Source organism: Melitaea cinxia, chromosome 11, assembly GCF_905220565.1.
Source record: "Melitaea cinxia chromosome 11, ilMelCinx1.1, whole genome shotgun sequence".
In the NCBI taxonomy this organism is placed as follows: Eukaryota; Metazoa; Arthropoda; class Insecta; order Lepidoptera; family Nymphalidae; genus Melitaea; species Melitaea cinxia.
In genome coordinates, this window is record NC_059404.1 from 882,880 (window position 1) to 1,027,058 (window position 144,179).

The window sequence follows — 144,179 nt, forward strand, 5'->3', positions numbered from 1 at the left end:
TATAAATTCGCTCGACTAAGCACGGATTTAGCTGTGTGGCTACAGCACTATAGAATTAAGCCACCCCCTCTCATTTCATGGGTGGTGACTATCGGCAAAAACCCTCATGAGTTCGCGGCAAAAGTTTCGGCCTTCAGTTCCCGGTGGCCCCACCGTTCACGTTCTCACCGTTGGGGAGGCCTACGTCCAGCAGTGAACTGCAATAGGTTGAACTAACTAACTAAGCACGGATTTAATAAAACAATGCACGGGTTTCCGTGCGGAGTTGTAAATGATGACAAATATTTGAATTATATATCGAATTCACCTAAAACTAATTTTCTATACCTAGATATTTCTGTTGTTGTTAGTGATGTATCGGATGTCCGTCTCCGTATCCGTATCCGTATTTGCCGGGTATCCGTAAGTCAAATTCCGTACAGAAGCATATTTCAGCGTTATTTCAAGAATGAATGTGTAATGATTGCTATAATATTATGTAGAGATGGTTAACAATAAAATTCTTTAATTAACATTTCCTTTTAAATTTTAATAACATTATCATTATGACTGATGATCGATATCTGCATCCCTAAAAGTATTTGTATCCGTATAATACCAATTTTAATTATAATTAGTTTAGTAGTTTTCGCGTAAAAGAGTAACAAACATACGTTTAAGTATCCTCAAAAACTTACCAATTTATGACTAAATAGTGGCTATTTAATATTCAGACGAAGGAAGATTAAACTAGTAATACCAAATTAGCTTTGTTCATTACTAAAGGTGTATCCAAAAGATTGTGTTGTGATCGTTGTTATGTTACATCACATTTTAATAAGTTTATTGACATTCGCACTGGTTCTAAGTTTTTATTTTGGTTGCAGAAGTCGCAATATGGCATCAAGATGGACTGCGGCGCTGTTCTGCGTTGCGGCTATCCTTCGCGTTGGTAAGATTTATTTAATTTATTAATAATTAGACTTGTGACTTTGTATTATATATCCTATCCATTAAGACATATTTCGTCAGAAAAGATTGCGTCATCGGTGCGATAAAGCCAGCACTGCGGTCACAAACCCGCCTGCCCAGCGTGGTGACCACGGGCAAAACTCATGAGTATAAGCACCAAAAATTTCGGCCCTTAGTTTTCGGTTAATTTGATTACCAGTGGGGCCGGAACGGTTGTCGCAATCTTGTGGAGGCCTACGTCCAGCAGTGGACTGTAATAGTCTGATGTGTGTATATATGTGTGTGTGTGTGTGTGTGTGTGTGTGTGTCATTTGAAAGAAAAAGTTTAAATGCTGGCTGCAATTCTTGACGTTATATTTCTGTAATACAATTATCAAAGAAAAATGTACGGAATTATTAATTTCGAAGAAATGAGTGTAGCTGTGTAGTGTGCTGTGTGGCTACGGCACTAAAGAATTTAGCCACCCCCTCTCTTCCCGTGGGTGTCGTAAGAGGCGACTAAGGGATAACAAGGTTCCACAACCACCTTGGAACTTAAGAAGCCGACCGATGGCGGGATAACCATTCCACTGCTGGCTTCGAAATACACAGGCCGAAGACGGGCAGCAGCGTCTTTGGTGCGACAAAGCCAGTACTGCGGTCACCAAACCGCCTGCCCAGCGTGGTGACTATGGGCAAAACACATGAGTTCACGTTATTTTTGACGTAAACTTGTGGAGGCCTATGTCCAGCAGTGGACTGTATAGGCTGTAATGATGAGTGTAGCTATCAGCATTATTAATTAACTTATCTATTTATATATTACGTGTTTACTTATTTTAATTTCTGGTGTAAAGGTTCTATTTATGCAGGTGGTCGCGGTTTCGATGTCCGTTATGCCCCCCGTTCCCGTTAGGGGGAGATACGTGAATTTCTTTAAATAACGAACATCCATAGGCTCTTAAGTGCCCATGCCTTTTTTATTTACATATTTATTGAGACAGACAGATTTGTATTTAGGCAAATATTTTGTTTACCGTGGCTTGCATTTAGTTTTAGTGGTTCTCATTCTAGGGTTTTTATCCGATTGAGCGGAGTTTGAATTCACAGCGTTGTAAATTAAGTACCCAATCCGTCTCTTACACGAAGTATAGGCCTTTGCTCAGCGGTGGGTTATTTTTCTGATTCAGTTGTATTAAGTTCAGTAATAAGATGATTAAAAGCGATTCATATTTATACTGTTTTATAGAAAGAACAACAATGAAAACCGTAAAATAGGGGTAGGTATAGTAGGTATACACCTATATAGACGTGGAGATAGGTACTCGTAGGCCAGTCGGTGATACATACGTATAAGTAATAAAAATCTTTTCACTGTAAACGTATCTATTTTCACTAAAATCAAAGAGAGAACAGTAGTTTAATTATCACAATTATCTGGGATGAATCAGTGTTTCATGCTGCGTCTAAAACGCTCGAACAATTCACTGTTCAATTGAAAACATTTGCGTGAAACCAGGTCAAGTGCAAGTTTTTCCAGCGTCCCATTAGTTTGGGCATTATTCTTTCCTTTTTTTGAAATTAATAGTATTCTTAATTATTTCAAATTAATTTTTGATTCAATCATTACAGCCTATACAGTCCACTGCTGGACATAGGCCTCCACAAGTTTACGCCAAAAATAACGTGAACTCGTGTGTTTTGCCCATAGTTACCACGCTGGGCAGGCGGGTTGGTGACCGCAGTACAGGCTTTGTCGCACCGAAGACGCTGCTGCCCGTCTTCGGCCTGTGTATTTCAAAGCCAGCAGTTGGATGGTTATCCCGCCATCGGTCGGCTTCTTAAGTTCCAAGGTGGTTGTGGAACCTTGTTATCCCTTAGTCGCCTCTTACGACACCCACGGGAAGAGAGGGGGTGGCTAAATTCTTTAGTGCCGTAGCCACACAGCACTCATTCAGCGTTGATTCAAAATCAATTTCAAATATTTTTTTTTTTAATAATGAAGAATAAATGCCAATTAATTTGAACAAATTATTTTGCTTTTTAATTGCTTGCTGAAATGTCATTCTGTACCTATTGGAAGACAGCAAATTTTGAATGATTACAAATTTTGGGTATATTAATCACCGCCTATACACATGCGTATATTTTTTAGAGAATCCTTATATGTGATATGATTTATCGAAAGGAGAATCGACGAGGGAATAAATCGTGACCAAATGTTTATAAATATCTTTTTCGCAGGTTCAACCAACAAGCTTCCTGTTTTCATTCAAGATATGGACAACCTAGCTCTATACGAAAGTACACCAGTTGGAGAGATCATATATACTCTACAGGGACAGACGGACCCTGAAGGCTTGCCTGTGAGTATGAGAAAAGAGTCAGAAGTGTGCTGTTGCAAGCATTTCATCTTGGTTAATTTTTTTTAAATAACTATGTCGGCAAACAAGCGTACGGCTCATCTGATATAATTTGTATTGTCTGCCACACCAGAAGCATTGCAATCGCGTTGCTTACCCTATTTTTAATTTCCCCAAGAGCTTTGGTCACCTTACTCACCAACAGGTATACAACACTGCTTGAAAGCAGTATTATTTACCTGTGATCTTCTGTAAGGTCAAGGACCCCAGTCGGGCTGCTCCATATTTTTAGAAAGAAAATTCCCGCTGTGCCCTACCTCAGTTAATTTTTGAACTGCTAAGTTGTAAAACAAGCGTAGAGTTCGTATCTTGGTAGGCTTGGTATTACTTAGTGCAATAAATAAAAAAAAAAAAAAAATTTATTGCACTAAGTAATTATAAAATAATCATTATAATATAGAAAGTTGGCAAGGGCGAACTTATCTCTAAAAGAGATATATACACAATACGTATGTATCATATGTATGTACATAAATACAAGACATATTTTATTTGTTAAAATATAATTTTCATCCGGTAAGCAGATGAGTGAAGGTTGATCTTAGACTAATATATTTTTAATTAAAACTACACCAGCTAAATAATATTTGAACGAAACAAAAAGCACTAACTATAAATTTGTGATTTTATTTATGTTTGTAAACAGATGTTGTTATAGTCTCTTAGATATGTGTTACAGATAAGCGTGGTTTTATATAATGCTAAATAAACTTTCTAGTTATATCCGTTGTACGCGCTTCCTAGGTTATTACAGCTACTGTTACTGGGCTTGAAGAAACGACAATTACGAGAGTTCATTTTTATCATTTCCTTGTTTATAACGATTTTTTTTAATATATAAGGTGTTCGACTCTTGACTACGTTCCTTCAAATGGGGTGTTCTGTGGGTGTTATAAATGAACTACGTGAAAATAAATCCTATCCTAACCACCATAACCTTACAGAAGATCACAGCCAAAGAATTGTACTCTCAACTAGTGTGTCTCAGTTGTGTTCATGTGGTCAGCAAGTAGCCAGAGCTCCTGGAGGGTCGAGGGTAGGGTTGGGAACGCTTTTGTGATGTTGCAGGTGTTGCAGGCGGACGCCTGACGCCCTTTAGACTACGGTACCATCTTACCATCAGGTGCACCGTATGCTTATTAGCCTCCCTAGTAGTATAAAAATAATTGTGTTTGCTGACAAACGAAACAAAAAAACCGACTTCAATTACATCGACAAGTAATACAACGTAGGTAGACGACAACATAGTCAAGTAAATACGCATTATCAAAGATTGCTCCAAAAGTTGTAATCAGATCTCGATGAAATTTAAATGTGACCACATGATAAACATCAGCTTTCGATTAAATTAAAAATTATCAAAATCGGTACACCCAGTAAAAAGTTATGCGCATTTTTAAGAGTTTCCTTCGATTTCTCTGGGACTCCATCATCAAATCCTAGTTTCCTTATTATGGCACCAAACTAGGGATATCTCCTTTACAACAAAAAAGAATTATCAAAATCGGTATATCCAATAAAAAGCTATGTGGTATAATACAACGTAGGTCGACGAAAAAAGCGTCAACTAAAAACACATTATTAGATATAACTCGAAAAGTAATTGTTAGATCTCAAATAAATTTAAATGGGACCAAATGACACACACCACCTTTCGAGTGAAAAAAAATTTGTCGAAATCGGTCCACCCAGTCAAAAGTCGAATTGAGAACCTGCTCCTTTCTTGGAAGTCGGTTAAAAATAATAACAAAAAGCATATACGCTCTTTGTAATGTTGTCGAATTGTCAGCCTGTTTATTGAAAATTAGAAGTGTTATCCTCTGTTAAAGTTGTAGGTAATGTAATTATTGTATTTTGTAAGAAAACTAATTTTTTACAGATTAAGTATGGACTTGTCGGCACAGACAAGTTTTCTGTGAATCCAGAAAGTGGAGAAGTTACGCTAGTTCTTCCATTAGATAGAGAGGTAAATATGTATTTTTTATATATTTTAAACATTATAAGTTACAGTTTAAACTTTAAACAAGTCTACAGCATAATGTATATATGATCGTATGTCTGTTTAACAATGATTTTAGTTTAAAACTCTAAAATTTGATGGGTACCCTATAACATGATTGTGATTAAGTTAAGGTTGCTAATAACACTGGATACGTGAACTTTTTTTTTTCAGTTCCATGTAAAATTTATTTATACAAAATATTATACACATTTACAAATCACAACTTAAGAACTAAATATTTACAGATATTTTTGGTATAAATCATGTCCGCGTGGAATCGTTCCAAGAATGCTGGCAGCATTTCCCCGTTAAATCGCTACGCCGATTCTCTGGGCAAAAAATGCACCAGCCCTCTTGTCACCAGTGGAGGCAATAAATACGTCAACTAAGTTTATAATGTATCCAATATTAAGATGTAAATTTTTATTTTATTGCTTGATATTTTTGCTACCTTAACTTTCTTTGGTTTTCTTGAGTTTTTTTTTTGGAAATGATATTATTTTTGACGTTCGTTGAGTGTATCACCTTATGGCGAAATAAATGTTATCATTTGACTTCATTTAATTTTATTTCATTTTGGTTTTAAAAGACATAAGAACACTAAAATGAATAATAAAAATATGTACATATGTGTACATTCCAACTAGTACGTTGGCGCAGTTGACGAGGATTGAGTTCGCTTTATTTATCATCCTTACTAATTTTATTCTTTTGTTTAAATGTACTGGCAAACCTATAATACATTTTGCTTATAGAGACATTCCTCAATTGACTGTGTACCCAACATCTTACAAAGAACATTTTGAGCAAGTAAATAATTACAATAATTTTTTTACAGAGAGAAGACACGATAAAGTTCTTAGTATCAATCGAAAACGAGGATCCGGACACGAAGAGTGTGTTGCAACAGTCACAACCGATCACCGTCATCGTATTGGACGAAAACGACAATCCGCCTATATTTAAAAATGTAAGTTATTTCACTGTAAAATATATTATTAACAGGGATTATCCAGCTAGCCAGTTCAGCCTATTGCAGTCCACTGCTGGACATAGGCCTCCCCAAGTTCGCGCCAGACATCCCGGTTTTCCGCATTCCTCATCCAGCCTACTCACTCACTTCAGCCCATCGCAGTCGACTGTTGGACATAGGCCTCCCAAACTTCGCGCCAAAAAAAAATAGCGCGAACTTATGTGTATTATGTTATAGTCACCACGCTGGGCAGGCGGGTTGGTGACCGCAGTACTGGCTTTGTCGCACCGAAGACGCTGCTGCCCGTCTTCGGCCTGTATTTCAAAGCCAGCCTACACCGCCAATCTATCCCGTACCTATAATATTTGCGAATGACGTTAAATTAATAAAGTATATACAAAAAAAATACTGAAACCAAAGCAGTAGTTAAAGTTGAGCCTTAAGCCTCTTAACTCGGATTTACATAACAAGCTTAGGATACCGCGTCTTCATCACAGTGAACGTGTGAAACCAGCCACCGTCGACTATACGTCAAATTTTACCATTTGTCAGGTGTCATATGCAGGTGTACAAGATGCAGGTGTCACAGACATCTTTCTTCATGTAGGAGAAGAATTGGAGCTTAATCTATCGATAATAATCTGCGGGTTGGCGAACTGTTGTTTACATGGCATCAAATGCACTCCTAAATATAATATATTTATAATAATTTCAGAGTCCTTACGAGGTCGACGTGCCAGAAGACGAAGAGATCGGTAGAACTATACTGCGGAATATCGAAGTAGAAGACGTGGACTCCGTCGGTGATGGATTGGAAGTTGGATGTGTCCCTAATGAACAGGTATGTTGTAATCCTTAAATATAGTAAAACTCTTGGTTATACGCCATAAACAAACCAAAATTAATGCTTTTAAAGAAATATGTACTGTCTTTTAGCAAAGAGCGAATTTTCCAGTCAATATTTGAGATAGAAAAAGGAAATATAATTATTAGCTGTTTGTAGAGAAATGCAGTAACAATTCTTATTGATTTCTGACAAAAACCTAAATTTCCCTAACATATGTCATTTTGTTTTTGAAAATTCCATTGTAAGTAATATATTTGGATGTAACAGTCGAAATCTGTACCAAAAATATGTCTCTAATTACGAAACAAATATTTGGACCCCTGATTAGGCGCTACCATTAATGTAATAATTTCCATTCATTTTTGTACTTGGTCCGTTAAAATGCTATTTTTCTTTTCAATAATGATACCAGTTGTTGTAACAGAAAAATATTTAGTGCACTCTTAAGACACAGATCTGTGGAATTTAGGATCTAAGTAATAATTACAGATTGATAAAAAAATACCTTGTTATCTCTTCCTGACAATCGAGGAATTATATCTGGCCATATTTAGATAATCAAACAGCTACCATTTTTTATACATGCCTATGTGATCTTATTTAAGAGACTTTTTTGATAATAAGCATATAATATGCCGTCTAATTTTCTATCATTTTATGCATGACTTATTTTTTGTTTGTAGTGGCCAGAAGTTTGTGAATACTTCGAAGTAGTAAGTCTCCATTCAACGGCAAACCAGTACAACGGCGCTTTAGTGCTTAGGAAGAAGTTGGACTACAACGAGAAACAATTCTATCAGTTCCAGATTTATGCCACGGTTAGATGTTTATTTTTATTAGAATAACTCCTAAATCCTATTCAATTAATAATCAACTTTTTTTTAAATATATCTAGATTGGCAAACAAACGATGGTCACCTGATGGTAAGCGATTACCGTAGCTTATAGACGCCTGCAACACCAGAAGCATCGCAAGCGCGTTACCGACCCTATACCCAATCCCCCAGGAGTTCTGGTCACCTCACTTACCAACAGGAACACAATACTGCTTGAACGCAGTGTTATTTAGCTGTGATATTCAGTAACGAACTACGAACTACTTCCCCAGTCAGGCTGTTCCATATTTCGAGCAGATTTCCTGCTGCCCTACCTCAGTTGCCTACCATCTATAACCTATCTTCATTATTCCAATTTCTTGAATCTTGAATATTGTCTTCCAGGATGGCAGCCTCAACTCAACAGCCCATGTCGAAGTAAAAGTAGTCGATGTTCAGAACAGCCCACCGGTGTTCAGTGGAGCCCTTAGTGGAGCCCTAGCTGAGGATGCTCCAGTGGGAACAGTAGTTCTGGTCATCAAAGCCAGGGATGCTGACCGAGCCCAGCCGAGGGATGTTAAGCTGGAACTTATAACGAGTATGGATAATTTATTTCATTGTGAATTTACCCTTCTATATGGAGGAAGAGGCCTCTGCCCAGCAGTGGAATAGTACAGGCATATTTCGTTTTACCTCTTATTAAATTGAAATGAGTATGGTTAATTTAATTTTTATGGTTGGTTGAATTGAGTATATATAAAAATTTCGTATCACGATATAAATATGTTACACGATAAACTCCGAAACTGCTGAACCAATTTTTATCAAATTTTTTAAGCGTCTGTAATTTTGTCCAGCTTGGCAGATTAGATTTCATCTCAATTTTTGTTATTGCTAATTAAATGTTAGTTCTAGAAAATCCTAATAGATGGCGGTTTCGTATCAAAGTTACACAGATATCCGGTAGATGGTGCCGTATTTCTATTTCTAGATGGCGCGTTTGAATATAGAATAGATCTTTCTAAATGGCGCGTTTGAATATAGAATTCAAATATATTTTAATAAATTATAATTTCTGAGCCGCAGCAACCAGTGGCTGGGTGAGCTAGTAGTTAATATATAATCATACTAGCTTTGACCCGCGGCTTCGCTCGCAATGAATTTTTTTTTAAATAAAAAGTATCCTATGCTACTTCTAATATCTCCAAGAATATGTATACAAAGTTTAATGATGATTGGTTTAGTAGTTTTCGCATATTAGTAGGGATAAATAGTAATTGACTATAAAATAACTTTGATTTATTTTCAGACCCTCTCGACTTTTTCTGGCTAGACAGTGCGACGGGGGCGTTAAAAACAGCTAAACCGTTGGACAGAGAAGCGCTGGCCGATCCGTCTTCACCACTCAACCTTACTGTTAGGGTAAGATAAATTTAAGCCTCTGTCAAAACTCTTAAAAAAATTATTTACATCTGTGACTAAGTTTTTGTTGTAATAAATATTGCATGCATAATTTAAGGATAGTTTTATATTTAACAACGTGGTATTTTTTTATATAAATATAGTAGGAGTTTTGCTTAGATGTGTACAATGCTAGATACTTTGCATTTTGCAACATAGTATCATTTTATGATTGGATAGCTTTCATAAAACAAAATATTTTATTTTTATTTTATAACAAAACGTCCACATTTTTAAGAAATGAAAAAATAAATGCCTCTTAAAGGCCCATACTAGAATTTTCTCCAGTATAGTGGGTTCAGAACCGCGCACAATACATTTGTACGGCCAATACAAATGTATAACATGTATGGGGATCGAAAAGGCTATAAGCCAGTGCTGTGGCCGTCGCGTTCATATATTATAGTACTATTAGTGTATTATAAATTTACTTCTAAACAATATAAAGATATTGAAATTTAAACCCAACTACTTTCAGGCAAGTGAAATAGTAAACGGAGTGCCAGTGGTCTCCGACCTCACTTCATCTACCGCTACTGTGACCGTCACCATCAAGGATGTGAACGATGAACCACCACGCTTCAATAGGAGGGAGTACAGTGTGGGGCTACCAGAGAGCTTACCCCCCGGGACTCCCCTCCCTAACCTTGATATGGTAGTCACTGATACTGATGTGGTAAGTTGTAGTAACAAGACTTTTATCTTTTTTTGAAGTTTAACTTCTTTAGCTGGTGAGAGAATGAGATAGAAGACATTACACAGTATTTTGTATTCTCGGTAACAAAAATCGCTCGTAGTCTACTTTTCCGAAGTTTCACTTCTGCTATGTGTGAATTGCACTCACCCACTTTTTTTTATTTGACTAGGGCTTTAAATATTCAAACTTGATGGTAAGTGGTTACCGTATCCTGCCGCCTACAAAATCATTAGTATCACAAGCGCATTGTCGACTACCCTCGATGCTCCAAGACTTACTAGTAGAAACGTCAGTCATCATCATTATCATCATCATCACAGCAGCCTCTCGGCCTCTAGGCATCCACAAGTTCACGCAAAAAATGGCGTGAACTCATGTGTTTTGCCCATAGTCACCACTCTGGGCAGGCGGGTTGGATCCCTTAGTCACCTCTTACGACACCCACGGGAAGAGAGGGGGTGGCTATATTCTTTGGTGATGTAACCACACAGCAGAAACGTCAGTACTCGGAGCGATTGAATTGAAGTAGGAATAAAATTGAAGTACTTTGCCCATTGGGCCACTTCAAATTTTGTGTATTTATAATTTTCCTGTTAATTAAATAATAAAAAAATCTATTTTCGAAGTAAAACTTCTTACGCACGCTTGACTTGGGGAGTCAGGTGGTGAATACGTGACGAGAGCATTACGAAAAGTGTGATCAGGCGAGGCAAACGGGGCAAGAGAGAGAGGTGCAAGCACACATTTTCTTTCTCTCTTTCTCTCATAGCCAGTTACGTTTCGCAAATCTAAGAAACAGTTAAGGCTTATTGCCAAGGAAGTTTTACTTCATCATGTAGTCTAAAGCATATTCGTTTTTATTAAATAAAGTTCTAATTAATTCACAAAATGACAACAAAAAAATTACTAATAAGCCACATTAGTCTTTCGCTCACATTGATTTTTTTGTTATGTATGTGTCGTGGAGTTTTCGTTGGTGTTTCAAAATAAATAAATTAAATGGTGGATTAAGTACCAATTCTTCTTCAACATCGAGAAAAAAGTTACGCCCAACAGTGGGATGTTACAGGCTGACGACAAATAAGATTAATATCATCATTTATGTTCCAGGGCCTGAACTCAGTGTTCACTCTCCGTCTCTCTGATGAAATGGGAGCGTTCGTCATAGAACCAGCGATGGCCACCGGCAGCGCTACAGTCACTTTAAGACTGAACTCTAGTCTAGACTACGAAGACCCTAACCAAAGGAAATTTATTTTAGAGGTAAGCTGTGACAATCCCAGATTCATAGATCTGTTTGTCATCCGTTGCCGTTAACGCTATTTGCATTATCACGTTATCCAACGGATAAAATCTTATGAATTATTTTTGTTTTCCACCATCGAATACGAGTTAATGTGAAATTTATTTTTATTTTTATATTATATAGCATAAAACTAATTGTGAATATTAATTAAAGTTTATTAATTTATGTGAAACAGACCCCTGCTATTACAGGTCATACCCTAATGGCGTATTTTACTTGTGCTGGACTTATTGTTTGTGTTATTCTAGACACGTGTGTGGCGAAATTCATAATTTGCGTCTCGCTCACCCCGCAATCAACCCGCCTCGGTCACCGACCCGCCTGCGCAGCGTGGTGACTATGGGCAACACACACGAGTTCACGCTGTTTCTGGCGTGAACTTGTGGAGGCCTGTGTCCAGCAGTGGACTGAGATAGGCTGAAGTGGTGAAGTTATAGCACAATCAGGATGTATGTTTAGAAGTGTGAAGAAAAGGGAGGATCCTCCACCAGACGGGTGTTGTGTCTGGCGGGCTAACGCCCCGACGGTTGTTGTCGGGATCTTGTATATATACTTATTCACTCTGATAGCGCGATGTAGCATACGTCAGTTTTCTCTAATTACGTAGTTTGTAGTCGTTCGTATTTCGCGCGATAGATGTCGCCACATATGTATGACTGTGACATTTGACTGACCTGCAGGCCTAGCATGCGCGCCACGACAAAATTTTGTCTACCCCTTTTCTCGTATTATCTCTCTATGTCTACAGTAGCTAACATGCGTGCACGCGATACTCTTCTCGTTACGTCAATAGAAGAGATAATCATTAAATTTTAGTGATCTGTGATATTTATCTCTACGGAAGCTAACATGACATCGTAATTTTGTCGTTTTAGGAAGAGAAACTTCTCGTCTTCAATATTATCGACGAAAAAGACGATAAATAAAAAATAAATCAAACCGGGTGCCTATTTTCTGTATACCATGGCGTTTCCCTATTATAATTATATAATTTCGGTATACGAAGAGCGGGAAGCGCGAAAAGTCGAGTGAAGTGTGCCATATAATGGCACAAAAAACGTATTTGCGCCCTGTTGCTTCTTATTCTAAAACAATGCGTGATAGAATTACAATTATCTAATGTGCGACAAGATATAAAGCACAACACGAGCATATTGTTTTACATATATAATTAAATTCATTTACTTACGCCGTTTTATTTTTCATATTAGATTTTTTAAATTAGATATACACTTTTTATCTTAGCCAAAAGGCCGAGAACATTGTTAAATAAAATATGTGTCACTCGTTTGAAATTATACTGTGAATCCAAACGTTGGCTCATCCCGGTTTGGCACGATTGGTCAATAACCTTGTGAATTCAACTTTACGACTGTTTGGGCCATTTTCGCTGTTTCCTTCCGGTTGGCGGAAATGCTTATGACATACGAGGAAGCACGACCCTTGTTGTTGTCTATGCTCGTGCGCGCATCGGCCGTGCCCTTTTTAATCGACCGATATTGTGTGACGTGGGTGGACGTAATCTGTTTTTATAATAACCGCTAAGGTGTGACCATAAGTTCGCGTGTGACCTTAGTACGGCCGCTGAATTATTTTTACCGCTGCAGCAGAGTTTAGCACTGGTGCACCCGACCCTTGTGAATCCCAGGCGCCTGGAACGCGCGGAGTAGAAGACACACAGGTGAGTGCTTTCCCTTTTGCGTTAGGGCATTGATGCCGACGGTGGGATCGGGGAAAGTGGCCTTTATTTGAACTGCGTACCGAGGGCGCGTGAACCACCCTTATCTTCCTTAAAACTGCTAACGAGGGCGGTGAATGCGATTGGCGCGAACACTGCCCCCGCGTGGTCCTTCCTTCGAGCCTAGATTATCATTCTTTTTTTTTTTTTTTTTGCAATTATATTTTTTCTCACCGCTTACAGACCTTTAATAAGGCTGTAATTTACGCTTTATATTATTCCCGCTATTTTAATAATTAGTATATATTATATATATTTATTTTCGCTTTTACTTACACTGTAATAGTATATTATTTTGTAAATTTACATACTTATACTCGCTACAATAATTCGTTTAGTGTACCATTTATTTGTTACTCATTATATTAACTGCATAAATATAAAATTGACCTTAAAACGTCTCGCTGTAACTATTGCACGCATTTCTCGATTTGTTGACTCGCATCATTAGTACTCGAACGAATTTTTATTATTCTACCTTAAACTTTACGCATAATTAATTATTATTCAAAATGCAAAGTCGAGCGCAAAAGATAGATACCGGTGTTCCTATAACAATTAAATTAATAGAATCTCGTATGCAAGCATATTTTAGTAGGTTACAATCTATTTATGACGCTTCTAATAATATAAGTACTTCTCAGCTGCAAGATACATTTTTACGTTCTGCATATAATATCGATCAGTTAAGGACAGACTATCTTAAGTCAATAGAAGAATTAAATTTGCTTAAAATGCAGAATGATCCTGAATTTTCTCCAGATCATAATATGTTCCTCGCGTTCGAGGAAATTTATTGCATCATAAAGTCTATAGTTCAGCAGCTAAAAGGCCATACTACACCACTATCTACAGAGAAGTCTAGATTAAATTTACCTCCTATTAATTTAAAAACGTTTGATGGAGACTTAAAAAATTGGCCATCATTTTTTGAATGTTTTAATAACGCAGTACATAATAACACAAATTTAAGTAAATCCGATAAGGTATTTTATCTGTCGGGTATTCTTTCAAAGTCCGCGTTAACCGCTATTTCTGGTATACCGCCTACCGCAGATAATTACGATTTAATATATTCTACGCTGGTTGACAAATACCAAGACATCCGCACGCTTGCAAGTACATATTTACAACAAATTATAAATTTAAAGCCGTTGACCACAGCCTCCGCTGATGGTTTAAATGTTTTCTTAGATAAATTTGCAGCATCTGTATGTGCATTCGACAGATTAAATATTTCAAACAAAAAAGATTTTATTTTTCTATTTTTAGCATTACAAAAGTTAGATAAAGAAACTATTCGTAACTTTGAACTTTATGTTAGAAGTGAAAAATTGCCTACTTATGAATCTTTAGTTAAGTTTATAAAGGAACAAGTAAAAATTATAGAACGTTCTTCGTCGAATACTTTTAATACTCCATCCACTAGTAAAAACTCATATAGTAAAAGTTCTTCGCACTTCGCACCTAAACCGGTTAATAATGTTAAGCACACTAAATCCTTTATTACTTCCGAATCAAATAATAATTGTTGTCCATTATGCTTAAAAATAGGTCACGAACAATTTTATCGCTGCCCTAAATTTCTTAAATTAACACCTAAAGAACGCTATAATATTGTTAAAGAAAACAATAGTTGTTGCAACTGCTTAAGTTTTAATCATAAAACATTTTTATGTAAATCAAATAAATCTTGTAGTATCTGTGAATCTAAAACGCATCACACTCTTTTACATTTTCATAAAAATCTAACATCGAGTCCCGCCTCAGGAATCGAACCCCGACTCACCGCGGAACAAAACCCCGCTACGCACGCACCGCACACCGCTGAGTCATCGGGCGCGACAAATTACTCTCCTGCCATACCTAGCTCGTCCGACGCGTCTCATACAATGCAACCGCTATCAATGTGTTCGAATACGTTGTTGAGTTTACGCGACGCGCACACCGTGTTACTTGCTACGGCGCGCATTGTCCTGCGCACCAGTGACGGTTACGAATATATCGCTCGCGCTCTGATTGATAACGGATCTATGAATGACTTTGTTACTATTAATCTTTGTAAGAAATTATCATTAAAAATTAATTCACTTCCTGAAAAAGTTACTGTAAACGGGTTTGGTGGTTCTTCTAAGGAGGTTAAGGGACAAACAAATATTAAATTTTACTCGCGTTTTGATCGCAATATTTCTTTTAATTTACAACCACTTGTTGTGGAAAATATTACGGACCGCATTCCGACGTTACCTATTGATAGGTCGATGTTAGCTTATCTTTCCCGCACGCCGCTTGCTGATGATACATTCTCTGATCCCGGTGAGGTCGAGATGTTGATTGGCGCTAAGTTATTTACCCGCTTACTGCTGCCTGGCCGCGTCCATGGGCCTCCAGGTACCCCTACGGGGATTCAAACTCCGCTTGGATTTATTTTAATGGGCGATGCTCCTGTTAAGTGTCGCTCCCACCGCACCGCCGCTCCGCCCTCTCATACGTTGTGTGCATTTACCGGCCAGCCGTTAGATGTACTGATGAGAAGTTTTTGGGAAACTGAAGAAGTTTCCACTCCTCGCTCCGCCTTGCTTAGTCATGAGGAGAAAGTATGTGAAGATCTATACAAGTCTTCAACTACCCGCGAAGCAACAGGTACTTATGTTGTTTCTCTGCCATTTAAAACTAACCCCTCAGCTTTAGGTGACTCAATGCAGAGTTCTAAAAGTAGATTTTTTGCTTTGGAGAAGCGTTTTTTGCGCGATCCAAATTACCGCTCCGCTTACAATAATATTATTACTGATTATTGTGATAAGGATTACATTTCTCCGATATCCGCAGACAGTAAGCTTCCTTCATTAACTTACGTCATTCCGCATCACGGTGTAATACGTGAAGATAAAATTACTACAAAAGTCCGCATGGTCTTGGACGCTAGTGCACGTACTGATACAGGGGTGTCACTAAATGATATTTTATTTTCCGGACCAAATTTGCAAGCAGACTTGTTTATAATTTTGCTTAATTTCCGCTTACTTCCAATCGCACTGTGCGCTGATGTCGAGCAAATGTATTTGCGTATAAAGGTACATCCACAGTTTTATAAATTTCAACAAATACTTTATCGCTTCAACACTTCTGATCCTATTCAGTTGTTTGAATTTAAACGTGTTTGCTTCGGACTGACTTCCAGTCCATTCCTAGCACTCCGCACGCTGCGACAACTCGCAGACGACGAGAAAAATAATTTTCCACTCGCCTCTGAAGTGACTAATGGTGGTTTTTTCTTCATGGATGACATTTGTTGTTCCATAAATGATGTGCACTCGGCGCAGAAGGTAGCCTCGCAACTTATTGATATGTTCGCTGCTGGAGGTTTCAAACTCCATAAGTGGTTAAGTAACTCGCCCGAAGTGCTCTCTTCTCTTCCGCAAAACCATTTGCATCCACAATCACTCAATTTTGCTTCAACCGCAACACAAAAGGTTTTAGGTGTAACATGGGAGCCTCATGAAGATAATTTTAATTTTTTCATTCGCCCCGCTGAGGTACCATGTACTAAGCGAAATATGCTGTCTGTTATAGCCCGTTTATGGGATGTAATGGGTTTCGCTGCTCCTTTAATTATGTTCGCTAAGCTCCTAATTAAAGAGCTTTGGTTAATAAAGCTGGATTGGGACGACGAGCCTCCATCGCATATCCAAACCCAATGGACAAGGTTCCAAAGTGAACTTCCACTTTTGTCAAACTTATCCCTCCCGCGTCACATTGGTGTGACTCATGGTTGCAACGCTGCACTCTTAGGGTTCTCAGATGCTTCTGAGATGGGTTATGGAGCTGCACTTTATGTTCGCGTACAATCTGAAGACGGAGTTTCTGTACGCCTATTGTGCGCAAAGTCAAAGGTTGCACCTGTTCAAACGATAAGTCTGGCTAGGTTAGAACTTATGGGAGTACATTTAATGTCTAAATTGATTCACGTCGTTCTTAAAGCCTATGAAAATCGCTTTATATTTAATAATTTTTTTGCCTTTTGTGACTCAACTGTTGTTCTTAACTGGATCAATTCCAGTCCGCATCGCTTAAAAACCTTTGTAGCTAACCGCGTTACTAAAATTCAAGAACGTTTAGATGTTCAAAACATTTATCACATTTCGGGAAAGGAAAATCCCAGTGATTGTTTGTCGCGTGGTTTAACTCCTGCACAACTTATTTCGCATACTCTATGGTTTAACGCACCGCCTTGGGTCCACCAAGACATTTCTCAGTGGCCTATTAAGCCCTTTATATGTGTTAAATCCACCCAGGAGTTACCTGAATATAAGGCAGTCGTTCTGTCAAATGTTTTACCACCTTCCAATAAAGAAAACTCTACGTTAACTTCGTTGACTGAGCGGATTTCTAGTTGGTCGAAATTACTTCGTGTGTTTCCTTATGTATTGCGATTTTCGAAACGCTTAAAAACGCGAGGTAGTATTACCGCGGAAGATTTAAATAAATCGGAAAACTTTATAGTTCGCTCCGTTCAGGCTGCTCATTTTTCGGATTTATTGAAACTATTACAAGCTGGCAAGCAACCACCTCTCTCGATGCGTAAACTGAGACCGTTTTTGTTCGAGGGTGTTATACGAGTCGGCGGTCGATTAGAGAATAGCGATTTAACCTTTGATCACAAACATCCTATTCTTTTGCCTTCTAAACATAAAATAACCAATCTTATCATCGATTATGTTCACCGCACCGCTTGTCATGCTGGACCACAACATGTGATTTCTTTGCTTCGGCAAAGGTATTGGGTATTATCCGCTCGTCGCACTGTACGTGCGAGAATTCACTCTTGCATCGCATGTTTCAGAGCACGCCCTAAGCCTGCTCAGCCGCCGGTTATGGCTGACTTACCCACCTGCCGCTTAAAAATATCCAAACCTTTTGCGCACACCGGTGTTGATTACGGTGGACCGCTTATGATCACTTTGACTAGGAGACGTGGTATAAAAAGCCAAAAGGCTTATTTATGCGCTTTCGTGTGCCTGACTACTCGTGCAGTGCATATCGAGGTTGCCACCAATTTAAGTACCGACGCTTTTTTGAATGCTTTCAAACGGTTTATTTCTCGTCGTGGTCCTGTCGAAAGGATTTATTCGGATCATGGTACAAATTTCGTTGGTGCAAAATCATATTTAACAGAAATTCAGCAATTTTTGAAGTCTAACGCTTTCAGTGAAGATTTTAAAACAGAATTAGCTAAAAATCGCATTTCTTGGGAAATGATTCCACCTAACGCTCCCCACTTCGGTGGTGGATGGGAAGCGACCATTAAATCTTTTAAAACGCATCTTTTTCGAGTGATTGGTTCGCAGATCCTTACTTACGAAGAGCTCTTAACCGTACTCTGCCAGATCGAGGCAATTCTTAATTCAAGGCCGTTAGGAATGCTCAGTGAAGATCCTGCGGAACCTTTACCTCTTACCCCTGCACATTTTTTAAACACGACGCCTTTGGCTTATCTTCCATCACCTAACGTGGAAAAGGATAAACCAAATTTACTATCGCGCTTTATGCTGCTTGACGGACTGGTCCGTTCCTATTGGCGAAGGTGGAGTGATGAATATTTACACACGCTCCAGATTCGGCAAAAATGGAATACGGATGTACCGAAGGTGTATAAGGGAATGATAGTGCTGATTATGCGAGATAATAGCCCTCCGCTGCATTGGCCATTAGGCATTATAAGTGAGACGATTGAAGGTAAAGACGGTCACGTTAGGATAGCTTTAGTTAAAACTAAAACTGGTACATTGAAACGTCCTATTGTTCGCCTCTGTCCTTTACCCAATATTTACTAACTTCATTTTCTTTCCTCGCATTAGCTTAAAAAAAAATTAACCGCCATTTATTTTACTTTTACTGCATTAAAAATATAAATATTCTTGTTTATTATAATTAATTGTTTATTATTTATTTATATCCGCACTTTATTCTTGTAACCGCATTTTTAGTATAGCCGCATAATTTTACTTTATTGTTACTGCATTTATAGTATAACCGCGTATGTATATTTTTTTTTTTCTGTAACTGCATCTTAAATTTTTAATTGCTCCACCTCGCGACCCTCTCTTTTGTTAGTTAGCCTATTTAGGCTGATTATTCCTGCGTGTTGAAAGGCATTGCCTTTCAAGGCGGGGGATGCTGTTTGGGCCATTTTCGCTGTTTCCTTCCGGTTGGCGGAAATGCTTATGACATACGAGGAAGCACGACCCTTGTTGTTGTCTATGCTCGTGCGCGCATCGGCCGTGCCCTTTTTAATCGACCGATATTGTGTGACGTGGGTGGACGTAATCTGTTTTTATAATAACCGCTAAGGTGTGACCATAAGTTCGCGTGTGACCTTAGTACGGCCGCTGAATTATTTTTACCGCTGCAGCAGAGTTTAGCACTGGTGCACCCGACCCTTGTGAATCCCAGGCGCCTGGAACGCGCGGAGTAGAAGACACACAGGTGAGTGCTTTCCCTTTTGCGTTAGGGCATTGATGCCGACGGTGGGATCGGGGAAAGTGGCCTTTATTTGAACTGCGTACCGAGGGCGCGTGAACCACCCTTATCTTCCTTAAAACTGCTAACGAGGGCGGTGAATGCGATTGGCGCGAACAACGACATAAGAAATAAGAATGATATTCAGTTGTGATTATGGTTGATAATGTTTAATTTTTGAAATTCCTTCTTTATTAAAATTTCATAATCGAACGAATTACAAAGTGTTTTGAATTTTGGAAGTGATAGGCGAAATTTTAAGATTCTTGTATTTCTTGTTTTTTAAATTAGTTTAATAGTTAGTTAGTTAGTGTTGTTAGTTAGTAATATTTAGTTAGTGTTTATATTTTTCATTATAAAAAAATGGTATATTTTTTTGTAAGGGCAGCACAATTTTCTCTACTCGACAAGGCGAAGTCTTCGGAAGAGAATTTTGTCTCTCGTAGTGCGCATGTTAGGGTAATCGAGAAAATACTCGATGTAGACATTATCTCTCTCTCTCGTCAAGAGATATCTCGTTGTATGCATGCTAGGCCTGCTGGTGGTTCAGTTTGTTTTGGGTACACACCCACACCACTTCTGCTCTTGGGCTTGTGAGTTTGATTCTTTCACCGAGTCTAGTTGTGATATATCTATTAATTTATGTGTACAAATAATTTTATGTATATATCGAAAAAGTGCTGTGTGGTTACGGCATTTTTGGCGCGAGCTTGTGAAGGCCTGTGTCCAGCAGTGGACTGTATTAGGCTGAAGTGTGAGTGAGTGATCGAAAAAGAAAATCAAATATATGGGTTGATTTTTATCTATAACTCAAGCACTAAGTTGATTATCGTAAGAACAAACGGTCGTGCATATTGAATATATTTACATTTCATTATTAATCCAGTCTTGAGGATCATTTCCGCCTAACATTGCCTTTTGCACTGATCTTTGTAGAATTGAATAAAGACGAAACTTGTCTGAACTCGTTCCAACCTGTCCTCTCAAGTGATAGCGCAGGAAGCGTCCCCCCCCCTTAGAGCTTCACGCGATTAGTGGATGACCGCTAACTTGTTCCAACATGTCTCAGGTGATAGCCGAGGAAGCCCACACGTCCCCCCCACTCTCGTCCAGGGCGAGTGTAACAGTTTCGCTGTGGGACGTCAACGACAACGCCCCACTGTTCACGGACGAGCCCTACTCAGCGAACGTGCCCGAGGCAGCCCTAGCGGGGACACGGGTCGCCGCGATTAGGGCCACTGATAGGGATACCGGCAGGTAAGGGTATTGTGTGATTCAATCTGTGACATCTCACTGCAGGACTCTTTAAACCTATATATATATTGTTACGTGTTAGGGTTCGAAGGATTTGGAGAGAAAAACCTGCTGACTCGAGTCGAGAGAGTTTCATGCTATCGCTGTCTTTATGTGGTTTCAATGGTTGCCGCTAGATGGTGCTAGTTTCTTTGTGTGTTCGTAACAATATTATAGACTCTGGCAGGGCATAAGCTTGTCATGATCACTAGACGACTGGATCATGGCGCTCAAGTATTATTGATAGAGATATGGGCGGGCGAGGGTACTGTCCTATTCTAGTTAGGAGATTAACTCATCATGTTTATTGAAATAGACTGATTAAAAATATAGAGGCACTTAGATTTAGAGTACCATCCAGCTCTTTTGCAAAATTACTCGATCATATTATTATGTGTGTTTTTGATCCAAGTAATTCTAAATTACATAAAAACATTTTTGTAAATATTCAACAAATGAAATCACTATCTCTTTTCTTTGATTTGAACATAAAAAAAACAATTTCATAGTGATTATAAAACAACATTTATTTTGTTCCAATTTGCTATTTAAAAATTACCAATCTACCAAGTTTTATCAAATTTTTTCAGTACTTTTACCGCCAAAAGGTAAAACATCTCATTATCTTCTTTTTCATCTATTCTTTTTTATTACAAACCATTCTAATATAATGCTTGTTCTGCTCATAGATTCGGCACAGAAGGCATAGTATACCAAATATCAGGAAATGGCGCGGAACTATTTCAAGTCGACAATCGTAGCGGAGTGATCACCGTAGCTCCTTGCGATACTCCAGGACGGGCTCCGTGCTTGGACTATGAAACTAGGAAGGATTACTTCCTACAATATAAGGTGTGTTATATATATTTATATAACTAGGTCGGCAAACAAGCGTACGGCTCACCTGATGGTAAGCGATTACCGTACCTTATAGACGCCTGCAACACCAGAAGCATCGCAAGCGCGTTGCCGGCAATATCCCCAAACCCCCCCCCCCCTCCCAGAAGCTCTGGTCACCTTACTTACCAACAGAAACACAAAACTGCTTGAAGCTGCTCCAGATTTTGAGCAAGAGATTTCCTGTTGTGCTTTACCTCAGTTAAAAATTATATAACACGTACGTTATAAGTATGTGATGATGGAGTTAGGCATTTTATGTTCTAATATAATGGGTAAATTATATAATTGTATTTATTTACTATTCAAAATTTTATGATACGTAAATGTTTTAAATTATCACCAGCCAGGAGAACTGCCATTGTTGGTACAGTAAACTAGAACATTACCAACATACAACGAAATATTGTTTATTTTTTATTTTATTTATTTTATAGGCAATCCGACAGCGTTATGTTACAATAGTATATGTTACAATATAATGTACAAATATGGCCAAAATAGGATCACACTGATATATAAAGATATTAATCATTATAAAATACATAACTAGACACTATATTTAAAAAATAACAGAACGTAATAAAAAGTAAACGGCTATGTTCCGTCCCCTCCACTGCAGTTAGAGGTGAGTGAAGACATGAAAAGGTGAATGTGTGTTCGTGAATGTGTGTTCGTGTAGGTGTTTAGGCTGAAAAATCGACAAAAAGCAGTGTAGTGAGGCCGACCGCCGATGAAGTATAAGTAAAAATATCAAATCTTTATATATTATTACGTGAAGCAAAAACTTTGTACCTCGTTTTACGATAATTGGGCGGATGGAGAAGTATGAAATTTCGCACACTTATAGTTTATGGGTGAATATTTGAAGATAGACATATTCGGGATTTGTAAATTAAGGTCAAATATTTCTTTCAATTACAACTTTTATTGATTTAACCTAAAGTTTATAGTGCAGATTAACGAAACAAATCAAGCGCACAGTATTTGAAATGATATATAGGTCTGAATTTAAAGCTGAAAATTTCCGTCGAACGGTGATGAGATATAAAACACACGGTAATTAGTATATAAAAAGGGTAATTATGCTTCGTGATTGGTAATTAGAAATAAAGTGAATAATATACTTGAATCACATATTTATTAATTATTTAGGTGACAGTAAATGATTTCAAACTTAGCTATATAGCGACGTGATTGAATAATAATAATTAGTCAAAAATAAAGCGGTTTTCCCAAAAATTTATAATACTTTCTGTCTAGTAATTGAAATAAAATCAACTAAGACGAAGTTAATGATGTTGAAGTTAGACGATGAGATCTTACATAAAAATTTAAAAAATATATTACCCATCATATATATAACTGCAGTATGAAGTTCTAGCTCTTGCTTACTGCCTCCAAAGTGGAAAGCTTGAACCTCCGACCCATATTTCAAAGCATAGTTCTCACTGAAATCTATGTGAATGATAGCTTCATTGCCCTTGAGATGTTCCTTCAGATCTTTTACTGCAGCAAATTGCCACCTGCGTGTTCCTTCATGTTTCAGAAATATAGGAATTATATTTTCTAATTCTGCAATAGCTTATCTAGCAATATCTATCTTTTTAGTTTTCTCTACGCCTTTAACTACGTAAGTGCTTATCAAGTTTTCCCATTTTTTTTAATGATACTGGATCTTTCATGGATGGACCCTTCAATGGACTGGATGTTACCAACTTTATTTTTGCACAAATTACACCGTTCAAGTAAACATTCAGTTTTTGAGCAACATAGACAATAGTCAATGTAATGACAATAATCAATCAATACAATGTTGCTCAAAAACTGAATGTTAATACTAATTAATAAATTAAGTTGCTAGAATTGCTGTATTTAATTATCTTTTTTTTGTGCAACGTTTGAATCAAAAGATCTATGTTTGCATGAAGTTTGCAGAGACACGTACCTATCTCTTTGATTTACATTAGATATAAGTACCCAAAATGGTCTATGTTTACAAAAGTAAGAGTAACTTACCTTGCGAAATTCAGTTTCAAAAATTTTGTGAAGTTTTGTTATTGTATCTAACAAATGCCGCTTTTGCTTTCTCTCTTTCTTTTTTGTAATAAATTCTTTTATGCCTGAGGTCGCCCTAGAAACGTCGTCGCGGTCAAAAAATAATTGAATGTCTTCTTTTAGTTTCTCATATTTAACATTTCTTTGGTTAATTTTATTTATCTCTCGCACTCGAAATCTATTAGTTTCAGATAAAATCTTGAGATCTTTCAAAATCAGCTTATTACTAATGACAGCATCACTAAATTCTCTTTTTTCTTTCTTCAATTTTTTATTTTTGTAATTTGCATCTAACGTATTTTTCATTGCTTCTCCAAATATTTTTTTTCTTTGCTTCTTCTACTTTGGTTTTGTCTCTAACTCTAAGTGATGTTACTTTAGAATTAGGACTTTGCAGTCGTTTTTTTCAGTCTTATAATTATTTTCCTATACGCATTATTTTTTCGTTGCAGGGATTCTAATTGTGATTTGTAAATTTAGTCTTTTTTTTATATTATGTAGCGCATCTTCCTCAATTTGCATCTCAAGTTATTGACTAATGTTTTGTGTAGATCGTTAGTTGTAGATGATTGTGGCCCATTTTCACAAATTGAGTTTTGTCTTCTGGGTGTTTTTTCAATATTATTTCCATTATTTTCACTATCACTGGGACTTCACTTGTATATTTAACTCCTTCCTTCATTAATTTTTTTTTTTTGAAAATGCTTTTTAAAGTTCTCTCTCCATTTCTTCCCCTGTAGCCTTCTAGCTCGTGGCGTCATTCTGTAACTGTCAAAAGTTTTTTCTGTTCTCTTCGTTTTTTGTATCGCTGACGTTCTTTTTCATTTTTAAGTGCATATAAAATAGGTTCAGCTTGGATTTTAGCGTATCGTTTCCGACGCGCGATTTTAGCCTTAGCCAATGTTTCCTCTTTCGATTGCTGTTTCTTCCGAGGCATTTTTACTCTGATAAATATATATACATGTTAGTGGTCTGCTGTATGGCTACGGCACTAAAGAATTTAGCCACCCCCTCTCTTCCCGTGGGTGTCGTAAGAGGCGACTAAGGGATAACAAGGTTCCACTACATCCTTGGAACTTAAGAAGCCGACCGATGGCGGGATAATCATCTAACCGCTGGCTTTGAAATACACGGGCCGAAGACGGGCAGTAGCGTCTTAGGTGCAAGTTGCAACAAAGCCAGTCCTGCGGTCACCAACTCGCCCGCCCAGCGCGGTGACTATGGGCAACACACATGAGTTCACGCATTTTTGGCGTGAGCTTGTGGAGGTCTGTGTCCAGCGGTGGACTGCAATAGGCTGAAATGATGATATGTTAGTGGTAGGTGGGTAGTCTGTTAGTAGGTTTTTTTGTTGTGAAAGTGCGAGTTCATACCGGAAGATCAACAATGGGTCACGCGTTGGTAATAAGAATTCTACCTTGGGCTGGACTAGCGGAGTAAGAAGATTCAATATAATAAGAGACCAGCATATGCTGGTGCCAATTACCATTTTAAATTGCTCATTACCATTCGCCAAAATACGAACGGGAAAAACGGTAATTATATAAACGGTAATTAGATATTTGTATACTTCTTCACATTGTACGTTCTTTGTAAAACTTAAAAAATTAGAAACTTAATCAACTCAAAGAGTATCCTATGGCGACTGTTACAATGCATAAAAATGTTAAATAAAAATATTAGACTTACCAGGGAAATCTCGAACGGTAAGGAGATTTTTTTTTGCCAAACACAATTTCTGGGCGATTAAGGTAGGCTAGAGTTGGCGCCAAAACACTTTTTGATGTGTTACCCGCACGAATCGAGAGGCAGAACTGAGCGCGACCACCGAGTTCTCTACAGATAGCAATTTACCCTATGCAGAAAAAAATTACCCTGCGACTATATGAACAAATGGTAGTGAGTCGGAAGTGTTGAGACAATTTTCAAAGTCGTCACAAATTGCCTAAAAGTATTCTTTAATATGTATAATTTTGATAATTGGTAAAACATGTTGTGTACTACTTAGATAACTTCTTAAAAATACGATCTTCAGAGTATTTTTATAACTTTAAGAGCATGAACTGCTAAAATTTGGAGATTGGGACACGAATGGTGATGAGATTTGAGGAACGTTTACGAACATAACTAAGCTATTTATAACAATAGGAATATATTATGTACATCTGTATATAGTGCTGCAACTATATTTTACGTGAAATGAAAAAAAACGTATCTTTATATTTAACTAAGTTGTTATTTATGGAGGGCCGCGTGATATGCACATCTCAAAATAATCATCCTTATATAGAGAAGGAGTGCAGAATGCTATTTTTTTTTTAATTATGCATAAAATACATGAAATCAATAAAAAACATTACACACACTACCATATATTTGACACACACACGCATATATACTCCTTTGTTTATTAATATAAAAGTGTAGTCTTTGACAACAGAACCTTAATAATGTTCAAACTTATAATTTAGATTAATTATGGTCGAGTTTCGACCACTAGGCGACCACTAGTATAGTTTATTTTGCAATGGGATGCTTATAGCTTGTAACTTTCCAGGCGACAGATGACGACGGCGCGGGCCAAAGTTCCGTGGTATCGCTACAGATCTCACTCACAGACTCCAATGATAACCCGCCGCTGTTCGTGACCCCGGTCTACAAGGCCTCCATCGACGAGGATGCGGTTAAATTTGAACCAGAATTAATCGTAAGTTCTGTACAACAGGTGTCTGTTAAGGAGAAAATCCTACTGGAGGCCGTTGAGTGTAACAGAAAATATAGATTAAAAAACCTTATATTACAGGTTCAAGCTCGTGACGCAGACACAACATCTGACATCCGGTATTCCATCGCCTACCCTCCTAATTCCCCGTTCTGGATCGAACCTGTTTCCGGAAGGATATCAGTGTTGGGACATGCCGCTCTAAACTCCACTAAAGATAATAAAATCGTTCTTACTATTTTGGTAAGTCGCCACAATAATAATTATTCTAAAATCTCAGTATAGTTAAAAGATTATATGAATACTAGCTGACCCCGCAAACGTTGTTTTGCCATTTATTTTATTAACCTTCGCAATCCCCCCCCCCCCTTATAACTTAGGGAAGTAAAAAATAGATGTTGTTCGATTCTCAGACCTACCCGATATGCACACAAAATTTCATGAGAATCGGTCAAGGCCGTTTCGGAGGAGTTTAACTACAAACACCGCGACACGAGAATTTTATATATAAGATAGTATTTTATATATTAGATAGCAGTACGTATAAATATCATCACGAATCAATATATTTTATAAAAAAGGTCAAAAAGTGTGTGTCAGCCCTGACAGGGGACTGGAGTTCACTTTTTAAGAACGTGTACCGTGATCCAGATCAAATATGATTCGGTCTTTTAAATATCAAACGTAAAACAATTAATCAATCGTATTCAGGCAACAGACGGAGTACACAATTCAACTTGTAAAGTTGAAATAACGATCCGTGATGTCAACAACCACGCGCCCGCCTTCGACACGGATAAATACGACGCGAAAATTACTGAAGACGCGCCTGTCGGTGAGATATCAACATGTTTTTACCTTTTATCGAAGAAACAGCTGGAAATGTCCTGCTCAAAATCTGGAGCAGTTTGACTGAGGCAGTACCTCGACCTTACAGAAGGCCACAGCTAAATAATACTGTTTTCAAGCAGTATTGTGTTCCTGTTGGTGAGTAAGGTGACCAGAGCTCCTGGGGGGATTGGGGATTGGGTCGGCAACGCGCTTGCGATGCTTCTGGTGTTGCAGGCGTCTATAAGCTACGGTAATCGCCTACCATCAGGTGAGCCGTACGCTTGTTTGCCGACCTAGATAAAAAAAAGGTGGACAGAGCTCCTAACACAGATGTTATTGATGTCCATAGGTTCCGGTATCCGCTTACTATCAGGCGGGCCGTACTCCCTTTTCCGTCAGTCTCTCTTAGTCGTATATAATAAAATTGAACACCTGATAGATAACAACATTTAGAGCCGAGTAATACAACAGACGCGTTGGCGCAACGGCCACAGCACAGGTTTGTGGCTGTTGCGCTGGCGGTTGCGGGTTCGATCGATCGAAATTTCGTATATGTGTGGGCACGCCACAACACCGTATCTTCCACCGATAAACTGTCACGCAGTTTGGCGGGTTAAGAAATTGTTAAGTTTTAGGTCCAAGTATAGACCTTATTATTTATTTATTTTTTATACAAGATTTTGATATATCGACCTGCCTTTTAAAAGTTTACAATAGAATCAAAAGTTAACATTAAAACTTCATGTGAAAATGTATTTTGCATATAAAATCAGTTTCATATTTACATTGATCCATAAAAAGTTGTTCCGGCAACAGTATAAATAGTTTTACGACTCATTTTTTTTTTGTTAAATTATTGACATTAATTCTAGGCACGGAAGTGGCAGCGGTACGAGCAATAGATTTAGATAGCGGAATAAACGCAGAAATCAAATATGGCATCCAGAAGGGTGCCCTCGACTCATTCGTCGTTGACAATGTTACCGGAGTTGTCACTGTAGCGTCTAAACTAGATTTCGACAGGAAAAACACATACCGGATACAAATTATTGCTACTGATATGGGTGAGTCTGGTAAAATTTCATGAAAATATGCTGTGTGGTTACGGCATTAAATAATATAGCCTCCCCCCTTTCTTCCCGTGGGTAGTGGTCGTAAGAGGCGACTAAGGGATAACACAGTTCCACTACCACCTTGGAACTTAAAAAGACGACCGATGGCGGGATAACCATCCAACTGCTGGCTTTGAAATACACAGACCGAAGACGGGCAGCAGCGTCTTCGGTGCGACAAAGCCAGTACTGCGGTCACCGACCCGCCTGCCCAGCGTGGTGACTATGGGCAACACACATGAGTTCACGCTATTTTTGGCGTGAACTTGTGGAGGCCTATGTCCAGCAGTGGGCTGCGAAAGGCTGAAGTGATGATGATGGGAGTAAAATTTTATTTTTCCAAATCTAAGTGCAATATTTTTTACTAGAACTTTTAAATGTCAATGGCGTAATAACAGGCGATATACACATAACTAATAAATTCTGTTTGCTTGCAAACTAAAAAGAAACCGACTTCAATTACATCGATAAGTAATACAATGTAGGGACAGAAAAGAATAGTCAAGTAAATACGCGTTGTCAAAGATTACTCAAAAAGTACTCATCGTATCTCGATAAAATTTAAATGGTACCACATGACACGCACCACCTTTCGATTAAAGTAAGAATCATCAAAATCGGTAAACACAGTGAAATGTTTCGAGGTATAATATAACGTAGGTCGACGAAAAAATAGTCAAATAAATACGCATTATTAGATATAACTGACGCCGCGATGGCGCAACGGTAACAGCCATGGATTGCGCCTGTTGCGCTGGCGGTTGCGGGTTCGATCCCCGCACGTGACAAACATTTGTATTATACAGGTGTTTGCCGTGGTCTGGGTGTTTGTGCAGTCCCTATGGGTCTCCCCACCGTGCCTCGGAGAGCACGTTAAGCCGTCGGTCCCGGTTGTTATCATGTACACCTGATAGCGATCGTTACTCATAGTAGGGAATATATCCGCCAACCCGCATTGGAGCAGCGTGGTGGATTAAGCTCTGATCTTTCTCCTACATGGGGAAAGAGGCCTATGTCCAGTAGTGGGATATTACAGGCTGAAGCGTAAGCGTATTAGATATAACTGGCCAAGTACTTGTTACATCTCAATTATATTTGTTTTTCTTGTAATGTAATATTAAATTCCCATACACAGGTATACCGAGTCTTACCGGAACAACAGAACTAACGATACACGTGATCAACGTGAACGACAAGAAGCCTTCCTTCACGCCCAGTATACAAAGAGCGGAAGTATCAGCGGATGCTGAACTGGGGACGGTCCTACATACACTGGTCGCAGTGGACCCGGATATAACTGATCGTGGTCAGCTTGTCTACGAATTGGCTCGAGATAGAGTCATACGGGCTGTGGATAAGAATGGAGTTGAGGTTGGTTTTGTTATTTTTTAATAAATCGGTGTAAATAACATTCGAAATATATCTTTTGTGTGTGTGTGAACCTGGGCGTGGTGGGTGTGTGCTTGTGTGTTTGTGTGATTGTTTGTGCTTACACTTTGTCTCTTAAAAATATTCTGGTACAAAACTTGTCTAAAAAAAAAAATTCAATGACTAATCAGTATTAGTAAACTATATATATACCACATTTTTTATAACTAGCTGGACCCCGCGGTTTCACCCGCGTTAATTTACTTCCTAACTGCAGTTTCTATTTCGTGTCCTATACCCAAAGGTTGTCTGGAAGAGATCGCTCTTTCAGCGATAAGACCGCCTTTGTACATCTTTCATTTTATGTTTTTTTTCTCTGTTGTTTCTTTTAATGGTGTACAATAAAGAGTATTATTATTAATTTGAGGGAAAAATAGCCTTCCTTCTTTTTAAAGCATACCTTCCTTTTTAAATAGTTTAAATTTTTAGTTTTGGATTTATTTTTAAATCTTTATTATTTATGGAGGGTTTCGTCAGTCTGACGATGCTACCCTCATAGGTCTTACAAAAATATTCAATACTATCAGCATTCTGGCTTCCTCAGATAGCGGGTAAGCCAGAATACAGTTACACTTGCCAACCTCATACAAATCCACTTGCAAATTAGTTTTAGATGCCGGTAGAGCAATTATCTATAAAATGATATATAATTTATGTGGCGTAATTGTGAGGTTTTTTTCCAAAAAGGGAGTATTAGTAATACTTAGCGTATTAATATACACGATTAAAAATAAAAAATGCTTAAAACGCGGATAACAAAAGATCCATAATTGTTAGTAAAAATAAAGCGTTAAAAATAAAAGCTTGATAACTAGTGTTAGTTCTTAATAACTAAAAGTGACGTCAATTAATGACATTATTTTAATGACAGATAAACAAAACAAAAAATAAATTACCTTTTACATGTAAAACTTTACTTAACTGACATTTCGTTCTTATCCTCATTGCCAAGTATAAGATACGGTATATCCTGTTTCAAGGATTTCTATATAAATTCCATTACAATCGAGTGCAATTGAATACAAGCAGTTTCAAATAAAATAACACACGACGATGGAACGGTACGGCATTTGTAATACGTATATATGAAAAAATCAGCCGTAAATATATCATCTAATTATCTAATCTTTACTTAGGTAACTGAAGAGGGTATTTTTGGGTCATGGTTTTCGGTGTACCCCAACGGTAGTGTCGCGGTGTCGCAGACTCTAGACAGGAATCGCGCGGCTGTCGTTACCCTTCCTGTCGCTGTGACTGATGCTTCAGCGCCCACCTTGCAGAGGACTGATGGTAAGAACGAATTTAATATATTTATTACTGTACTTTGATTGTTTTCTTGCAGTGTTATTTGAATATGTAGTAACTATTTGAATAGTTGGTGATTAATTTTAAAAATTCAAGGATATCCGGCTCCGCAGGACCGATAAAATTTATATCGTATTATTACATTGTTTAAATCTTTTTAGCAGCAAATTTGTGAATTAGACGATATTCATAATAAAGTTGTTACAAACGTCTTGTATAAATTATAAAAATTCAAATTGCACATGTGTTAACAAATATCCATGATATACGGAAAATCCCAGTATATTATTTCTAATTTTTTTTAAAGTTTATCATTGATTTTTCACCAAAACTCGCTAGAAATGTTCAAAAATTGTCTATATTAAACATTTCCAGGCGAGTTAATAATAAACATAGTGGATGTGAACCGACACGCCCCAGTTTTCGGCCAGCCGGCTTACGTCGAACGAATACTGGAAGAACAACCGATCGGCACAATACTCAACACATACACCGCCACAGACAGAGAGTCCCCCATCGCTTCCATCGTTATATCTCCACCGAGTCCTTACTTTGAAATTGATAATGTTACCGGTAAGTGTGTATTTAGAAATAAGTATTATACAGTAAAGTTATTAGTAGTATAATATGTCTATTTATATTATTGTTTGTTTTTTTTTAAGTACTTAGCAATAAGCTATAGGCTATATTATATTAGGGTATAGAGATTATAAGTATTCGAAAACCGAAATATGAAATTATAAAGCATCAAAAATTTTTTAGAACCTTATCATAAATATATATATATATACACACACACAATCGTTAAACCATTGACTTATCACGAAATCTCAAAATCTGTCACATCGCAAATCGCAATAAGTTGAACTACATGGCGGTCTGTATGTAATTATCTTCCACTATAGTAAATATTTTCAACCCTCAGGTGTGGTCAGAACCTCCCAACGCATAGACTTCGAACAGATCCACTCTATAAACTTCACTCTAGTAGCCGTGGACTCAGGAGTACCCCAGCTATCCACATCTGCAGGAGTTTTAGTGGAGGTGGTAAACGTCAATGATGAAGAGCCTCAGTTCTCCAACTCCTCGTATTATGCAGAACTTAAGGAACACGTGAAGGCGCACACCAGTGTGTTGACTGTTGCAGCCCTTGATTTAGACGAAGGTAATAAATATGTATCAATTTATCGACTTGTTTTGACCGCGGTTGAACGGTTATGAACTCAATACACAAGTATCTTGCATGTCATTGAGAAGAAATAACACTAAAAAACTACAGCTAGGGCTAGGCTAACTCCCTCTCCCAAATTCGGTCGGTATATAGCCGCCGAAAAGTGTTATGTAATTATATATATTCTTATATAGTTATATATAAAATTTTAATTAATCTGTCTTTACTCTAATACGTCTACACTTGCTGAATTTTGAAGTAAAACTTGTTTACACACGCTTGACTTGGAGTAAGCTGGGGAGCGGTACGAAAAGTTACGCAGGGAGATATAAGTTAGGCAAGCAGAAAGTTTAACTTCAGTCATGTGGCCTAAAACACTCGTTTTTTTTAATGATAATTTGTTCTTCGTTTTTTATTTTGTTATTTTAAAATCTATTGATAAAGATAAATAAATAAATGGAAGTATAATATCTAATGAATATTTTGTCCAGGTGAATTCGGTGAAGTAACGTACAGTCTGTCCGGAGAATCTTCCTCGTTGTTCGCCATAGACCCCACATCCGGAGTCATCACTGTAGCGGCAGACAGTATCATCGACAGAGAAGTAACGCCTGAACTTTGGTTCAGAGCCGTCGCTACTGACCAGGCTCCTCCACACGTTAGGAAGTCTGCCAGCGTGCCTGTGAGTACTTAGAGCTTATTTTGTTTAATTGGTATCGATAACGTAGTGGCGTGAACTCATGTGTGTTGCCCATAGTCACCACGCTGGGCAAGCGGGTTGGTGACCGCAGTACTGGCTTTGTCGCACCGAAGACGCTGCTGCCCGTCTTCGGCCTGAAATACAAAGCCAGCAGTTGGATGGTTGTCCCGCCATCGGTCGGCTTTTTAAGCGCATTAATATCTATCTATTTTTTCATTTTGTATTTTTTTTTATACAACTAGATCGGCAAACGGTAACGGTAAGCGATTATCGTAGCTTATAGACGTCTGCAACTCCAAGAGCATTGCAAGCGCGTTGGCGACGCTATCTCCAATTCCTTCAGGAGCTCTGGTCTCTTTACTCACCAGCAGGAACAGAACACTGCTTGAAAGCAGTATTATTTAGCTATGATCTTCTTTAAGTTCGAGGTAATACCCAAGTCGGGCTGATCCACATTTTGAGCTGGAAATTTCCTACTGTGCCCTGCCTCAGTTACTAAAACCGTTTTTTTTGGACATAGTGCACATTTGCTTATTTCTTCAATTCCCTAGGGGGCTCACATCAAGAGTTTCCTGGTTTATATTCAGAATATCACACAGAGCTACTTTAAATTCTCGCTGCAAATTTGTACTCAAACGACGCCTCAAGTGCGGTTCTGTAACTGCTCCAGAACTTATTGACAGGAGTATTCGGACGCTTAGCGCCAATATAAACCACCATAGAATTGATGCCAGCTTGATCCAACTAGCCATAGAAGTATCGCAGTAGCCTAAGTATGGTGCCTTTAGCGCAACTATACAAATGCGCCATTTGTCAAAAGTATCAACACCACCGCTGCAAATCAATAATTGGCTGGACGAATAATGTGATGAACCAAAAGTGATTTTGAAGCCTGTTTGAATAAAGTAGTTTTTAATTTTGATTTTGTGGCGGTGTTTGTTGATATTTGTAATCACTGATTGATTGCATCGTATTGTTTCAGGTGCATATTAAAGTTTTAGATATCAACGACAATCCTCCAATCTTCACCCAGAAAGTATACAAAAGTACGATTTCAGAGAACCTTCAGCTAGACCCTCCCGCCGCCATACTTCAAGTGCTTGCGGAAGATAAGGACGTCGGGATTAATGGAAAAGTTGTTTATAGTGTACTACAGCAGAGTGAATCGGGTAATACTTGCTCTTCAATGTAGCATCACGAACCATTGCTAGTAAATTTTTAAATAATTATGGTAGTTTAAGTAATTATGTTTAGTATATTAGATTCGATAGACCACAGATCCTCGCTAAAGAACACCGATTCCAACCAAGGATGATCCGTGAGGCTATTGAAATTAAAAAAACATCCAAATTTCAATAGAGAAGATGGCTGGCAATTACCACCTGCTTGGGACCTCATTATTAATATAATTAAATCAAAACCAAGCATAATTCACCACAGATTAAAGACTCAATTAGCACATTCTGCGTAGATAGGACTATATAAGATATTGATGTATGTCGGGTAGTTTCGAATAACTTTGTAACGTTGGGTCTGACACCTCAGTCCTCCCGTGACCATGGTTGCTGTAAAGTATCCGAAACGTCGGGAATCAAATGTTAATAATAAACCGCGATAAAATCCGAAAAAAGTTGTTTCATTAAATAATTATGGTGTCAGACTACATGTACTGTGTGGCTACGGTACTACTAAAGAATATAGCCACCCCCTCTCTTCCCGTGGGTGTCGTAAGAGGCGACTAAGAGATAACACAGTTCCGCTACCACCTTGGAATTTAAAAAGCCGACCGGTGGCGGGATAACCATCCAACTGCTGGCTTTGAAATACAGAGGCAGAAGACGGGCAGCAGAGTCTTCGGTGCGACAAAGCCAGTACTGCGCTCACCAACCCGCTTGCCAAGCGTGGTGACTATGGGCAAAACACATGAGTTGACGTTATTTTTGGCGTGAACTTGTGGAGGCCTATGTCCAACAGTGGACTGTATAGGCTGTAATAATGGTGTCAGACAGATTCAGAATGAATAAAAATGTGTGAGGTCACAATAAGTCATAAACAAGTTTGATGAAAGTATTGCAAGAATGTGTGATATAATTAATTTATCTACTTTAAAGATTGCGATTAAATGAAAATTTGAAATAAGAATAATTTATAACATAAAAATTAGTTTTTAAACGACTTCCAATAAAGGAGGAGATTCTCAATTGAACTATTTTTTATTTTTTTGTTATATATGCACACGCATAACATCGAAAGACAGCATCAAATTTGATATTTGTATACGTTATTGTCAGAACAAGGTTTTTATAGAAGAAAATTAAAAAAATCTATATGAAGTTCGCTGGATCAGTTAGCTATTGATGAAACGTACACTAACAACAAGTGGTTGTCAAAATAAATTAAGTTAAACTAAGCTATTAGCCCTTCTGCTTGAAAAAAGAGGCCTATGCCCAGCAGTGGGATGTTACACATTGAATCTTGATCGGGAAATAACTGTTGAAGTGAAATAAAAATATTTATTTCGTTTCATAAAGTTCGCTCAATTAAAAAAATGGTTTTCTTTTACAGGAGTGTTCACAGTGGATCCAAACAGCGGTATAATCTACCCAGCTAGGGCGGTTGTGGGCGACACGGTGTACCAAATAACAGTGGGGGCGAGGGATGCTGGAGGGGGTGAAGGTAGCCACGCTGACACCGCAAGGGTTGATATTGCTGTACTCAGTGTCAATAGACACAGCCCTGTGTTTGTGAACCCTCCACCTGAGATGAGACAAATTGAGGTGCCTGAGGTAAGAATTTTGGTATATACATAACTTTTTTTTAAAACTTAGCTTTACTTTAATTTAAGAACCGCCCAGGTGTAGTGGAGGAAGTAGTCGCCTAACACACCGATGGTTTGCGGGTTCTAATCCCGAACGAGATGGTTATTTACATTTGTACAAATATTCCTTTCCGGTTTGGATGTCTGTCCTTGTGTATGGTGGGCCCCACCGTGCCTCGGAGAGCAAGTTAAGCCGTCGATCCCGGTCGTTATCATAAAAACCTGATAGCGATCGTTACTCATAGAAGGGTACTATCCACCGATCTGCATTGGAGCAGCGTGGTAGAATAAGCTACAATCCTTCTCCTACGTGGAGAAAGAGGACTATGCCCAACAGTTGGATGATACAGGGTGAATGCACTTAATATTTCTATCGTATGGCCCACGCTCCCAACTGATCTGGTCTAAACGCTCTTTTCACGCATTCGCCAGCTTACTCCCCAAGTCAAGCGCGCGTTAAGGAGGTTTACTTCAAAAAAACATTTCCATTCTAATATTTACAGCACGCGGCCCAGGCAGACTTTCTGATAACGACAATAAAAGCAACCGATGAAGATACTGGAGACAACGGACAGGTTTCCTACTATCTTAAAGTAGACAACCAGAATGTCGGAGAAACTCAGGAGTTCAGTCTAGACCGAAATACAGGAGAACTGAAGACTAAGACCTTCTTGGATAGAGAAATACAGGCCGAATATCAGGTACCGTTCAGACTTATGTATGATCTAATTGTGACGTAAACAATCATATATTTATGGGATCCGTGAATGTTCAACTTTCGCCTTAGGCCTCCTTTGTGGTGTAAAGATTTTCTACTTTGTAGCAATATCGATCTTCTGAAGTCTAAATCTGCTAACTTTAAGAAGTTTTCCTATTACGCAAGCCCATTGACAAGCTCGTTGGTCTAGTTTGTAGTACCCTGCTTTCTACTCTGGGGGTTGTGGGTACGATTCCCACCCCGAGTCTGGGTGTACTATAAATTTTTATTTATATATTTATATATGTATTATTTATAAGTATGTTTATCGGAAAAAATGTAGCTATACTAGTCGGCTGTTACCTACGTACATAACTATAGTACATATAGCAATAATGCTTGTTTACCCTGGGAACGTTCAGTTTCCTCTGGCGTCTCAATAAAACAACCAGTGTTTAATGTGAGGAATTAGTTTTTAATGACCGATAAACAAGTATAACACTAATAATCAGTACCGAATATACATACAATATTTGACTTAACTAAATCTACACGAAACATCGACAGCGCGACGATTTACGATAAACGCCATCTGTGTTTCATTCTAAAAACTAATAAAATTAAATATACATTCAACACCTACAACACAAGCAGACACAACAGACGACCAAGTGTGTATTGTGTAGATATTTATTTATTTATTTAGTTATGCTGAAGATGTAATGATCATAAAGGAATTTTGTTTGAAATTGCAGCAGTTTCAGCGACTTTTTAAATCCAAATTATAATTATAATGTCCTCTCATCTATGTAGTAAATAATAACATCTTTTTTTACACACTGTCCACTGGTTAATCCTATGTACTTTATTATACGTATCACAAAAAATATTCCAGTTAATAATAGCAGCAGTAGACAGCGGTAAACCGGCTCAGTTCGAAACCCTCCGACTTTTGACTGTCGTCTTGGTTGATGATGAAGACCACGCGCCGAGGTTCCTCCATAGGCACCATCAATTTACTGTTAAGGAGAATCTACCTCCAGGGATTATCGTCGGTAAGTACACAAACAAAATACACGCAACATATACGTCACTACCAAATAAAAAAATACCATTTCTGTTATTCTGTTATTCAAACGTTTATGTCTCAATTAGTACACCTACACCGACACAATACCATCTCCTCTGCCCCTAGGTTGCCTGGAAGAGATCGCTTTTTAGCGATAAGGCCGCCCTTTGTGCCTGATGATACTCTGTTTAAGTCCATAATATGTATTATTTCTGTTTTGGTGTACAATAAAGTGTATTGTTATATTATGTTATGTTATTGCTACAATAAAATCAAATACAGTATAATTTTTATGTATATATTTTCTGTGTGTTTGTTCTTTAAAAAATTGTACCACTAGGTAAACTATAGACCAAGTTAAATAATCCGATGATATAGTTTCGACTCTAAATGATTTGTTATAATTTACTGACCGTAAGCTTATATTATTTCAAGTTTATTTAGTGACAAAATATTACAATTAAACTAATTAATTAATTATGTAAAGAACTCACTATAGACGGCGCCACGGTTCGCTTAAACCGAAAATTAAAATCATCACATCAAAAATTTCGATCTAGCGGGTACATCGTTCCATAGCTTAATTGGCTAGAGCGGTCAATTTTTGATATGATATTCAAAAATATTACAATTGTTAATACATGCTTTTTTACTAAGCAAAAACACGTACGCAAACTATCATTCACACTTTAGCCTACCACAGTCTACTGATAAAAATATGCCTCAACAACTAACGTATTATTTTCTTCGAATAATTAGGTAACGTCAAAGCCATAGACAAAGATTCGGGTGACAACGGCAAGGTCTATTACCACGTGTTGGAAGGGAACCGCGAAGGAGCCTTCACGCTTGATAGGACGCAAGGCGTGATACGTGCTAATGCGACTTTTGATAGGTAAATCAACTTGCTTTATGCTAAAAATTACCCAGTGTGCCCAATTTTAATTGCATTGCTGACGTTAATTATTAAATTTATTACACTGTTTGAATGGTTTTCAAAATTTTCTTTGCCTGACCGCAAAATTTATTCACAATTATTTTTTAACTGAGGTAGGGCACATCAGGAATTTCCTGCTCAAAATATGGAGCAGGCCCGACTGGGGTAGTACCTCGACCTTACAGAAGATCACAGCAAAATAATACTGTTTTCAAGCAGTATTGTATTCCTGTTGATGAGTAAGGTGACCAGAGCTCTGGGGGGATTGGGGATTGGGTCGGCAACGCGCTTGCGATGCTTCTGGTGTTGCAGGCGTCTATAAGCTACGGTAATCGCTTACCATCAGGTGAGCCGTACGCCTGTTTGCCGACCTAGTGACATAAAAAAAAAAATTTACACTTAGTGGAATTTAATTTTACTCATTTTTGAAGAAAATGTTAATTTTGTTTTTAAAACTGTTACTCCGAAGTTTTTTCTCACATCAACTTTAAATATAAGGTCTCAAATTATTTCGACTTACTATGTTCTATTACTGTATTCCTAACTTTGGGGGGGGGGGGTTCTTACCTGGTGACTTATAGTACAGGTATTTTCTGCCTTTTTTGAGCACCAGTCCTTCGCTAATCGTGTTGTTAAACTTTGTATTGTATTGTATTTACAATCATTCCAGTCAAAATTTGTATCAATTTTAGAGTAACATACTTTCTCTCAGTTTGTATTTTTTTTTTTGTTAAAGTCCCGGATTAAAATGTATTTAGACCTTCAGCTATTAGTCAAGGAAATAATGTCGAACATCAATATATTAATTTTAATAAAACGATAACATTGGTAGTATAAATAAAAATATGAATGAAAAATCAAATTAACATTACAATTTCAGAGAAAAACAAGACGAATACTCGATGACAATATACGCCAGCAACAATCCAATATTAGAGCACGCGGCGGCCATCTTGAACTCTATCGACAACAGTTCGGACAGCCAGGACCCCAGCGTTACTTCGGTCAGAATTAAGATATTAGATGAAAACGACAATGAGCCAAAGTTTCAGCAGAAGATATACTACGCAGGTACGTTTGAATTTAGGAAATTGGACTAGGATCTCTTTTCTACATTGTCTTTTTGGAGTTTACTCTTTTTAACTGAAGTAGGGCACAGCAGGAACTTCCTGCTCAAAATATGGAGCAGCCCGACTGGGGTAGTACCTCGACCTTACAGAAGATCAGAGCTAAATAATACTGTTTTCAAGCAGTATTGTGTTCCTGTTGGTGAGTAAGGTGACCAGAGCTCCTGGGGGGATTGGGGATTGGGTCGGCAACGCGCTTGCGATGCTTCTGGTCTTTCAAAGATCTATAGGCTACAGTAATCATTTACCATCAGGTGAGCCGTACGCTTGTTTGCCGACCTATTTGTATAAAAAAAATCTAGGGCAAATAACTATATCTATTTATTTATTTATATTTCGATTTTAAAGGAATAAAACACACGGCCCGGGTCAACGAGCCCATTATATCCATACTCGCTGAAGACCCCGACTTGGGCGAAAACGGAACACTGCTATACATGGTAGCGGCTTCGAACTTATATAAGTTCGGTGCATCGGAGTCCAGCGGAAGTGTAGTGCCTTCGCCATTCAATGTTAGCCAGGACGGTATGTATTAACATTTATGTTGTCTGTGTCATAATATAAAGGATGATTTTTGTGAGATGGGCATATTTGTAAATACTGGCAGAAAATAATTCCAAAGATTTTCTCTTGATTTGTGCAAGTAGTACAGCTTTATGGTAGTAAAGTGACGTTGTCGCTTAGAGCGCGTTTCACTGGTATAACGATATCAGACAAGACTGATACTAGCAATTCCGTAAGGGAGCTAAAGCCAAAGAAGAAAAGGAAGAAGAAGACAAAAATCTATGATATTTTTTTTTGGCATTTATCTTCAATTGTTCTGTCTGATATCTTAGATCTATTCAGAATCCGTTAATCCAAAAGTTTTATTTTACTAGTTGAAATGAAACAGGCCCTTGGTTCGCTCTAGTTTATTGCTGTGTACTGTTGGACATAGTCCTCCCCAAGCTTACACTAAACTTTCTGTTAATCTTAATTTTAATACAATCTCCACTGACGATTTTCCGCAAATTGTCTATTGTACATCATCATCATTACAGCCTATACAGTCCACTGCTGGACATAGGCCTCCACAAGTTTACGCCAAAAATAACGTGAACTCGTGTGTTGCCCATAGACACCACGCTGGGCAGGCGGGTTGGTGACCGCAGTGCTGGCTTTGTTGCACCGAAGACGCTGCTGCCCGTCTTCGGTCTGTGTATTTCAAAGCCAGCAGTTGGATGGTTATCCCGCCACAGGTCGGCTTTTTAAGTTCCAAGGTGGTAGTGGAACTGTGTTATCCCTTAGTCGCCTCTTACGACACCCATGGGAAGAGAGGGGGTGGCTATATTCTTTAGTACCGTAGCCACACAATACCGTCTATACTACGCGTCTGTTGTACGCGCGTTGGCAATTACTTATTTCAAATTTTCTCATTTCTGATATAAGTATCGCCTATTCTGTAGTATATTATTTTAAGCTTCTTGACTGGTCCTGTCGTTTATGTGTTAACACAGACAGAAAGCAATGTTCGAAGACTTGTTAAGCTGCCCAGTCCGAAAAAATTCTATAGGCCATACAATGAACATAAGTCAACAACTCTTGAAGTTATGCGGGATATATCTATCGCAGTCCACTGTTGGACATAGTTTTCCACAAGTTCGCGCCAAAAAATTACGTGAACTCATGTAACTTACAGTTACAATTGACCAATGTCAGTTGCGATTTAAACTACCCATAATCTGAGGATTGTTTTATTTCCTTTTGATACCTGTTTGTAAATCCTACCAGTAATATATTCGCGTAAAAAATTGGCAATTCGTGAAATATTGAGCAAAATTTTAGATGGGGATATGAATATTAGACAGGTCGAATTCCTCTGATGAAAATTTGCTTATTGAGTGTTGATTTAATATAAATAGTAATATTTGCCAGGTATCCTGACTACTGCAACCTACATGTCAGAGTACAACAACGACCGCTTCGTTCTGGACATCATTGCGCAGGAGTTAGCGCCGCCGCATAGACAGGCGAAAACTCAGGTCTATGTGAGTACCATTTTTTTATAATTATTTGTTTTTCTTTCTATATACACTTTTTATCATATTTAAAAAAACCTGTCAAGAATTTAGAAGGTATGTAATCAGTGTCAATGGATTTTTAGTCGTTGGTTTAGATGGTTTCAAATCCAAAATCTATGTTTTGTTTCTGTATACAAATATCAACTTTCGTCAATCAAAAAAAAAAATCTTTAATCAAATATGCCCAAGAGCACCCTCGAATCGTCATTTTACAAGTTAAAATTTTAAAGTGATTATTATTTTTGTAAAAGTAAAGCTATCACCGATTCGGATTCCGCAGAGAAGAATCGGTAAGAAACTCCGCAGTTACTCTTTTGAAAATGGTATATAAACTGTGTTTTAGTACAAAATTAGAAACATGTTGCATGAAATACAGCGTCACTAAGTCCACACATCTTGATCAACTATGTAATCCTGCACCGAGTAATAAGCTTTATCTATTATTTTTTTTAATAAAAACTTTAAATTTATGTTGAGACAATTCCAAAATCGTTTGTCGTATTTTATTATACATGCGAATACCGTGACCCAGAAAGGAAACGTTTACTTTGCGCAGTCGAAAACTTGGAGTTACAATTTTGTTATTCCTTCTCGTGTTTACAATGCGATTATTACTATTTATTTCAAAACAATGAATATTTTGGTGGATATACATAATATTGTTATAAATATACTGCGACGCGACCGTTAATATGTCCACCTGTTGGAAAACATCCCGTAGGGAGACTCGAGCTCCAAGATCGTAAATGCCGCGAATAGCCCTTTTTTGCAAGATAAATGTAGTCTCAATATCTGCAGCATTACCCCACAGTAACAGGCCGTAAATCATAACACTATGGAAATAGCTAAAATATATTAAGCGTGCAGTTGCAACGTCGGTCAGTTGTCGTACTTTTATAACTGCGAATGCCGCGGAGCTGAGTCTACCATTCAAAGATGACAAATGGGAATTCCACTGAAGTTTTGAGTCCAAATGTATCCCTAAGAAAACTGTAGTATCATTGAGGATAAGCCTCTCGTTATTTATTATAAAATTATAATTTGGATGCTTAACATTAGGTAACGAAAACACAACGCACTTGGTTTTTTTTGGCGTTCAAAACCAAGTTGTTTAAACCAATCTTGAATTCGCGACAAAGAAGCATTCACGTCATCATAATTTACTTTTTTCCTATCAACTTTAAATATTAGAGAAGTGTCATCTACAAATAGCACTATATCACAAATATATTTAACATAAAATGGCAGATCATTTATATATATTAAAAAAAGAAATAGACCCAGAATCGATCCCTGTGGAACGCCCATTTAGCACAGATCCAGAAGACTTCGTTCCGTTTATTGATACGTGTTGAATTCTATTAGATAGATATGAAGCAATTAGATTAAGAGCTTTACCATTAACGCCTTAATACTCAAGTTTACTCAATAAGATCCCGTGGTCCACGCAATCGAATGCCTTTGATAGGTTACGAAATATACCAATAGCATTTGTGAGTGTCATATATATGTTTGAGAAGTGCCAAACCAGCATCTGTCGTAGAGCGACCTCTTGTGAAACCATATAGTTCACTGTGAAAAATTCCATTAACTTTAAAATGGAAATGCAAGCACTTGTCACTACTTACTGGTCTTTTCCACTGCACACCGCCCATCTTGTGTCAGTGGAACATGCACTCGACCTGACCGATTATCGCTCAGAATACCATTTATAACTGTTAACCCTTTTTCCTCGATAGCATTGGGTCGTCGAACGCTCATCGTAGATCCAGTGCTGTATGCATTCTTATCCCTCACTTCTCCATTAGCTTTGAGCCATCGACCGCTCAGTTGATTTAGTGCTGCATACATTCTTATCCCTCACTTCTCTATCAGCTCTGGGTCATTGACCGCTCATCGCTAATCCAGTGCTGAATATATTCTTACTTATTCATCAGCTGTGGGTCATCGACCGCAGTTGATCCAGTGCTGATACATTCTCACCCCTCCCTCCCCAGCTGTGGGTCACCGACCGCTCGGCGCTGATCCGCATGGTGCTGTCCCGCGGCTGCGCGGCGCCGGTGGAGCTCGTCCTGCGCCGCCTGGCCGCCGCCGCGCGCGCGCTGCTGGTGCCGGCGCGCCGCCTGCCGCTGGTGCAGGCCGACCGCCGCCACGACGACTGGTACCACTCATTCATTATCAGGGATCGGATTCAAAGCAGTGGCGCTCGAGACCGCCTCACCGAGGAGCCTCCTCACGATGCGGGCGGTCACCGGTGGATTACAGCTCTTATATTTATGAATATTTCATTACAGCCTATACAGTCCACTGCTGGACATAGGCCTCCACAAGTTTACGCCAAAAATAACGTGAACTCATGTGTTTTGCCCATAGTCACCACGCTGGGCAGGCGGGTCGGTGACCGCAGGGCTGGCTTTGTCGCACCGAAGACGCTGCGCTTATAAATATTTAGCCTAGCTTAACATCTGAGGAAACTGGGGATGCGTGACGGTTCACTCGCAGGATCCAGAAGACTTCTCGACTCTGCTGAGATTGTCCGCCGATTTTTTTTATACAATTTTGTCGAATAACAAGCGTACTGGTCACTCGATGGTAAACGATTACTGTAGATTAGTGCAACACCAGTAACATTACAAACGCGTTGCCAACGCAACCTTAATCACCCCTAGAATTTCTGGCCACCTTCCCACAGGAACACAACATTACTTGAAAGCAGTATTACATAGCTGTGTTCTTCTGAAATGACGAGATACTTCCCCAGTCAACTGCTTCAGATTTTGTACATGATATTATTTAGACCTCAGTTTCTTCTCCTTACCTCATAGTGGTGAACGATCTGATGCACAAAGAGCCGTTCTAAAAGTAATGACTCTAAGAAAACGGACTCATTCAACGACTAAATTTCACTCTGAAGCGATGTCTTCACTGTCAGACATCTAACCATTATTCGTCTGATTCTCCGCCAAAATTCTAGTTTAATATACGATCACTGAACCGCAGTAAGACCACAAGGGATACACAAAGTTTGTCCAAAGTTGAAATGTGTACAGCTTGTGCTAAGCAGAAATATACTGTTCCCAATGTCGTTCTTTATATTACAATAAAAATCCACACCCTACGCATCTCAAAAAGGATGTAACTGAATAGGCGGTCGGATAAATGATAAGTGGACATCCTATACGTTTGGGTTTCCAAACTTTACTGCATTTCAGCACTCCTGCATTTTTGGGTTACTACCGATTTCGAAGAAGTTTGTAATATTAGACTTTAATAACCAACAAATATCTGTTAAGGTGTGAGATCCACCTCCACGCAGTGGATCCAGATACATACCAAGTGTTACCGGTCGACAAAGTTCTGGAGACCATCGACTCGAAGTACGACCAGCTCAAGGATGTGTACCAGCAGTTCGGTGTTGAAACGCTTATCGCTGCGAGTGCTACTTCGAAAGGTAATCGTTGAAGGATTTTGTATCAATTTCCTTGTTTTAGGAGCCAGGGAATTTAAAAAAAAGATTAATAAATATTTTACAAAATAGACCTTTTGCCATCTATATAAACTAATACTAGAATTCTTATCAGAAAAGGGAATAGACCATCTCAATACCCTATTGCTCTGAAGATGTTTCATTAAATAAGAAAGTACAGTTTACTATAACGTTAAAAAATGTATGTTTTGACGTGACAACGTCTAATAAATCGATGAACGCCGGCGGCATAGACGAAAAAAATGAGTCGTTGCGTTACGCTCACTGTCCCGTTACGCTCAGTGATAGTCACAGCAGCCTTTCGTAGTCCACAACTGGACATAGGCCTCCACAAGTTCACGCCAAAAATGGCGTGAACTCATGTGTGTTGCCCGTAGTCACCACGCTGGGCAGGCGGGTTGGTGATCACAGGGTTGGCTTTGTTGCACCGAAGACACTGCTGCCCGTCTTCGGCCTGTGTTTTCCAAAGCCAGCAGTTGGATAGTTATCCTGCGATCGGTCGGCTTTTTAAGTTCCAAGGTAGTAATGGAACTGTGTTATCCCTTAGTCGCCTCTTACGACACCCACGGGAAGAGATTGGGTGGCTAAATTCTTTGATGCCGTAACCACACAGCATACAGCAGTGATAGTACATCTTCCATATATGCACGCTGCATCTATCTATATTACATATATTATACTATCACTCGATTGGCATATGCATCCGAGGAGATCTTTTGTTATGACGTTGTCATGTTAAACTATCGTCCGTAACCCAACTTTACAGACAATCAATTTTTTTTCAGCACCAGATAACTTCGACCCCGCCCTAGCGACGCTGATAGCTCTCCTCATTGTCTTGTTCACGGGAATCGTCACATTCATCGTTGTCTGCGCATGTCTAAAACACTGGTAAGCCAAAAGTATATTTTATTTCATAATTTTTGTTTAAATCTAACATCCTGTAAATTTCCACTGCTGGGAATAATTGTTTCTAGAATTATATCCATCATTTTACTAACAGAATTAGTGGATGTATACGTCTCAGTGGTAATTTGGCAGCTAACATAATAATCAGCCTGTAAAGACAATTTTATGCCCGTATGATGATAATTGAAATGTACTTTTTTAAGGGGTGGAGACCTGGTGTCCTGAAACACAGGCCTCGAGCCTATCTTAGGCACCAGTCTCCCACAATATTGGTGCTCATGTTATTATGTACCTATCTAATGTCCTGTTAGCAATATTGTGGTGAGAAAAATAAATAAATCTTATTATTATTATTATTATTATAACTGTTTTAAATCGCGGACACAAAAGTTATCTTAACATTATTATTGTAAATATTAAACAAAGTACTATATCGAAACAATTTATAGGGCACCTTATTCCAGGGTCATCCCTCCACCGTCCCTTCAGTCCAGCAAAGGCGACAGTTTAGCAAGAAGGAGAATATTGGAGGAACTCAGTACTACAGAAAACCCATTGTGGCTGGAAACGAAATTAAGACCATACGAAGAACAGGAATTGACCATGAATGTGTTCGGAGACCAAAACGAACAAAATGCTGAACAACCCACATTGGTAAGTAAATGTGTAATAAATGTGTGTTCTTTCTTTCTTTCAAATATTTTTAACTTACTTTAAGAGCCTTGTGGTTGTTGCTGCGTAATTTCTGACTTTTGGGATTAGTAGTAACCATATTTAAAGAAATATTCAGCGATCTACATATTATGCTCGATTGCAACCGATTTATTGGTTTTTGTATGAAAGACTACTAACTGTGAGTCCATAAATCTCTTATAAAAATTTTCATTTATAATATTAGTGGAAATAATAGAATCATACATAGTTGATAAAGATGTGTGGACTCAGTTCAGTTTCATTTTCATTTTAAAGGAGTAATTGCGGAGTTTCTTGCCAATTCTTCTCTGCAGAATCTACATTCCGAATCTGTGGTAGCTTTACTTTAACGAAAATAATAATTATCTTAAAATTTTAATTTGTAAATTCGATTCGAAAGTGCTCTTTGGGCCTATTTGAATAAAGTTGTTTTTGATTTGATTTGATTTAATCAGTCAGGGTTGCAAGTATCGTTTTTATTTTAGAAACACACGTTTTTATGCTTTGTTACCTTCGATTACGCTACAATACAGAGATGTTTTGCTGATTATCACAATATAGCCATCATGTTTACAACTAATTTACCGAAATTACTTTATTGGGAAAATTGTACACTACCTACATATTAAAAACGCACAAGGTAACTAATGTCTGACGATCTCTATAATTCCGGTTCACGAGCTCACAGACTTGAGTTCGACTTTCACACATACGTGCCTACGTTATTACGTAATTTGGGCTCAACTTTTTTGTATTAGTTTTTCAATTTTGCATATGAGTGTATATATTTCCTGTATATAGTTTATTTAAGTTAAGTTAAAGTTTAAAAAAGTTTTAAAGTTTCCTAAAGTTACAGCGCGTAGTTTGTAGTAGTTGATTTCTACTTCGGAAGTTGTGGTTTTAATTCCTGCTCCGATTCAGGTGAAGATATCTAAACATTTTTGAATATCACATCAAAAATTCCTGTGTGAGTAACACAAAAAAAAAAAATCGTGCATATTGAATATATATATATATATATATATATATATATATATATATATATATATATATATATTACAGTTCTTTAGCTATTACGTTATTATTTCTAGCACTGTGTTCCCCGCTATATGACACTCTCTCTCATGACCATTGGTTGACTGGAAGAGATCTCTTCTAGGGATAAGTCCACCTTTGCTATCAACTTTATGTATAATTTTTCTGTTCATTATTTTTAGTGCAATAAAGTATATATATGTATATATAATGTATCGAGTGTCCCCCTGCAGCAAGCGGACAACACGTACGCCACGATCGCGGGCGGGCGCGGCGACTACGCCACGCTGGCGGGCGACTCGCCCACCGCGCTGCACGCCGCGCTGGGCTTCCAGGTACACGCACACACGCACACACACGTACACACATACACACACGCACGCACACGCACACATACACGTACACACATACACACACGCACGCACACACACGCGCACGCACGCATACACCCGCGAACACTTACCCGCGCGCAACACTCTCAGGCACACGCACACACACGCATACACCCTCACGCAAATACACACACACACGCACGCACACACACGCGCACGCACGTATAAACCCGCGAACACTTACCCGCGCACACATGCATACACACCCGCGCACACGCACGCACACCTACACACAGATATACACATAAGCATAATTGCCAATATATTCATAGTCACTAGGTAAGCCGCAGCAGGAAGTGTTCTGCTCAAAGAGCTTACTTGCTCAAACTCAACCTTACAGAAGATCACAGCTAAATAATGAAAATCTATAAATCTATAAAAATCTCAAGTTGTGTTGTGTTCCTATGGTCAGTAAGGTAAACGAATTTCAGTCAATATTCTCACGATTCTTATTCACCCACATTACAAAGAGAAAACGAAAACACGAAAACATTTGTATATTATATTTTTTTTTGAATTAGCAAACTAAGTTGCAACCTCATTTTTTACTATAATCAATGTCATAAATTGTCAATGCGAACAGCTTTTAAAATTTACCTTCTCGATCATTTCCCTCAAAAAATAGTATAAAAATTTTATTTCCAGGGTAGTACGTTTAAGCCACCTTCTCCTGACACACCAGAACCGCCTCCGCGACCAGCTGGCTTGGGACCACTATCATGGTAATGACATTTTAGCTATTAACAGATTATGTTCAAATATGCAAATTATAGCACTAACTAAAAAGTTTTGACAAAAATTAAAATGAATAACTTACTTTTTGAAATTGATAATAATGAAACCGATAAAGCCCATGGCACCTATTTTTTATTGTGTAATGTTGTGTAATGGCTAACACCACATCTATACATATAATAAAATGGTAGGAAAGTCAAAACTGTACATTGAATATTTTTTTAAAAGAATACTTGGGCTGAATCTACAATCGATACCGAAGGCAAAAATATAGTTTTTAGAATTTTTTTTCTGTTTGTCTGTATGTATGTCCGGGATAAACTCAAAAAGTACTGCATGGATTTACTTCAAATTTGGCACGAATATTATTAAGAAGTCGGGTCAACATATAGGCCACATAATATCACGCTATCACCTACGGGGAACGAGCAGTGAACCTTTATTTCCTCAACGCATTCTGTAACAACGTGTAATCTACCGACGCATATTTGAATGTTGTTATTATGTTAATAACCATGTTATAAGCTAGCTTCACACTATAAATACAGTCTGTAGTATATTTAGTATCAGCATTGCACCCGTGCGAAGCCGGGGCGTGCCGCTAGTGGATTAATAGTTTTCAATATGACTAATTATATTTTCTTTTGTTTCAGATTGTGAAATAATAATATAGAATAATAATAATAATGTATTGTAAATAAAATATTATCTGTAATGCATGTTGGCAACGTATTATTATATTGAAACTAAGATTCGGGATTAGCCACAAGAGGTTTACAGATATTCTTTTAAGTTAGTGCGTTTATTATTTCAAATTATTTATGTCTGATGAAAAGCAAAAAAAATAACCGAAGCCACATATGTCATTAGATAAGTCACAAGAAAAGGTATGTGTAAATAAAATATCTCATATCTGCTGTATCAGCAGATACTAAGACTACATATTTATAAACAACCGTTTAGATCAACTCAATAATAATATTAAATAGTTTAAGTAAATTGATTCTAAAATCTAAATCTTAATAAGCGTAAATGAACTCAAGACCCTTTTTTGAGTTTTTAGTGAGTTCGTGTTAAAAAAGAAATGCTATTTACAAATACTAGTGACAAGTTTTTTGACAAAGAATTATGGAATATTATGTCACAATCAGTTTTTTACCATTTTGAAATAATAACGGATTGTGAAAAAGTAAATACAGTCCTATTTTATGTCTTATAGTCACATGTAATATTATTTTTATATATATAACAGGACGCGTTAGCGCAGTTACAGCACTGACTATTCCTCTGGCGATCGCGGGTTCGATCCCTGCACATGACAAACATTTGTATTGGCCTTGTGTCGTGGTCTGGGCGTTTGCTTGTGTATTCTATGTTTCCGGACCCCGACACAAGAGTAAATCCTAGTAACAATACTAAAGTTAAATAAAAATAGTGTTACAGAAATGAAGTTGGACACTCAAGTGGTTATATGACGATATTTGATAACGTTAATTTTCGTTATTGCGTTTCTGTTCCGTAAAGTAATAATAAGTTGTCAACGTCCGTTATATAATCTGTACATAATAGATAAAGATTTGATATAATGATTATAATTATAATTATCAGTTTATTTTATACAATAAGGACCAATGCGAGAAAAATATCGTGAATAGTTCATGATCGACTCTAAAAAAATCGAGTATAGTAAAGAATAAAATAATATTGAAAATAAAAGACCGATTTTGATGAAATTACAATTATTTTCCATGAAGATTAGAGAGAATAATGTCTACTTTCTAGATAAAACAAGTGATATTATCAGTAGCAAAATCTCAAATCAGGCATTTTTTTTTCAAGTAAAACTTCCCTATGGACGTTAAAAAATATCTTTCATTGAAGAAAGTCAATTATTAAATAATAAATTTTATGAATACATTTACCATAAAGTATTGCCATAGTATGTTATTTTGTACAAAATAGTTAATAATATAAGTTTGAAAATGTTTAAGACACTGTATATAAATGCTTTTTTTGTAACATTTTTATCGAATTTTACAACGAAATAAAAAATATATTAAAACAGTGGATTTTTATTTATTTACTTATTTAACGGTATTTTGTAGAAATTAAACACGTATCTTTTTCGGAGGTTATAAGATAATTCGAAGTCACTTGCGATATATAATTTCAATATTTTAATTTTAATTAAAGTAATTATATTCAAGCAGACGAATGGCTACTGCGAGAAGTCATTAATCAAGAGATGCACATTTTGTTCCTATTAACCACGTCCGTAGCTATTTTGTCTCGTATTTTAAATGTTTTCTTACTTCTATTCGGTAATTATTGCTAATTTTAAATCCGATTCAACATTTCTATTCAAATTATTAGTCTTACGTTAATCATGTTTAATTGACTTAACCCTTCTTAAATGGATTATTCGAAAATGATGTAACTTGAAAAAAAAATTGATTATAAATAAAAATAATTTACTGAAAGGTTTTAAAAGTAGTCCTCGGATCTCGATTAAATTTGAATGGGACCACATGCCACGCGCCACTTTGATTTAAAAAAAATCATTGCAATCGGTCTACCCAGTCAAAAGTTTTGAGATAACATAAAAATAATTGTGTTTGCTCGCAAACGAAAAAAAAACCGACTTCAATTACATCGAAGAGTAATACAACGTAGATCGACGAAAAAATAGTAATACTTTGTTCGTATTCCATATAACGCGACATTCTAAAATTGTAGAATTATATAATGTTCTACTGTTATTTCTAACATTTTGTTAGCGATTGTAGGCAGAAATTTCATAAAAGGCCCGTCGTCGATTCGCGCGAAGCGCTGACATCGCTTATTACGGCGGGTTTTTTAGTTGAAGCGGATTTATATTGAATTACGGTTTATGTCTTTTTTATTAAAAATATGTAATGTTCATGTTTTCACACAGCTCCGATGCACGACTGGAGTTTACCCCTTCAGATCAACTGTCTAAATAGGCACAAAAAGGCTTACTAGTCTAAGAAATATATTATTACTATATCAAATTGTAAATAAATGAATGCAATAACGCCATCTATCGGAACCTAATTGCGTTATTAGAAAACGTCTGAACGCCATCTCTAACAAGGTCATTCGTTCAGTAGATTTTACTGTTCAATTTTTTCATTCCGGGGCCTTAAATGAAAATCGATTCTTAAGGAGAAAACTCCAAAAACAGTCAAGTAAATACGCCATATCAGATATAGCTCAAAAAGTTCGAGTCAAATCTCAATTATATTTAAATGGGACCACATGACAAGCACCACCTATCGATTAAAAAAAGAATCATCGATATCGGTCCACCCAGTAAAATAGTAATGAGGTTAATATAACGTTGGTCGACGTAAAATAGCCAAGTAAATACCCAGTATTAGCGATAACTCAAAAATTAAAAGCTCAAATATATTTATAACGAATAAACTGCTACTCTCTACTCTAGTGGAATATTGTAATTTGATCGATAGTGAACGAAGTAATTTCATTACATTTTGATAGATGGCGTTGTGGCAAAGTATTGAACATGACCACAGTCGTCTTAACATCGTCATGTAAATACGTGTCATCAAAGATTACTCAAAAATTGCTCATTATATCTCAATCATATTTAAAACGGACGACATGACAAGTATTAGCTTTTGATTTATACAAAAAAGATCAAAATCAGTGCACCCAGTAAAAAGATATAACGTATAATACAACGTAGGGTGACGAAAAAACCGTCAAGTAAATACGCAATATTAGATATAACTCACAAATTACTAATCAAATCTCAATTAAATTTGAATGGGACCACGTGACAAATAGTAGCTTTTAATTTATATAAGAAACGTCAAAATCGGTGCACCCAGTAAAAAGTTATGAGGTATAATACAACGTAAGGTGACGAAAATAATGTCAAGTAAATACGCGTTATCAAAGATTAATCAAAAAGTAGTTATCAGATCTCGATAAAATTTATATGTGACCACATGATAAACATCAGCTTTCGATTAAAGTAAAAATTATCAAAATCGATACACCCAGTAAAAAGTTATTGCGGATTTTCAAGAGTTTCTCTCGATTTCTCTGGGATCCCATCATCAGATCCTGGTTTCCTTATCATGGTACCAAACTAGGGATATCCCCTTTCCAACAAAAAAAGAATTATCAAAATCGGTACACCCAGTAGAAAGTTATGTGGTATAATACAACGTAGGTCGACGAAAAAAGCGTCAAGTAAAAACGCATTATTAGATATAATTCGAAAAGTAGTTGTTAGATCTCGAATAAATTTAAATGGGACCAATCGGCACACACCACCTTTCGATTAAAACAAAATTTGTCGAAATCGGTCTACCTGGTCAAAAGTTCTGATGTAACATACATAAAAAAAAAAAAAAAAAAAAAAAAAAAAATACAGTCGAATTGAGAACCTCCTCCTTTTTTGGAAGTCGGTTAAAAAGTAAATATCAAAACAATTTAATCACAATTAACTCCGTATACTATAACAACGTTTCAAGTTCACCATGACAGACCGAACATCGTCTATATAATTAGATAAGGCTTTCTTCAAGCAACCTTCACAATTAGTAAGCGACGACACAATCTGCGAGTGAAGGTCGGACATGGACTGGAGTTTTAGAAGTATTAGACGCTGGAACGTTACATGGTAGTTGTCGTTTTGTATCTGAAATTGATATTAAATTACTGTTAAAATTTTAAAGGCAAATCAGAAAGATGTTTTCTTATAATTTCATTGATACAATTAAATTATGATTTGTTAAATAATTCTATTTGTAAAACAGACAAACATTTTTAGCTTTATATAAAAACATATTTCCTTATATATAGTAATAGCAACGTTTATATTTCACTTTGCTAAACTCAAGAGATTTGCCACTGTTCCGAATTACAGCGCCGCCAGTAATTCGTTTCGTCGGTTGCTTCAATAGTTTAGATTAATAATTTATTTTTTAAGTTACATCATCTATCACTAAATCATTGAGTCAAAGATAACATTAGCTCGCACAAAAATTAATTGTAAAAATTGTAATAAAACCGTATAAGAAGAAATTTTTGGGTTTAAATTAAGCCCCGGGGTGTCGTTGAAGACAGCCACTATAATTTTATATAAGGAAATACAAGCAGTAAATACACAAGAACAAGGAAGCAATTATGTTCCTGGTCAAAGAAATGAGAGAGATGTGTTTGTAAGAGAAAGAAAGAGAAAGAGAATATTGTGAATTTCAGGATACGTCCTGAATAAAAAAAGTGTGTGTGTACTTGGCTAGCTAACTTCAGGGTGTCGGTTTATTGTGACGGTGTGCGCGCGCATCTTAAAAATTTACTCTGATCATTTTTCCCTAACGTGCCAAAACAAGTATAACTTTAAAAATAACTTAATCAAGATACTTACATATTCAACCAAGCACACGCCAGCTGCCGTTTTGTTGTCCGGGTAGTTTGAGTTACATTGGTTTTGTAAATATTTGTAGCTCTTACGCCACTTTTTGATCTGAAAATTGATAAACGTCTTTATAACTCAACTTGTATCTGAGAAAATAAAAAAAAAAAACGACCTAGACATGCTTTAGACCACACGACTGAAGTAAAACTTCTTTAGCTCCACCTTGCTTACATCTCCCTCTCAATTTCCGTTCGCCTTGCATGATCACACTTTTCGTAACGCTGTCGTCACGCATTCACCAACTTACTCCCCAAATCAAGCGTGAATTCGTTGCGTCAGCTAGTTATTATAGTGATAATATTTACGTATCATACCTCTTTTTTTGTCACTAGGTCGGCAAACAAGCGTACGGCTCACCTGATGGTAAGCGATTACCGTAGCTTATAGACACCTGCAACACCAGAAGCATCGCAAGCGCGTTGCCGACCCAATCCCCAATCCCCCCAGGAGCTCTGGTCACCTTACTCACCAACAGGAACACAATACTGCTTGAAAGCAGTATTATTTACCTCTCTCTCTGTCTGGAAAACCGCTCTTCGTTTGCTCCTTTCCTCCGCATTCGCGACCTTCAGACATTGGCTCTCACCGCCATAATAAGCCCTTTCAGCTTTGTTTATCTCTTCTTTGTGAACTTCTATACACTCCCTCCACTAGAACAAAGTTTATTTTACAATACAGTTAAATAATAATATATATATACAATATAGCTCCTGGGGTGGATTGGGGATTGGGTCGGCAACGCGCTTGCGATGCTTCTGGTGTTGTAGGCGTCTATAAGCTACGGTAATCGCTTACCATCAGGTGAGCCGTACGCTTGTTTGCCGACCTAGTGACATAAAAAAAAAAAAAAAAAAAACTTCTAATTCGCAGTGCTGAAGTGTTGTGAATTAAGCAAGAATACACGAAACAGAGGAAGGTCTTAGCAATGCAGCTCAGCGGTTATTCCCTATTCTAATTCTAGATTACAGTTGAACCTTATATAGCAAGGGAAAGAAATATCTCTTGATATTTATTCAAATCTATTATCATAAACATTTATACATATACTTACGCTTCAGCCTGTAATATCCCACTACTGGGCAAAGGCCACTTTCCCCGTGTAGGAGAAGGATTAGAGCTTAATCCACCACGCCGCTCCAATGCGGGTTGGAGGATATATTCCATACTATGAGTAACGATCGCTAGCAGGTGTACATGATAACAACCGGGACCGACGGCTTAACGTGCTCTCCGAGGCACGGTGGGGAGACCCACAAGAACTACACAAACACCCAGACCATGGCAAACAAATGTTTGTCACGTACGAGGATTGAACCCGCAACAGGTACAATCCATGGCTATGTACCAATAATTGTGTTTGCTCGCAAACGAAAAAAAAACCGACTTCAATTACATCGAAGAGTAATACAACGTAGATCGACGAAAAAATAGTAATACTTTGTTCGTATTCCATATAACGCGACATTCTAAAATTGTAGAATTATATAATGTTCTACTGTTATTTCTAACATTTTGTTAGCGATTGTAGGCAGAAATTTCATAAAAGGCCCGTCGTCGATTCGCGCGAAGCGCTGACATCGCTTATTACGGCGGGTTTTTTAGTTGAAGCGGATTTATATTGAATTACGGTTTATGTCTTTTTTATTAAAAATATGTAATGTTCATGTTTTCACACAGCTCCGATGCACGACTGGAGTTTACCCCTTCAGATCAACTGTCTAAATAGGCACAAAAAGGCTTACTAGTCTAAGAAATATATTATTACTATATCAAATTGTAAATAAATGAATGCAATAACGCCATCTATCGGAACCTAATTGCGTTATTAGAAAACGTCTGAACGCCATCTCTAACAAGGTCATTCGTTCAGTAGATTTTACTGTTCAATTTTTTCATTCCGGGGCCTTAAATGAAAATCGATTCTTAAGGAGAAAACTCCAAAAACAGTCAAGTAAATACGCCATATCAGATATAGCTCAAAAAGTTCGAGTCAAATCTCAATTATATTTAAATGGGACCACATGACAAGCACCACCTATCGATTAAAAAAAGAATCATCGATATCGGTCCACCCAGTAAAATAGTAATGAGGTTAATATAACGTTGGTCGACGTAAAATAGCCAAGTAAATACCCAGTATTAGCGATAACTCAAAAATTAAAAGCTCAAATATATTTATAACGAATAAACTGCTACTCTCTACTCTAGTGGAATATTGTAATTTGATCGATAGTGAACGAAGTAATTTCATTACATTTTGATAGATGGCGTTGTGGCAAAGTATTGAACATGACCACAGTCGTCTTAACATCGTCATGTAAATACGTGTCATCAAAGATTACTCAAAAATTGCTCATTATATCTCAATCATATTTAAAACGGACGACATGACAAGTATTAGCTTTTGATTTATACAAAAAAGATCAAAATCAGTGCACCCAGTAAAAAGATATAACGTATAATACAACGTAGGGTGACGAAAAAACCGTCAAGTAAATACGCAATATTAGATATAACTCACAAATTACTAATCAAATCTCAATTAAATTTGAATGGGACCACGTGACAAATAGTAGCTTTTAATTTATATAAGAAACGTCAAAATCGGTGCACCCAGTAAAAAGTTATGAGGTATAATACAACGTAAGGTGACGAAAATAATGTCAAGTAAATACGCGTTATCAAAGATTAATCAAAAAGTAGTTATCAGATCTCGATAAAATTTATATGTGACCACATGATAAACATCAGCTTTCGATTAAAGTAAAAATTATCAAAATCGATACACCCAGTAAAAAGTTATTGCGGATTTTCAAGAGTTTCTCTCGATTTCTCTGGGATCCCATCATCAGATCCTGGTTTCCTTATCATGGTACCAAACTAGGGATATCCCCTTTCCAACAAAAAAAGAATTATCAAAATCGGTACACCCAGTAGAAAGTTATGTGGTATAATACAACGTAGGTCGACGAAAAAAGCGTCAAGTAAAAACGCATTATTAGATATAATTCGAAAAGTAGTTGTTAGATCTCGAATAAATTTAAATGGGACCAATCGGCACACACCACCTTTCGATTAAAACAAAATTTGTCGAAATCGGTCTACCTGGTCAAAAGTTCTGATGTAACATACATAAAAAAAAAAAAAAAAAAAAAATACAGTCGAATTGAGAACCTCCTCCTTTTTTGGAAGTCGGTTAAAAAATAATAAGTAAACAAATAATTTCGTTTCAGTTTTTTACTGGATAATTACTGTTGTTTGAGCCTACGGCTTACGTCATATCACTTCAGCCTGATACAGTCTACTACTGAACATAGGCATCCACAAGTTCGCGACAAAAATGGCGTGAACTCATGTGTTTTGCCCATAGTCACCACGCTGGGCAGGCGGGTTGGTGACCTCAGGACTGGCTTTGTTGCACCGAAGACGCTGCTGCCCGTCTTCGGCCTGTGTATTTCAAAGCCAGCAGCTAGATGGTTATCCCGCCATCATCGGCTTTATAAGTTTCAAGGTGGTAGTGGAACTGTGTTATCCCTTAGTCGCCTCTTACGACACCCACGGGAAGAGAGGGGATGGCTATATTCTTAATGCCGTAACCACACAGATAATATATCGTATATCATTAAATGTAAATGTAAGTAAATACGTCATATCATGAAATTTTAAAAGACTATCTATAGAGATTGCTATTTTCTTTATTTTTTAACCGACTTCCAAAAAAGGAGGAGGTTCTCAATTCGACTGTATTTTTGTCTTTTTTTTTATGTATGTTACATCAGAACTTTTAACCGGGTGGACCGATTTCGACATTTTTTTTTTAATCGAAAGGTAGTGTGTGTCAATTGGTCCCACTTAAATTTATTTGAGATCTAACAACTAGGTTTCGAGTTATGTCTAATATTGCGTTTTTACTTGACGCTTTTTTCGTCGACCTACGTTATATTATACCGCATAACTTTCTACTGGATATACCGATTTGGATAATTCTTGTTTTGTTAGAAAAGGGATATTCCTAGTTTGGTACTTTGATAAGGAAACCAGGATCTGATGATGAAATCCAAGAGAAATCGAGGGAAACTCTCGAAAATCTGCAATAACTTTTTACTGGGTGTACCGATTTTGATAATTTTTAATTTAATCGAAATCTGGTGTTTATCATGTGGTCACATATAAATTTATCGAGATCTGATAACTACTTTTTGAGTAATCTTTGATAACGCGTAGTTATTTGACTATTTTTTCGTCGATCTACGTTGTATTCCTCGTCGATGTAATTGAAGTCGGTTTTTTTTTTCGTTTGCGAGCAAACACAATTATACTAGTTTTATATTTCACCTGGTTGCTACGATATTGGTAAACACGTGAGGTAAGCTATTTTTATTCAACAGAATTAAGCTGAAGTCAATAAACCTTGGAATTAGTATCGATCATGATGCTATGTTCCTTGTGCCTCGTCATCTCCAACCGATAGTGGGCGGTGAGGTTCACTAACTGGATCTGGTAATCATCGCTCCAAGTCTTCAATATGCTCCTGTCACTTTTGTCCAGATTATGAGATGCGTTGATATAGGATTCATAAACGTGTAATAGTACTTCGGTGTCATTGCTGTCCGTTGTCTTAAAACAAATTGTTCAATTAATTTATTTCGAGTAGGCTTGATGAAGAGCTTAATGTATGAGTGCAGTTCTTAATGTGCATTACACATATATTAAAAGAAGGATTTTCAATATAAACTCTCAGTTTACTTATTGTTAAATTACATATGCGAATACCTAAGCCTATATAAGAATCACAATTGATATACAACATTAAGTTGGAAGGACAATTTCATAATTTCTAATGTTTATATTATGTACAATTTATGGCAAAGAAATCGATGATCTTGTCAACATACACATTAATAATTAATTAACTGTGATAGAATGGAACGTATAAATATACTAAACTTTATTAAAAACGTCCCGAACGAGAACTCGAATTCAAAACTTATAAATGTTAAAAAAAAATTATATTGAATATTTAATTGTGATCTTAAGTTATATAGGAACAACAATGAAGCACAAGTGTATTGCATACAAAAATAATTACAAAACATTGTCTGGTCAGTAATAAATAAAATAAACCATTGTTAGAAAATATTAAAATTAATACTACCTCGGATTTAAAACCCCTGAACAGTGTTAAAATAAAAAATATATAATAAATAGTTAACTCCATTTAAGTAGATCTCATATGCACTTGTCACTTGTAATATGTAATTGATAATTATGACATCATTAGAAATGTTTGAACTGTAAAGTCAAGAGCGAAGCACCGATAGTAAACCAGTTACAATTTCCTATTCTGTAAAATGTGCCTTTTATAAATCTGCAAAAAATCAATATAAATACAAAAAAGGTTTATTCAAATCGGCTTCTAAAGTACCTCCGATTCGTTGTTTACAAAATAAAATTTTAATTATAGATAATAGTGAAACTATCGCCGGTTCGGAATGTAGATTCCGAAAAGAAGAATCGGCAAGAAACTCCGCAGTTAGTCGTTTAAAAATACACTGTGTGTTTAATACAAAATTGGTAATATCTTGCATGAAATACAGCGTCACTAAGTGCACAGATCTTAATCATTTTTATGGATTGTATACTAATGTGTACTTTACAAAAAAAAGTAATAAATAGCAACTAAAGTTAATAACTGTAATAGGCTATTAGTCTAAGGTAACGTTAGGGAGCATGATAGAAACGGAAGATGCCAGAATACCCTCTTCTAAAAAGTAAGCCAGACGGAAAGAGTTACAGCAGACTTTGGTCTGCCTTTTGGGTTGGATGGTAACGTGGCCTGGATAAGCACCTGGAAACGATTGGAGCGAAGAGTCAAAGAGATATCAGACTCTAATCGATTTAAAGAAATGAATGAATGGCTTTTGCTCCTTAAATTATTTATAATTGTGTTTGCTCGCAAACGAAAAAAACCAACTTCAATTACATCGACAAGTAATACAACGTAAGTAGACCAAAAAAAAAAAAACAACAAACGCACTAGTCGTCACTACGACTTTCGAGGGTTTACCTCGATTGCTCTAAAATTTCATCATCAGATCCTGGTTTCTTTATCATGGTACTACACTTGGAATATCCCCATTCCAACAAAAAAAGAATTATCACAATCGCTTCATAAATAACAAAGTTATTCCCGAACATACATAATATATATATATATGTATATATATATATATATATATCCTCCTTTTTTGAAGTCGGTTAAATTAATTAAAAAATGTATCTGATAGCAATAATACTTTATTAGAAAGCTTGTTTTTCTGTCGGTTATTTTATTTAGTGCGATAACCTTTGACACTGCAATAGATATGCTGGTTTTAATGGATTTATTTGCCATCAGACCCAATTACTACACAATTAATACAAATACAATCAAATGAGAATTCATTCAAGGATGGCAATGAAGTCCATTGGCCACGGCCATCAGTTTACTTAAGCAGTAATATAAAAAAATAATAATATTAGACTAAACATATTTAAAAAAAATTTAACAGTTAATTCAATTTTCCGTAAAGTGGCAAACTTTTTTAATACCTTACAAGACACACTTCTATCAAAACACTAGCTGACCCGCAAACGTTGTATTGACCTATATATTATTAACCCGCAATCCCCCCCCCTTTATAACTTAGGGGGTATGGAAAATAGATGTTGGCTGACTCTCAGACCTACCCGACATGCACACAAAATTTCATAAAAATCAATCCAGCCGTTTCGGAGGAGTATTGTAACTAGCATTGTGACAAGATAATTTTATATATAAGAAGATTAGGAAAACTTAAAAAAAATATTTAAAAAGAATTGATATTTATTTTTAAAATAGATTTTTATTTTTAAAAAATATGAAAATGGTAAAGTCGTTCTTAAGTTATGGGCTCAAATTATAGCATTGACGAGGGAAATATGGATTCCTTTTTTGGTTCAACGACATAGCCATACTTATTACACTAATTTAACGGATTTTTACGTTACCATCAATAAAAATATCAAACTACCCACATATTACATAATTTATTACACAGTACTAAAACTCGGTCATTTTAACCTTAGTGCCGCGGCAGTACACTCGTAATAGCAGCATGTGAACTAAAAATTATATACAAATTAATATAATACCTAAAAATGGCTATATTACGGCTAGTAATGAAATTATCCGTGTGTATGTTTGTGTGGAACATCGGCAATGTCGTGTATGAAGCTCAGGGGAAGGGTATGACCGGTCATCACTATACACCGCGTGCTGAAAATGGTATGATTTTTTATTACTAGATACCCTGCATTGTTTTACCCGTGTTTTGTTACTTAAACAATTGGTAGATATTTTAGACTCTGATTAAAGTCAGAATACATAGATATGTGACCTCTGTGTCAGCTTTATGTGTTTTAAGGTATTAATTATAATTGAAAAAATGTTTTAAAGTAACGTGGTTTAAACAAGAACTTTAATATGAATTTATATTAATTATTATATACAAATAAGTGGTATATATAATAATACAAAAAAGAATAAAATCGAAGTGTTTGTTAGATTGTAGGTTACTGAGGAATTTTTTAGACTTATAGAACATAACGCTATGACCACTGAGACTCATAATCACGCGAATTATCCAGTATAAATAAAAAATAATCAGAAGACACAATAAATGAATTAATAATCAAAACAACATTTTAATTTAATTTTATATTAATTATAAGTATTCGATTTCCAAAGATCACTCGCACAGCACAGAGCCTCCGTGCGACGTGTGTCCACGAAACGGATTGTGTGTGCCGCACGTGCAGTGCCCCGCACATGTGCGCGGCGGTGCAAATAACCCACAATGTCACTTAGAAGGAACGGAACATGTCGGCGTGTGTTGTACTACTGGTAGGCGACATGCAGGTAATATTAAATTAATTTCACGCCTCTCTAAGACTCAACAGCTCCAAATAGGATTTATACCGATTTGAACCGATTTTGATGATTCTTTTTTTGTTGGAAAGGAGATACCAGGGGTGGTTCCATGATAAGGAAACCAGGATCTGACGATGGAATCCTAGAGAAATCGAGGGAACATTCGAAAATTATAGTGATGACCAGTGCTTTTGTTAATTTTTATCGTCTACTTACCTTGTTTTACTTGTCGATGTAATCGAAGTCGTTTTTTTTCGTTTGCTAGCAAACACAATTATTTTATGTATTTTGTGCCAGAAGTTTTGACTGGGTGGAGCGATTTTAATGATTTTTTTTTCTAATCGAAAGAGTGTGCGTGTCATGTGGTCATATATAACAAAAAAATCCGCGACATAATAGAACCCGTGACTGCCAATGCAACGGCCAGTCTTTGGCCGACAGATTTACAGTGTTGATGTTTTCCTGGTTGTCACATTCAATAAATACAGACACAACTATAGACACACATTCGACCCAAAAAGGTTTTTTTGGAGCTTTGTTAGCTTGGAGTCGGAAGTATTGATATTAATTATAAGTTCTTAATTTCTTTAATACGTTATCCTTCTATTTCAGCGGAATCAGATCGCAAGGTCAGATCTTCAATAAACGCAGATGACGTGAAGGCAGTTCATGATCAATCACAGCAACGCTTGGAAACCTTGCTGGCGCGAGCGGGTGCACAGAAGGACTTACACTACGCTACCGTGAACACGTCTGATCCCAGTTACGGCCATCATTTGGTAAGACATTACTGATGTAACTTTAAGTAACACCATCCTTTCTTTACTAAATAAAAGGGTTTTAACAGTGACACAATTAAGGCTTTACTTTGTTCTTACTATTAATTAAGGGAAATTATAATTTTAAGCTCAACGTTTCTTGTAAACAAAAATAATTTAGAAATATGTTATTCAAACAGACATATTCTGAATATTAAGCCTCCTTCGCATAGGTCTCTTTCCCTATGTAGGAGAAGGATCAGAGCTTAATTCACCACGCTGCTCCAATACGGGTTGGCGGATATATTCCCTACTATGAGTAATGATCGCTATCAAGATGTACATGACAACAGCAAGATAGATCCTGTTCAAAATCTGGAACAGCCCGTCTAAAGAAGTACCTCAATCTTAAAGAAGGTCACACCAAAATAACCTCTTAAGTAGTATTACGTTCCGGTGGTAAGTAAGGTGGCCAGAGCTCACAGAGAGTGTTAGTTGAGGGTTCATTGGGGGGTAGGGTCAGCAACGCACTTGCGATGCTTCTGGTGTAGGTGTCTATGATCTATGGTAACCGCTTGCCATCGGGTGAGCCGGTTGCTTGTTTGCCGACCTTGTCTTTAAAAAAAAAAAGATAAAAAGGTGTGTATGTACTTATGTACGCACGTAAGAAGTTATACTTCATTGGTTAGATAACTTCACATTGATAACCATGCTGCGTTCCTCTTTGTTGACTTACTAACTTCTGGGTGTAAATTTTTTTGTGACGGCGTGTGTGCACATTGTAAAAAATTACCCTCATAATTTATCCTAAAGCGAAAAAAGAAGCATAACTTAAAAATATATATATTAATCTGTTGCAGTCCGTGGTGACATACGACAGCAGAGTTCAGACGTTGGGTCAAGGAGCCCTGCTCAATTTGTTCGCTGCTGAGGAGTTCAAAGCAAGAAGCGTGATAGCCGATGAGGACTTAGAATTCGATTTTACTGATCATACAGGTGGTAAATCCGGTTTTCACTTAATGTATTGTTGTATTCGTAATATATAATTGTATTTGTTTCTTTTATACAAGAAATGGTAATTGGAGACATTTTTGTTTAAGGCTTTATGTAAGTTCTTTGTATTAAAGACGATAAAATTTTACTCATTCTAACTTGTATTAATGGGGCTGGCATGTCTGTGTAGACAAAAGTCCCTAAAAAAAATTAAAAAAAAAAACTTGTATTACAGACTTTATATTCATTGTTTTTTTATGATTCTTAAAACCGATTTTAATTGTTATCTTCAAATGTTTCAGGCCCATTTTGCCCTCCTCAACCGTTATGTCCCAATAAGCCATTTCGTTATAGAAAAGTAGGAGGTGAATGCAACAATCAAAAGAACCCAGACTGGGGTGCCATTAATACTGGCTACGAGAGGTTGCTGCCACCAGATTATAGCGATGGTTTGACCTTTTTTTTATATCACTAGATCGGCAAACAAGCGTACGGCTCACTTTATGGTAAGACATTACCGTAGCTTATAGACGCCAGCAACACCAGAGGCATCGCAAGCGCGTTGCCGACCCAATCCCCAATCCCCCCCAGGAGCTCTGGTCACCTTACTCACCAACAGGAAGACAATACTGCTTTAAACAGTATTATTTAGCTGTGATCTTCTGTAAGGTCGAGGTACTACCCCAGTCGGGCTACTCCAGACTTTGAGCAGGAAATTCCTGCTGTGCCCTACCTCAGTTACTCAGTCTTACTACTAATATTAACTAACGCTAAAATGTGTATTTTAAAATGAAAAAAAAAAACTAACCGCAAAATTGTTATAATAATAACCTCATAATATATCACGCTTTTCCCTAAATTATTATGGACAAGAAAGGAAACTAGTAACTTATGGCTCTTTTCTGCTGTGCAGCCATCAGACAGATACAGATACATTTTTCATTTTCGCCACCAAACTCATGACTATGTTGTACCATAGTAACCATTTTACTGATGTTACCTACTGTTAAATAAATAAGTAAATAAACTTAATTTGTCGGATATTCTTATTCACAATGTGAAACAAAATTTGTAGATTAATACATGTGACCCTATAAATCCTATTTTACCTTATACTAAAAACATATCAACAACAAATGTTTTAGATAAACTTCATCCAACAATCAGTGAAACACCAACCAACCAATCAGTAATAGATGTCCATGTTTGAATAATAAAGCCTTAAAGTCGTATATCAGATTTAAAAATGTTTTAGGTATTTGGGAAATGCGTAAATCGGTAACCAAGCTGCCACTGCCTAGTGCAAGATCAGTCAGTAGCGCAGTAATCGCTGAAGGCAATCGTCCCAGTGGTACCCTTAACATGATGTTCATGCAGTTCGGGCAGTTTCTTACACACGATATTAGCACTGGTGTCGTGGTTACTTTGGGTAAGTAGATTAAATCAAATTTTAATAAAATTAATAGAGAGATATGACACATTTCGTATTTTTAAAATCACAATTCCTAGGCTAGTGGGGCAGTTGGCTAGTTTGTGTTTTCTGCTCCAGAGTTAATTGTTTAATTTTGGTTTCTAGTTTGTGTTTACGTTCACTAATAAACTATAATATATATATATATATATATATATATATATATATATATATATATATATATATATATATATATATATATATATATATATATAATCGGCTATATTAATCTATATTAATCGGCTGTTACTTAAAATATAGACCTTACTTTAAATGCTTATATAATTGTGTTTGCTCACAAACGAAAAAAACCGACTTCGAAAATCAACAAACGCACTAGTCGTCACTACGATTTTCGAGGGTTCCTCTCGATTTCTCTACGTTTCCATCATCGGATCCTGGTTTCCTTATCATATTATTATCCTTTCAAACAAAAAAAGAATTATCAAAATCGGTTCATAAACGACAAAGATATTCCCGAACATGCATAAAAAATATATATATAGGTCGAACTGAGTAACCTCCTCCTTTTTAAAGTCGGTTAAAAAAAACCTAAAGACCTTTTACTCGTAGGACTTAATCCATATAGAAAAAGAAATCTTTTTAATTGTTTGAATCTAAACTTTCTTGTTAATGTTAAGAATGTCTTTCCATATTCACTAATGGACATATCTAAAATTTGTAACTGTTGAAGACATACGTCTTAACTCACTTATTAGTTAACTCACAATTTTCGACGATCACAATTTGGTTGATAATAATCCTATTATATTTCAAAAAATTAAAAGACCACTTCAAATTATACAGATAACGGTGATCCAATCTCCTGCTGTTTTGAAAATGGGAAGCCACTTCCGATTCAGTTACAACACTGGGCATGCGCTCCAATAGTCATGGACCCAAAAGATGTATTTTACAGCCAGTTCGGAATGCAATGCCTTAATTTCGTCAGAACACAGCTTGCACCGCGAAGTGACTGCACGGTTGGATATGCAAAGCAGGTTTGTCTCATCTCATGTGTATCTTTTATTCTCATGCAAGCCCTACTTAGACCACTACAAAGGTTACTTGTACATTAAAAAATATTGCAACAATTTTAATGTCAGGCGCTTTTTAACTAACTCCAAAAAGGAGGAGTAAATGTACTGGTAGATGTTAAATTAAGTAAGTTATTTTGTGGTTTGAGAATAAACAAAATTATTATCTTCTAAAAACAAAAAATTCATTAATATGGCCTAAAATTATTTCTTAATATCTTCATAACTGCTAAACTATATTAGGCTTTGAAATACACAGGCCGAAGACGGGCAGCAGCGTCTTCGGTGCGACAAAGCCAGCCTTCACCACTTTGGTCACCAACCCGCTTGCCAAGCGTGGTGACTATGGGCAAAACACATGAGTTCACGCTATTTTTAGCGTAAACTTGTGGAAGTCTATGTCCAGTAGTGGACTGTAAAGGCTGTAATGATGAAACTATATTCACACTTATATATTAACTAGTTTTTTTCTTGACAAATCCGTTGTTCGGGTACGTTACTATTTTCGATAACTTCAGAATTATGTTTTATATCAGATGAATGGCGCAACACACTACATCGATCTTTCACATCTTTATGGTAACGAAGAAGAGAAATTACTTTCCTTACGCGCTCCTGGAGGACAACTCAAGACGTTCAGAGACTTCGGAAGAGAACTACCGCCGTTGACTAAAAGAAGAGAGTGCCTAAATTTGCACGAAGGAGCTGCCTGTTTTGACTCAGGTTTTAACTGCATAAATATGTTACGCGGTATCAACTGCTTTTTTTATCCCACGAGCGTCCAATTTGATCCTGATTGTAAGTGGGTACAGTAGCCTATGTACGCCTGCAGCTCTAGGAACATCACTGACGTAGTGCAGATGCTCTCCAGGAGCTCTGATTACCTTAGTCACTATATCAACGTCTATGTGACCACCTCAACTAAATTGATAACGCTAAGTGCAAAATTAATCATAATTGAAAATACACTCGTATGTTTTATTTTATAGCTTAACTTTATCATTTTTGATAAGTCTTAATTCATTGTTGGTTTATAATTATCATTAGATTTATAATTTTGAAAAAAAAGGAAGCTCATTTTACCAAAAATTGACTTTTTTTGGAAATTAAACAATTTAGCTTTAGATTATTTAGCAGCTACTATATTCTTGAATTAAATTTTGTTATTAAGACAATTTAGTTAAAATTATCAAAACCTTGACCTAAATTACTTTTTCGGAGAAATTTCAATTTTTTCCTTGAACCGTGTTTTTATACCTTCAATACGAAAAATATAATTCATTAAAAAATAATAATTTGTATTGTTATTCTAACTTTAAAACAAAACTTTAGTTTGCGTTTTACTCAAAAAAGGGAAATCATCAAAAACTAGTCCTTAGTATCAGAATTTTGTTATATTCCAGGGGATCATCACGGAAATCAAATAATATCACTGACAGTCCTTCAAACGATCTGGACAAGAGAACACAACAGGATAGCACGAGTTCTTTCGAAAACAAATCCTACTTGGGACGACATCAGGGTATTTTTCGAAACAAGAAGAATATTGCAGGCGGAGTACCAGCACATCGTTTACAGCGAATATCTTCCGTTACTACTAGGTATTGTGAAGTTTTGGAATAAAAAGAGATAGAAAGAGTTTCTCTGTCTCTCAATGTGACAACGCATTGCCTCAGCGTTTTTTTTTTTTGTTCTTAATTCAACTGTTATATTCGTGTGTGAGTTGTGATTATAACTTCAGAACGCTGTCGCTTATAGATGGACAGATTTTTTGAAGTAAATATTTGATTCAGCTCTGATCCTTCTCCTCAATGGTAAATGCGGCCCCAGCAGTGGGATATTAAGCTTTAGCGCTTTCAAGTAAAACTACTTTCGCACGTTTGACTTGGGGAGTAAGTTGGTGAATGCGTGACGAGAGCGTTACGAAAAGTGTGACCTAGCGAGGCGAATGGAAGTTAAGAGGCAGATATAAGTGAGATGGAGCCTAAAGAAGTTTTACTTCAGTCGTGGTCTTAAGGACACTTATATTTTCTTAATTAGTAGTGTAGATTTTACACTTTCTTTGATGTTATACCAATGTTCTTTACTTCAAAGCTTCAGAACCGATAGTTTATTTAGATTAAGATACAATTTTCGTTTGTTCTCAAATGAATTAAAGAAAGTATCAACAGTAGAACTAAAAATTGGAAATGAAATTCTTTTTGGGCTCAAATTTTTTGTATCTCTACTAATATTACAAATGTGAATGTAAGTTTGTTTGTTACGCTTTCACGCAAAAAATACTTAACCGATCATCATGAAACTTTGTACACATGTTCTTGGAGGTTAAATTAGAAGTAACATACTTTGTATAGAAATAAATTCAATGCTAGAGAATTTAAAATAAGTGTCATTGCTGTTTTTTTTTTTTTGTATAATAAGTTAGTTTTCAGATCTTTATTAGGGATGTGTGTAATTAGAACATAGATACTTACGTTAAAGAAAGCCTTCCTCAGCAATCGGCGTTTGTACACGTTTGTCTGTACATTACGAAGTTAAACGTGACAATTACGCCTTAAATCCCAACAATAGGTTTGCCATTACGTTTATCTATCTTTGATAAACTTTTGGCTTATCATTAACTATGATAGACTATACAACATGATAATTTTAAATATTTCTTGAAGTGAATCTTCCTTAGAATTGTTTTGATTTGAAACTCGATGAAACGAAATTACGTCACGATAAAGAAAGAAACATAAATGTATAGAAGGGAATGAGATACTACATTACTGCTCAAAAAACTTAAGCGATGCGTTTTGCATGACCCTTACGACCTTCTTCACCGTAATCATCGTCGATGGAACAAATCGCAATAGCCTACCTTCCTATGACCTTTTAGAAGTTTTACTTCTCATCATCATAATCATCATCATCATCATTATTTCAGCCTATTGCAGTCCACTGCTGGACATAGGCCTCCATAAGTTCGCGCCAAAAATGGCGTGAACTCACGTGTTTTGCCCATAGTCACCACGATGGGCAGGCGTATCGGTGACCGCAGGGCTGGCTTTGTTGCACAGAAGACGCTGTTAGAAGTTTTACTTCTGCCGTGTGTGAATTGCACACACTTTTTTGTATAGGTATATTTAGCAATGTTAGCTTTGAAAGATAAATTGTTATCGTGAGCTAATAATAGGCTAAAATAGGAATAATCAGTTATCATCATCATCACTTCAATCTATTGCAGTCCATAGACCTCCTCACGTTCGCGCCAGAATCCCGGTTTTCCGCAATCCTCATCCAGCCTTCTCCATCATTTTTTTTCCGTCCAACCTTTGGTTTCCCTTCAAAACGCATAAATCTTTAGCTTTTTTCGTCCAACCTACATCGGCAATCTTACGTCGGTCCAACGGAAAGAAATAATTTCGAATAAAATTTCATTCTCATTTCTGCAAGAGTATGCTAGTAAATTACTTGAAGAATATTTGATTTACAAAATTGGTTTTTAGGTCCTAAAATTATGATGATGTTCGGGCTGCTACCTACTCCAGGTTATTCTTCTTCATACGATCCCAATGTTAACCCATCATTGACCGCGGAGTTCGCGAGTGCGGCGATGAGGTTCGGACACTCCACTGTCGACGGCCAACTGACGTGAGAATTCTTAATGATAATCAGCATGTATATAAGCACTTTATTAAGGTTAGATTAAATGGTATCTCAAGCGGAAGATATCATCATCATCATCATCATCATCATCATCATCATCATTCCAGCTTATTTCAGTCCACTCCTGGACATAGGCCTCCACAAGTTTGCGCCAAAAATGCGTGAACTCATGTGTGTTGCCTATAGTCACCGCGCTGGGCAGGCGGGTTGGTGACCGCAGGGCTGGCTTTGTCACACCGAAGACGCTGCTGACCGTCTTCGGCCTGTGTGTTTCAAAGCCAGCGGTTAGATGGCTATCCCGCCATCGGTGGGCTTCTTAAGTTCCAAGGTGGTAGTGGAACTTCGTTATCCCTTAGTCGCCTCTTACGATACCCACGGGAAGAGAGGGGGTGGCAATATTCTTTGGTGCCTTAGCCGCACAGCACACAGCGGAAGATAGTGAACCGTTAACCTGAACCTTACCCATAAATAAACATTTTAAACTAAACTATGAACTTCTAGTTTCAAATTCTGTTTTGTGTAAAAACTGTGTACGGTCACTGTCGTTGGTCTGCGTTGTTGTACAAAAAATAATAAAACATACATACATTTAGGTATTTAAAATTTTTCGTTGGTGAAATTCGTAAGCACTGAATTTTTGACTTCACACCAGTACTATCACGTATGCCTGCAGTAATAAATATAAAAAAAGTATAATAGATTAACAAATTAAGACCTAAAATATATATAATTTCGTTTCAGAGTCCTTAGTCCCAAACATAAAAGAATATACGAGTCAATATTTATACCAGAAGTCATGTTCCAGCCTTCGAGGTTGCGTTTAAAGCCTTTCTTAGACAGATTGCTCATTGGTATGTCCTGGCAGCCTATGCAGTCGGTTGACCCATTTGTTAGTGAATCTGTAAGTATTGTGACACATGATGTATAATTTTTACAAAAATGATGCCTATTACTAAGAATCTTTATAAATAAGCAAGTCCATCTAAGCGGTTATCATAGCCTACACACGCCTGCAACACCAGAAGCATCGCAAGCGTGTTGCCGACATTCCCCAAGAGCTCTACCTACTTTACTCGCCACAGAAACACAATACTATTTGAGGGCTATTATTTAGCTGAGATCTTCTGTAAGCTTAAAGTACTTGCCTAGTTGGACTGTTCTAGATTCTGTTCTTCTGTCTGCCTGTACATTATAATATCTTTAAATGCTACAAACTAAATTAGGACCACTCTCACGGACCTTTGATTCGGTTAACATTCTACTACCGCAGTATCAGTCGCTACTTATTTATTTTCCAGCTATCACGCTACATGTTCCATGGCGGGAATCCGTTTGGTCTAGACCTCGCAGCCATCAACATCCAACGCGGCAGAGACTATGGCATTCGTTCATACAACGCGTACAGAAAGTTGATTGGACTCGCACCATTCACTCATTTTCAGCAATTCCCTCAAAATGTAAGTTGATTTGTAATATTTGATTATGTATCCGAAAGTATTGAATGATAGCGTACATTTTATATGGAGAGGTGTAGGTTAAAATATGAAGAAAGGATTATTTATTTATATGTATAGCTTTGAAAATGTATTTTTTCCTGAGTGATATCATACTATCACGGTAGGTATTGTGAGTACATCAGTAACTAAGCCAAAATGGTTAAGCATAAAATCTTTTTCTTTATATTAGTACAAAGATCCTGACCTGTTCAGCTGTCGTGGTATTTACAAGCAGTTGTATATATTGTACTATCAGCATTTTTAAACTATCATTTAATATTCACAAAGAAACCATCACGAAACTGCATATTTATGCAGTTTCTAATGTAGGTACTTTTTCGATATTTTTCATGCTTTAATTTTTCTTCATTCGTTTTGATCCTTAAATAATTCACAATTGCTATAACCTAACTATATTCCTTTCCCCAGGTTGCCCAAAGATTATCCTCAGTATATGCAAGTCCTGAAGATATAGACCTATGGGTGGGAGGACTGCTTGAAGAGCCAGTGGAAGGTGGAGTGGTTGGTCCGACGTTTGCGAACATTATAGCCGAGCAGTTTGCGCGTTTGAAGAACGGAGATCGTTATTTCTATGATAATGGACCTGATGTCAATCCGGGAGCATTAACACCAAGTAAGGGAAACATTTTGAGTTTAAATTATCTTAGATATTTGAAGGTTTAAATGCTGTGCCCATCTGTAATTGCGGGTACACGAACATTTTAACAAAATGTACGTACGCTAGATAGTTTGCTGTGTACCTTGCGTTGATGAGCCTTGAATAAATAAATAAATAAATACACAGGCTTTCTACGATCTTATCTCGTAGATAAGGTTTTTGAAGCTTCATTAATTACTTATGGAATGTAAATAAATAATTGTTTGTTCGTAAACGAAAAAAAAAAAACGACTTCAGTTATATCGACAAGTTGTACAACGTAGATAGACGAAAAAATAAAGTATATACGTTTTTGTTGAACATGCATTATAATACCACAGGCGATTTATTATTAGAACCATAGATTGACAATCCCGTGACTGCCTAGTAGAGCTAGTAGATTTTTTTTCGTTTTTTTTTACACATACACTCACACTCATACATGCATACAGAAATTTACTCATACTTTCATTACATTACGTTATTCCACATATAAACCTATTCTCCACATATATACCTTACCTACAGGTTAGTGTACTTACTATGTACATCACACATCCCACTCCTGAACCCCACGCCAGCCCTTGTCAGGGATATGACACGCTTGTAGATAATTCAAAAACACCTTTAAAAAAGTTAACCTTAAGTATTTTATTATTTTTGTTCATTTTGTTTTTGCTAAAAGGTCAACTAACGGAGGTGAAAAAGGTGACTCTATCAAGGATAATATGTGACAACAACGATGGAATCGAACTATTGTTACATACACCGAACGCATTTATGCGATCCGATTTAACATGGTAAGGAATTTATTATACTTGAAAATTACCAAATGTTAGATATCCTTCCCTGTGGAAAAAATCTCATAAAACGTGGACAAATGCAGATGAAATTCTCATGCTGAGCTATGAGAGTTTACGAGATCTCTTCCATAGGGTTCTAAAACAATTTCAATTTCCGTCCATACCATCGTGTGTATAAAGTAAAGAAGGGTGGTAAGAGTGACAGCAATGTGTTACAACTAGAGAACTTTGTGTCTTTCACTTTTAATTAAAAATCGCTCTTTAAGTATCAGTATTTAAACTAAATCAAGGACTCTATTCGCTCTAACGAACCATGCTCCCTACCGCGTTTTATAGCAGATATCTAAGTTATGTTTTTCCGGCAAGCATAAAAATCTTGACGGAAATAGACTTTTGCATCTTCATTTGCATCCACAGTTCACTTAAACCTGCCACAAAAGCTTATAGTAGTTATAACTTTTTAAAGGCCATTAGCAACATTATAACAATTATTATTTGAAATTTTAATAATGAGAAGCAGATAAAGCTTATGTCTGAAATGGATAATGGAGCAGGGAATATATGATTATACTTTATATATTCAATCACAATAACAATATGTTAGGTATCTTCCTTTCTTCTCTGAAAAAGTAATATCATCCCACGTAAGCTAACTAAACATCCAAGAAGATCTAAAAGGGTAGTCAATTATACCCAGGCTCTACCAAAATAAAAAATAAGTATGTTTCGTTTACAATTATGACAATGATCTTTTGTATTTTAGGAACGAGCCAGTGTCGTGCGACAGTCCAGCAATACCGAAGATGGATTTGAGTGCATTTATAGAAATTTAATCGCATTTAAATTTAATGAAACAAACATTCAACTCTACATTTCGTTGTTTACTATCAGGCAAGAATGTTAGTGAACTTGTTTGCGTGTCAGAATTTAATTCAATAACTGTTTTCTCTTTCTCTTGTTTCTGTTTTTACTTCTTCCTTCCGTCTCTTTTTCTTCTACTTTGATTTCTTCTCTGACCATTGGTATTGACATTCGATTACAACACTATGATTATGTTGCAAACGTGATCGTTATTATATATTTCGTTTTTAATTCTGCGTGTTAACCTTTTGTGATATAATCAATTGTTGTAAATATAACTTGATTGTTTTAATAAACAACACAATATAATACATTTCCTATTTTTTTGTACATACGTTTATGTTATTAATTTGTATAAAATGTTGATTTTTTTTTGTTATTTAATTAAATTCTGACTTGGTATAGAAAAGTACTCGGTTTAATGATTTTTTTTCTGGTATAAAAAATCCGAAAATCGAGAGTATCATTTGTATTGATAGTAAACAATTTATATAAACGAAAACATACACAATACCATTATTTTAACATTTAAAGTTAATTAAGTTTTCTGTAACAATATCTCGAAGAAAAGAAAAAGATCTGGTCATGAACAAAACAAAGTATCTCTTGTTGCCCGATATTTGCAACAAAATTGCATATTTCTAATGAGGTGGGGCACAGCGGGAAATATCCTGCTCAAAATATGGAGCAGCCCAACTGGGGAAGTACCTCGACCTTACAGGAGATGACAACTAAATAACAATGATCTCAAGAAGTGCTGTGTTGTGAGTAAGGTGGCCAGAGCTCCTAGGGAGGTTAGGAGTAGGGTCGGTAACGCGCTGACGAAGCTTCTGTTGTTGCAGGCGTCTATAAGCTACCGGAACCGCATACCTCTAGGTGGGCTATAATGTTTGCCGTCCTAGTTTTATAAAAAAAGACCTATCTCCTAACAGTATAATCTGTGATATAGCAGAGCGGTGTTGCCATATTTTAATTAATGTCACAATTTTGTAATGTTTTAATCTTTATAATTAATAAATTTCAAATGTAAAATGTATTTTACAAAACGGATGTAGCTTTTAGGGGCAATTTTATGAATGAATAGATTATATATATTATTATATCTTATTGAATGTATAATTTTTTAAGATTATGTAATTATAATGTGTGTATTTTAAGGAATTTATTGTAATTAAAGGAGCTCCTTTGTTTTATCAATATTGATTTTGTATATTATGGGTAAAATAATTGTGTAAAATAAGGAATGGCATGTAAAATAATTTACTTAGTAATTTTCTTGTGTGTGAATTACGAGTAGAAGGGAATATAGTAAAATTATAAGTTGCATTAGCATGTATGATCAATTATTAAATGTAATTAGTAAAGAATTGAATGAATTATTTGAAGTTTTATTTTGATTATGAAAACTAAAGATTTGGTTAGGTTTGACTAGCGTTTTGTTTCTATACTAGTTTTGCCCAGCGGTGCGTTAATTTGAGGACAAAACGGACTAAAATATTGTTACGTGTTAGGGTTCGAAGGATTTGGAGAGAAAGACCTGCTGACTCTTTTCAAGACTTTATTCACAAACACTAGGTCCAACACAAAGCACTAGGTTCAAACACTAAGCACTAAGTTCAAATACTAAGCACTCACAATGTCCTCAGTCGTAGCCAATGTCGTAGGTATCGCTGGTACCACTCTTGATCACTAGTTTTCACTATTGAAGTCGCCTCGAAGATCGCTCAAACTGAACTGTGCTCGCTCGCCTCGCTGCGGCTATTTATATCGGCCGAGACGAGGCCCAGACCATTCTGGAAAGTTCGCGCATGTACCCGGTTTTCGAGACTATACTTCTATATAGTTCCACAGTTGCTCCTCTAACGCCATCTAGTATTGAGTAGAGAGTTTCATGCGGTCTCCTGTCTTTGCGTGGTTTCAATGGTTGCCGCTAGATGACGCTAGTTTCTTTGTGTGTTCGTAACAATATTATATAGCCTATTCAATTCGAACAAGTATTTCCTGAGATTAGAAGAAGAATTTAAGAAGCCTTACCTTTCAATCCTTTAGCAATTTCAGGAAAGAATTCTAATCTTCAGCTATCTACGTATCAAGATTGACCGTTATTTTTTTCTTTGGCGCAGTTAGAAGTGACCCTGCTTTTTGTTTCGAGGGTTGTGGGTTCGATTCCCATATCAAGATTTACCGTTATTTTGTTCTTTTGCGCAGTTAGTCATAACACCGCTTTCTGCTCCGGGGGTTGTGGGTTCGATTCCCACCCCTAGTCTGGGTGTAACATGTATATTTATTTATATATATATATTATTTTTATGTATGTTTATCGAAAAAAAAAATATGTAGCTATTCGGTTGTTACCTATAACACAAGCATTAAGTTGCTTACTTTAGGAATAGATGACCGTGTCGTAACACGGTACAAACGTGACACGGTAGCTGACATGTTGTACATATTAATATATATATATTAAAAAGTTATACGAGAAGTGATGAGTTTCCTAGAGTTAGTACAACTGCAAATGTTTTCTTGATTGTGGCTACTGTGGCATTTACCTGATTGTTTTCAGGAACAACAAAAACATTTATTTATTTATTAGGGGTGGTACACAGCTCAGAAAAACTTATAAAAACAACAAGAATAAAATATAATCATAAAGGCCAATTACGAATTATTTATTAATGTACTCGTACTATCTGATTACTTTCTATCTGCTTATTTACCAGATCATTATACATATTTGTACGAATATTTCTTTCCGGTTTGGTTGTCTGACCTTGTGGGTCTCCCCACCGTGTCTCGGAGAGCACGTTAAGATTTATAGTAGGGAATAAATCCGTTACCCCGTAATGGAACAGTATACTTAGTGATCAAAGCTTTTCCTACAGAAACAGACAGAGGCCTATGCTCAGCTGTGGGATACTACAGACTGGATCGCCATCTTGATGTACCGGGTCATTGACCTTGAATTTTTCTTTCAATTTCATCTTTAATAGAGGGCAAGTAATCGATAGATATACCACCCCACGTGTCTGATGTTTGTTTGGTAGCCATTAGAAAATTAAATTGTTATCACACGCTCATAACGAAATAATTACTATAATTACAGAACGCATTTTCTTTGACAGTTTTGAAAAATTAAATTGATAGTTATATAAAGAGCTAAGTAGTTTAATCCTAAAATTTAACCATTTACTTACATATCGCTTTCTAATGTTTACGCGAATTTCGTTCATTTTAATGAAACATCTTTTTAAAGTATAGTATTATAAGGAAATAATAATAATAATAATAATAATAAAAACTAATTGTACCGTACATTAGATTAAGAACCGGTCGGTGGACTCACGTCTCTTTGAAATAGAAAAAAATAAAAATAAAATTTGCATGTTTTTAGAATAAAAAAGGACATGGGTTCATAACCCCGTGGATGTATATCACTTGTAAAAAAAAAACATATTTTTCGGATTTTATCGCGGTTAATTAAGTTTTAGATGGCCGACATTTCGGATACTTTACAGCAACCGGTCATGGAAGGATTTACTTACAGGCGATCGCGAAATCTGACGACAATCTGAAAATTAAATAAAATTAGATAAACAATTCTACGGTTTCTACTGTTGAGAAACAGGTGCAGTCCTTGTGGGTTTCCCCACCGTGCCTCGGAGAGCACGCTAAGCCGCCGGTTGTTATCACGTACACCTGATAGCGATCCTTACTCATAGTAGGGAATATATCCGCCAACCCGCATTGGAGCAGCGTGGTGGATTTAGCTCTGATCCTTCTCCTACATGGTGAAAGAGGCCTATGCTCAGTACTGGGATATTACAGGCTGAAGCAAAAGATAAATAACTAACGAATCCGCAACAAAATAAAACACGAATAATACATTTTAACAACCAATTGAACGTTTATATTTAAAACGTCATATTTCATTAAATTTACGCGTAAAATTCCGAATAAAATCAACTTAAGTATTGTGTCGATAAGAGAAAGTGTACAAGCGAATATTATTTATAGCTTACTGAGTTATTTCTTGGACGCTATCAGAATAACTGACCGTGTCACATGCATCAGTGGATATCTGTAATCCGACTGACGAGTCTTATAGTTCTTTGAATCGATTGTGAGAAGATAAATTACAAGACGAAAAGCAAAGGCTGAATATTTAGACGTTTATGGTATCTTCAGACGTAATGCGTAATCAACTTGGCGATTTGTTTCTTTAAAAACAATTTTTTTTGTTGTAATTAGGTTTAGTTTTTTTATTAGTTTTATTCATCACTTTTAAGCTAGAAAACATAGCAAACGAGCTTTCTTTTAATGATAAGAATTCTTTCGAAATCTTTTAAAAGGTATATCGATTTATATTTTCTACATTCAATCTACTCTATTAATGTTAAAAATGATTGTCAATATTTCACATATTTTTAAATTTAATTTATTATTAGAAATACAATTTATCAAGTTTATTATAATTAATAAGTGATCTTACCTCATTGTGATTAAAAAACAGCCGCGTCAAAATCCGCGCGATTACGCTTGCCATCTGAAACGTAGCAGCAATAAAAGCAATAAGCACACACAAGGACGGGGGGTAACGAACGTACGCGTGTGTAAATTTTTCGGGCGCGGATCGCAAACACACGACTACACACACAAAGTGGTTTGTCCTTACTTTTGTTTCTTCGAAAACGTCCAGCTGGGTACAGTTGATGAGAAAACGCTATGTGTCGTTATTGGAAAATTTATTTGGATTAATTTTTATAGTAATTATGAAATCTTCCGTTATTCAGGTGAAGCTCAGAAACTCGAAAAGAAAAAAAGTACGAAATATTACCAGGGTGTAACGAGAGGTGACGTGTATTTATTTTTCGTTGAGCCTGCGATTTCCAAATAAAAAAATAAAATAATAATTGTGTTTGCTCGCAAACGAAAAAAAACCGACTTCAATTACATCGTAGTAATACAACGTAGATCGACGAAAAAATAGTCAAGTAACTACGCGTTATCAAAGATTACTCAAAAAGTAGTTATCAGATCTCGATACAATTGCAATGTGACCACATAATAAACATCAGCTTTCGATGAAATTAAAATTTATCAAAATCGGTACACCTAGTAAAAAGTTATTGCGGATTTTTGAGAGTTTCCCTCGATTTCTCTGGGATTCCATGATCAGATCCTGGTTTCCTTATCATGGTACCAAACTAGGGATATCTTCTTTCTAACAAAAAAAGAAATATCAAAATCGGTACATCCAGTAGAAAGTTATGCGGTATAATACAACGTAGGTCGACGAAAAAAGCGTCAAGTAAAAACGCATTATTAGATATTACTCGAAAAGTAGTTGTTAGATCTCAAATACATTTAAATTGGACCAATTGACACACACAACCTTTCGATAAAAAAAAAATTGTCGAAATTGGTCCACCCGGTCAAAAGTTCTGATGTAACATACATTAAAAAAAAATACAGTCGAATTGAGAACCACCTCCTTTTTTGGAAGTCGGTTAAAAAGCCGACTGATGGCGGTATTTACATTCAGCTACTGGCTTTCAAATACACTGGCCTAAGACGGGCAGCATCGTCTTCAGTGTGACAAAGCCAGCCCTGCGGTCAAGAACCCGCCTGCCCAGCGTGGTGACTATGGGCAAAACATATTAGATCAGTAATCGATAAGCTTAAGTAATACCTGTATTTGTGGGTAATATTCTAAAAATTTCAATATACTTTGCACTAAAATACACGTGGTTTTTGGGCATGGGGAAGTAATCTAACCACCACATATCACCAAGGGGGAGTTACGGGGATGCTAAAATATCACATGATGGACTCCTATAGGTTGTTTATTATTGATAAGTTAGTTCAAGAGTATGTTTTATCTATCTTGTTAGTAAAGTTTATCTCGTAAATAAGTTACTGATATACATATCAACAGGAGCTGAAAAGACCGTAAGGACGTTTTTTATTTTTATTTTGTATGTAAACTTTTTAGTTCACAAGTTGCGTAGAAATAATTGACAGTTTTAAAAGTATAATTTTTTATCTGTGAGACGTGCGCTTAACTGTGATCTTACAGAGGTGGTAAGTCGTGATCCATTCACTTGTTCATATTATTTTACTTTTTTATTTTAAGTAAGTCATGTTGGTAAATAGAGATTGAAATATATTTTATAAGATTATTATTTTATACTATAATTTATATATTACGTTTTACCAATTCAACGTTTTATTTCTTTGTTTTTTTTTGTGTCTTTTTCAAATTATTTGTGTACGAAGCAAGGTACTCATTAATACTATTTACCTATAAAACGCTGCGTTTCAAGAATTGTAGGTGGAATCGCAGTGCTAGCTTACTTGTACTATATAGTAACAACAACCTTGAGTGGTAACAATAACACTTCTCCGCATGTATGTCCAAGTTCAAAGTCAAGGCGTGCCATGATTTACGACGTGGACGTAAGGTACAGGTTTCGATTCCCGGGCGAGTAATTACCGCGTACACCGTCGACGATTTTAATTTCAATAACAGTTATCCTTGTTCCGACTGTTTTGAAACAGGAATGTGTCTTTTATTGATTACATATCGTACTTATATTACATAAAGTAAAGGTTTTATTTTTTAGTTTGTGATAGATAAACTTACAAGCTAATCTCTGAAATGCCTTGACCGATTTTGACGGGACTTTCATTGGTAGATAGCTGATGTAGTAAGGAGTAAGTTAGGTTACTTTTAATTGAGAAATTTATTTATTTTATAAATCTGCGAACTAAACAATAACTTTGTTGTTGTTAAATTCAACGCGAACGAAGTCACGGGCACAGCTAGTTATCACTTAATTACGTAGGCTAGGGGGCGTTCATAAAATACGTGAGATTTTCGGGGGGGGGGGGGGGGGTCGAGTCAAATCTCATCTAATCTTACGTTGGAGAGAGGGGCCTCGGCAAATATCACGAATTTTTTTCTGATTAAAAAGTATTATTTAAGTATTCTATTGTTAAATTTTTTACTCTCAGCAATATTGATTACTAGTCTTAACTAGTCGTAACTAAAAAGAACGAAGCAATTTTTTTTTGTACAATAACAATCCAACACATTTACGTAAGAAACCCACATTTTGAAAAATCTCACGTGAGATTGGAGGATGGGGGAGGGGGTTGAATAAAATCTCACGACATCGCACCAGGGGGGAGGGAGGGACAAAAATTAAAAAAAAAGCACCTCACGTAATTTATGGACGCCCCCCTATATGTTTTAGAGTGAGAAAACGGAACGTGAGGCAAAAATAGACTAAAGCCTACCTCGGTAAATGAGTTTTCCAACACAAAAAAGGATTTTTCAATTCGAACCAATAATTCCTGAGATTAGCGCGTTTAAATATTTATATAGAGTATAGATATTTATACTTACAATAAAACTGTAAAAGGTCAAATTTTATAGAATTAATATATTTAAAAATAGTTTTTATGCAACTCTGTACAATAGATACTGCAGCCAGCAAATTTTTCAAACAGTCTGGAAACACCATATATTTTTTTTATATAACTAAGTCGGCAAACAAGAGTACGGTTCATCTGATGGTAAGCGATTACCGTGGCTTATAGACGTCTGCAACACCAGAAGCATTGCAAACGCGTTGCCAACCGTTCTCCCAATTCCCCCCAGGAGCTCTGGTCACCTTACTCACCAACAGGAACACAACACTGTTTGAAAGCAGTATTATTTAGCTGTGATCTTCTGTGAGGTCAAGGAGCGGGGTAGTAATCCCACTCGGGATGTTCCATATATTGAGCAGGAAATTTCCTGCTCAGCCCTACCTCAGTTGAGGTAGTTTTAGGAAGATATTATATTTTTAATAATTTTTAGGTGTCATTTTATTATTTTACATTTCGGTGAATCATTCTTCTTCTTCTTAAAGTGCCACCTTCTCACGAAGTTCGGCGATGATTTTGACAACTTGTACCCTTGATACCGCAGCCCTGAATAACGAACGTGTGCTTTTCCCAAACCGTTGGCGTAGATTTTTTAGCCATGATGTTCTTCTACGACCCACACTGCGCTTGAATCATTATTATTTATATAAATTAATATCCATAATTTGTTGGCGCCATCTCATAAGTAATCGCTAAAACATAAACAAGTCAGATATCCATAAATGAATATAGACATTTATTACGAAAGCAGCGTAATTAGAATTTAATATCACTCATTTGCTTAGTGAAAGTCAGTTGACAGGCTACATAGTTCATCAACCTTTCGATTATGTATATTATGATGAGTATTTACCATTCAAACAACAACTAACAACCACTCGGGTGTAATGGTGGTGTCGACGGCGCCTGTACACCGGCGGTTTGCACTTTCAATTCCCACTCAGGATAGATATTTGTATGGATACAAACATTTTTTTCCGGTTTGGATGTCTATTCCCACCGTGCCGGGTTGTTATCATGTAAATCTGATAGTGATTGTAACTTATAGCAGGGAATATATCCGCCAACGCGTAATGGAGTAGCGGGGTGGATTAAGCTAAAATCTTTCTCCTGCACGGAGAAAGAGGTCTATGCCCAGCAGTGGAATGTTACAGGTGAAGCGTAAGATAAGAACGTCCAACCCAGGTAGTTCCTCGACCTTACAGAAGATCACAGCTAAATTATATTTCTTTCAAGCAGTGTTGTGTTCCTGTGGTGAGTAAGGTGACCAGAGCTCCTGGAGGAATTGTGGGTAGAGTCAGCAACGCGCTTGCAATTCTTCTACAATACAAGCACGTTACTAAACCTACCCCTGACCCTACTCCAGGATTCTAGCTACCTTTCTCACCACTGGAGCACAAAAATACTTGAAAACGGTGTTGCTTAGCGGTGATTTTCTGAAACGTGGAATTACTTACCCAGTTGGACTAATTTTGAGCAACATTTTTTCCTGTTATGCCCTACCCAACGAAAAAAAGAATAGAAGTTGCCTTAACTTTAGCATACATTAGTCATTACAAGTATTTCTTTTTGAACAAAGCTGTTCTTGACATCATTTGATTTCAATGAATATTTTTGAAGATATCATAGTTTTAAAATAACTCCGCACCGAACCACAAAAAATGGTATGGTAAGGTGATTTTACTGCATTAGTATTAGTCAGACATGTTAATGCTTACGAATGAAAAATACTCCATCAACAAGGCAATTTTATGAATATAATATCTATGTCTTTTATAACATTAAATTTGGGCGAATTATTTAGGAAATAATGTAAAATCAAATGAAACGACTCTACGCTGTGTAACGCCTGTGTAAGTCTTCCTAGTTGCACAGTAATGGTTTTAAAATATAATAGTACGTTTTTACAAATTAACGCGAAACCGCGGACTACAGCTAAATGAAGTATAAAACATAATTTCTTTGAAAAAGTAATTATTTAATGGCGTAAGTTAACATCATTACGTAAGATGACTGAGAGGATCATGTATTATTTATCAATATACTATTTCCAATAAAACGACAATATTAGCTGTAAATACATTTATATTTATTTATTTAAATTTATCGGGTGTAATTACATAATATATACGGTATAGGCGTTTTCATAGGAACTGCTAATAAATGCATTATATGTCAAGACGTGTCTAATGAGTATCCAGTTTCATAAGAATCCGAATTTCATAAGAACCGAGAAGGGGACTAGGTCCGCCCCTCCACTATTAATTATATTTATTACTATTGCTGGTAGGTTAATAATTACCTATAATTGCAATGCAATTTTCTTAGGGATAAATTTGGATACGAAGCTTCGGTGAAATTCCCATTTGTCGTCTTGATTGGTAGACTCAGCTCCGCAGCATTCGCAGTTAGAAAAGTTCGACAACTGACTGAAGTTGCAACTGCATTTTTAATATAATTTAGCAATTTCCATAGTGTTATGTCTTACGGTCAGTTACTGTGGGATAATGCTATAAATATTGAGACTGTATTTATTTTGTTAAAGGTCTATTCACGCCATTTACGATTTTGGAGCTCGAGTCTCTCTACGGGATGTTTTTAATACGGTAGACATATTAACAAAATAATAATCACTTTTAAAATTTTAATTTGTAAAATGACTACTCTTGCTTTCGAAGCCAATTCGAATAAAGTTATTTTGATTTGATTTGATTTCTGTTTACCAATTCATTTCATTTACCGATGAAGGCTATAGGCTAAATAATATTAAAATTATTTATCCTATAGCTATATATGTATATATTCTAACGTGGATAAAACAGGTGAGATACAGCTAGCAAATAAATAAATTGTTTTCGAAAAATATGTAATTCTTTGATATGTTCAATTGAATAAAATGAGGCATCAGTGGGCGATTACGTGTCGTTATATAATTGTATCTTAGGAAAAAAAATAAATTATAAGGCAGTAATAACATAATTGCATAATTGTGTCATTGTCATCCAGAGGTATTTTTACGTAATTGTGTTTAGCGTGGTGACTATGGGCAAAACACACGAGTTCACGCCATTTTTGGCGTGAACTTGTGGAGGCCTATGTCCAGTAGTGGACTGTAAAAGGCTGATGTGTGTGTGTTTGTGTTTAGATAGAAGAAATAAGTTGTCGAATTAGTTTAAATACGCTCACAAACTACTGCGTTACATTTGCAAAGGACTTCGTCATGCTATCACTGCGGGATTGACAAATGGTTTTCTTTTTTTATCTTTTATCTTCTACACTCAGTTTTCAAATTGCCTTCACAGTGAATCTTGAGGATTTTAATAACTGTATTTTTGATTCAGGCTATAGTGCTGGCTGGTCTCTTTCTCCATATAGCAAAAGGACTGGGGCTAAACCCACCATACTCCTTAATTAGTTATAGTAATGATATCTGTCAGGTATCTATGGTAACAATAGAGACTTATAGCTTAACGTGCTCTCCGAGACACTGTTAGGAGACCCAGTCCTATACCAACAACCAAGCATTTAAATATACAACTAAGTCGCAAACCTGCGATTTTTTGAGAAAATAACGTAATGTTTACCTCAAAATATTTTGAGCATATGTGTAAACATAGATTTTTATAATTCCGTAATTATGTTATATTGTAGAAGTCTTAAATACAATAATAATTTCATATAATAGTTATCAGTAGATTTAAAATGCATATAGTAATATACATAAATTAACTACTAAATTGTCTACGTACCTATTCCTCGAATTCTATTTTAAGCAGCTTGATTTATTAGCGAGCTAAGCTAGGTACATTAGCCGGACCTAAGAATAGTCTGGCCATTAAAGGTGCTTGACTTCGAGGCTGCTTTTAGATATGTAGTATCCTCTAGCATTCATGGGATACTTTTTTATCAGATTAATCTTTTATTTGATTGCTTGAAACTATAGAAAAGTGAGGTGATAAAATCCCTTAATCTTGGTTTGTTAATACTTTCTTTAATAAATTTCATTGGAATTCTGATTCTTCCATCGAGAGTTCGTTCTAATTTGTTTTTACAAATGAACACAAATATTGTACAAAATGATTTAACATATAGTTAAATTTTATTCAAGTTAGAACTCTATGTTCACAATAAAATCGTGTACGTTTTTTTTTGCGGCAATTTTGCGTAATGTAGAGATAAATAGGTGCACAAACAGACAGAAAGACACCTACAATTCATTTTTTTAAATGTCTTTCATGTAGAGACAAAATTTGATTGCAATATTGTTAAATAGACAATATTTGTATAATTATATTATACCTTTAGGACCTGGGTGACCGAGCTTAGCTCGGTATTTTTAGTAAATCGTCTTTTTTGAAAATCATATTTAAATATGTATGGAAATTGCACCTAAGCGGTGGCGGAGTCACATACATAAAGTGTTAACGATGTTCACGACAAGCAGCACAAACGAAGTACAATGTATAACGTACCTGGGTCTGCAACTGCACGATGATCCAGCCTTTCTCGGGGGCAGCAATTCTAATAATCTTGAAGCACGTTGGTGAATTATAAGCGATTAACGGTTATTAGCGAATTTTAAAAAGGCAACGGTTTTACAAGCAGGGAGAATCTGTCGAGCGCGTTTAACTGCCGGCGGCTGTCACCGATTCATGCATTGCTCCACAGATAACAAATACGTCATACATGACAGTTGTGAACTTTAACTGCTACGTTCGTATGTACGTACTTGTGTGAACATCGTTTCTGCTAGTAATTTATTTTGGTAACGGAACATCCCGCCCACCAAAATACCTATGGTATTTTCTGGCACAATAAGATTGAATTAATAGAGACAAAATAACGAATACGATACGATGATAACAAAATGAAAATGAAAGATACGATGTTAGCAAGGTTGAAATAAACATGTATCACGATAAGAGTAAATTGAATAGAGACAACATTGGAATAGAATGAAAATATTAATTTAACCTATGACATAACCAATATGAAGAAGAAGAAACAAAAAAAAATTATATATATAATTAACTTATTGTTCGATTGGAAGAGGGCATAACTTAACCAATGGACGATGAGTCAGATGATTTTGCGAAGTTTTAACAACAGCACTTCGAGCTATCCCATCAGCACCGAAGTGTAGATCAACCACTCTACCTAGTGACCATTGAAGTGGTATACGATTATCATCTTTAATTATCACCAATGAACCCACTGATAACGGTTTAGATTCTTTAGTCCATTTAGCGCGTTCGGTCAATGAATTAAGGTACTCATGTTTCCATCTAGACCAGAAATTCTGATGAAAAGATTGTAACAGCTGCCACCGATTAAGCCGATGAAGTTTAGTGTTAGTGTGATCCTCATCGGGGACAGCAGTTAAAGGTTCTAGGGTGAGAAAATGTCCGGGCGTGAGCACAGTCAGATCGTTAGGATCAGAACTGAGGGGATATAACGGACGCGAATTCAGAATTGACTCGATCTGAACGAAGAGTGTGGTCAATTCTTCAAAGGTGAGTACTTGATCGCCTACAACTCGATATAAGTGTGATTTTGCAGCTTTAATCTGGATTTCCCAAACGCCACCGAAGTGAGGTGCCGAGGGCGGGTTAAATTTAAAATCAATTTTCTCAGCAACAGAAGCCCTCTCCATAAGAGCTGACAGTTGATTACTAGCACCAACGAAATTGGTGCCACAATCAGCATGAATCACATTACACCGACCGCGTCTTCCAATAAAACGGCGTAGTGCGGCAATAAATCCTTCTGCAGATAACGTAGACACTACTTCAAGATGAACGGCCTTCGTAGCAAGACAGACAAACAAGCATAAATATGCCTTATCAATTTTTGCTCCACGATGAGAACCGAGTTTAATGCGAAAGGGTCCCCCGAAATCTACACCTACCACTGAGAAGGGTTTTATTTGGTTAACGCGATAGGATGGAAGGTCACTCATAAAGGGCTGCAACGGTTTTGGATTTGTTCGATAACATTGGACACATTTCGATAAACGACTACGAACGACACGTTTTGCTGAAATAATCCAAAATTGTTGCAGTAATAAAAAATGGGTTGTATTTATGCCCGTATGGCAGTAGTTACGATGAATAAAGTCTATTATTAAAATGGTTAGTGGATGGTCAGGTGGTAACAATGCAGGATGCTTATGTTCATATTCAAGCCCTGATCGCGAGATTCTACCTCCAACACGAAGAATACCGTAATCGTCCAAAAAAGGGTTAAGTTTTTTAAATTGTTTAAGAATCGGTCTCTTAGCTTTAATATTTAAGATTTCTTGAGAGAATGCAATTTGTTGGACGTGTTTTACGATTTGCATAAGCGCATTATGTCGCTCGACGTTAGTGATATATAGGTTACAATTAGGGCGATTAGAATTTTTTGAGTTTTTTATAAAGCGATTCATGTATGCCAGAACGTTCAACAATTTTTGTAAACTTGAGAATTTAGATAATAACATTTCGAAAGTACTTTGATGAGATTCGGTTAATTTCTTTTCAATTAAAAGAGCTGACGATAATTTAGACTCGGATTTTACGACTGCTTCGTCAGATAGAGAGAGACTTTCAAATGAATTTGGCCACGTAGTTCGATCCTTTGATAGCCAGGATGGCCCCGCCCACCAAAGGGAATTGTGAACGATTTCATCCGGAAACTGTCCTCTTGAACAAACATCGGCTGGATTTTCCTCCGAGGGCACGTGATGCCAGCATTCAGTCGGTATTATATCATGAATGTGGCTCACCCGGTTTGCTACAAATGTAACCCAGCGTGATGAATGAGACCTTAACCACGATAATACAATTGTAGAATCGGACCACATATAAGCTGCGTTCAAAGAGATTCGATCCACATAAGTATCCCGTACGAATCTGAATAGATCTGACAGAAGGACTGCAGCGCAAAGTTCTAAGCGGGGTAATGATATTCGCTTTAAAGGTGCTACACGAGCCTTTGAACAAATTAAACGGACTTGAATCTCTCCATTGTGATCTGTGAAACGTAAATAAATAACGGCCCCATACGCGATTTCGGAACTATCACAAAATCCGTGAAGTTCGTATGAGGTAGCAATCGAACTAGTGATTTTTCGAGGAATCTTGACATCAGCTAGACAAGAAAGGTTAGCTCGATAAATGTCCCAGATCTTAACAATCTCTTCAGGGGGAGTCTGATCCCACCCGACGCCAAGTATCCACAATCTTTGGATGAGACATTTTGCCTTTATCGTAATAGGAGATAAAAATCCCAGAGGATCAAAGATTCGCGCGATTTCACTAAGAATTGATCGTTTGGTACACGACTGGCTTGATGGTTTAACTTCAAACAAAAATGCATCTGATTTAGGATCCCATTTCAAACCAAGAACTTTCAAAGCAAGAGTTTCAGAATCATCAAAAGAAACCGATTCAGTTAAACAATCCTCCGGAGGCAGATCAGCTAATAATTGTGGGTCGTTACTCATCCATTTGCGGAGATGAAAACACCCCAACTCAAAAAGAGCAATAATTTGCGATTTAGCTTCTAGAGCTTCGTCCAATGAAGATTGGCCACTAATAACGTCATCAATATATACATCAGAGAGCGCGATTTGTTTTGCCAAAGGAAATCCATCACCTGAATCCTCAGCAAGCTGTCTGACCGTGCGACAAGCAAGGAAAGGAGATGAAGAGACTCCATAGGTTACTGTATTTAGGCGATACTCACGAAGTGGGTCGGCAGGGGAAAATCTCCAAAGAATACGCTGATAGTCGCGGTGTTCAGGTGATATTAGGATTTGACGATACATGGCGCGAACATCAGCGATAAATACGATTTCATGTTCTCTAAAACGCAATAGAATTTCCAAAAGATTTGGTTGTAATTTTGGACCGATAAGCTGTGAATCATTTAGAGAACGAGAACGGAGATCCCTAGCTGAAGCGTCAAAAACAACACGGAGACGAGTAGTTACAGAATCAGGACGCAAAACGCAATGATGAGGGATGTAATATTTACCTCTCCCCATTTCGTCTATGGGAACGAGCGACATATGGCCACTGTGTTGATACTCTTCCATAAATTCGGAGTATTGACGACGCAATTCTGGATCACGAGAAAGCCTCCGTTCGATCGCATTGAATCGTCGTAAAGCAACATCACGAGAACCCTCAAAGGTTGGCTCCGAATCATGTTTAAACGGTAACGTCACGATATATCGGCCCGATCTATCTCTTGCATGAGTTGTTTTGAATTTATGCTCGCACAATGATTCTTCTGGAGTTAAGGATGACGCTTGTGGTAATGAGTCCAGTTCCCAAAACTGCTTAACTAATGAATTTAATTCATTGTCATCTTGCAATGATTTATTTAACAATGAATAGGAGGCTAGCTGTGATTTGCCAAGCAGTAGCCAGCCAAAGACGGAATTAAATGCGGTAGGTTGATTAGGACCACCTTTAATTGTTTTATTCAGTAACGATTCGGTAAATACATCCGCAGCAAACAAAATATCAATCGGACCAGGGATATCGAATCCTGGATCTGCCAAAGGTAATGATTCGATATGAGACCACTCGGTTGTTTTTAATTTAGCGATGGGTTGGTCCCCACAAATTGAATCAATGACATGCATATCTAAGTTGAATAGAATTTTATCATGATGACCGATCTGACAACGAACATGCCCTACGATTGAAGTCTGTGTTTCACCTATACCGCTTATGTGAGAAGAGGATGGAAATATTTGCAGTTGCAAACGATTTACTGCTGCTGTGGTTATAAAGTTATTTTGACTTCCACTGTCGAACAAGGCTCGAAACGATTGCATACATCCGGACGCATCCTTGACCTGCACAATCGCAGTTGCAAGTAAAACTGCAGTATTAGATTTAGAGTTTGTCACTAACGACGACGTATTATTGTTTTCGATAGCTTTCTCACGGTGGAGTAGGCTGTGATGCTTACGTTTGCAAACACGGCACGAAAAAACGGAATTGCAGTTTTTTAATTGATGAGACGACTTAAGACAGTTGTAACACCAATTCTTCTCGGTGGTTATTTTGATACGTTCTTCTACGGGTTTTTTAAGAAATTCAGAACAAGATAAGATCGTATGCGTCTGCGCGCAAAAAGGACATTTATTCGATACGGCAACATTTTTACTATTTTGTTGTACGTCAGCTGAAGCTATCAAGGCATTCGTTTTGTTGAAAGGTTTTTGAAAAGGTGTCGATGAAGTAGGCTTGATGACCTGTTTACTCAGTTTATTTTCAGTAAAATGTGTATCGCGCAACAAAGCCTCACATTTAGTTCTAAGAAAACCAATTAATTGTTTATATGTAGGGAGGTCAACATCTGAATATTTTTCCTCAAAACCACGACGTAAGGTTGAATCAAGTTTCGATAGTATGTGATAAACCAAAATAAAATCCCAATGTTGAATAGGTAACTCAGCAGTTTTTAAAATACTTAAATTTTCTTCAAATAAATCTAGCGATTTTCTAAATTCAATTCCGTTAGTACATTTAAACTCAATAGCTAAAAGATCCTTCCAACATGTAAATGTTAGGGCGCGTTTACATTTATACCGAGCGATGAGCGCTTGATACGCATGCTCGTAATGTTCGTGTGAGAGAGGGAACGCCTTCACAACGAACAACGCTTCACCGCTCAAAGATGAAGTCAAATAATGAAACTTTTCGATATCGCTTAAGGAAGAGCAATTGTGAATCAATTCATTAAAAGTATCAAAATACTCAGGCCACCGTTTTATGTCACCAGAAAAATGAGGAAGTACGATTTTTGGTAACCGAATATTCGAATTAGAAGAAACGCGTGATGAACTTTCCGATTGTCCCCGTGTTATTGACCGATGGATAGCTAATACATTATAATACATCTCGTCGAATCGTTCATAAGTGTCATCAAGGTCATCAGAATCTGAAGGTTCTAAAATTTGTAAAATATTAAGATGCGCATGTTCAAAAGTTGCTGCAATATCTTTTATTTCTTGGTAATAAGATAGAAACATGTCACGTTGAGAATGATCCGTTAATGATAAATTTCCGAGTTCCAACGCCTTTTGTAAGCGATTATGAGCAATAGTTCGTTTTCTACGCAACATAGGTAAATCCTTTGTTGTATATTCAACATCGATAGATTTCGGTTTACCTTTTTTAAACGCACTCATTTTACGTGTAGAATGTTTACTTAATAAATACGACATATTAAAAGTTCGATAAAATAACAATTACTTATGTAGGTAGATATAAAATAATTCCTAATGAAATATAATTTTAAATAGATAATAGAATTTTAGTTCGTTTTAATTAGTAAGTTCAAACAATTTACTACTAACATATATTGTATTGTTTTGTATTTACTATAACATATACTGGGATACAAGGTGGAATGCTAAAACGTAAATACGTACAGCGAGCGGCACAAGTTCGTTTGCGAATTGTATGAAAATCGAACAAATTATGTTGTAATCTGTGTCGCCGCGTGTACTCCTTTGTTTCTAATTTAAATGTTATTTAGATGAATTCGCTGTGATATTCAAAACAAAATAATAATTATTTGATGTATAATGATGCAAATTAAAGGAACTATTATGAATTTAGTGTAAAATGTAAGCCGATAAGAAATTATGCACCGATATTTTGTGATTGCATAACTTTGTTCCAACGATTTTACACTGAATATTTCCGTTATTTGCGATACGAAATTGAAAAAACGCCTTTTCGATAGTGACAATTATTAAAATTACTTGATACTAGGCACGAAAATGGACAACCTGGCGATGATGGAGTAACCAAAACTGCGATGTTAGATTATGTTTCAGGTTAGGTTATTACGATTATTGATACGATTTTACCAGAAAATACCATGTATACCTAGCTCGAATTGTGAAATAGGCCGGATCCCGGGTTTCGGCACCAATTTTATGTATGGAAATTGCACCTAAGCGGTGGCGGAGTCACATACATAAAGTGTTAACGATGTTCACGACAAGCAGCACAAACGAAGTACAATGTATAACGTACCTGGGTCTGCAACTGCACGATGATCCAGCCTTTCTCGGGGGCAGCAATTCTAATAATCTTGAAGCACGTTGGTGAATTATAAGCGATTAACGGTTATTAGCGAATTTTAAAAAGGCAACGGTTTTACAAGCAGGGAGAATCTGTCGAGCGCGTTTAACTGCCGGCGGCTGTCACCGATTCATGCATTGCTCCACAGATAACAAATACGTCATACATGACAGTTGTGAACTTTAACTGCTACGTTCGTATGTACGTACTTGTGTGAACATCGTTTCTGCTAGTAATTTATTTTGGTAACGGAACAAATACGAATTACGTATTGATAAAATATGAATTATATTTTTCGATTTTATTTTTTTTAGAAAAAAAAAGAAAAAAACGATAATCGATCTTGAATACGTGAGGATTCGAACCATGATCTTTTCGGCCGAGCGCGAACGGCCGATTTCCCCTGAGCTATTACAACTTTATTGACATATGCGAAATTTACCTTCTTATTCTAACGATATTGTAGCCATTTTTTCATTGCCTAAAAACAGGGATAAAACGACATTTTCTAAAAATGAATCCTAGCTAGATTTATTTATCTCCCCCGTAATCCCCTGTATACTAAATTTCATGAAAATCGTTGGAGCCGTTTCCGAGATTCAGATTATATATATATATATACAAGAATTGCTCGTTTAATAGTATAAGATATATATATAATAAATAATTATTTTTGAAGTATTAAGTATTATTTTGAAGTAAGTTAATAAGAAATCAATTTTTCATAAACTTCATTACGCACACTTGACTTGGGCAGTAATCTGGCGACAGTGTGACGGGAGCGTTACGAAAATTGTGATCAGGCGTGGCGAACGGAGCAAAAGAGAGATGTGCGAGCTCACGTTTTCTTTCTTTCTTTCTCTCATAGCCAATTACGTTTCGTATATCTAAGACACAGTGCAGGTCTATTGTGCAGAAGTTTGACTTCAGTCGTGTGGTGCAAAGCACACTCGTTTTTTTATTAGGTTTGTTTTGACACATTAAAACTAGTTTCTAGACAGACTTCATTACTTATGCGATCGATAAAATATACCTTGACTTAATTTTGTGTGTTTTTTAATCTCTTTTTGCACAATAACGTGTGAAAATACGATTTCAATTGACACAAATACACCAGTGTTGTATTTTTTACACATTGTCATTTTTACGGTTATCTGAAATTAATGAATTTCGTATTAGACGTACCTAACAATTTGTTCTTGAAACGCTTAGTATTACTTAGCACACATTACAAGTGTTACGAATAATACCTTCTATAATATAGTACCCATATATAAAAAAATCTAAGAATAATTACAATCTAGACTAATTCATATTTATTTCATAGCTAAAGACTTTGTGCTTACCGCGCTAATCTCAGGAACAACTGCTTACTCCTTGTGCGGCAGTAAAGAATATAGCCACCCCCTCTCTTCCCGTCGGTGTCGTAATAGGCGATTAAAGGAAAACATAGTTACACTACCACCTTGGAACCTAAAAATCCGACCGATGGCGGGATAACCATCCAACTGCTGGCTTTCAAATACACAGGTAGATGGGCAGCAGCATCTTTGGTGCGATGAAACCAGCCCTGCGGTCACCAACCCGCCTGCCCAGCGTGGTGGCTATGTGCAAAGCACATGAGTTCACGCTACAATTTCTAGCGCGAACTTAGGGCGGCCTATATCCAGCAGTGGACTGCGATAAAATTGTAAAAATTATTTTTGTGTTGGTTAGCACATTGATCAAGGAATACTATGGGCTATAAGAGTGAAGCATCACAAATTATCAATAGGAGTGGGTTATTGATAAAAAAATATTTCAAAAGCCAGACCGACCGGTAGGATTGCAGACAAATAAACAATGTTATTCCTGGTTTTGTGCGGTCAGCCCGACTCTGGATGACTCTGGAGTTTTACTATTAAGGTAAGGTGCAGCAGGAAATATCTAGCTTAAAATTTGGACCAGCTCCACTTGCGATGTATTTTATTTTTTATTTTATACTTTATTGTACACCACAATGTGTGTGTTGTGCTGTGTGGCTACGGCACTAAAGAATTTAGCCACCCCCTCTCTTCCCGTGGGTGTCGTAAGAGGCGACTAAGGGATAACAAGGTTCCACAACCACCTTGGAACTTAAGAAGCCGACCGATGGCGGGATAACCATCCAACTGCTGGCCTTGAAATACACAGGCCGAAGACGGGCAGCAGCGTCTTCGGTGCGACAAAGCCAGTACTGCGGTCACCAACCCGCCTGCCCAGCGTGGTGACTATGGGCAAAACACATGAGTTCACGTTATTTTTGGCGTAAACTTGTGGAGGCCTATGTCCAGCAGTGGACTGTATAGGCTGTAATGATAATGATGTACACCACAAATATATTACAAACAAAGCATAAAGATAGTTACAGAGAGTGAAGTACAATGGGCGGACTTATGGCTAATTAGCCATTTCTTCCAGACAACCCATGATGTACCACAATCTTAAGAAAATTACAGATAAATAATATTCTGTGAATAATATTGCTCTCCTTCCTTCTAGGAAAGGTTGGGGTTAAGGTAATTAAAGCGCTTGTGATGCCTCTGGTATTACAGGTGTCCGTAAGCTCGTAAGCTGGTGAGGGTAGGCTACGATCTTTACTACTATAGAGTTTGTGGGCCGTTGTTGTGTAGAGAATTGAAATTATACTATGTACACATGTACGACGACCGCTCTCGTGTAATGGTGCGTATGGTGTATCTGCGGTGCCTAAGCACCGACGGTCGCGGGGCGATTCCCACTCAGAGTGGATAGATTTGATTTGTGTTTATACAAATATTTATTTTCATTTTACATTAATTATATCTTATAAAATATTATTTTTTGTAACCTTATTTTTTGACATTTTTTTTTTTTACGTAATGCATACATATTTATTACTCTAGTTTGTTCATGTATCACAAAAAAAACCTTTCCTTTCGTATTACACTTGCGTAGTTACACAAATTAGAATTTGTAATTAATTGTTATGTGTTTTTACAGTTGTGGTTCCGGAGGTATAATTTATATGTAATTACATTTTGCTACACAGATTAGAATTAGTGTCCATTAATTTATCATATTGATGTAACCATTCAATACGATCAAATCCGCATTGTTTTATTAATTAATTATTTATAAACTTCTTCACAATAAATAAAATATGAAAAAATATTCTCTATTTATCTTAAGGGCTACGTTAGTATATTCTTTATAGCAACAATGACGAGTACTTAAGGGTAAAAACGTCACATGCTGTATGATAAAACGACGCTTAATACATAAATAGGATGTCCTTAGTTCGTAATATAATTACGCCGATGTTGTTAAATTATCTTGTGTACATATTACTAGCTGAACGGGCAAGCGTCGTACCTACGTATAATTTTTTGTTAACATATCGTTCTACTTAATAACTCTTCGTGACAATAGAAATTAACCGATTAAAAATGTGTTTATGTAATCTTAGACGAAAACTATTATAAAATTCTAAAATTTTAAAAGCCAGAAATAAGAGAAACAGTATTGATACAGTCGTTTTTCAGTGTTCTGATAATTATTTACGTATAAATCTAATTATAATTTTGTATACGAGCTTAGTATTCGGTCTTTACCTATGAAATTGCCGTTTCGTTGTACTGCTATTTCAAAACTAAAAAAAAAAAAAAAATTGTTAAGAACTCGAATTTCAAATTATTTTTATTTTAAAAATATAGAATTCTGTTTTACAATTAGTCATTTGTTTAATGGTTTGCGTTTTGTTTACATCGTATTATTACGTATTATCGTATATTACGTTTCTCTTCATCATGGTTATGTTAAAAATTCGAGTTTTTATAAAGTATAACTTCCACTTTTTCAGAATTTGGATAACCTTTTGGCGGGGAAAAAATTTAACACCCGAGAGGCAGTACAAAATTCCCTTGAAGAGTCCAGCAGAGTTTTCAAAGAAAGCATTAATAAGTTACCACTACGTTGGCAAAAATGCATTGATTCCATAGGTAATTACTTTGAATAAAAAAAAATATATAGAAAAAAAGTGCGTTGACTTATTTCGTCAAAAATGGCAATTTCATAGGTAAAGACCCGTTATTTATAATTTTAATTCATTATGTCCTCACTCATTTTTATTTTGAAGCTGTGAAGGTAAATTGCCGCAGCGACGAAAGCCTTAAAAATGTAGTTACTAGCATTCAACAAAGTTTTTCAATGTGTTTTAGATTCTTTATACACTTGAATTTAAATTATTTTTGAAACAAAAATATCGGTAATAAATGGCAATCGTGGCACGTCACGTTTATGTCTTCATCATCATCATCATTGCAGCCTAGCACAGTCCACTGTCTGATATAGGCCTCCACAAGTTCACGCCAAAAATGGCGTGAACTCATGTGTTTTGCCCATAGTCACCACGCTGAGCAAGCGGATTGGTGACCGCAGGGCTGACTTTGTCGCACCGAAGACGCTGCTGTCTACGCTTGTTTGCCGACCTAGTTATATAAAAAAAAGTATGCCTTTCACCGGCGTTGTTGTATAGCCTAGCCTTCCTCGGGAAATGAACTATCCAAAACAAAAAGAATTTTTCAATTTGTTCCAGTATTTTCTTAAATAAGCTCGTTCAGACAAAAAAGAACAAAACAAAACGAAGTAACACACTCTTAAGCTTTATAATATCGTATAGAATGCATAAGGAAATTGTTGAATTCGCTCTCCAACTCACACGGTAAATTGATATATACAGCAGGCGCACAATACGGAACCTGGCGCGTATGTATACGGTAACAACTATATAGTCCTTTGTTACTGAGTGAGTGATAATTACGCAATAAACGCCTTATTTATTTTTATAACACCCCCCCTTCCCTGTGCATATAATTTCTAATAATTTCTACAATATTTGAGAAGTCGCCAGTCGCCAGGAAACCGGCAGAACTAGTGTTACTAGAAATATACTTTGAGGAAATTGCTTCCAATTAATCTCTAGAACTTAAATATAGTTCAAATCGACCTCATTAGGAAAACTGTAAATAATGATATCAGAGTAAAAGTATTTAAGTCAAATTTACGGAGGGACACAGTTGCATAGGTATAACTGTATTTGAATATAGAGGTTTATTCTACTGTTAAACAGAATTTTTGTTTAATCTATAATGGAACATGGCTTAGGAATTTGGTTACAGGATTCCTTCTGCTGCAGTAGGGTCTCTCACATATCCTATTCACTCGGGTTGAGTTCTTCACTAAGCCTATTGCAGCCTATTTAAAAATAAATCTTTGATTTTTATTTTAGGTGAACACGAGATAGACGAGGAACAATTTATTTATCCAGAACTCCTTCCAAAACCGAAGTCAGCAAATTAAATATCATTTTCATCATCATCTAACATGGTTTGCTTAAATTGAGTTGCACATTTTGAGTTAAGATCTATTATGGCGATCTATAAGGCGTATTAATAAGGCTTTCTGCAATTTCAAATTGAAGAGCTCAGCTTAGAATGTTATTATACGAATACAAATAACCTTCATGGTCTTTTTAACCGACTTCAAAAAATGAGGAGGTTTCTCAGTTCGACCGCATATTTTTTTAGACGTGGTCGCGGATAAGTTCGCCGTGTCTTCGCGCATTACTTAGTTTTTTATGAACCGACTTGGCTGATTCTTTTTTTTTTTTTTGGAAAGGAGATACCCTAATGTTGGTACCATGATATGGAAAACAGGATTTGGTGATGGCGTCGCAGAAAATCGAAAAGAAATTTCGAAAATCTGAGTGATGACTATTGCGTTTGTTAATATTTTTCGTCTACTTACTTTCGTCGTTTTTTTTTTTTGGTTTGCTAGCAAACACAGTTATTTACTATAACGTGCTTATGTAAATCCATATCTAGTTATGTTATTCAACAGAAGTACAGTAATCATACATATAACGGGACATTCAAAAATTGTTACAATTTCGAAGCCGACCTAAACTTGATACTTGACAAAACTGAGTTTTTTGACCGACATATAGAAACTTATTTATCATTAAGGTTAATATTACTAATAGTACGTTAAAAAAATCACTTTGGAATCAGATTTTCTGTAGAAACTTACTCTTTAGGGTCATAAAACTTCGATTTAAAATCGCTTCAGCCTGTTATATCCCACTACTGGGCATAGGCCTCTTTCCCCATGAAGGAGAATGATCAGAGCTTAATCCACCACGCTGCTCCAATGCGGGTTGGCGGATATATTCCCTACTATGAGTAACGATCGCTATCAGGTGTACATGATAACAACCGGGACCGACGGCTTAACGTGCTCTCCGAGGCACGGTGGGGAGACCCACAAGGACTGCACAAACACCCAGACCACGGCAAACACCTGTATGGCCAATACAAACGTTTATCATGTGCGGGGATCGAACCCACAACCGCCAGCGCAACAGGCACAATCCATGACCGTATCCGTTGCGCTAACGCGGCGTCAACTTAAAAAATAAAATAAAAATAGTTTAGTTCAAATTTTGACATCAATGAAAATAAGATATTGTCATTATTTATTTGATATTAATTTAAGATCAATATAAACTATAAAATTTTATCATTATCCCAATAGATAATATTTATGATACGTAATAAAAATGATTTTTTTTTATTAAAAAATAAAGGTCCTTTTTATTAATCGATGTAATAAACTGATGAGCTTAATAAAAAAGGTATACTCGATGTAAGTTTACTTGGCAGTTCTTCTGAAATACGAGGTAGTTCTACCGCGGTCAGAGTACCTCAGTCAGTCAGTGTAGTTCGAGGCGCGGTGGACGCTTGCCGACGTATTGTGGTGATAACAAAATGGTGTGCAAAATAGCGCCTACGGAAACACGTAAGTATTTTTTTTTAATTAAAATAGGTTCTGTATATTAATTTAAATATCTGTGCAAAAAAGAAAGTGATTTTAAAAATAATATTTAAAAGATGTGATGTAATTTTTAAATTATTAAAATTAAGTGTTCAATTGTGTTGTTTGAAATATTGTGTAACGGTAATTATTTTTTATCTATGATATGGTTATTTTTTAATTAAGTTAATCTGAATTTTAAATAGTAAAATTTAAATTTGGAACTGATATGAGATATTGCTAGGTTAATTAATATATTTTTTTCTTTGAGGCTATATATATTATTCATAGCTAGTTACATTTTTAAATCCAAAAAATTTCAATACATTTGTGAATGTTTAAAAAGTATCGGCTTATCGCTAACACTGTGTAAACGCATCGATAAAACAGTAATGCAATTGATTTAATGTTTCACAAGCAATAAACTGATTAATTTATAATTAAAAAACCGTGCAACAATAAATTTAATTTAATTTTATTAACATCAGAAATTTTCGTTGATAAAATGTTAAACATTGTTACTGATAATAATTATGAAAATATGTATTTTTTACAGCCTACATTTATTACTTTATATTTCTAATGATTTTTCCTAAAATATAAAACTTTTTTAACTACATTTTGTCCAACTGTGTGACAGTTAATTAGTTTTTAGTTAACAGTAAATAAGTGTTTCTATTTTTAAAATTACAACTTTTCATCATACAACAAAGAGTCAATGTTCTTTTAAATATTTCAAGGAATGGTAAAAAGAATAAATCGTTAAGAAAAAGCAAAATAAATCGGAACAGCCATTTCTATAGTCGATTATGTTGAAACAGGTCTAGGAATGCTGACTTTGTTTTTGTTTTAGCGTCCCGTACGGGAGAACGGGAGCAAGAGATTGCTGACTATGAGACAGCTTTGGACGCGGCCGGTGAGTACGGGAAATTGATAACAGATGGCGTTAGTTGTTAAGGAAAATTTGTTGACTTTTCTTTACTTTTAATTAAAATTGCGTCTATGATTTATCATATAGTTTGATATTGATGTTTTAAAGTAACTGTTTCAGTTCAGAAGAATCTCGTTTTTTACCGGTGATAGCTCACATTTAATAAGTAGTTATATACATACGTAATGATTACATTTTTAGTAAAGTGACTATATAAGAGTGTTTTTGACATGTTTTTATTATTAATTAGATTAAGATCTTTTAACTACACTTTGGTTGTAATAGTTAATCATTATCATCATTATCATCACATCAGCTTACGGACGCCCACTGCTGGGCATAAGCCTCACCTAATGTTATCCATATATAGTTAATCATTATTAGATAATTCAATTTGTAATAGTTAATCATTATTAGTTTTCTTAAAATATAATTTTAATAATTTCGATAGGACTTCTGCCATTTATAAAAAAAATATATTAATAATTTTATTAATGTCTGTTCGTCTCTAAATTTATATGAATATTGTATTATTTTCGTTGAACAATCACTTATTTATCACTGATAGGCTATATTTCAATGGGAGTTAACATGATGGCTAAAATCGTGATATCGTAAAGTTAGTATAACACAAAATATGGTATATAATTTCCTGTAGCTTATGCTTCTACGAAGTTAGCCGTTTATTTGTCTATGTGTTACAAGCTAACTATGTAAGTCTTTAACGTCGGTTGGCTTGAACGGTTGAGAGTAGTTTTCCATTGTGAAAGCAGTACGGACTAACATACTTTTACAACCATAACATTAATAGAGGCAACACTTCAACTGTACACGCTAGTGTGACCTTTCAAACTTAGTTCTGCAACTTTTTTTTCGTTTATTTTTTTTTTTGTGTTGTGATCAATTTTTTTTTTTTGAGTTTACGTATTAAGTATAATAAGCGATATAAAGTACGCGGTATTAAATAAACGAGTGTTCTTTAGACCACACGACTGAAGTAAAACTTCTTTGGCTCCATCTTACTTACCTTTCAACTTCCGTTCACCTCACCCGATCACACTCTTAGTAACGCTTTCGTCACGCATTCACCAGCATACCTCTCAAGTCAAGCGTACGTAAAGAAGTTTTATAAAAAAAAAAAAAAAAAAAAACTGTCCTAAGGGTGAGGTTTTACCGTGCAAATAACAAATAAGAAAGTAAGAAAACACCAAGAGAAGAATTTTCCAAGTCGTTCGGATATTCATCATCATCATCATCATTCCAGCCTATTGCAGTCCTCTGCTGGACATAGGCCTCCACAAGTTAGCGCCGAAAGTGCGCGAACTCATGTGTTTTGTCCGTAGTCACCACGCTGGGCAGGCGGGTTGGTGACCGCAGGGCTGGCTTTACCGCATCGAAGACGCAGCTGCCCGTCTTCGGCCTGTTTATTTCAAAGCCACCAGTTGGATGGTTATCCCGCCATTGGTCGGCTTTTTAAGTTCCAAGTCGGTAGCGGAACTTTGTTATCCCTTAGTCGCCTCTTACGACACCCACGGGAAGAGAGGGGGTGGCTATATTCTTACTGCCGTAACCACACAAAATAATAAATAATTTTAGTAGTAGCTAAATTAGTAATAATTGACAGTTTTTTATAAAGTAGATAACGGAGATTTTTCCGAATTCTTCTCTACAGAATTTACATTCCGGATCTTTGCTGGCTTCATTTTAACTAAGTATATTTAAAAAATAAATAAGTCTATTTTTTTAACGACGATTCAAAGGTGCTTTTGATGTCATCCGTTTTCTGAATATACCCGTCACATATCAAGTTCGAAGAAATAGTACTCGTACAATTATCAAATACGTGCTAATATAATTCGCCTTTATTAAACACCAAAATAGTAAGTATAGTATCTTTAATAAAAAAAAACGAGTGTGCTTTAGACTACACGACTGAAGTAAAGCTTAACTAACGTGACTTTCTATCACTAACTTATATCTCCCTCTCAATTTCCGTTCGCTTCACCCGATCACACTTTTCGTAACGCTCTTTCACCAGCTTACTTCCCAAATCAAGCATGCGTAAAGAAGTTTTACTTCAAGGAGGTTACTTATAGGACCATGCGTGTAGTACTCACAAGAACTGACTATTGCTCACTAGGACTAATCGGTGTCGCAAGTAACAGTAAGCAAACAGTAGTTAATTATTAACAACAGCATTACTTGACGTAGCAATTTAAGTTTAACAAGAAATTTGAGGACAACATTCTATATGGATTATTGATAAGTATATCTTAACAATAGCTGGCCTATATACATAAACAAATATTCTAATTAAAAGTATAATTTTATGTTGCAAGTGGTACATATATATAAATATAACTAGCAATACCCGTGCGAATAATTCGCACTAAATAAATATAATAATTATCACATTACAAAATTACATTTCTTTTTATTATTCTTTCTTGCAAAATTTCTTTTTAAACAATATTCGAAGTGTAGATCGACCGTCAATCATGTTGACGTTGTTTCAATATAAAAACCGTCATATATATTGAAATCAAGAACATCCACAGTCGTTAAAAAAAATACTGATTTAATCGAATATACAGAACAATAGAATTTTACACGTCTTGGCACTTGGCGTCTTTACACCACAGCACACACTCCCTATCACTCATTCGTCTGTCAATGTCAATCATTCTTTACAACACTCGTACTCACTCTTACATTCCCTTTTACGCATTTCGTCTTTAAGATTACACATCACACAATCGGCCACTCCTGACTGTGAGACTGACCTCAGGCTCCACACAGGCATAATAATTTAAAACTAACACATAACAATACAATAAATAATATCAATATAGGTTAACAATAATATAAATATATAATTTTAATAATTAAATAATTGATAAATACAAAAGCAATAACACATTTCTTAGTTGTAGATGCCGGTAGAGCAAGCAATTATCGATAAAATGTTATATAATTTATATGGAGTACTTGTGAGGTTTTTTTGTAAAAAGGTGGGCAAACATCTTAACCTTAGCATATTAATATATATATAAGATATATATGCAATAAGCATACAATATGTCAATCAAAACTTAAAAGTAAATCAAGCCTATTATTAGTATTCAATTTATAATTTACAGATTACGTAATAGTAATACTAGCGACCCGCCCCGACTTAGCACGGGTGTAATGCTGATACTAAATATAAAATAAACATTTGAAATGTAAGCGCAAAAAAATGTGTTTGTTTACGACACCACATTCGAAACCTCTAAAACTATCAGTGTTCCTCTACTATATTATGCATGTATAATAAACCTTCCTCTGGAATCATTCTATTTAATAAAGAAAACCGCATCGAAATCCGTTGCGTAGTTTTAAAGATCTAATCATACAGACAGCGGGAAGTGACTTTGTTTAATACTATAATAGTATTATAATCAATTGTCATGTTGTTGCCCATTTTGAATATGTTATAATTTATACATGGGCGCGAAATCTAGGAACGATATTATATAAATATTTGCTATGTATTCATTAGCACCACTTGGACTAATAAACTGTGTTTTGTTGAGCATTGTTGCGTTTTACAAAAACCCAATGACCAAAACTGTTGTACCGAATATGGAAACTACGATTAACATCTTTAGAGCGTCTTGACGCCGCGAATCGTTAAAAGTACCTACATGTGCATATGTAAATAAAAATAAGTTATTAAATTGCTAACGCCAAAACTCGAGACCGACGAGACCAATACGGCATTTTATTTTAAATTTCTCTGTGGTATAGCCTTTCCCAAAGTGGGCGATAACGCCCCCTTGTGGGCGCTGCAGTACTAAAGGGGTGTAAGAGAAAAAAAATTGTGGCGTTGCGTAGAGGCTTTGGGGGTGATTTGTAATTTAATCTATAAGGACTCTTAGACATCGACTGAGCTCTTGACTCTCGACTAAATAATTATTCTCAAAGTGGGCAGTAGACAAAATAAGTTTGGGAACCCCTGATGTAGAAGGTTTATATAGGATACGAAAGACTTTCTTCACTTTTTTTATTCTTTATTTTTTTAGGGACTTTTGTCTACACAGACATGCCAGCCCCATCATACCCTAATTCTCACTATGTCTAAGAAATGGAGAAAGAATCATTGATGATGTAAGATCATATTAACTAACAAATTTGCTGAATCAGACAAAGGTTGTGTTAACACAGATAAAATGGTACCCATATCAAATTTATTTATACTAAAACGTGTCATCAATGATTCTCTCTCCGTTTCGTATTTATCACATTCACATAGTATGTAGTGTACATCATCTAGCAAGCCGCATGTGTCACAATACGGGGATTCAACTTTTTTCATTAATAAGGCAAACTTTTTGGATGGTAAATGGCCTGAACGTAATTACTTTCTTCACTTGAATGCAGCTCTAAATTAACAAAATTAACGGTATGTACGATTTTATTTTTGTGTTACCCACACATTAGGAATTCTAAACATTTTTGAATATCATATTAAAAATTGTTGATATGATATTCAAATCAAAAATATCGATATTCGCTTAAACCGAAAATAAAAATCATCATATCAAAAATTTCGCTCTAGCGGGTACATGGTTCCATAGCTTAATTGGCTAGAGCGCCGACACGGTCAGTCGGAGACGCGGGTTCGAACCCCGCTGGAGCGGTCAATTTTTGATATGATATTCAAAAATGTTTAAATTAACGGTTAGAATTAAAAAAATAGCTATGTGTCGTAGTGCAAATGTGTTTAGTACGTGTATATTGTACTGTACGTGTATAATTTTAATAGAACAAAGATTTAATTCGACGGTTTCAGCAATTATTAGGTCATGACGTCGGATCGCACGTGATATATTGTTATACAATAGAGATTAGATTTTTTAATTATCTTAAATATTATTATCAATAAGTTAATTTTTATATTTACAAGGTATACCCGCGACTTTCACAATTTTGAATTTCAATTTTTATCATCTATCTATCATATCATGTCCAGAGTATATCGTTTGGAATACTTAGGATAAAGTCTCAACTGTCAAAGTATTCAAATCACATCAATTTAAATCCATTCAGTCGACTTATTGTGACGATTAAACTACAAGCAGACAAACAGACGAAGATTAATTAAGTTTTGTCCTAACTATCAAATATAAAAAGACCTCCAATGTTTTTATTCAAAGTTTTATCAAGGTGCGATACGTAATAAGACCAATGACAATGTTATATTATTTACATTCGATTCATTCAGAAATAATAGAAAGTTAGAAAATTTTTGAGTACAAAAATTGTTCCAATTCTATAAAACATAATTATAACCATTGCGTTTTCAAATTACAATTATTATCTGTTCATATTTTTATGTACTAGTGATCGCCTAGTGGTCCAAATTCGACCATAAATAATTTCAAAAGTAGTTTTTTATTGTTTTTTAAAAGTACCGGACCAAACCGGCTGATCCTTCTAAAGAACACGAAACAATTTCTACTCGGGATTAGAAGGACCGGACTGGGCATGCGTGATCTGGACCGGATAAGGTATATTGTTAAGGTTCTGTTGTCAAAGACAATACTTCTATAATAATAAACAAAAGAGCCTATATGCCTGTGTGTGTCAAAAACATGGTAGTTTGTGCAATGCTTTTATAATGTATGCTTTATGCATATTTTTATAATAATATTAGCATGCTGAAGTCCTTCTCTATATAAACTATAAGTGTGCGAAATTTCATACTCCTCCGTCCGCGTAATTTTCGTAAAATGGGGTACAAAGATTTTGCTTCACGTATCGTAAAATACTGAAAGTGAAATAGTGCTAACAGATATATCTTTCCAAAATATCGTCAGACGTCACGCGACAACTACAAGACGAATGAACTTCCTTGACCATCGTTACTGTAAAGTATCCTAAAGTATCCGAAACGTCGGGGATCTAAAAACACTTAATAAGCCATAATCATTACAGCCTATACAGTCCACTGCTGGGCATAGGCCTCCACAAGTTCACGCCAAAAATAACGTGAACTCATGTGTTTTGCCCATAGTCACCACGCTGGGCAGGCGGGTTGGTGACCGCAGTACTGGCTTTGTCGCACTGAAGACGCTGCTGCCCGTCTTCGGCCTGTGTAGTTCAAAGCCAGCAGTTGGATGGTTATCCCGCCACCGGTCGGCTTTTTAAGTTCCAAGGTGATAGTGGAACTGTGTTATCCCTTAGTCGCCTCTTACAACACCCACGGGAAGAGAGGGGGTGGCTATATTCTTTAAATGTTGTTCCGAAAAAGTTGTTTCATTATAAATAATAACAATAATTACAAATGTTTCTTTCACATCACCACATCACTCGAGAGAGACAGATTGAAACAAGAATAAAAGAGATAAATGAACGAAAAAATGAAAAACGGAACGGGTTTTGTTCAAAACGTTCAACGAAAATATAATTTAAAAAAAAAAATCCAGCAATTCCAACGGGCTTAAATCTGTTTCTTTCTTGACGTTTGTAATTGTTAAAGTGGTAAACAAGTTATTGCGAACAGAATGATGCAACTTTAAACATATGTAAGACATCTCAAAAATTCCCTTATTGATGGGAAGTACTTTCGACTATATATACCGTTTGATACACTATGACTTATTCTTTCACGATATTATAGAAAATAGGTTTATAGTGGAATATATGTTTCGTTTTTTTAACATTACAACATACACACATAGTCTTTTGTTCCTAAGATAAACAACTTAATGCATGAGCTATAGGCATAGGCGGGCTGATATAGCAATTTTTTTAAAGCTATACTCTTTTGGCGCGTTAGGGAAAGATTATGAGAGTGAATTTTTACACGAAAAAAATCGAACACCTGTTAGCTTATGTAGTATAACTTTTCACGTGCTTACATAAGTACACACGCCTTTTTTATAAATATACATGGAAGTAATACATATATAAATACAAATACTACACCCAGACTCAGGCGGGAATCTAACCCACAACCCGCGGACCCGAAAGCAGGGCCACTACAAACTAGACTAAAAACTAAGCCAACGAGCTAGTCATAATGTTTCATTTGACATGCTATAATAATAAATTTTGATATTAGCACCTATCATGATTTATAACATAGATTACATTTTTAAAATATGTTACTTGGAACATTCAAGCAGTGCAAATCGACAATATATAGAAAAAAGTTATTATTTGTCAGTATATAAATTGAGGCGGTTATTCTGCGGTTTCGTCCGCCATCATTCAATGCCATAATAATTCACAGTTATTGTTTTCATTCTCCATAAACTAAGGCAATAAACAACGTATGAATACGTATCCCCTCTTAAGTTAGATTCAATAAATTTGTAACAGACGCTTGCGGGTATAGTTTTCTTGCAAACGACAAAAAACTGTCTTTAATTGACATCGAAAAGTGATATATAAACAATAGTCATAAAAACAATCAATCAAATGCATGATCTATGATAACTGAAAAAGTAATCATCAAATCTCGATCAAATTTAAATGGGACCACATGACAGGCAACCAGCTTGTGATAAAAGAACGAATCGGTAGACCCAGTAAGAAGCTATGAAGTAACACACATAAAATATGAATTGAGAAGTTCCTTTTTAAGGCCGTCGTGAATATCCTAGAAAACTATTGAAATTCGACAGCATGAAAGCGTTCAAGTTTCATAAAAAAAGACCTGAGTTATATACACTTCTTTTTATTGATAAACTAGCCGTGCCTGCGACTTCGTTTGCGTGGAACTTAACAAAAAAATTATTGTTCAGTCAAAAGTAGCCTAAGCTACTCTTTAGTACATCAGCTATCTGTCAGTGAAAGTCAAATCAAAATCAGTCCAGCCGTTACAGAGATTAGCCGGAACAAACAGACAGACAGACAGACACAGACAGACAGACAGACACAGACAGACAGACAAAAATTTAAAAAAAAGTCATTTTGATATGTGTACCGCGTATACATACATCCCTATGCATTTAGTAAAAAGCAGCTATTTTAATATTATACACAGACACTTCAATTTTATTTATTTGTATAGATTAAAAATATAGATTTCAGTAATACCTTATAGCTCCATCATGCTTTTATTTTACAAAGTAATAAAGTATTATGAGATATAGATGAGTGATTAAGTATTATGGGAATTAACAATTAAAGTTGCACGGCAGGGCATCACCCTCTCTTCCATTACAAAAAAACTGTTCGACGCTCAATTCTCAGAATGCTATATTCGGTAACACAAGTATTCAGAGATTTTTTGTATCTTAATATTCAACCATATGATTACAAGACCCGACCATTTACTGGGTACTCTGGGCTTTGCCCAGTATTAGAAAGCTAACAGGAACTAGAAGTTCGATCAGATAGCTTCTGATAATGCCGATATATTGTTTATTTAGCAAAATTCAAACAATGGTAGTACTGTACTGATTATGATAGTGAAGGGAAGTAAAACTGTGAATTATTAAAAGTTAAGACTAATACATCATTTTCGTTAATCATATTTTTTTATGGGATCACATGTATGAGCTTCGCCATATAAACTCCTATACATATTTTCGTATATAAACTTATTTATTTTCGTCTGTTACTGCTCTAGCAAGTTACTAGCATCACTGATTGTACAAATGCTTCTCTTTGAGATATCTCTTAAAGACTTATACAGAACCACTCCTGAAAAATGTATTCTTAATCTTATATGGTAGGCCCTTAATATTTACCGATGCCGTGTGGTGTCGGCCGAGTAGAATAGCACCACTCCCTTTCTTCCCGTGGGGGTCGTAAAAGGCGATCGAGGGATAAACCTGGCTCAAAATCATCACGGTCCTGGAGAAGGAAAACTTCATTTGAAACCCGGGATGGGGTCTCCGTCAAGCATTCGTGGCATAGCTCAAAAATGCGAAAGACTCCTGCAGCCGAACTGGCTCCACACGTATCGACTCGTCGTTTCTGTGGGCCTAGCCGGTGAAGTCGAGAGGGTGGCGCAGAGCTTAGACAACTCTGCGTTTTCCTGAAGAATGTCCTAGGCGACACAGTGTCTGCCTGGCACTGTTTAAATCGTCTGCAATAGACGGACTAACGCCAATGCTATGCTAATATTTACCAGAATAGGTTCACAATTCTAAAAATATCTCTAATATGTATTAAAAATACGTATATACAAACGTAGAATCACCTGTTTTTTTAAGTCAGTTAAAAATACAGTGGAATTGAGAATCTCCTTCTTTTTTGAAGTAGGTTAAAAACAGCTTTGTCATTACAACATAAAAACAAAGATACAATTTCGTAATATTAATACAGTAAATAACATGTTCCGATTGTTAGGTTTACAAATTCCTATAAAGGGGGTGCGGTATTTGCTTCTCGTTATAACTAGAATAACGATGGACAAACACTTTTTATGCTTTATTTGAACACTTGAAATAACTCATAACACAACTTGGATGTGATTACTATAAATACGTGTAAGACTATATAAAATTGCTTTTTGTCACTGGGTCAGTATGAAAAAAACATCAATATTGGTGATGAAGAAAAGTTATTAGTAAGTAGTAGAGTAGTAAAAAAATTTTTGGTTATTTTAATTGGAAACAAATTTTAGAATCAATAAACCTTAATATCTGCTAAACCGCACCTTAGAGACATGTCAGATCAAAATAGACGTTACTAACTTAGATAATCATCACTCATCATCATCATCACTTCAGCCTATCGCAGTCCACTGCTGGACATAGGCTTCCATTATGTCGCGCCAAAAATGGCATGAATTCATATGTGTTGCCCATAGTCACCACGCTGGGCAGGCGGGTTGGTGATTGACTGGACCTAGATATTAGGAAGTTATATTTGTGTTCTAATAAGTCATATAAGTCTGAATGTAAAATGTAATCTATAATCAACCCTTGAAGTATTCTATCTCTTGAAAAGGGTAAAAAGCTTGAAGATGTCGCTATTACGCCTAAAGCAATTAGAAACACCTTCTCTCATTATCAATATTATTATGTAAATACAATTAATCATCACGAATACCGATCGATATAATTATACAGACATGGCTCTGAATCAAACTGTGTTTAGACAATGCAAAGTATTTCTAAACATTATCTTGACCGTGTTATTGTTCTCTCCTTTATTATGACAATATGGTGATTGTAAACTTTACGAGCTCTTAATACGGTACATACTTTATTGTATAATGAGAAAATGCGGTTAGATGATGCTCCAATACCTTGAATGACCTTCAAACGCTTTTCCTCTTTATAAGAATGCAAATTTATTACGCGACTATTTTAAGTTTGAAACTTACGTCATCATTCATCATCATTACAGCCTATCACAGTCCACTGCTGGACATAGGCCTCCACAAGTTTACGCAAAAATAGCGTGAACTCATGTGTTTTGCCCATAGTCACCACACTGGGCAGGCGGGTTGGTGACCGTAGGGCTGACTTTGTCGCACCGAGGACGCTGCTGCCCGTCTTCGGCCTGTGTATTTCAAAGCCAGCAGTTGGATGGTTACCCCGCCACCGGTCGGCTTTTAAGTTCCAAGGTGGTAGCGGAACTGTGTTATCCCTTAGTCGCCTCTTACGACACCCACGGGAAGAGAGGGGGTAGCTATATTCTTTAGTACCGTAGCACACAGTACGTTTATATTACGTAATATTGCTAAATTGCTTATCAAATCTTTTTCATACCACTAGAGTGGTAAACAGGCGTACGCTCTGCCTGATGGTAAGCGGTTATTGTTGTCTATGGACGTTTATAACACCAGAAGCATTGCAAATCTGTTGCCTACCTTATCCCAAATATCATCCTATATCTGTCAGCAGAACGCATCCCTAAGACTTCGGGTTCTTTGACTGTAATATTATTTTTAATAGCATTAAAAAGGAAAACTGCTCCGATTTGATACTGTGCGTATGATTGACACATATCTGAAGAATTTCTTCAATCCAATGCGTTTCTCAGGATACCTGTGGTTATTATTGCTAAAATGTTATATTCCTCAGGCTATGGCCGCTTTAGCCGCAGCGTGCTCTGTGCATGTGCGCTTGCATTTTTTACAACGGGCGTGGAGAACTGCGTGATGTCATACGTGCTACCAGCGGCACGCTGTGAACTTCAGCTGACCACATACCAGGCTGGCTTGATCAATATGGCGTTTATGAGTGGTTCGTAATGTATTTTTTAATAATGATAATATTTGGCCAGGGCTTTAAACCTACCATTGGAGGACTACTGTTTTTTAAAAGAAATAATAATAATAAAGCCTCACTCTTAACGGCTCCAAATAAATGTAAGATTAACTAAAAACACTTAAACACACAATTTAAAAAAGATAGCGATTTTTCTTTTGTTGTGCAACTCTGCTTCGTAATTGACACATGTTACAGAAAGTGTATACAGGTAAGTTACTTTCTTACTAAATGTTCTTCAAACTAAATGGAAATAAATTAAACAGAAAATTAAACATCATATCACAAAGATATATCAATCACGAATTGTTTAGAAATATTAGTCAAGTCTTACATCAAATAATAATTCATAAATTTAAGAACGAATATGTACATTAGATAAGTTATTCCGGATATCCTTTTATAATCACATTTGGTTTTGTGAATATCTTATACGTATTTTGTCAGTCTCCCGTTGACCGTAGGCGAGATCGTCGCAAATCGATTGATACAGATCAATTTACTCCTTTAGCTTATTTCCGTTAAACGATTAATTGAAAAGACGTCATTGTGACACCACATGATACACTGCATATTCTTCCTATAGCCCTCAAAAACACACTCGCATATGTTATAAGCATTTTTACGAGACTCTTAGTATTTTAAGCGAATATGCTTAAGAGTATTCGGATTATATTCTAGTAGGTCTCAGTACTTTGACGAATATGCAATTCTAATTTTTATCCCAAGACATGCAAAAATGTAATAGGTAAATTTTTAAAAAAGGCAATCAATATTTATTAGTGTTTAGCACGCCCAAATTTTGATTCGCTATCTTTCGTTAATTCGGTATCCTGTGAACTAGACAATCATAGCTGATTTATCTTTAAAACTAAATAATAGGTGGATACAAAATAAGTATTGCCGCAAATCCAAGTGATTAATGAAAGTACATAAATATAAAATAAAACATTTCGTCTATTTTTATGCTACGCACAAATTACTATAACAAATCAGTTCCACTATTAGTTAGAAGTCTTTGCTTAATATCACTAATTAAAAAGTTAACAAGCTTCTGAATCAAATCGATTTACCTCACTTATTCTTGTAAATAGGTGGTGTAGCGAGTGCATTCTTCTGGGGTATTGTGGGTGATGTCTTCGGGAGGAAAAACATACTTAGTCTGACTCTGCTAGTGGATTCCACGATATTGCTGGCCCAGAGCACCGTGTCAGATTATCGCCTGTTGCTAGCAGCTAGGACTCTCAACGGGTTTCTAATTGGTAAGATCCAGTGGCTTTAATTTTTACCAGGTATGTCAGAATATTTGTTACTTAAATTGGAGTTTATTTTTGCCTATTAAGATTCGTTTACCATCTTTGACAAACTAATCTATGAGTTTCTTTCGTATACAGTAGACAATCTTAGTTGATTAATTTATAATTTTACAGATGTAGAAATTTAGACAAGTTAGTACAGTTGGCAGTAACCCTGCTTTCTGCTTTAGGGACTGTCCTGGGTTGGATTTTTGCTTCGAGTTTTTTTTTAATGTTATTTTTGAATAAGTATAAGTTAACTGTTAACACAACTAACGGCAATGGCAATGGACATAGGTCAAGTCGTCCCAAACATCCCGGTTTTCTGCAATCCTAATTAAAGACTGTCATTAAAATTCAGTTACGTGTTATTTTTAAAGTCAACGCTATCAAACCTACGCTTATAATATTAAGTGAAGATATTTTTTGTTTCAGGTGCTCCATCAACATTGGTTTTCACATATCTCTCTGATTTGGTCGGAGCAAAACGAAGGCAATTCTATCTTGACGTGACCGGAATGAGCTTCGTGGCAGCTTGGCTCATATTACCAGGTACAATAACTCATGTATTTAAACTAGCCTGTGTAACTTCATCTGCATGAATGTGTGTAGGCTTCTTTAGACTTACTAGTCCATTTCTATATCTTCTTCTAATTCATCAAAATGAAATTTACATCAAAATTGAAGTTAGACCTCTACATCAAAACTAAGATTTTTTTTAACTAATTTGGACCAAGTTTCTGTATTTTATAAGTATGGATCGATCCCATTAATAGAACTTATTAATTTACGCCCATCAGTGACTTGACTCTCGACACCTATAATTTTTCTAATCTCATCTCTGTTTTAAAAAGTTAAAAATACGATTACTAACACCATTACAATTTGAACAAATACAACTGTGAATTCAGTGATTCGAATGTGACCTCATAGCACGGTTCACTTTCATTTACATTTCAAATGAATCGGGACAAAAAAAATCACACATGAAAGAGAAAGTGCTACGATATTCTTTCATTAATTTTTTTAAAGTTATTGATATCAATAATCGCAGTGACAGGTGACAGCGCATGCGTTAAAAACATCTATGGCAAAAACTTTCTTAAGATTATACGGATCGCCCGATATTTTTTTATTAGCTGAATCATTTTTTTGTTTCTTTATTATTAATGTATTCCTAATAAGGTGAACACTAGATAAAAAATTTAACTTGCAATACAGATAAAAAAATAATAATAATAATAAACCAGTTAATAAAATCATCATCCTACGCATAAAAAAATTATATAATAAAGAATTAATTGATCTGTCTGTAGTTATTCAACTGTGTTGGTCTAGAACTGCTTATTACATACATTTTACTAATTCGTAGTTTGTAGTGACCCTATTTTCTGCTCCGGTGGTTGTGGGTTTGATTCCCACCCCGAGTCGGGTTGTAATATATATATTTTATAAATAATATATGTATTATTTGCATGTATGTTTATCGAAATAAAAATTTAGCTATACCAGTCGGTTGTTATCTATAACACAAGCATTTAATTGCTTGTTTAGGAGCAGAGGACCGTGTGTGTATTGTGTAGATATTTATTTATTTATTTTACTATTAAAAAAATATATTAAGAGTTCTTTTAAGTCCAATATCAATTTCAAAGCAAGAGACGCAAAATAGCATTTGTAATTATATTTACATAGTATGAAACAAAGTCGCTTCCCGCTGCCAGTATGCTTAAATCTTTAAAAGTACGAAACGGATTTTGGTATGGTTTTCTTTAGTAAATAGAATGATTCCAGAGAAGGTTAATATGTTTAATGCATGCCTAATATATCAGAGGAACACTGATAATTTTTGCAACCGTGCGAAGCTGGGGCGGGTCGCTAGTTAAAAATATACAGCATAATTTCACTTCTATTTTTATTACCACACAAAACAATTTATAACAACATTAAACATTAGTCTAGACATACATTAACAAGTTATAACGGTTTTTCTTAGAGGTTAACTCTTAGAGGTGTGTTCGAATATTTTTTTAGACCTGTCAAACACTTATATCGCAATAGCATGCTTTCGTTTTTATCATATTTTTTTAAGCTAAGTAATCACTTGTGTCTTACTATAAGATTAAGTACGTGCTTGTCAACGGAAGTTTTTTTTTTAGAATTGTTTTTTTGGGTTTCGTCTTTTGAATCAAGGTCGTCTAAAATAATAATGGCCCCAATACGTTTAATTATTACAGGTGAAAAAAGGGGTTAAAATTTTAATGTATATTTTAAAAAGAAAGTTCTAGAATCAGATAAGTCTTAAATTTTCTATTCACTGATTAGGACAAATGTTCTAAGCTTAACTTTAGGTTTTGGTTTTTGGCTACGCTACGAGATTCTAGGCAATTGTTAGCCGATTTTCATTTGTTTTAATTAATATATTAAGCATTATATATATATAAAAACAACATTGTCTAAAAAGAAGATATTGAAATTGATTTATATTGTAAAAAATATATATATTACAGAGTTTTCTTACCAACAGAAATTGAACAAGTTTAGCTGTTTTCAACAAAGTTTTTTGTTTTTTGTTTTCAGCGATCGCGTGGTTGGTTATACCGTTTAAGCTACCTGGTTACACCACGTTACTGCCCATTTATTCCTGGCGACTGTATCTCGCGTTAGGCAGTATACCCGGCTTCCTATCGGGTATATGGCTCATGTTTCTGCCAGAAAGTCCAAGACTGATGTCCGATACAAATAGAAGTGACAGGGCGCTGAAGATTATTGCCTACATAAATAAATGTAACAATGGGTCAAAGTCAGAGTTTAAAGTGAGTATTAGTTTATATTACTTTTTTTAAACTTTCTCACGGTTTTGATTCTACGAAATTTATTGCGATTGTCGGTCCATGTGACCATGGTGGATCATCAATGAAATATCGGGAGTTTTGAAATGACAACCAGAGTCCGTCCTATAGATTTAAATGGTCTACAAAGGTTTGGTGAATATTTATGTCTCATAACTTATTTTGTAGAATGCAAATTTTTGCACTGAATATTTAGAAATTATTGCAATCGCTCTTCAACGACATGATACAAAATTTTAGAAAATTATGATTTTCTCCAAAGTATGTATGGTAACAGAATAGACATAATTGATGATAGAGAGAAAGGGTACACTTTTGTACACTTAATATTATTGAACTTTAATTGCTCAAAATTGATGATGATGATGATGATTATGATGATTGGGTTATATACAAAATAATGATAAATAAAAATAAACATTATAAAATTTACATTATTAAAATTATAAATCGCTTTATTAAAATTGTAAAAATTTGTGTAATTTTAGATAAAGAAGCTCATACAAGAAAACATATTCATGTCAAAAACTATAAACGGAGACCAGAGTAGGACGAAAGCGCTGTTCATCGGTGTTTTGAAGGACCTTAGGATGCTCGTCTCTAAGTCGTATGCTGTAAAATCCAGCCTCCTTCTCTTCGTTTTCTTTGCAAATATGGCCGCGTGAGTTTATTATACTTATAACTGTCTGACCCCATGACATGCAAACTATCAAAGGCGAGTGTAAATAATGAATCATGCAAGATATTATTTATTTTATCATAAAATATATTTTTATTACTTTTGTTTTAAAGTAACTGTAGAGATTCTCACCAATTTTTCTATCCTGAATGTACATTCAGAATTGGTGGTAGCTTCACTTTTAACTATAAATCTATATAAATAAAAATGAATGTTGCTAAGCCCATAACTCCAGAACGGTTCGACCAATTCGGCTAATTTATTTTTCGTATGTTTCTTAAGGCCCATTAATTACCTTTTACTATTAACTTTTGACAGAACGAAGTCTGTCCGCCAGCTAGTAAATAATAACATAAGTCTTTAGTGCTGTTTCTTTCCTTACCATTAATAAATGCATTACGCGTCTACTTTCTACAATCAAATTGGTGTAATCAATTCTAACTTGCATTTGAATGATCGGCAACTAGATTTTTGCTTGGAACAGCTTGTCTGTTCACAAAAGCCTGCTCTAAAGATTTCCACGTGTTCCTGTCTCTTACTATACGAGTCCATACCGGACCAGCTATTTTCTTGAAGTCATCTTCCCATCTTTTCGTTTGTCTCATTCTATTTCTTTTAGTATCTCTTGGATACCATAACTATTACTAACTTAGTCCATTTCTTTTAACTGTCTCTTGACATATGTCCAAGTCCCGTCCAGCTTCACTTTTCACTATAATTATTATTAACTAATGTTTTAATTATAAAACAAATATTATTTTCAATTCACGTGCTTTTGAAGCCTATTTGAATCAAGCAATTTAGACAAAACATTTTCTAAATTTTTACTATTTTCTGACTAATTTCCTTATCTTTTCGATCCGTAAGAACCTTCTATAGTTGTTAGAATACTTTAAAAGTCAAATTTGATGGAATCAGTATAGATGTTTTTGTATTTTGCGCTTAAATCTTTGTCATCTGTTATTGTTTCCACCATGTCAATATATTCATCTACAGTAACAATCATCTTACTTTAATCGTGTAGTTTTTCGTAAACAACTTTTTGAAGTAAAACTTTTTTACGCACGCTTGACTTGGGGGGTAAGCTAGTGAATGCGTGACGAGAGCGTTACGAAAAGTGTGATCGGGAAATGGGAATGGAGCGAGAGAGAGAGGTGCGAGCACGGTTACGTTTCGTGAATCTAACAATAAGACGCAGTGCAGGGCTATTGCTAAAGAAGTTTTACTTCAGTCGTGTGGTCTAAAGCACACTCGTTTTTTTTTTGATAATGCTACTTATTATTACGACATGATTGAAATTGGCCTATAAGGCTCTATTTAATAGTTTTTTATTTATTATTTGTTAAAATTACAACACTTCAATTTGTATTTCACTGTAATTTTTTATTTTATTTTCTTTTAACCACAAATACAATAGATTAGATAATAATCGATTGATAATATCATTATTTTTTACTGTTCTCTCTTGTAATCCTTTTCAATTATATTTAATTCTGAATGTTTTTCAATACAAACTATTAAATAAAACTAAGGATTTACTAAATTAATTCCTAAAACTACTCATTTTTTTCAGTGGTTTTGGTCTTAACTTCTGGATCCCAGAACTTCTCCTCCGGACGCAAGGGAAACCTTGTACAGCGAATATATCTCTTCCTTTACCAGAAAACGCAATGCTCTTCAATGCAAGTAACGTCGCGTGGAAGGATATAGCCAAGACTTACAACAATTTCTCCACTCCAAAATACAATGCCAGTGTTTATATGCACGAAGAGATATGTAATGAAACTATTAACGATTCGGTAAATGAAATATAAGTTATTACGCTTCAGCCTGTAATATCCCACTACTGGGCATAGGCCTCTTTCCCCATGTAGGAGAAGGATCAGAGCTTAATCCACCACGCTGCTCTGATGCGGGTTGGCGGATATATACTATGAGTAACGATTGCTATCAGGTGTACATGATAACAACCGGGACCGACGGCTTAACGTGCTCTCCGAGGCACGGTGGGGAGACCCACAAGGACTGCACAAACACCCGGACCACGGCATACACCTGTATGGCCAATACAAATGTTTGTCATGTGCGAGGATCGAACGCGCAACCGCCAGCGCAACAGGTACAATCCATGGCTGTTACCATTGCCCTAACGCGGCGTCAATTTATAAAGTTAAATAATATAAGTTATTGATACAAATTAATTTTAAATTATTATTGAAGTTAACTTCTTAAGAATAGATTTTCATACAAGGATCCCGGTATGAAAAGATATGAGTAGTAAAATCTACTGAACGAACGACCTCGTTACGTTTCGTTAATCTTTTACTCAGACTAGTAAGACTTTTTGTGCCTATGTAGAGTCAATCTGAAGGAGTAAACTCCAGTCGTGTGTCAAAGGTGACACACATACTTTTTTTAACACTGTTTACTCTAGATAAATCACTGAAATATAATGTTTTCATCTGACTGTTTATTATTTCATAACATAGGATGCTTTATTTTGACTATCTTTAACCATTTTGCATTATTTTAATTAGGAAAGTGTGTAGTTATATGCGTTACCTACTATCTGCTATTCAGTACATTGATTGATACAGTAAAAGATGTTGATTCTTTAATTCGACCCGTAACATCGTAGGGAAACATACATCAATGAACGTTTGCGGACATAATCCCTACTATGAGTATCGATCGCTATCAGGTGTGATATGATGGTCGATGATCACAACCGGGATCGACTGCTTGACGTGCTCTCCGAGGTACGGTGAGGAATCCAACATGTACCCAGACCGGAAAGAAAGCTTTGAAAAAATACCGAGCGTCCGCCGACGTTTAGGAGATTTCATATAATTTTTGAGTAATCTTTGATAACGCGTAGTTACTTGACTATTTTTTCGTCGATCTACGTTGTATTACTCGTCGATGTAATTGAAGTCGGTTTTTTTTCGTTTGCGAGCAAACACAATTATATAGTGTAAATATACAGCATGTAACGTCCCACTGCTATATTTATCTAGACAAAGGCTTCATTAAAAAAACTTTTATTTTGTCTGTCCAGGTATTCACATCGGGCCTGATAGTGGGCGCGTGCTGCGTGCTCGGCAACGCGGCGTGCGCGCTGGTGTCGGCGCGCGGCGGCGCGGGCGTGCGGCGCGCGGCGGCGCTGTGCGCGGGCGCGTGCGCGCTGGCGAGCGGCTGCCTCGCCGCCGCCGTGTGCGCCTGCGCCGCGCCCGCGCCGCTGGCCGTGGCCGCCGCCGCCGCACTCAACGCCGCGTCGCTCAACGGGAACGTGCTGCTCATACGGCTGCTCTTGCACGCTCTGCCGCCCAAGTTGGGGTAAGAATCATATTTTTTAATACAGTTGCTAAAAAGTGGCGTATTGCAAGGACTATAGCGTTCGGGATGTGGGCTATTGCATACTCGTGCTTTTTTTTTACCTTTTCCGAACTCGTGCGTTCTCTTTCCCAACTGTCAAAATAATGTCTATTAAAAAGAAAAACCAACCATGAAGTTTTTACTAAAAAAATTCATAGAAGTTTTTATGATTCATACAAATACGTATATTTCTAAAAAGAAGCTACTAATTTGTTTCAATATCAGATTTAATGATTTGATTGAACGAGTTTGGTTAGGTTTCATTTCATTTCATCTCATTAAATTTCATTTTCATTCCATATCAATAAAAAACTTCTACTGAAGACTTGCCTGTTGGGCATAGCTCCCTTTGCCTACCAGAATGGGTGAAGAAAAAAAAGCTGCTTATATTCTACGGTTGGCGCCATTTTAAGTTTATTGTGTTTTTATTATTTTATTAAATTGCTTCATTTTTTCGCAACTGTATTAAAAATAGTCGTTCAGTACACGTGCGGAACCGTCATTGCAACTTGTTCCGACTGTCAACCCTCGCCTTCGGCTGCGCCTCGGCTCGGGTAGACATTTGTCGGAACTCTTTGCAATGACGGCCTTTCCACACTTGTAATGAAATATGCTATTGTAACATATGAGCTACGAAGCGTTAACGCAACGGTGACAGCACACGGTTGTGGCACATGGCATTCCTTTTGTTGGCCATACAGACGTTTGCTGTGGTCTGGGCGTTTGTGCTTGTGTATTGTATGTTTCCGGACCACAGGAGTAAATCATAGTAGAGGCCGTTGAGTGTGAGGCGTTTATTTATTACTTATTTATATATTAATATCTTATTATGTTGTTAGTAGTTTGTTGTGGATATTTAAATAGTGGATATGTTATATGGGTAATATCTAAATTTATACATTTTGTTTTGATAATAGGTTTTATTGGCCATACAGATGTTTATTGTAGTCTGGGTGTTTGTGCAATCCTTGTGAGTCTCCCCACCGTGCCTCGAAGAGCACGGAGAGTCGGTCCCGGCTGCTATCATGTACACCTGATAGCGATCGTTACTTTTTTCCTACATGAGGAAAGAGGTCTATGTCCAGCAGTGGGATATTATAGGCTGAAGCGTCATAGTTTTTATATCAGTTTTCATTTTGTGCATTGCTTCAAGGTTCCAAAATTGAGTTAGTATCACCAAAATTTTATGAATATGTAAACATAATTAAAGGATTCTTCAGAAGTAATAGATCAGCCCCAATCGTTCATTTTACAACATTTTAATTTCAGGGGTCTTGGTGTGTGTTGGGGTGCTTGGTGGGGTCGCGCTGGGGGGGTGGCTTCAAACCTAGCAGTGGGAGTCTTACTGGACTACTCATGTCCGGCACCATTCGTATCCGTCGCTGCTTTATTAGCACGTAAGTAACATTTTTTTTCCAAACTTTAGGAGTAAGCACTTTGTTATTTGGTGTATTAGAACTTTTACTTTATTAAACTTTTTCTTAACGTTTGTTATATAAATAAGTCGCCAAACAAGCGTACACCTCACTTGATGGTAAGCGATTACCGTAGCTTAAAGACATCTGCAACACCAAAAGCATCGCAAGCGCGTTTCCGACCGTATCCCCAATTCCTCCAAGGAGTTATATTTTCTTGTCGTCTAAAACAATTATGCAAAATGATCGATATTTATCTATTTATACAGAATTTGTTAATTTATACGAAAACGGACATCGGTACCCAAAATTGTAAAGGGATCAAGAAATGCCTTTTCCTTCAAGAATTATTTCAAACTATAGTAAGACCCTAAATTTATAGCTCATTACCCTAAATTTAAAAGTCATTTAGCATATTAGCATAGTGCTTAAATATTTTCAGAGTACCTTATCTTAAATACCTTGAACGTAATTTACTAAATGTTATATTTTAATTATTTTGCAGTATCCATCGGAGCCATCATGATGATAAAGTTAGAAGAAGCTAAAGTGATAGACGAGGTAAAGACTGATAGTGATATCGTTGAGAAGAACGTGGGTCTGGATAGATACATATCAACACACATGTAATGTTAAGTGTCTGCAACCAAAATATCTTTAAGTACGGTTCTTTATGAAGTTGAAATAAGTGCATTCAAGGTTTCTGACATTGTAGTCAAAGAACTGTTTTAATTTGACCCTCGAGATTACTGACATTGAATTGACACAGTTCTTCGTTAAATGATTATGGAATTTATTTGCTATGATAATTTTAATGTAATTATTTTAATTTGTAATGTTTATTTAGATGTTTTCAAGATGGCTGCATGTGATTTAGTGATATATTAGAAGGCCTTATTAAGCGATGTGAAATTTCTGTTACTAAGTTAGTCACAAGTTATCGAATTTGTTGTATTTGCTGTATAAAACACTTTTGCAATATGTGCAGTGTTTAGTGTTTTGTCAACTAACAAATTCTGGGCTGTATTGTCATAAGTGATTGTGTTTATTTCATCAATGTCTTCAACATTTTTGATACAACTAAGCTTTTAGATGATTTTTAAACTCGTTCTTCGAAATAGAATGCAGTTTTTTTTTGTTAATTTGGAAAATCTGCAATTGCTTCAGACTTAAACTGTGGTAGCATGTGCTGCATTCCTGTATTCATAATGTGTATCTTGTACACGGAATTACGTTCTTCTTATAGTCATAATAACGTATATACCTGTACATAAATCTAAAAATATTTACCTATAGCTTATGAAACTTTTATGTTATACTGGAACGTCTGTTTATTGTTCTAGCTATTTCACTTATATTAAAAAAAAACATATGGATACTAAAACTATAGTATATGTAATAATATTCTCCCCTTTTGTATGTTCGGATACCGAGTGTTATTTCTTATAGTTTGTTACTTAGACTGGTTTGCAGAGAATCTTCTGTCATACTTATCCCTTTCCTCAGAACTAAACAACTACTCAAGCACAACCCCCCCCCACCCTTTTAAGTACTCTAGTAACCGTTTCTCGTACTGAAAAAATTAAAATATTTCTTGAATCTGTATGAAAAATTGCTCAGTCCTTCAAATCAGTATATAGCAGGCATTCCCAAGCTTATTTAGCAATCTCTTAATGAATATTAGTTGATGTTCACAAGTTATAGTCGAGAGTCCCTATAGATTAAATGACAAATCCAAGTCTCTACTCAACGCCATCATTTTTTTTCTAGCTCTCTTACCTTTAGTACTGCAGCGCCCACAAGGGGGCGTTATCGCCCAATTTGGGAAACACTGGTATATAGTGACAAACTTAAATTTAAATATAAATTTCCCGTATGTAATGTCAAGTGCCTTATCGAATACAATGTTTTTATAAAACAAATTTTATCAAAGATTTACAGAATTTACCTCATAATTTTGTAAATGAATTCCGTCCTATTTCTTATCCAATGTTATGTGATCTGCTGTTCAATATTAATAATATTTTAACATTTGTGGTACATGTTGTCAATGAGCGTTTTAATTGCAATTTATATTATTAAACTTTATTACTTTAATATTTTAAGCACAAAGTTTCTTGTGCTTTTCTTTGAAACTGTAATGTGTGCAAACGCAAAATTTTATTTTTGACGTGACAACATCTAATAAATCGATGAACGCCAGCTGCATGCCCTAAAAAGGATGACTCGTTGTAGCGTTACGCTCATTGTACGCTTGCGCCGCATATATCTTTCTTCCACTTGATTGACCAATGCGTCTGGGGAGATGTTTTGTTATGACGTTATCACGTTAAACTATCGTCCGTAACCCAACTTTACAGACAACCAATTTCTTTAAATTATGTTTGGGAAATAAACAGAAACATAATAAAATATATATACAAAAAAATAGTACAAAATCAAGCAAAGTTTCTACTAATTACCATACATACTTATTTATACATAATAAAAAATACGTAAAAAAAACGCGCCTCGTCACAGACAAACACTGAGACGTACTATTCTTAAAAATCTTTATATATAATTACAAAATATAAGTCGTATGTACGTAATCCATAAAATATAACAGTGTTGATCTTCAAATTATAAATAAGAAAATAATAATTTATAGAGACCGTTAATATAATAAAACTATTAGTGCTCCGCGGTGTCGACTGCGTTAATTTGAGGGAGGGATAGGGGAGGATTACTAAAATATTATATAGCCTATCCAATTTATCCTATTAGGTTATCCAACTGTAATTTATTAATTTCAAATAGTACTTCCTGAATTAGGCGTGTTTTAATAAACAAACAAACAAACTCTTTAACTTTATAATATAAATATAAATAATTCAATTAATAATGACTGGATAAATTAACTTTTTACGACGTCACGTCACGTCCGTGGAGTATGAAAAACAGCTGCATTTAAAATGCTCGCAACGAGCTTTACAAATATATACCTGTATATTTTTTATTTTTTAACGGATGTGCCATTTCGGCTTACGTTTTAAAACCTAGTTAGTGTAAATATTAGTTTATCTTATTTAACATATCCAATACTCTTTAAGGATTAGTTTTTATTTAGAAAATTATAACTTATAATATTTTGACAAATAAAATAAAACAGAAGATATAATAATATTGTAAAGTTCATTAGAAAAGTGCTATATGCGTTGAAAATATATTTTAAATTACTATAAATGTTGATTTGTTGATGATATAACAACATGCGTTTAGAAATATGTTGCCTGACTGTTTTTGTCAGTAATATATATTATTAAATGTAAAGAAACATAATATTTTTAGAGATAAATTATATAATGTATTTATTGAAATAAAATACGTTTAAATTATTTTTAATATAAACAAAATATACCTAATTATTTTGTCTTTTATTTTAATCGAATTGAAATTGCACTGAGTTTAATGTTTTTTTTATCCTCACCTGAAGGTAGGCGATTACCGTAACTTATAGACATCTCCAACACCAGAAGCATCGCAAACGCCTTGCCCACCCGATCCCCCAGTCCCCGCAGGAGCTCTGGTCACCTTACTCACCAACAGGAACACAACACTGCTTAAAAGAAGTATTATGTAGCTGCGATCTTCTGTAAGATCGAGGTACTTCCCCAGTCGGGCTGCTTCATAATTTGAGCAGCATATGTCCGGCTGTGCCCTACCTTAGTTTACTATTTATAAAAGTAAAAAATAATATTATACATTTCTAAGTTGTCGAAGACGATACATAAAAATATTATAATCGTGTTTACTCGCAAACAAAAAAAAAAAACCAACTTCAATTACATTGAAGATGGAGGTAACAGATTTCTCATAATGATATAACTTTCATTATCGTCATCAATTATTCAACGAATTGCTTAAATATTCGGTCAGGAGTTTTAGAAAACAACGCGCGCTGAGGCGTTATTTTGAATATACTCCCTCTATATCCCTCCCCCCACAAAAACTTTTAATTGAAATATATTTCATATACTTAAAGATAGGCTTTCAAATACAACGAAAAACAAACAACGAATTAAAAGACAATTAATAAAAAACGACAGTAGTTATTTTTTCTTTCTTTTTATTTTTTTTACATCTCATCTGTACACTGTAACTGGCCAACATTTGCAGTTTTACCCGTTTTATTTTTAATTTTTTCGATATTAATTATTTTTCAATAATAAATTTGGTCTACATATTCATAATAAATCTGATGACAGAGGATGGCACCTCCAACTCAAAAAAAAGGTGCAGTTCCTATAACTTTGGTCTCTTTATACGTGTCTTAAAATAATAGTGTTTGCTCGCAAACGAAAAAAAAACGACTTCAATTACATCGACGAGTAATACAACGTAGATCGACGAAAAAATACTCAAGTAACTGCGCGTTATCAAAGATTACTCAAAAAGTGGTTATCAGATCTCAATGAAATTTATTTGTGACCACATGACAATCATCAGCTTTCGATTAAATTAAAAATTATTAAAATCGGTACACCCAGTAAAAAGTTCTTGCGGATTTTCAAGAGTTTCCCTCGATTTCTCTGGGATCCCATCATCAGATCCTGGTTTCCTTATCATGATACCAAACTAGAGATATCTTCTTTCCAACAAAAAAAGAATTATCAAAATCGGTACATCCAGTAGAAAGTTATGCGGTATAATACAACGTAGGTCGACGAAAAAAAGCGTCAAGTAAAAACGCGTTATTAGATATAGCTCGAAAAGTAGTTGTTAGATCTCAAATAAATTTAAATGGGACCAATTGACACACACCACCTTTCGATTAAAAGAAAATTTGTCGAAATCGCTCCACCCAGTCAAAAGTTCTGATGTAACATACATAAAAAAAAATACTGTCGAATCGAGAACCTCCTCCTTTTTTGGAAGTCGGTTAAAAACAGTTTTCAATCGTTGATTTTTTTTTAACCAATCATCAGACTTGTTTATTTTAGCTCATATTTAAAATTTCATAAGTAACTAAGACCATAGATACAAAATAAAATATTTTTAAACATGGCGATGTAAAAATGTTTATCTACTAATTATATCTCAAATAGTCTTAAATATAATTAATAAGTAATATTCTTATATAATCTAAAATCACAGACCGTAATATAATAAGTGATTAAATTTAGTTTTAACTCTTCAGAGGTTTGTCTGGAGGTAAAAACCAAGCTGCTAATACACTACCTGTAAATAAAAAAGGGAATTTAGATATTGTTTTCGCAAATTTCACTCAGAGAGGACTGTCCTCCCGTGACCATGGTTGCTGTCAAGTATCCGAAACTTCGGGCATACTGTTTCATTATTAGGGGAATTTAATTTGCTTACTCTTAAATATATAACTCGAAGAAAACTTTTCGATGTGGATACGGTTGTATATTTATTACGGTTCGAAATTAGCCCAGTTATAGATGGATGGATTAACCGTTACGGTAGGGTTTCATTTGATCCATATGAGTGCAGAACAATGAAAGTGTCTTAGTCAGTAAAAAAACCAGCGCAAAAGCCAGTGCTGCAACCGCTGTGACAACGCGTCGTCAAAATATATTACACCTATACCTTTACACAGTAAAAATAAAATTAATGTTATTTTAGATTTAAAAATAAAGCTAATTAAAACATAAATAACTCACTTAAAACAAGAAGCGCCCACATGTAAAATGTGACGTGGCAGTGATAGAAGATGAGGTTGCCAACCACGTTGATGCCGATGAACGTGCTCGTCCGACCGACCATAATACTGAGGCAAGCCACCATCCCCCTGTAATAAATATTATATGTATATATATTTATAAATATATATTTTGCGAGATCTGTGCTTGGAATATATTTTTTAAATTTAAACTTAACATCCAAAGGCTCTAAAATCCCCATATGTTTTATCATCATTATCATCATGAATTATTGCTTATCCTACAAGCGATTTATTATTTGAGACTAGAAATCGATAGTGACACTGACGGTATTTTTCTGTTACAGTATCTCAATATTTTTTTATCTGCGCTCGTAATATTGAAGACCGAAGTATAAGATAAATAAATAAATAGAAAACGAGAGGACGTAATTTTGTATTCAAACGAGAATCACGTATAAAACGTTGCTGGTGCTTAATAAATCCCAGCAGAGTAAGTGGAAAATTGGACTGAGATATACTATATTTAGTTAAATGCTCTGAAATTGTTGGAATAAGCCACATATTATGGTAATTTTCCGTCATCTATCGTGATTTCAATTAAATTTAAATATATTGTTGTCTGCCACATACTTAAGATTTTAAATAAACTATAATAAAACTAATAACTCACCTACAAGAGGTAGGGTACAAATCCACAAAATAAGACGCCAAGATGCCCATACCAAGGTTCGTACAGGTGAAGACCATCAACAGAAACACGCTTGAAATAGGCTCAGGCATCAAGTTTAGTAGAACTCCACTTAAAGATGAGATAGTTAAGATAGTCAAAAGTACAATCCTCCGCCATTTCATGAGGTAGGAGATAATGAAAGTTAGAAAAGCGTAAATGCTTTGTGCCATGAATAGAGTGATAATCACGTTGTCTTCGATGTAACCAAGGCATACTTCTGGTGTCTGAAATGGAAATAAAAATGTATTTATACAAAATATGTTTAAATAAGCAAAAGTTTTTGTGATTGTAGCTGGCTGTTATGCTAGCACTCGCTAATTCGGTTCCCGTTGACATCATATCTTCGTATGGGCAGACTAATTCCCAGCGTTGTTTGTTCATTTGTGTTATTTGGCACTCCGAAAGAATATCTTTTTTCTACTAGATGATTACAAGCTACTTGCCAACCGCCACTGCATATCCAAGAAATCCTTATTTACATCAAAAGTAGGACAAACGACTCAACAGTATTATCTGTTCTAAAATTATTATGGTCACTGCGGTCCATAGATATTTCTAGCATTCAAGGAAGTGTTTGTATGTTTCCCGCTCCTTACTCACAAATTGTGAGTCACAATATGATCACAAGCACAACACTGTTTGAGAGCAGTATCATTTGGCTGTAATCGTCTGTACTTAGAGATCCAGCCACGTTGCTCCAAATTTAAAGTAGGTATTTCGTGCTATGGACTAACCTCCTAAAATCATGTCTAGCTTAGAAACAACTTTCTTAACACACGAAGTAAAATAACTCACGATCGCAGTGGCATTAGCTGATAAAGTTCCATTGATCTCCGAAGTTGGATTTATAGAGATTACTGAGCAGATGTCTCCAACAGTGGTGGTGTTCTGTTCCATGCTCAGCATGACTGTGTTCATGATGTAGGGCAGCCATACAAGGAGACTGTTGTTACTGTAAAGAAGTTAGAAGGATTTTTTAATATTCCAAATTAAATAGTTTTGATAATCTAAATATTGAAGACACCTAAAAGATATATAGAAATAACTAATTCATCATTGGCCTCAATCCGTCTGTTGCAGACGATTTAAACAGTGAATAAGCCGATACCTGAGCTGCAGCCTCTGCTACACGCCCCGCAGGTAAACTTCTCTTCCTCCGTCACTAACACCACCCGGTGTTAGTGACGTAGGAAGGCTGTTGCTGTCACGTTTTTCTTGCCGCCAAAGTCTCAAACCAAGCTTGATCGTGTACCTACGTCCTTCCACAACAACTTTTCTCCATCCGTCACGTTTCTCGGCAATTGCTTCCCAGTTTCAGGGGCTGATACCAAAGGCGTGCATATATCGCTTAGCTCAATCCTTGAACCGTAGCATGGGCCTCCCCATGTTACGTTTTGCATTTTCTACAGTACCAAGCAAGATCTGCCGAGGCAGGCGCGAGGGCTGCCAACACAACCATTTCTGCTTTAGTAACGCTGTGAAGCTGCAGCTGTGCAATCTTAAGAACCCGCTCGTTGGTAACTCTGATTACTTAATCAGTAATAGCTATTTAAAGTTTGTCAGACCCACTGTAATGTGACCTACTTTGAGAAGGAGTTAGTTTTCTTAAGTAACTTTAAAATATCCTTACGTGAAATATACAACAGCAACTATGAAAAACAGTTGGAGGGTCCTCCAGAGCATAGGAGGTCGGAACAGAGGTGCTCCCAGCTCGTACATAGCACGACATAAAGATGTCTGCTTTGTGGCCACTGCGTCTTCTAAGTATATTGATGTTACCTGGAACATATCAATGAAATTTATCTAATTTTCTTGTACTAGAAATTTAAAGGAGCGTGTTTTCTGTTTTGTCGAGATATTAAAGAATTTTTGTTTTTAGTTTTATTTAATCAGATAATTTTCTTTAAAAAGTCATTCATTGACTATAATATATATTTCCAAGAAAACAAAAATCCTATATATCTTCATATTGGGTAAAATACCACTTCGCTAATTAAGAAGAAGGTTTTTTGTTCCTTCACTCTGATTGTAGGCGAGCATATCCTAGAACTATTTTTATACTTTTTGCTTCACCCATTTGATGCCCATGGACTACATGATTTTGACCATTCTATTTTCTTCCGTTAAGATATAGCATATGTCACTCAATGATAACGTAACAGTCTCCTGGTAAAGGAATTTTTCAAATCAGTCTCTTATTTTTTGAGTTTCTTCAAAAATACAAATCTTTCTTCTTTATAATATTGGATGTGATTTCTCCAATGAACCTTATAATAATTATAGTTGATTTTTAACCCTCTACCATTAGTCAACTTACTTGAAAATTATCTTTTGAATCTCGATTGTTAATAGAATGCATGTGTTGTAACACTTCTATCGCTTCGTCGTTCCGATCGCAATTGATCAAGAACTTTGGACTCTCGTGGAAGAAGCAGATGGCAGCCCCACCGATGCCCAACGGTAACGCCAGGACAATGATTAGGAGACGCCATGGTGTGAAGTTAATACCGAGGAATGGTATTTCAGTCTCGAAGTCAAGTAAGAGAGTTGGGTAGGACATAACTGGAATTAAAGAGAGTTAAAAATAAATTTATTGTTGCTAAGCAAGTTATTCTGTAATCATGTACTATTGTTGAAATGTAATCTAAGAATGGAATTAGAATATGTTTTTTTTTTTATTTAATTTTTGGTACTAGGCAGCAAAACAACAAGTACGCACTGCGAAATGACAATGCAAAATACGAATGAGACATGTGTTCTTGGTATCATTATGAGCTCTAAATATATACTTTAAAATTTATCAACGATTGTAAGTTATCACCTACCTGCTCCAATACCAGGTGATAAGATAAGCAGACATGTCATCAGAAGCATGTACTTGCTCCTCACTCTCTTGATGCAAGATTCACCTACGAGAGTATAGGTGGCAGAATTGGCTGCACATGAACTGAAAATTAAAATTGTTTATGTATTTAACTTAAGCGTAAATAGTCTTACTACACTAGTTGGTAACTATGGAGTTCGTTAGGTTATTACAAACAACGCCAATTTTATTTCTGACAAAAGTAGAAGACTAAAAATAGTACAGCAATAAATTTCCTGCTGAAAATATGGAGCAGCCCGACTGGGGAGTACCTCGACCTTACAGAAGATCGCTTCAGCCTGTAATATCCCACTACTGGGCATAGGCCTCTTTCCCCATGTAGGAGAAGGATCAGAGCTTAATCCACCACGCTGCTCCAATGCGGGTTGGCGGATATATTTCCTACTATGAGTAACGATCGCTATCAGGTATACATGATAACAACCGGGACCGATGGCTTAAGGTGCTCTCCGAGGCACAGTGGGGAGACCCACAAGGACTGCACAACCACCCAGACCACGGCAAACACCTGTATGGCCAAAATAAAGATGTTGCCATGTGCGGGGATCGAACCCGCATCCGCCAGCGCAACAGACACAATCCATGGCTGTAACCGTTGCGCCAACGCGGCGTCAGAAGATCACAGCCGAATAATAGTGTTTTCAGGCACCGTTTTGTTCCTGATAAAGAATAATGGGACCAGAGCTCTTGTGGAGAATTAAGGATAGGGTCAGCAACGCGTTTGTGATTGTTCTGGTGTTGCAGACGTCTATAAGCTACTATTACTAGTTACATATTTTTTTAAGCCCGACTGCGATAAATAACAACTAAAAAGGGGAAAACGAGCTTTAGAATTTAGTGTGAATTGTATACAGTGCACCGTTATTACACATCAATAATACAATTAATTATACGCTTCGAATTATTGCTACTAAACATGAACGATATAAAAATACATTTAAATGCACTGACATAATTTTTTATTTACAAAAGTTAATATGTTATGAAATAAAAAAAGCTAATTATTTGCTAAATTTTTGATTCATCAAGAAATAAACATAAAAATTCTACTGACTCTATAGTATATATAGTTCTAACGTTTGTTTTATTAAATAACTTTTTATAAACACATTGTTGCCTTGGTCTTGAAAACGGCTTGATTGCCGCGGATACCGTTACACTGTTGTTCAAATTAATCACATGGTTCAATTAGTGCGGGTCAATGTAATGAATTCCTGAATAAATTGCGCTGTATTAATATGACATATTCCCCATTATTAATATGACATGTTTACGACCATTTATGCAACCGATGTAAGAATAACAAAAAAAAAACAATTTATATGAGTTTGAATGTCAGAGTCTAGATCCAGAAGAAAACTACAATCACAAGAACATAAAGAAAATTTTCGCTTAATAGATTATAAAAGCGTCTTCGGTGCGACAAAGCCAATACTGCGGTCACCAACCCGCCTGCCCAGCGTGGTGACTATGGGCAAAACGCATGAGGGGAGATTGGGGAGGCCCATGTCCAGTTGTGGACTGTATAGGCTGTAATGACGATGATGAGATCATAAAATATTTAAAATACGGCAATCCAAAATATATGTAATTGAGAAGTTTTAATCTTAATTTACCTTTATGTAATATTAACAGAGTAAATGACAAAATGAAATAAATTTTATTGGTAATTAGGAACGTTGCCAAAAATGTCAGTTTCGAAACACAACGAGTACTTGTTAACAGAAAAAAAATAACATTTGTATATCTGATGTTTGACTGGACCATTGGCGTTGTTTGTAATGGACCTGCTTTCTGCTCCGCGGTTTGGTGGTTCGATTCCCGCCTGAGTGTTATATTTGAATTAATTATATATGTCTTATTTCTATGTATAATTATCAAAAAAAAGTTAGCTATACCAGTCGGCTGTTAGCTATAACACAAGCATTAAGTTGCTTACCGTAGAAACAGACGACCGTATGTGTGTCATATGACATTTTCATTTATTTATTATCTGTTGTATATAATAACAAAGGTTGAGTAACAACACCGTTTCACACTTAAATATTGGAATGTTTTTAATCTACCTTTATAAAGTATGTGAATGAGAGATTAGTTAAAGCAATAATTGTGGTTAAATTTTATATAGCCTATATATAGCCTTTCTTAGTAATAAGACTATTCAACAAAAAAAAAATTTCAATTCGATTTAGTTCCTGAGATAAGAGCGTTTAAACAAAGTCATCAGCTTTAGTATATTAGTATAGATAAAGAAAAAACCTTACAAACAAACAGACAAGAACTTCATTAGACCGAGGATCCACCAGTTCGTAGAGAAGCTGGCGAGGCAGGAGAGCACGAAGGCAGCTTGGACGGAAACGATGAGTGAAAACTTTCGTCCACAAGTGTCTGAGATGTATCCCCAGATGTAAGAAACTAGCAGAATACCTGAGAAGAAAAGAAAATAAAAGATTGTTATTGACTAGACCTGTAACACAGTTCGCAGTGACCTAGGTTCCAGAGACCAGGGTCGGGAAGAGGAATATTGTAACTTCCTCTTGAGCCAAGCGCAAAGCTTAAGGTACTAAGGTCATGGTCTCTTCAATTTCCTCCTTTATCCCGTCCACCTAGATACTAAGGTTGTTCGTGAACTTTTTTATTTGCAAGAGGCTGGACTCTAGGCCGTGCCATTTCTGGGTGTCCATTTTCGCCTCCGTTTACATGTGTTTAAAATATTTACGTATTCAACAAACAATAATTACTCGAATACGTTAAACGTAGCCTTTTGTTGTATAGTGATCGATTCCGATCGTGAAAAATATCTGGCTCTTGAATATTTCAATCATCAGATTTACAGTGGTAGCTTGGACGAAACCTTGCATGAAACATTAGTGCATTAGTGCTTTTTCACTTCTTAAAATAATAGGTATTAAGACAACTGACAATTAAAGACTTTTCAATATTTTATTCTTGTTTATGGGATAAACATAATTATAGTCGATTCCTTTACAGGATTTTTAGATGAGATATTTAAATAATCCATTATATTTACCAACATAAGGTAATGACGTCAAGATTCCCTTCTGTGCGACGGTGATGTTGAGGTCGCAGGCCACTGACACCACCAACCCGAAGCCGAAGAGGTCCACGCCAATGGCAAGGAGAATCAACCCGCAGGTCAGAACGAGAAGTACATTGTACAGACCGTTACCTGTAAATATTTAAAAAAAAGTTATCGAATGTTGACAAAACCGACGTTTGTTATGATACGGTGAGAGTACCTTGAGTTGTAGGCAAGTTTTTTTGAGGTCGATTTCTCCATTTTCTGAGTCATTATCGACGATAATTTTAAATAGGTTAAGGCACATTATAACTTATCTCTATATGGTTATATCTGTCGGTTGTTTTCAAGCAAAGTGGTTCAGTAGAGTCGTATGTTCTAACTAAACATCTGACGTAGGGCACGGCAGGAAATGGTACCTCGACCTTACAGAAGATGACAGCTAAATAATACTGCTTTCAAGCAGTGTTGTGTTCCTGTTAGTGAGTAAGGTGACCAGAGCTCCTGGGGCAAATTGGGGAAAGGGTTGGCACGGCATTTACGATGCTTCTGGTGTTGCAGACTATAAGCTACGGTAATCGCTTACTATGAGGTGAGCCGTACGCTTGTTTGCCTAATTACACAAAAAAGTACATTATAAAGTACAAACTTAACTCTTATTTTTATTTTTACTTATTAATTTGAAAGTTACGAACTACATTAATACATGTACGTTATTCAAAAACTACATCTGTAATGCAAATAGTTGTTATTGTGCTTTATCAATATATGCATTAATTCAAAAATAATCACAAATTATGTAAATGTCACTTGAATTGTGTCTGCAGACAAAGATCAAATGCGAGTGACGCTCGCCTTCAAAGAATTCCGTAACTCATATTTATTGCTTATTATTGCTTGCTTAACGTGAACTCATGTGCTTTGCCCATAGTCACCACGCTGGGCAAGCGGGTTGGTGACCGCAGTACTGGCTTTGTCGCACCGACGACGCTGCTGCCCGTCTTCGGCTTGTGTATTTCAAAGCCAGCAGTTGGATGGTTATCCCGCCATCGGTCGACTTCTTAAGTTCCAAGGTGGTTGTGGAACCTTGTTATCCCTTAGTCGCCTCTTACGACACCCACGGGAAGAGAGGGGGTGGCTAAATTCTTTAGTGCCGTAGCCACACAGCACAACACATGAGTTCACGTTATTTTTGGCTAAAACTTGTGGAGGCCTATATCCAGCAGTGGACTGTATAGGCTGTAATGCATGTAATGCATTGCTTGCTTTTTTTTCGACTGTGCAATGTTGCGCGCATCGTATGAGCGCTCACACACTGGTGATTGTGACTTCGATTCTCGCTCGAGATGAATATTTGTGTTTATACAAATATTTATTTTCCGGTCTGGTTGTTAGTCCTTGTGGGGCTCCCCACCGTGCCTCGGAGAGCACGTTAAGCTCTTGGTTTCGGTTGTTATAGTGTACATCTGATAGCAATCGTTACTCATAGTAGGCAATATATCTGCCAACCCTCAGTGGAGCAGCGTCGTGGAATGAGCTACAGCCTACGACCCGTCTCCTAAATGGACAAAGACGCCTATGCCAAGCAGTGGCATGTAACAGTCTGAATCTTGATATACATTGCATTTAATTTTAAAATATAGAATTTACTGTTTAAGAAAATATATAAGAAACGTGTGTGAAAAAATGGGAAGTACAATTGTTTTAAAGTACTGACGATGACGCTCATAATGACGTTTCACAGCGTTTATAGTTTTTTTTTTATGTAAATATAATAATACAATAGCATTAACTGTAATAATACGAATAGCAGGCATCAATTTATGGTTTGACTTTAAAGTTATATCATTTTAAGTGATTATTATTTCATTGACGCCGCGTTGGCGCAAAGGTTACAGCATGGATTGAATTTGTTGCGCTGGCGGTTGCGTGTTCAATCCCCGCACATGACAAACATTTATATTGCGCATACAGGTGCTTGCCGTGATATTAATGTTTTTGCAGTCCTTGTGGGTCTCCCCACCGTGCCTCGGAGAGCACGTTAAGCCGTCGGTCCCGGTTGTAATCATGTACACCTGATAGCGATCGTTACTCATAGTAGGGAATATATCCGCCAACCCGCATTCGAGCAGCGTGGTGGATTAAGCTCTGATCCTTCTCCTACATGGGGAAAGAGGCCTGTGCCCAGTAGTGGGATATTACAGGCTGAAGCGTAATTATTTCGTTAATTTCATAGATAACGCATTTTCACTACCACCTTGGAACTTATAAAGCCGACCGATGCCGGGATAACCATCGAAGTGCTGGCTTTGAAATACACAGGCCGAAGACGGGCAGCAGCGTCTTCGGTGCGACAAAGCCAGTCCTGCGGCCACCAACCCGCCTGCCCAGTGTGGTGACTATGGGCAAAACACATGAGTTCACTCCATTTTTGGCGCAAACTTGTGGAGGCCTATGTCCAGCAGTGGACTGTATTAAGCTTAAGTGATGAGTTATAATTAGAACAAAAAGTATTTACATGAACATAATGAGTTGCCTTAATTTTTTATATCACTTGTTTCTGGAATATACAAAATGTGTTTGCTCACAAACGAAAAAAAAAAAACCGCCTTCAATTTCATCGACGAGTAATACAACGTAGATCGACGAAAATATAGTCAAGTAACTACGCGTTATCAAAGATTACTCAAAAAGTAGTTATCAGATCTCGATAAAATTTATATGTGATTTAATAATAATTTTGAAATTTACATGATAAACATCAGCTTTTGATTAAATTAAAAATTATCAAAATCGGTACACCCAGTAAAAAGTCATTGCAGATTTTCGAGAGTTTCCCTCGATTTCTCTGGGATTCCATCATCAGATCCTGGTTTCCTTATCGTGGTACCAAACTAGGGATATCACCTTTCCAACAAAAAAAGAATTATCAAAATTGGTACATCTAGTAGAAAGTTATGCGGTATAATACAACGTAGGTCGACGAAAAAAGCGTCAAGTAAAAACGCATTATTAGATATAACTCGAAAAGTAGTTGTTAGATCTCAAATAAATTTAAATGGGACCAATTGTCATACACCACTTTTCGATTAAAAGAAAATTTGTCGAAATCGGTCCACCCGATCAAAAGTTCTGATGTAACATTAATAAAAAAAAAAATCAGTCGAATTGAGAACTTTTTAGTAACTCCTTTTTGGAAGTCGGTTAAAAAAAATACTAAATAATATGTACCAAATGATAGAAACCCCAAAACAAAAAACAAATATTAACAAAAATAAAATAATGAAAGTTTTTAAAATTGCACTTTGTATCAAAAACGAGAATATAAATTACGTTTAATTGTTTTATTTCATTGTTATTCATTTACAAAGTCCGCTTAAATTATATTTATTGCACACGTTAGTGAATAATTCACTTACAAATAAAAATAATTATTTGGTAAAAATTTAAGATAGGTTATAGATATGCTGACGTCCGCGCTGGTGTATTGGTGAGCCGTGTCGGCGGCGCCTAAACACCGAGTGTTGCGCGTTTGATTCCCACTCGGAGTAGATATTTGTGTTTATACAATTATTTATTTCCGGTTTGGCTGTTAGTCCTTGTTGGTCTCCCCACCGTGCATCGGAGAGCACGTTAAGCGTACATGATAATCAGGTAAGGTAAATCAGGTGATAGCGATCGTTACTCATAGTAGGGAACATATCCGCCAACCCGCAGTGGAGCAGTGTGGTGGATTAAGCTCTGATCCTTCTCCTACATGGCGAAAGAGGTCTATACCCAGCATTGGGATATTACAGGCTGAAGCGTATAGATATGTATAGGTTTGTATAGACGACACATACGTTTGACATTCAGTGCCTAGTCGTTGAATGTGACACACTTATTATTAATTAATTAATGAATTCACGATATAAAGGAGTTAATGACCTTATCAACTGAAATGACAACAAATTGTTTTACAGTTGAAAATGGCAAAAACAACTAGGTATTATAGCTTCGGTGATAGTTCAATGAACTGCTATTTAGACAAAATTTTAACAGTCCGAAAACTTAGAAATAAAAACTTTGGGAAATTCAATTTCACTATTTCAACTAGCATTAGCGTAAAAAAGATGCATTTAAAAAAAAACGAGTGTGCTTGACCTTTGACCACATGACTGAAGCACAATAGGCCTGCACGTAACTGGCTATGACAGAAAGAGAGAAAGAAAATGTGTACTCGCACCCTCTCTTGCTCCGTTCGCCTGACCCGATGAAAATTTTCATAACGCTCTCGTCACGCATTCACCAACTTACTCGCCGAGTCAAGCGTGCGTGAAGAAAGACTTCAAAAATATCTATGTATATACTTAGGTATACGGTATACATAGCAACTTGAATATATGTGTCATTAGAGAACGTTTAGCAACAGCGAGCGAGTTCAGAGTTTGAATTGATTTAGATTCGTATAATAGGACACCGAATATCACCAATATCTAACAATACTTTTTTATTAAGATTGATTTGAAAAAACAGAATCTTGCATTGAACACAGAAACAAAAAAATCATGCATTTGTAGTTTTATTGAAGTGAAATCTTCTATAGCCGCATTGGACACTTTTTGGTAGGGTAAAATCTTATGGGTTCCCGTCACCGACATGCTCATGACGGGCGCGGGCGCAGCGGCCGAGTGCTGCGCCTTTGATATGCGAAATTTTGTGCATTCGCGTCACTGACATGCTAAATGAAATTTCAACGACTATCGACAGTCAATATAACTGCCATTTTTTAAATTGTATCATTTATGATATGTATATTAAAAAAAATTAAGTACTCAAACAACGGAGTATTAGCTTTCAGTGAAATTAAAATCTGTAGATGTCCTATATTTAGAGTTGGTAAACATTTTGCTTTGGCAAATACATGCAAAATGATTTAATTGTGTCCAAATTTTCTTAAAGAAAAATTCTAAATTAGGGTCTATTTTACATGTTACTGATGAAGTTATCTGACGTATAAAAGATACCAAAAGGATTGTGTGATCTGTACAAAAGATACCAACAGATGTATGATATATTTTCATTTTTTTCCATTATCAAATTTCAAAATATCAGGCAGATGTTTTCATTCGAAGTCTGTTAACTCAAAATTAAAGCTTAGTGCCTCTTTTACTTCCTACATACATTAACTATCAGTAAATGTAGTATAAGTATGCAGGTGCTTACTCTTTACAATACCGATTTAAAATCACTGTTTTAAAAAAATTACTAACATCACTCAAAACAATCAGACTCAATCTATAACAATGTAAGACACGAATCGAAGACGAACAAAAGATAATAACTAAACAAAATATCATTTATACTATCGATGGAATTCTAGAAACCAATGATTCCTAACCACATAATTACTAATAATGACAGTACCAGTTCTCTCCAAGGCGTCTTCGAAAGGCGTCGGAGTTTCTTTTTCTTTATCCATTGTGCGTCCGTTTGTAAACAACCTGAAACACGACTGAATAAAAGCTGTTGAAACAATTTCAAAGTCATGATGAGAACAACGTGCAGTGAAGCGAAAAACACGCTCATGTACTTATGTAGCGGTTTGATGATCGCTGCAACTTTATTTTTTTATTTTTAGAAATTGACAAGGTGTTGATACTGCTGTCACTGCACTGGCATGTCATGGTTTCAATTACCGCTCATAACAAACTATTCGTGGGCAATAGATGTCTGCCGTAGTTTAAATTACAAATGTGATGGTTTGGATAAATCGATGATGCTATTCAATTACACTAGAGTGACTAAAAGAATGTGGATATATGAACGATGAAGACTATATTTTGTCCCGAAAAATATTTTTTTTATGTGGCAAAATACGCCTACGTTATTTTTTTTCATAATACAGCATTTCTGCATCATACATAATAAACATATATATATATATATATATATATATATATATGTATATTTAAAATAATCACGTTGACGATGTTGAGGGCAGCTAATGGTATAACCATTCTAAGATTTATATAATAAATCTATAGTTTTATTTTCATTTTACTGGCTACAATATGTATTGACACATCATCTCCTACGTAAGTAGAAAAACTAATACAGTAAAAAAAACTCAAAGCTGTTTAACTGATTCAGTGTAAGTCGCTCTTTTAAACATTTGACGTATTTAAAGCTAAAAGTCCACCAATTTCATTAAATATAAACAACGAAAAAATTCAATCACTTCACATACATTGCCGTTTACACTGACACACGAAACACTCGTTTCTACATTCCCTCAGTAATGTATTAATAGTTAAAGTTTCTTGATTTAATTTCGAACATGGCAGTCGGCCAGAGAGAAGGAATATTGAAGACACAAGGCCGCTGAAATAGGGTTGCACATTTTTGATGTGTTAAATATTTTCATCTATATTATTAAATAAAATAAAAAAAGTGTTTTTCTTGTATTTTATTTTGCAGGATTATTTTTAAGTTTATTTATTTATATATTAAAAAATAATTATTGACTTACTTAAAACTATAAAATTTTTAAGTCCACGTAAAGGCTGAAAACCTGAAAGTTGCACAGTTCTGTATATGAGCGGTTTCTAAATTATAACAAACAAAAATTAATATCTTTTTTATTATTATTTTTTAAATATCTTTCTCTTGTTTATATATATATATTTTTTTAAATAAATATTTTAAAATACTTGTTATAACCCTATTTGTATTCATGTCACGAAAGATCCACGTCACGGGAAGCAAGATATTCAGCAACTTCACGTACTTGGCACTAGATCGTGTGTATCTTTATCATATTTAGGTACAAAATAAACTTTTAATTATTCAACATACAAGCAGTTGTATACATTCATACTTGCATATCACTATAAATAAAGTTGCTTTCGTCACACACGCTTTGGGAATTGCTCGAGTAATTATTTATTTATTTAATGATACGCTGTAGTAAATAACTAATAATGAACCAAAATTATTATATAATAGCTTTTTGGCTGTTCTGTTTTTTTCCGTTAAAATGTAGTTTATCACTCTGAGAAATAACTCTCGGGTTGAAAGATTTTTTTTTTTAATTTATCCAATAAAAAAACGAGTGTGCTTTAGACCACACGACTGAAGTAAAGCTTCATTAGCGCCATCTTTCTTATATCTCCCTCTCAACTTCCGTTCATCATCATCAAGTCCACTGTCCCAAACACATGAGTTAACTCCATTTTTGGCGCGAACTTGGTGAGGCCTATGTCCAGCAGTGGACTGCGATAGGCTGAAGTGTGACACAATAAATGCATTTACATTATGTTACTACTTATTTATTTATACAATTTGATAAAATTTCGTTTGATAACCTGTTCTTTACAAGGTTAGGCAGTAAAACATCGCACTGTGACAGCTACAAGAATGAAGCTGTAAAACTTTTAAACCAATCTGAAGTTTTCTTAAAATTACTTATAATTAAATTTCCCAAAATCGGCATAAATAATAATTGTTAAAATGTCTTAAAATTAATTATTAAAGTTATGTAAATAAGTAACAATGTGCTAACCTTGATGTCAATTATTATAGTAATATAATTTTATATAAATTATTTTTTTTTCTATATATTTACTTAGAAACCTGTCAAAGGAACAGTACGTTTATAAAAATTCACAAACTTAATATGCTAATTATTAGTTTGCGTCAATTTTCATAAAAAAATGTATTCATATATATATATATTTAATGTTGTATATTCATTTATATTAACAACCTCTCTGGTGTAGTGGTGCAAGTAGTTCCCTAAAATAACAACGGTTTTGAGGTTCGATTCCCGCTCGGGTTTGATATTTGTATTTGTAGAAATATTTTTTTCCGGTTTGGATGTCTGTCCTTGTGGGTCTCTCCACCGTACCTCGGAGGGCACCCTAAGCCATCAGTCCCGGTTGTTATCATAAATACCTGATAGCGATCGTTACTATCGTACGTAGGAAACACATCCGCCAACCCGCAGTGGAGCAGTGTGGTAGATTAAGCTCTGATCCTTCTCCTCCATGGGGAAAGAGGCCTATGCCCAGCAGTGGGATATTAGAGGCTTGATGTGAATTAATATATAAAATATAAGTTAGTGCTCGCGACCACGTTCGCGAAAGTTTGAATCTATCCCATTTCCTACGCTATTAATTTAGTTCCGTGCATAGATCATATAAATACTCGTATTTGCAGTGGTCTGGGTGTTTGTGCCTGTTTATCTGAGTGTTTGTGCATGTGTATTGTGTTTGCAGATCCTCAACACGCGAGTAAATCCTACTTACTAAGGGCCGTTAAGTGTGCGGCGTTTATGTATGTGTTTATTCATATTTCAAGATAAAAAAAAAATAAAAAAAATAAACGGTATATTATCATTCACTGAATGCAATAATATACCACTAATATACGTAAAATGTACTGTGTGGCTACGGAACTAAAGAATATAGCCACCCCCTCTCTTCCCGTGGGTGTCGTAAGAGGCGACTAAGGGATAACACAGTTTCGCTACCACCTTGGAACTTAAAAAGCCGACCGGTAGCGGGATAACCATCCAACTGCTGGCTTTGAAATACACAGGCCGAAGATGGACAGCAGCGTCTTCGGTGCGACAAAGCCAGCCCTGCGGTCACCAACCCGCCTGCCCAGCATGGTGACTATGGGCAAAACACATGAGTTCACGCCATTTTTAGCGCGAACTTGTGGATACCTATGTCCAGTAGTGGACTGTGAAAGGCTACTGTGATGGTGATGATGATGGTGATAGTGAAACAGCTTTTTCGGATTTTATCGCAGTTTTGCTGTAAAGTATCCGAAACGTCCGAAATCCGAAATCCGAAAAAGTCTTTTCAATATAACAAATGTTAATTTCCAATCTAGGTAAATACCTAAATTTCTTACCACAGAACATCAACAGCATTTATTGCCCAGTGAATCGGCATAGTGATTCAACGGGGAAATGCTGCCAGCATTCTTGGTACCATTCCACGTGGACATGTTTTATACCGCGACTATTTGTAAATGTTTAGTTCTTAAGTTGTGAATTGTAAACAAGTATAATATTTTAAAGTGTCGTGATAAATTTATAATTGAATAACGTCTATAAATTTTTAGTAACTACGATTGTTACTACAATAATAATAATTAGAAACTAAATATAATTAAAGGGGTTGTTTCAAATTTATATGGAGCCTGGGCTAGGTATTTGTACAGTATTTTAAAATGTTCAGGTTCATGAAATAGTAATTATTTCTTCATTATTTCTCATTAAAAGGCCTTTTTTACGAGGTAGTTTTTATTTTAAGAATTAAAATCGCAACCACTTGGCATCCTTTTTTGACAATGACATGTACACAAATGTCATGATGACATTTTACATTATTATAAATAACTAAAACAATTGGTACCTACGCATCCAACAACAAGTCGATTCTGAGGAGACCTGTGTCTAGTAATGGGTTGTGAAAAGGGGCTGAGACGGATATTTCAATGTCTTATTTATTTAAATAGTGACATTTCATCTAACATAGATAACAAAAATACATAGGTAGATGGCGTGGATGCACTTCGAGAGTTACAATTCTACGTATGTACCCAATTATCAATTTTATAAACTACCTCTAAATCACTGTAAAACTACTTAAATGCATATTTTATTTTAATTTCTATGATTTTATACTATTTTTTCGAATACTGTACAAAGACCTGGCCCAAAATGAAACAACCCCTTTAGTTAGGATCGACGGTATGTACGAGTAGTACCTATACTTGTACTATATAATATACAAACTTATAATTATCCCACTTACCTGTTAGCTAACCAATTTGTTTTATTGTCATTACCAGCTTTCCATACCGGCATCACACGTCAAGGTCTTATATCACTAAGAGACATCCTTAGAATAAATCGTCATTCTAAGTTTTACAGATGGCTACCAATTTTGAAGCCTGATTTCAAAATCTGCCATCCCCAACGAGCTACAAATGTTTGGAAAAAAACTACCAACTCACCAATTGCCTCCAGTACAGTCTCGTACTCAACGTGTCCATTCTTTTCGCCTGTACCAAAAGGTGCTGGAAAATGAAAATCGAATTTTAATTTTCATTGAGATCAATTCACTATTTAATAGCTATGTAAGAAGATATTACAAAGTGTTTAGACAATATTTTTTTAAGTTTCTGTCGGGTTCAATGTCAACTAGAAATTATTTTTTATGATAATACATTCATTTAGCCTTTAACATCCCACAGCTGAGCTCTTTCTTTATGGAGGAGAAGTGTAGGAGCTTAATCCACCACGCTGCTCCACTGCGGGTTGGCAGATATGTTCCCTACTATGATTAACGTTCGATATC

General features: G+C 36.0%; 6 protein-coding genes across 6 annotated transcripts; 3 read left to right on the forward strand and 3 right to left on the reverse strand.

The window, feature by feature from the left end:
• Nucleotides 1-876: 876 nt before the first annotated feature.
• On the forward strand, nucleotides 877-49,880 carry LOC123657958 (cadherin-87A-like). Its single transcript, XM_045593438.1, has 36 exons — nucleotides 877-931; nucleotides 3,175-3,296; nucleotides 5,233-5,319; nucleotides 6,194-6,325; nucleotides 7,044-7,169; nucleotides 7,859-7,993; nucleotides 8,396-8,588; nucleotides 9,300-9,412; nucleotides 9,930-10,127; nucleotides 11,259-11,411; nucleotides 20,781-20,968; nucleotides 21,694-21,856; nucleotides 26,517-26,666; nucleotides 26,763-26,924; nucleotides 27,393-27,516; nucleotides 28,385-28,576; nucleotides 29,760-29,995; nucleotides 31,189-31,342; nucleotides 31,733-31,930; nucleotides 32,283-32,522; nucleotides 33,020-33,210; nucleotides 34,211-34,397; nucleotides 35,794-36,014; nucleotides 36,550-36,747; nucleotides 37,639-37,798; nucleotides 38,572-38,707; nucleotides 39,630-39,820; nucleotides 40,225-40,401; nucleotides 41,791-41,903; nucleotides 43,934-44,097; nucleotides 45,230-45,387; nucleotides 46,209-46,314; nucleotides 46,797-46,986; nucleotides 48,294-48,395; nucleotides 49,098-49,174; nucleotides 49,841-49,880. Coding segments are annotated over exons 1-36 (5,493 nt in total). The 3' UTR covers nucleotides 49,842-49,880.
• Nucleotides 49,881-53,656: 3,776 nt separating this feature from the next.
• On the reverse strand, nucleotides 53,657-59,911 carry LOC123657924. Its single transcript, XM_045593410.1, has 5 exons — nucleotides 59,816-59,911; nucleotides 59,071-59,277; nucleotides 55,170-55,310; nucleotides 54,610-54,708; nucleotides 53,657-53,880 (listed from the first exon to the last, which is right to left on the reverse strand). Exons 1-5 carry the CDS (start codon nucleotides 59,876-59,878, stop codon nucleotides 53,683-53,685), a joined length of 708 nt encoding a protein of 235 aa, XP_045449366.1. The 5' UTR covers nucleotides 59,879-59,911; the 3' UTR covers nucleotides 53,657-53,682.
• A 1,928-nt stretch (nucleotides 59,912-61,839) lies between these two features.
• Nucleotides 61,840-74,311, forward strand: LOC123657959 (chorion peroxidase). The gene is made up of 15 exons (XM_045593439.1): nucleotides 61,840-61,966; nucleotides 62,429-62,599; nucleotides 63,224-63,390; nucleotides 64,230-64,368; nucleotides 64,665-64,811; nucleotides 65,618-65,791; nucleotides 66,641-66,834; nucleotides 67,407-67,593; nucleotides 68,274-68,471; nucleotides 70,362-70,506; nucleotides 71,263-71,422; nucleotides 71,820-71,978; nucleotides 72,447-72,651; nucleotides 73,361-73,475; nucleotides 74,242-74,311. The coding sequence occupies exons 1-15, from the start codon at nucleotides 61,840-61,842 to the stop codon at nucleotides 74,309-74,311; spliced, it is 2,358 nt and encodes a 785-aa protein (XP_045449395.1).
• A 12,491-nt stretch (nucleotides 74,312-86,802) lies between these two features.
• LOC123657960 lies at nucleotides 86,803-91,962 on the reverse strand. The gene is made up of 2 exons (XM_045593440.1): nucleotides 88,817-91,962; nucleotides 86,803-87,442 (listed from the first exon to the last, which is right to left on the reverse strand). Exons 1-2 carry the CDS (start codon nucleotides 91,960-91,962, stop codon nucleotides 86,803-86,805), a joined length of 3,786 nt encoding a protein of 1,261 aa, XP_045449396.1.
• A 7,728-nt stretch (nucleotides 91,963-99,690) lies between these two features.
• On the forward strand, nucleotides 99,691-122,132 carry LOC123657961 (synaptic vesicle glycoprotein 2B-like). Its single transcript, XM_045593441.1, has 11 exons — nucleotides 99,691-99,721; nucleotides 100,590-100,652; nucleotides 111,701-111,862; nucleotides 112,981-113,148; nucleotides 113,617-113,733; nucleotides 115,762-115,997; nucleotides 116,522-116,694; nucleotides 118,286-118,511; nucleotides 119,771-120,048; nucleotides 121,357-121,484; nucleotides 122,008-122,132. The coding sequence occupies exons 1-11, from the start codon at nucleotides 99,691-99,693 to the stop codon at nucleotides 122,130-122,132; spliced, it is 1,707 nt and encodes a 568-aa protein (XP_045449397.1).
• Nucleotides 122,133-126,548: 4,416 nt separating this feature from the next.
• LOC123657771 (synaptic vesicle glycoprotein 2A-like) lies at nucleotides 126,549-139,324 on the reverse strand. The gene is made up of 10 exons (XM_045593284.1): nucleotides 139,231-139,324; nucleotides 133,816-133,974; nucleotides 133,049-133,211; nucleotides 130,726-130,847; nucleotides 130,218-130,462; nucleotides 129,531-129,679; nucleotides 128,696-128,852; nucleotides 127,841-128,124; nucleotides 127,169-127,296; nucleotides 126,549-126,722 (listed from the first exon to the last, which is right to left on the reverse strand). Exons 1-10 carry the CDS (start codon nucleotides 139,283-139,285, stop codon nucleotides 126,670-126,672), a joined length of 1,515 nt encoding a protein of 504 aa, XP_045449240.1. The 5' UTR covers nucleotides 139,286-139,324; the 3' UTR covers nucleotides 126,549-126,669.
• Between the last annotated feature and the right edge of the window lie 4,855 nt (nucleotides 139,325-144,179).

Coding starts and splice junctions, on each gene's coding strand:
- LOC123657959 (XM_045593439.1), top strand. CDS start 61,840: ATGGCTATATTACGGCTAGTAATGAAATTATCCGTGTGTATGTTTGTG. Junction 68,472..70,361: donor ATATCTTCCGTTACTACTAG/GTATTGTGAAGT, acceptor ATTGGTTTTTAG/GTCCTAAAATTATGATGATG. Junction 72,652..73,360: donor TCCGGGAGCATTAACACCAA/GTAAGGGAAACA, acceptor TTTTGCTAAAAG/GTCAACTAACGGAGGTGAAA.
- LOC123657924 (XM_045593410.1), bottom strand. CDS start 59,878: ATGGAGTTAACTATTTATTATATATTTTTTATTTTAACACTGTTCAGG. Junction 54,709..55,169: donor TTTTCCAGACAGAGAGAGAG/GTAAATAATACT, acceptor ATCAATTTTCAG/ATCAAAAAGTGGCGTAAGAG. Junction 53,881..54,609: donor GCGTGTGCTTGGTTGAATAT/GTAAGTATCTTG, acceptor TATCAATTTCAG/ATACAAAACGACAACTACCA.
- LOC123657771 (XM_045593284.1), bottom strand. CDS start 139,285: ATGGATAAAGAAAAAGAAACTCCGACGCCTTTCGAAGACGCCTTGGAG. Junction 129,680..130,217: donor ATTCAAAAGATAATTTTCAA/GTAAGTTGACTA, acceptor GATATGTTCCAG/GTAACATCAATATACTTAGA. Junction 127,297..127,840: donor TTGTACCCTACCTCTTGTAG/GTGAGTTATTAG, acceptor TATTTATTACAG/GGGGATGGTGGCTTGCCTCA.
- LOC123657958 (XM_045593438.1), top strand. CDS start 877: ATGGCATCAAGATGGACTGCGGCGCTGTTCTGCGTTGCGGCTATCCTT. Junction 932..3,174: donor TGCGGCTATCCTTCGCGTTG/GTAAGATTTATT, acceptor TCTTTTTCGCAG/GTTCAACCAACAAGCTTCCT. Junction 36,015..36,549: donor GACAAATTGAGGTGCCTGAG/GTAAGAATTTTG, acceptor TAATATTTACAG/CACGCGGCCCAGGCAGACTT.
- LOC123657960 (XM_045593440.1), bottom strand. CDS start 91,962: ATGAGTGCGTTTAAAAAAGGTAAACCGAAATCTATCGATGTTGAATAT. Junction 87,443..88,816: donor TGTGATAGTTCCGAAATCGC/GTATGGGGCCGT, acceptor CGTTGGTGCTAG/TAATCAACTGTCAGCTCTTA.
- LOC123657961 (XM_045593441.1), top strand. CDS start 99,691: ATGGTGTGCAAAATAGCGCCTACGGAAACAC. Junction 99,722..100,589: donor AATAGCGCCTACGGAAACAC/GTAAGTATTTTT, acceptor TTTTTGTTTTAG/CGTCCCGTACGGGAGAACGG. Junction 113,149..113,616: donor TCTCAACGGGTTTCTAATTG/GTAAGATCCAGT, acceptor TTTTTGTTTCAG/GTGCTCCATCAACATTGGTT.